At 41.5% G+C, this 144,179-nt stretch overlaps 1 long non-coding RNA gene across 14 annotated transcripts; it reads left to right on the top strand.

Annotated features, from left to right (window-relative positions):
• Positions 1–32,072: 32,072 nt before the first annotated feature.
• LOC103560059 (uncharacterized) lies at positions 32,073–104,869 on the top strand. 14 transcript variants are annotated; one of them, XR_011542537.1, is made up of 14 exons: positions 32,074–35,334; positions 36,954–37,035; positions 37,141–37,262; positions 37,798–40,838; positions 41,374–41,657; positions 45,944–46,079; positions 65,456–65,560; positions 66,628–66,764; positions 67,307–67,552; positions 68,582–68,673; positions 69,927–70,068; positions 71,287–71,364; positions 102,239–102,324; positions 104,245–104,869. It is a non-coding gene; the product is annotated as an uncharacterized lncRNA (long non-coding RNA). The 14 variants fall into 14 exon arrangements; XR_011542541.1 differs by having other exon boundaries at positions 32,073–35,334; positions 37,798–37,933; positions 39,431–40,092; positions 40,657–40,838; positions 66,628–70,068; XR_011542535.1 differs by having other exon boundaries at positions 37,798–37,933; positions 39,134–40,092; positions 40,657–40,838; positions 66,628–70,068.
• Positions 104,870–144,179: the final 39,310 nt, after the last annotated feature.

Genomic DNA, 144,179 nt, shown 5'->3' with positions numbered 1-144,179 from the left:
TGCTCTGGTCAAAACCTCTAGTACTATGTTGAATGAGAGTGGCAAGAGTGGGCACCCTTGTCTTGTTCCTGTTCTCAGAGTGATGGCTTTCAGTTTTTTCCCATTGAGTATGATGTTGGCTGTGGATTTGTCATCTATGGCCTTCATTATGTTGAGATACTTTTCTTCTATACCCATTTTATTGAGGTTTTTATCACAAGTGGATGTTGGATCTTATTGAATGCTTTCTCTGCATATATTGAGATGATCATGTGTTTTTTATTCCTCATTTTCTTAATGTGGTTATCACATTGATTGATTTGCGGATGTTGAACCATCCCTGCATCCCTACAAATCCCACTTGATCATGGTGTATGATCCTTTTAGTATATTGCTGTATTTGATTTGCCAATATTTTGTTGAGGATTTTTTCATCTATTTTCATCAGCGATATTGTTCTGTAATTTTCCTTCTTTGTGTTGTCCTCATCTGGCTTTGGGATCAGGGTGATGTTGGCCTCATAGAATGTGTTAGGAAATGTTCCATCTTCTTCAATTTTTTGGAATAGTTTGAGAAGGATAGGTGTTAAATCCTAGAATGCTTGGTAGAATTCTCCGGAGAAGCCATCTGATCCTGGAATTTTATTTTGGGGGAGGTTTTTGATTGTGGTTTCAATCTCTTTACTTGTGATTATTCTATTCAGATTCTTTATTTCTTCTTGATTCAGTTTTGAGAGGTTGTATGAGTGTAAGAATTTATCCATTTCTTCTAGATTGTCCAATTTATTGGCATATAGTTTTTCATAGTATTCTCTTATAATCCTTCACATTTCTGTGGTATCTGTTGTAATTTCTCCTCTTTCAGTTCTAATTTTATTTATTTGAGGCTTCTCTCTTTTTTTCCTAGTGAGTCTGGCTAAGAGTTTGTCAATATTGTTTATCTTCTTAAAGAATCAGCTCTTAGTTCTTTGATTCTTTCTGCTGGTTTTTTGGTTTTATTTCTGCTCTTTTATTATTTCCTTCCTGCTACTGACTTTGGGCTTTATTTGTTCTTCTCTTTCTAGTTCTGTTAGATGTACTTTAAGATTACTTATTTGAGATTTTTCTTATTTGTTAAGGTGGGCCTGATTACTATGAATTTCCCTCTTAGGACTGCTTTTGCTGCATCCCAAATGAATTGGTATGATATATTTTCACTGTTATGTGTCTTCAGATATATTTTGATTTCTTCCTTAATTTCCTCATTGATCTATTGGTTTTTCAGTAGCATCTTGTTCAGTCTCCACGTATTTGTCACTTTCTCAGCTATTTTCTTGTGGTTGATTTCTAGTTTCATAGCATTGTGGTTAGAAAAGATGCCTGATATGATTTCAGTCTTCTTAAATCTGTTGAGGCTTACCTTGTTTCCTGACATATGGTCTGTCTTAGAAAATGTTCCATGTGCGCTTGGGAAGAATGTGTATTCTGCTGATTTTGGATGGAGTGTTCTATATACATCTATTAAGTCCATTTTGTCTAGTTTTTCATTTAGTTCCACTGTTTCCTGTTGACTTTCTGTCTGGATGATCTATCCATTGATGAAATTGAGGTGTTAAGGTCCCCTGCTATTATTGTGTTGTTGTTAATATCTTCTTTTAGGTTTGTTAATAGTTGCTTTATGTACTTTCATGCTCCTGTGTTAGGTGCATATATATTTATAAGTGGTATGTCCTCTTGATGGAGTGTCCCTTTTATCATTATATACTGCCCCTCTTTGTCTCTCATTGTCTTTTTTATCTAGAAGTCTATTTTGTCTGGTATAAGTATGGCAACGTATGCTGTCATTTGTTTGCCATTATCTTGGAGTATTGTCTTCCATCCCTTCACTCTGAGCCTGTGTTTGTCTTTATAGCTGAGATGTGTTTCCTGGAGGCAGCATATTGTTGGGTTTTGTTTTTTAATCCATCCAACCACTCTATTTTTTTATTGGAGAATTCAATCCATTTACATTTAGAGTAATTAATGATACATGAGGGCTTAATGCTGCCATTTTCTCACTTGTTTTCCAATTGTTGTATATTTCCCTTGTTTCTTGTCCTTGCATATCCAACTGCCTGTTCAGTTTCATGCTTCTTTATGACGGTTTTCTCTTTATTTATCATTTGTGTCTTTGTTCTGATTTTTTCTTTAGTGGTTACCATGAGTTTTGTATAAAAGATCTCATAGAAGAGATAGTCTTTTTTCTGATAGTCTCTTATTCCCTTAGTCTAAGCAGGTTCCATCCATTTCCTCTTTCCTGTCTAAGTTATTGTTGTCACAACTTATTCCATTTTGTGTTGTGAGTTTGTGATTAAAATGAAGTGATGGTTTCCTTCCCTTTATCTCTAATGTTATAATTAATTGTTTGCTGCCCTGTCCTGATAGAGAGCTTCAATTTTCTGATTTTTGTCTGTCTACTTATCTCCTTGCTCAACAGTTTGTAAACCTTTTTTTTTTTTTCAGGTATGAGGGTCTTCTTGATTATTTCTTGTAAGGGAGCACATCTTTGGTTGAACTCCCTTAGCTTTTGTTTATCTGGGAAAGTTTTTATTTCTCTATCATATCTGAAGGATGGTTTCACTGGATAGAGTATTGTTGGCTCAAAGTTTTTGTCTTTCAGGATTTTGAATATGTCATTCCACTCTCTACTAGCCTGTGAAATTTCTGCTGAGAAATCTGCTGAGCCTGATGGGCATTCCTTTGTAGGTTATTTTCTTCTTTCTGTCTTGCTGCCCTTAGCATTTTTTCTGTCATTGGCTTTTGCTAGTTTTACTAATATATGCCTTGGAGAAGATCTTTTTATGTTGATGTAATTAAGAGTTCTGTTAGCTTCGTTTACATGTAATTCCAGCTCCTTCCTCAGTTTTGGGAAGTTTTCAGCTATTATTTCTTTGAACAATCTCTCTGCTCCTTTCTCCCTCATGCTCTTCTCCCTCCTGAGTCCCTATAATCCTTATGTTGCATTTCCTAATTGAGTCAGATATTTCTCTGAGAATCTTCATTTCTTTTTAGTCTTAGTTCTATCTCCTCCTCCATCTGCAGGATTTCTGTATTTCTGTCCTCTAAATTACTCATTCTGTCCTCCATAATATCAGCTCTATTTTTTAAGGACTCCAGATTGGTTTTTATTTTGTTCCTTGTGTTTTTCATCTCCAACATTTTTGTTTGTTTTTTTAAATAGTTTCAATCTCTTTTGTGAAGAATTCCCTCTGTTCCTTAATTTTATTCCCGAGATCGTTGAAGTGTCTTTTTGAGTTTTCCTATAACTCATTGAGTTTTTTTTATGATAGCTATTTTAAATTGTCTGTCATTTAGACTGTAGATTTCCATGCATCCAAGATTGGTTTCTGGGTACTTGTCATCTTCCTTCTGGTCTGGAGTGTTAATCTACCTCTTCATGCTGTCTGATGGGGTGGATTTGTGCCTTTGCATAGTGGTAGTATCTGGTTGCAGCTTCCATCTGCTGCCACTGGGGGTGGCAGGAGCTGTGTTTTCTGGGCCCACCACAATCCCTGGCAGATGTGCCTGTCTGTTGGAAGCTGTGCTGATAGGGCCTGTCTGTGTTTGCCCACTGGCCGCTGCTGATCTACACATGTATTTGCAGGTGCTCTGGTGCGGATCCCCTGCTTGGGCCCACCAGCTGAGCTGGTGTGCTAGGTGGGAGGGAGAGGCGCACTTTCTTTTGCATGTGTGATCCTGCTCTGCACTCACTGTCTGCCAGCTTGGGTTGCTCAGCTTGGTGTGGATGCCCCCATGATTGCTTAGCTGCCTCAGTGTGGAACATTCGCAAGGGCTGGGAGTGAACTCTGAGAGTACAAGGACTCCTGCAGAGGGCTGACTTTCTCCCCTTCTGTCAGTGTTACACCCTGGCTGCTGGCGAGGTCCCGCACCCTAGATTGCTGCAGCTAGGGGAGGGAGAGGAGATCCCCTTACCTCCTTCTACTGCTTCCTGGGGGATCCAGCAGCCCCACCTTCAGACGTATGGCTGTGTGGATCTCTTGGACATCTAGTGTGTTGTTTGAATGTCCTCTGTTGGTTTATGAATGTTCTTTGTGTTGTATCTTAACGGGGAGAGACTAAGGGAAGTGCTCACTCTGCCGTGATGCTGATGTCTGAAGTCTGTTTTTTAGGTGTGGTTTTAATGGTTGTCTTGGCTAGGCTGACTGACCATCCTGGTTTGTCTGAAACTGAGGGATCCCCCAGGTGTGGACTTCAGTGCTGTGATCAGGTCAGTCATGGGCAAACTGGGATGGTCAGTCTCTCTAGTCTTGGTTTAAAAAGATACGACCCCAAAATATATAGAAATAAACTGAAAAAGTGATTGTTGTTCAGACTTACTAAATCATGATACTCATCTTTTGGCATCACCCATCAATTGTGTGAAGGCTTTTGTTTCAGCTGCTGTATTTTCATCTTCTCTGATGACAGTTTTTCTTGGGAACTAGTCAAAAGTATTGCATGTTTATATTTCCAAAACTGAGTTCTGAGCTGACTGGAACCATTCGTTTGGAAGATTTTAAAACTGACAAATTCTGTTCTGCAATTTTTAAGTGTATAATTATTAAGAGTTTTTATAGGGGGCATACATTGTTTATGGCCACAAAATTATGTAAATGAAACACGTTTCTGGATACCCATTAACAAAAGCTCTTTGCTACTGTGAGACTCTTTCACAAAAGGAGTTATTCCCTTAGTCTTTGTTCAGTGGCCAGCTTTCCATCAGGAGCTGCTGCCAGCGCATGCCTGGTCGTTGCATGCTCCGTGGAGAGAAGCTCTGCCATCTTCTCTTGCTTGCTTGTGTTGTTCCTCATCTTCAGCCTGTGGTTTCTTTGCAGGAACCTTTGAAGTCATTTGTCCATTCTCTGGAGGTCAGTTTGGCTAAAATTAGCTCATGTGATCTTATCTGAGCCTTATAAACTGTAGTAGATCCCAGTAGGCCAAGAGCAGGGGTAGGATGGAGGGCTTGGCTGTGGTGTGGGATGTGCCTCCTCCATCAGCCAGCCCCTTGCATGACTGACAGACCCAAGGATCCTGTTAGGGAGGGGCCCTTGTCAACTTCAATAGTGACTGTTATTGAACGTTACTTATTTTTGTATTTTAGCCAATGAAGAATTAAGACAGTAATAAAGGATTCCTCCCACATCCAAATGAATTATGCTGTGCTCATCTTGGGGTTTGCACACCCAGCCAGAGGGCACTGGCTGCTTCATTTACAATGCTTTTCATGGCTTGGCTTCCTGCACACAGAAAAGTTAGTTTTTAGTGTTTCAAATGATTATTTACAAATGTCATCTAAGCACATTTTCTGTGTTGTAGGAGCAAGCTGAAGAGGAAGAGAAGCCCAGGGATGGTGTACCTCATTTGAGTCATAGTGACTACCACCACCCTTTATCCTCCAGTTCACAGTGAACAACTTTTAAATGAAACTTTTATTAGATATCTTTAGTTATTTTAGGTTTGTTAATTCAAGTCTATAATAATAGTATCATTTAGTGATAGTGTATTGAGTACTCTTCTGTAGATTTTATCCATGTCATCTGAGATTTTCAAATGTATGCATCAAGAAAAAAATCTGACACTCATCTCATTTGTTTGCGTTTTAAAAATGCTTTAAGTAAAACAAGTTCTGATTTGTAGACTTTCCCCATGAACAAGAAACTAAGATATGCTACTTAGTTTATTTATAGTTCTTTGCTTAAGCACTTCCCAGGTTGGGTTAATCCTGTAATGATTGCATTTGTGCTCTTCTGTTGAAGTCATGTTTTAGAGGAGATTGTACATTTTCTCTAAGATGAATATCCCTCATTATGGTTATTAATACATTAAGAGGTTTTAGGTAACAATTTTTTTATATTCAACTGATTCTCTGATGCTTTAAATTCAAATCAACCATGCACATGCCATTCCCCTGGAATATGTATCCCATATATTTTGTGATTATTGCTGTAGGAGCAGGTAGCTATTATTAAATTTTCTATAAAATGTATTTGAATGTCCAGTAATACCTGTGCTATTCTCCATGAGAAAGAGGAATTCAGAATTCTTCCCTAATGAACTGTTAAAGTGCCTAAAGTATTTGTTGATTAACTTTTTTTTCAATAATGGAACAACTGAAAATACCTTGAAAACATGACAAACAAGAGTTGAAGTTTTTAAAGACCATTGTATAATGCTTAGTCTTGGGACACAATGTGGAAAATTTGTGATCTTCCACCTAAATGATTTTTAAAATAAAAGTTGTTTTTTATTATAAGCAAAATATACTGCTTTAAATTTCTTCTCTTCTCTTGCTGTCACTCTAGTCCCATCATGTTCTTTGCTGAAGAAGCAAAATAAAATTCAGTAATTTGATAATTATGTAACTTGATGCTTAGCTCCACTGAAACACACTTGAGTTACGCAATGCTGAAATTCTAGAAATGAATTTGGACTGTACCTGGCCCTCACAGCAGGCGTGTTTTCAAACAATGTTTTTGTCTTCTCGGAGAGACGTGGGGATTTATTTTGTGGTGTTTCTCCCCTGCAGCTATATTTTCACACTAATGTAAATTGTTTTAGATTCTTTAATTCCATGGTTGAAGCATTTATTCTAGAAAAAGAAAAGCAGAGTTAGGCCAACAATTTAAAATGGAAAGTCCCAAAACTAAGATTTTTTTAGTGATTTAGTATTTACAGTTTTGTTATAGCCAAGTATTTGTTTATCTTAAATAGTTTTTCAGTTTTAATAGGAATTTAACATTTTGCTGTTGTTCTCTTGTGATCAGACTTGTTTTTAGTTAGTGGTCCATTCTCAGAAGTTTCACCCTGTGGTTTATTCTTCTCCAAATCTGATTCTACTGTCGTTGCTGTTTTCCCCAGCCCTGAACCTGGCGAAGTGTTTAGAAGAGGATGAGATTTGGTTTGTGTGTACAGATGCTCCAAACTGCTAGTTGAAATACAGATGGAATTATTTGAGGGGCTTTTGCGGTAATTTGTATTTTTACCACTTTTAGTGAGACAAGGGAAGCCATTCCCTAAAGTGCCTATTGTCCTAGTGCTGTAGCGGGGATTTTCCTCCTGTCGTGCCTCAGAATGGTTTAATCTTTTCTGTAGGCTGCTTGCAAAACAAAAGAGATTTAGTCACTCACCTTATGTTTTAAAAATAATAACAAAAGAAAAACAAAAACTGTGTACACATAATATTTGTATGCGAACAGAAAATGGTATTGAAAGATAAACACTTAATTCTTAGTAGTAATTTTACAATAAGCAAGATATTCCCTTGGAAATCATTACAAAACAATTTACTGAATGCCCAGTCTCTGCCACTAACACTGACCCCTGTGTTACAGAGGAGGAAGCTTTGAGAGGCCATTTGACTTTTTTAGGGTAAACTTAACTAGTTAGTGTTGGATCCAGGATTCGAACCCACATCTAGCAGGTTCTAAAACCTATGTGCTTTCTACTTTACCTGTGTTTCTTCTACTTTAACATTCTCCCTTCTTGGTCTTTTTTTTAAAGATTGGCACCTGAGCTAACAACTATTGCCAATCTTCTTTTTTTTCTGCCTTTTCTCCCCAAATCCCCCCAATACATAGTTGTATATTTAGTTGTGGGTCCTTCTAGTTGTGGCATGTGGGACAACGCCTCAGCATGGCCTGACCAGTGGTGCCATGTCCATGCCCAGGATCCGAACCAGGAAAACCGTGGGCCCCCGAAGCGGAGAGTGTGAACTTAACCACTCGGCCGTGGGGGCCAGCCCCATAACATTCTCACTTCTTTGTGGCTGTTAAGACAAAGGTAGAGAAAACTGGCATCTTGCTTAGAAGTGAGATGGGAAAAGTAACTGCTAATAACTAAAGTATTACTGGTGATTAATATACCCCTCTGTGTCCTTGGGGACTGGCTGAACTGGATTTTTGCTGCCATAGTCATGCCCTGAGATTAATTTTTTTCTCTCTTTTGGAAACTCTCTGAGCTATATTATTCCTGCTGATTCAAAAAAATTAACAACTGTCTTAGATACCCCTAAGAGAAGACTTGTCTCTGTAGGTATTATTTATTAATAATTACGTATGATTGAAGTTACAGAATTAGTACTGTCAATCATTTGTAATCCCAGACCTCCATGTTTGAAGTCTCCAACATAATTTGTTGGGGCAGTGAGTCTTTGTAAACATAAAACAGTAAAGGAAATTATAAAGGAAAGTGAGATGTAAACACACCCAAATTAAACTCTGTACAGTAAAGAACGTCATAATGAACAAAATGGAAATAACAAACTAGCAAATATTTGCCACAACTACTACTGGCAGAAGGTCCATGCTACGTAAGGGAATTAGAAAAATAATCAGATACAACAAGATCTCAGTGCAAAACAGGGAAAGGGCATGAGCAAGTAATTCATGGAGGAGAAAATAAAGGCGGCTAAAAAATAAATATATTAAGTATATTTAGTCTTACTAGAAATTAAAGAATATATGTTTATTTTTTGGAAATAAGCTAAATGTCCAACAAATTAGGAATACATAAAACATCATGGTACAATTATGTGTAGACAACTGTGTAGTCATTTACATGCTTTTGAAGAATTAAATTCAATAAAAGGGAAAACTTATGATAAAACACTAAGGAACAAAACCTCAGGGGATTAGTGTTAATGATGGTAGAAAAAAATCACATGTATAAATAGAAATAAAGATGTAAACAATTATCTCTAAGTTGTGAGCTAAAAGTATATTTTCTATATTTTCCAAGTATTTTTTGCAGTTATTACGTAATCATGTTACAGTCAGAAAAATATGAAAAAGTAAATACAGAAACTCCTGAATATTAAAAACTGAAGTGTGTGGAATGGAGGGTATTGTTGGAATATCTGCTCTTAGATTTTTTTCTTATTTTGTAAGTAAACTTTTTATTTTGGCATAATTTTAGATTTAGAGAAAAGTTGCAAACATAGGACAGAGATAGTCCTGTACACACTTCACTCAGTTTCTGCTAACATTAGTATCTTATACGACCCCAGGACATTTGCCAGAACTAAGAAATTAACATTGGTATATCACTATTCACGAAACTGCAGACTTCATTCAAATTTCCCCAGTTTTTCTGGTCATGTCCTTTTTCTGGTCCGAGATGCAGTTCAGAGTACCACTTTGCTTTATTGTTGCATGCAGACGTCTCTTACCACATCGTCCCTCATCTTGCCCTGTCTCTTTCATGGCCAGACATTGCCCATAGCATCCCAGTTTCTTGAGTGCTCCACCATTTCCTCATTTCAATTAGCTCGTCCTGTCTCCAGCAGCTGTTGTCTACACTCAGTCATTGCCCTGAAATTGTTCTTGCTTAGCTCACCAGCGCCTCACGGATAGTCACTAACATTTCGTTGTTTGAACGGAACCAGGGACCTCCCAAATCAATGGGGGGGGGGGGGGGCTTTCATGCTCTTATTTTTCTTATTCTTCAGAATTCGCTTAGGCGTTAATTGAACTCTTCCTTCCCTGATGTTCAGTCTGCTTCTCCCCAGTCCCTCATCTGTGGCACCATCATCGACCTGTAGTCCATCTAGGATCCTGGAGACATCCTTGACTGCTCCCTCCCACCTACCCCTGAGCCTAGCCAAACAATGGTTAACTTTTCTCTTCTCATCCTTCTTGATATCTCTCAGATGATATCTCCCAACTTAGAGCTGGCCCTAGCCACTTTTCAGGTATTGTTCAAGTCTTTCTATACTGTCTCTTCCCCAACTAAAATTTATCTGAAATTCTGGTAGTAGAGTGCCTTGTGTCCTTTCTCTAGAATATCATTAGAGGTGGTCATCAGCTGGCATTTGCCTGTCCCCTGCCACCAGTCCTGGCTCCCTGTTTTGCTCCAGCCGAACAGAGCAAGCAGTCCAGACCTTGCTGTATGAAGAATTGTTTCTTCTGCCTGGAGGGTGCTTCTCCTGGCCTTAGCCAGATGGCTGTCTCCTTCAAAACCACATTCTTCCCCACTTTCCTTATTTCGTGTTTTTTTCCCTATTCTGTTTCCTCTCAGCGTGTCCTAGGACATTTAGTTTTTAAAAATTCAGTTATATAATATGCTACATGTCTCACTTAAATTTGGAATCTTAAAAAGGCATACAATCAGATCCAGTCTTTCCAGTAGGATCTACTGTTTAGTATCCTGAAGTAATAATTTACTAAAACTCTGAAGTATCGATCAGCCCAGTGGCCTGAAGAAGGATTAACGTGGCTGCCGAGAGTGCCATGCTGGGGGTGTGGCTGGTTAAGTGCAGGAGATTCGAAGATGACCCCTTGAGCATTTTCCCTGGAGTCTTTTGTTAGAGTAACTAGTTTACTTCCTGGGCATAGTGACAGAAGGACTTTCTTCCAAAATGATTCTGTTAGTGGAATTGGTGTCTGCATTTTTTTATGAGAGATCCATTCATTCCCACCAAGGTAATTCCTTACCTAGGAATGGATATCAACATCAGAAAATGGAAAACCAAACTGATTTTACTTTAGTCAGTTCTTACTATTATAGATGGTGTTGTTGATGAAAATAATCCATAACCAATCTATAACTGAAAATTTGGGTGAGTTTATAATAGAGTTAAAATGTGAGGACCATGGCCTGGGGCCTTTCTTCCCAAAGGATGAAAGGGCACCGAAAAAGTAGGGTGTACAGAGTGGTTATATACCCCCAAAAGAGGATGTTTCACACATGATTGAAATATCCCTTTTACAATAGTTGCGAGACTGCTCTGTCGGCACAGCATTGATGGAAACAGCAGGTAGGTCTGCTGTCTCAGTGAACACAGCAGGGTGGCAGGTCTGTTGTCTCAAGCTTGGTGGTCACAGGTGAGCTGGGTGGTCAAAGGTGAACACAGCAATCAGTTCCTAGCCTAAAGAAAGATGCTTATCCCTAAGGAAATGCCAATGTGGGGGGAAGTTGCACCTTTATCTTAAGGCCGTTTGTTCTTGCCATAGGAAATGTTTTAAAGAAGATATATAATGCATGCTCAACAGCCACAGTCAGGCCCTTTTGGAAAAACAAAGTCAGGCCGAATTAGGTTTACACCAAATGTCTTCCTCATATACTCCAATATATCCTATTGCTTGCCATGTCTATTTGTCAATGTTTACCATCATTAAATGCACAGTTAAATATTTATGCATTTGGATACTTTTTACCTAAACACTTATATTTTCATTGAGCCATGAGACTCGCTAGAGGTTAGGCAGAGCAGTGGACTGTTTGTGGGGGAACTGCAGTGAGTTGAGCATCCGTGTGCACTCTAACAAGAATACTGCTCTATACGAGCAGTTTCAGCATATATTTAAAGTAACTTCTTTGTTCTTGACACTGGTTTCTAAGTGAGCTCATCTTGGCCTTAGCTGGTTATGGTGCCACATCTCCCCTGTGGTGGTGGCATTTCTGGGTGAACTCATGGTGGTCTGCACATGTGCTCTCACAAAGGAGAGGAGCACGTTTGTTTCCTTCCTGGAGTCCGTCAGTGGGTGACATCACTGAGTAACATTGTATAGAGCACAAAGACGTTCAGAGGCCTGTCCTCCTCAAGCCCATTTGTAAAGACAGTCTCTGTAGGCCGTGCTGAATTCTCTAATCTAAGAGCAGACATCATATTACCTGTTTACCTCCTTAAAGACCCTCCTGAGAAGCCTGCACATTGTTGATGCTCTCAGCTGGCCTTGCACAAGAGCCTCTGCTACGTCTGTCCTTAAGGTCCCTGGGGGATGAAAATATTACTGCCCAAGGAGGTCGTCTGCTCACAGCAAGACATGCCAATAGTCAGTAGCCAAGGTGGTCGGAGAGAAAGGATCTTATTACAGCTTGCTGGCAAGAGGGAAGATGGCCGACTCATGTCTGAAAGAACCATCTCACAGAACAAAGACTACAGCCCAGTTATATCCTGGGCTGGTCTCCGGGTGGGGAGGTGGCTGGTCTCTGGTCCCAGTTCCTGATAGTCCTTTGTTTTACTGGATATGCATCAGAGATGGGAACAATGCCCAATACCCTGATCTCTCACTTGTCATTGAGGATGGCCATCAGCATAGACTCTCTGCTGTAGGGCCATCACACTCCTAAGGAACTCAAAAGAACAAAGTTATCATCTTAAAGCAGCTGGGAGGGGCTGCAAAACCTACAGAGGATGTCTGGGCTAGTTAATCAGAGGTCATTCGAAGTTACAATATGGTTTCTTTTCTGCAAGGTGGCTTCCCTGTCACCCTGTGCTGAACCGGTCAGTAAGAGTGTTGACTCTGCAAGGGCACTGAGCACCCTGGCTGTTAGCTGGATTCAGCAGAAGCAGCTGCCGCAGAGTGGCACTTCGTTCCAGTGGAGCCGTCTGTAGAGGCTCCGAGCCTGTGGGCCCTCAGGGTTCCAGGAGGTCGGCCACCCTCTCCTGCCCACACAACCCCGTCCTCTCCTCCTGCAGCTGTGCCTCCTTCTGTCCCCACAACCAGAGATTTTGCTTTCATTTTGAGGTTGAACCAAAGGATTGTCTCCACTAATGAGCTCTGCTCTTTTAAAGCATATTTTATTTCTGTTCGGCGTAGTTACTGTGGGGGCCTGGAATTGGCCACCCCAAGATATGTCTCTTTGGCATGAGGATTGTTTGGGGCTGGTTACTTTTAATAAACTGGAGACAGGAAAGCAACTTTGAAAAGCATAGTTTACTTACCCTTTGTAAGAGACATTTACATTGTAAAGGAAATCTCCATCTGTAAAGGTGTCTCCCTCTCTGTACAGGAAGAAGGGGGATGACCTTATCTCTAGAAACTCTCAATCAATGCCAAAGGCAAGGACTTAAATCTGCATCTTTTTTACTGTACTTGTCTGATAACCTCCCATAACTGACTCCCCCCACTGCCAACATCCTCCTTTGTCTTTAGCTGAGGACGGTATTTAAGGTGGTGGCTTCAGCCATTTTGGTGAGTTGCTCAGGTTGCCTGACCTCTCCCATGTATACATGTTATAAAGCTGTGTTTAATTTTCTCCTGTTATTCTGTCTCATGTGAATTTAATTTGTTCTCTGGCCAGAAGAACCCAGAGAGGGTAGAGGAAATGTCTTCCTCCCCTACATTACTTTTTGCTACTGAGATGAAAGCTGCTACTTTGGGGGCATTTTAATATTCGTTTTAACCTAAACTGTTTCATGTGAAGTATTTTATTTGGGCTGTGGGCTTATTTGCTGACAGACCTGTTTTTAGTGACTGCTTCATCTTCCTGTGCTCTCTTAGCACTGGAGAGTGAAAGTATTTTTCTTTTCTTAAATACATTTTTTAAAATTTGAAGCCACAGTCATGCATCATAACAGGCATACATCCCGTTTCTGATGATAACTTTGATCTCTTGAGGCAGGGCCTGCCACGGTTACCCAGTGTGGAGTTATAGCTGTTCCTTCGGAACTAATGTGTTGTATAGTGACGTAATTAGAAGCTATAAACATCCTATTTTTCTGCCAGACTTATTTATTTATTTATTTATTTATTTACTTCAGTATGAACTTATGGCTCATTTTATTCATTGGATTTTATTCAATTTCTGTCATTATTTTGGTGCTCAAATTGACCCTAGTGTGGTTAGTAGGAGCCCCTTCAAGTTGGTTTTGGTGTCCTTTTGATGTGTCTCTATTGTGTTTTGAGCATTTCCGTATTTTCTGGCACAAGGTGTTTTAGGCTCATCTTATACTCTCCCTGCCCCAGACCTGGGTCCAGTAATTTATCCAAAGAGCTCTGGCATTTTCACGGTGGGGCTAAGTGTGTTCATGCTATTAGGTTGTCGTTGCTCCTAGGCCCTCTCAGTGGACAGAGTTAAGGAGTACCTCTTGTGTGTTTCTATTGACAAATAGAAATGGCAAGCAATTGGACATGTTGGAGTATCCGAGGAAGCCATTTGGTGTAAACCTAATTCGGCCTGACTTTGTTTTTCCAAAAGGGCCTGATTGTGGCCATTGAGCATGCATTGTATATCTGCTTTAAGCACTTCCTATGGCTAGAACAAATGCCCTTAAGATAAAGGTGCAACTTCCCCCACATTGGCATAAGCATCTCTCCCTAGGCTAGGATTTGATTGCTGTGCTCACCCTATGACCACCCAGCTCAAGACAGCAGACAGGCTGCATGCTATGTCCACTGAGACAGCAGACCTGCTACCTGCTGTGTCCTCAATTGCTGTGCCAACAGAGCGGTCTTGTGACTATTGTGAAAGGGACGTTTCAGTCATATGTGAAACATGCTCTTTGAGGGTATATAACCACTCTGTACACCCCACTTCTTCAGTGCCCTTTCTTCCTTCAAGAAGAAAGTTCCCGGGCCATGGTCCTCACATTTTAGCTCAGAATAAACTCACCCAAATTTTCATTTATAGATTGGTTATGGATTACTTTTGTTGACACTATACACACATATACATACTTACAAATTTATACACTGGGTGTATGCACACACACACACTTTATATCACCATTTATTTTTATATATATGAGTCTGTGTCTATATATTGAAATCCATGAATTCACAGTGATACTTCCAATTCCAGTCTGATCCCACAGGATTCACTCTAGTTGCCCCCTTTATGTATTTGAATCTCCATCTTTGACAGTGAGAAATGTCACTCCTGTTGCCCTCAGTATTTATTTGCTCAGTTCCCCTCTGCATAATCATCGTCTCACTGCTGTTGCTGACCCCTCCCCGGTATGTATGACCACTTGGTCCCACTCAGGCTCCACCATCCTGGGCTGCCTCCCCCAGATGCCATCCTCATGCTTGTTTTCTCTGACACCCCACAGCAGGACACCTTCCTCACCCTAACTGAGTTTTGATGCTCAGCACCAGGCTGCCCATCCAGGAGGCACTCCTTTTGCCCTTTTTGGGTTCTGACTCCCCACTCTGGGTCACTCTACCAAGTGGATGTTCTTATCTCCTTGCTTAGGACTCATCCACCCCCCCCTTCCTGCCGTTCCAGCCCTCTCTGGTGGAAGGTTGCCGTCCTCTGTGCTGGATTCCCCCACATGTGGCTATTTTCCTCCCCGCCCTCCCATGTGGATTCCTACCTTGTTCTGCCCCACAGAATGGCTTTAGAATGGAATTGTTCAGAAGGGGAAGGGACGGACAGAGAGGAAGGAAAGAGAAGGGAAAGGAGAAGGCCAGGAAGATGAGGAAGAACATTCTTGAAGAGGAGAACAGAAGAAACTGAGGAGTGCCTCAGGTGGAAGAAAAGGACAAAGGCCGGGTGGTGAGGTGTTTCCACGTGGGGCACACTGATGTGGCCTGCTGTCTGCTGCCCCATCAGGTGAGGGGTGCGTGTCAGTGGGCAGTGGCTGAGGCTCTGTGCGTCAGGGTGATCACGTTGTTAGTAGTCATTGACAGCTTCCGCCTTTCTGCGCAGTGGGGCTTTCTCATCTCACTGGCTGCTTCAGACCTGAGTGTGAACCCTCGTTCTCTTGCCAGGCCCTCGCACTGACCTCCCTCTGTTGCATTTTGACATAAGTCCCAAAGTTGTGAAGCTTGGGGGGAAGTTAACTGTGACAGCTGTGTTTTGAGTCTTGGTGCCCAGGATCAATGTGGGTCTGAGAGTGGGGCCTCCAGAGAAAGCCCCTGGATTTCCCTCAAGAGCTGGAAGGAGGTGGGATTGGCATGTATTCCTGCTGCTTTGCTCAAGTCATTGGCTGTTTCACTGCTTAAGTGCAAAGTGTGTTTGGATGGAGGCTCACTTTATAGAACAGATGAATTCCTTAGAAATTCACTCAGAATGTTCACGACTGCAATCTTATTTTTCTACGGATTTCCATATGCATAATTCCTCTAAGACAGCGTGTGATTCACAATGAAGACATAACAGTGCAATATACAGATGCTTCCCTAACGTTCAGGCCGGATGCGTGCAGGCAGGTGGATACAGACGGCCAGCCTGGGCCTCGGGTATTCGGCCGTGGTTTGTCTTGAGCCTAGGGTAAATGTCATCTTTTAGAAGTCCAGACTCTTAGTTATTCATTTGATTTGTGAAAGGAAGCATAGAGTGTGTGCTTAGAATCAAACAGACCGTGTGTGAATCTTGGTTTTGCCACTTAGCTGGATGTGTGACTTCCAACAAGTTGTTCAGCTTCTCTAAGCCTCAGTTTTCTCGCTTGTGGAATGGGAACAGCAGGTAATCTCTCTTACCCCATAGCGTCGTCAGGATTAAATGAGAAATGTTTATAATGTGTTTGGCTCTTGGTAGATACTCAACAAATGACATTTTTCTTGAACAGCTCAAATAAGGGATTTGTGTTAGTTTTGAATAATTTTTAGGTTCTTTTTGGTATATGCTCTCCTATTTTGCTTAGGAGATTCCTAACGGACTGCTTTAACATTATTTACTCTATGCAGTTAACATTAGGTGGAGCATTTTTTTAAAGCATTTTCTTCCCTTGCTTAACTGGAAGCACTAAATATGTTTTTCACAACCCTTTCCTAAAAAGCCTGTTCGGAATGTAGCTTTGTCTAGAAAATAATTTTTTGGAAAGGCACTTTCAGTGAAAGTAGATTATTGCCAATATTTTCTGACTGTTCTGAGGAAAATGAAGAGCGTGGGAAAATGATAGCAGCACGCGTCTTGTCTTTATAAGGTGAGCAGATTTAAAAGGTATATAGTGTTATAAAAATATACAAACTTTTGGAAAACAATGAATGTGTCAGTTATTTTGAGATAACAGGGATCTTCTGTTTGATTTAAAGTCACTCTTGTCTTAACACAGCCCATCCTGACGGTCCGGGGAGACGAGGACGCCCGGGTCCAGGCATCTGGCCGCCATCAGGTACCGAACAGGAGACCTGGGCAGCCATCTCATCGTCTGGTTTTTTTCACTTCCCGTGAACAGTCTGTCATCAAGGGCCACGGCTTCTGCTTGTGGAGTGTTTCTCCAATGTGTCTACTCTTTCCACCTTTCCTTAACTGTGAGCCCTTGCTCTTCTCCCCAGCCTTAGTGCTGAAGTGCTGACCTTCTTCCATTGCATTTCAACATAAAGCCCAAAGTTGTGAAGAACAGGGCAAATCCGCTGGAATCCAAGCTGTCATCCCGGCCCTGGATGTCCCAGCTGATCTCCCCGGACCTCCTCTTGAGATGACCTGATCCAGGCTCCACAACGCAGCCACATCATTCTTTTCAAAACGCAAGCCTGATCCTGTCAGCGTCCCTACCTTTGCTTGGCTTGAAACCCTTCCCACGCTTCCCATTGCCTGTGGGGTGGGACAGAGGTGAATCCTTCCGCAGGCCTGGAGCGCCTGCAGCGTGGCCTTTGCTTGCCTGTGCAGCCTCATCTCCCGCCGCCTGGCCGCTCAGCGCCGGTGCTTGGACAGAGCTGGCCTTGCTGCAGGTGCTGCAGGGCCCCTGTGCCTGCTGCGCTTCCCGCCGGGAACGCCTTCCTCTCTTCGGGTCCTGCTTTTGCCTGATCATGACGTGCATGTGCTGCTAACGCCCACAGACCATCGGGTTTTGGCTTCCCGCAGCTTGTTAGGAAAGCTTTCCCTAATCTCTGTCTAGGCTCTCAAGGCCCTGCAGTCGATGAAAACACGAAGTGTAGTTTATAAGTATATTTTTGCTCATTTGATTCTTCCTCACTGGATTTTGCAGCTTTTGAGTGAGGCCTCCTGTCTGTCTTTGCCCACTGTTGTCTCCTGAGAGCCTAGCACCTGACAGACCCTCCGTAGTGCCTGCGGAGTGAGTGACTAGAGGAAGCATTGATGGGGCTGGAGGCTGGTTTGGATCAATGGAGAGGCACCTTCTCTGCTGTGCTAGGCCGGCTGGGCATCGTACCAGAGACAATAAAGAGACGTTGGCGCTTTGGGCTGGAGGGCGGTGGCCTCTGTTGTGGAGAGAGAACTCGGGGAAATCCCTGGAGGAGAGTGGGGGAGTGTGGGCAGAAGAGGAGCGTGAGGTGGGGGCTGGTGCCCTGGCGAGAGCTGGCGGGGGGCCCCGTGCTGCTGCCGAGCCTGGCGCTGCGGGGAGCGAGGTTCGAAGATGCCGGGAGGTAGGAGCTGCAGGATTTGGTGGATGAGCGACTGCAGGGGCTGGAGGAGGCATCGCGGGATCCAGGTTAGACACCCTTCACTGACTCAGGGAACACGAGGGTCCCATTTGAGGGATGATGCTGCATTCTCATGTGATTGACGGCCTTTGGAACACGCACAGGGTCTGGGTCAGAAGCCGGTGTGGGCGGTCCAGGGGGCGGCTTGGATAGAGGGTCATCAAGTGTGTAGGGAGTAGGCGACCCTGTGAGTCCAGGGAGACCTCTCGAGGCGAGCGCCTTGAGCAGAAGGCCCAGGATAACCCCCCAGGTGGGGAGAGCAAGAGAGGCCGGCATGGAGCCAAGATGGAGCCCTCCGAACTGTGAAAGGAGCGCTGGGCGGCGAGCACTGTTGGAGCGAGCATGTGCAGGACCCGGACAGCAGCGTGTACGTGTGGTTGGAATCTGGAGTGATGGAGATTTTGAAGTGGAAACCTTTTTTTCCCAATTAAGCAGGAAGTTACATAAAGCCAGGTTTTAAAAGTTTATGAATGCTATTTTAAGTTTGCTATACGTTGAAAGTATTTTACTAAAGATAATCCTATGGTCTGCCATTTTCTTTGTACTTTTATTATCTGTAGTTGTCTTCACAGTGCTTAGGAACTTCGGAATTATTTTTCTCTGATAGCTATCATAATTAATTTTTTATAATAGCAAATCTGAATTCAATAGTTCAGGATTTAATTTGACGAAGGCTGTATTTTATTGATGATTTTTGAAACAGAAAGGATGCTTGGGAATTGAAACCAATTATTTAAATTAGTGCACATTTGTGGCATATCAGGGTAATGGGGCCAGGAAATAAGACATTTATGCCACAACTAAACCTTGGGGAAATCACTTCTTTCATCTTCAGAATGATTAGGTCCCTCCCAACCCTTAAGCTTTCTGACTATTCAGGCTGTTTTAGAGAATGAGCGTCATAAGCTGTCCACGTGGGGATGCTGGATGGCGAGGGATCCGGTGCTGCCTGGGAGCGCTGTTAGAAATCAGTGCCCGGACCTCAGCTCGGAGGCAGGAAGTGCCAGCTGCGGACGCTTTCTCTTACTTTCTTCTTTTACGATTTCTGTATTTTATACAGTGAACCTCAGTTCAAATTAGAGAATACAGTACCTGCTTTGTGATAACTATTGTCCGAAGCTAATTTATTATTTGTGGATTCCTTCTTATTTTTCAGGAAAATTAAATATGATTATTTGGTCCATTTTCACAGTTATTGAGCATTTAGAAACTTTTTGGTGGTGAGTTTGAACAGTTTAGAAATATCAGTTCTGTGTGAGTTTCCTGTCACCATGACCCAGCTCCAGCAGCAGAAATTTAGTACCTTCTGGTTCTGCAGGTTAGAAGTTTGATACGGTTCTCGCTGGGTTGAAGTCAAGGTGTGGCCAGCACTTTGTTCCTTCTGGAGTTTCTGGGGGAGGATGTGCTGCTTTGCCTTTTCCAGCTTCTGGAAACTACCTGCACTCTTGGGGTCATGGCCTCTTCCTCCATCTTCAAAGTCAGCAAGGTAGCATCTCTCTGACCCTTCTGCCGTAGTCACACCTTCCTGTGACCACAGCCAAGAAAGCTTCTCCAGTCTTAAGGACCCCTGTGATTATATTAGGCCCACCTGGATAATTCAAGATACTCTTGCCATCTTTGTTTTTAAAGATTGACACCTGAGCTAACTAACAACTGTTGCCAATCTTCTTTTTTTTTTTTTAGTTGATTTTTTCCCCCAAATCCCCCCAGTGCATAGTTGTATATTTTAGTTGTGGGTCCCTCGGGCTGTGGCATGTGGGACGCCACCTCAACATGGCCCCATGAGCAGTGCCATGTCCGTGCCCAGGATCCCAACCGGGGAATCCCTGGGCCACCGAAGCAGAGTGTGTGAACTCGAGCACTTGGCCACAGGGCCGGCCCCCCTAATCTCGCCTTCAACGTAACATAGTCACAGTTTCTAGAGAGTAGGATATGGACACCTGTGGAAGGCCACGTGGACATCTTTGGAAGGCCGTTTTCCTGCCTGCCACAAGTTCTCAGTTGTGGAAGTTCCTTTGGGCCTCCTTGCGGGGAATGAAGTCATTTTGTACCTTTTGCTAAGGGAACGGCGCCCTTGCCTAGTTCCTTTCACACATAGTTTACGGGTTTTTAGACATTAGGTCTACAGTTACTGCACTTTCTTGTTACATTTATACAGCATTATAATTCAAGCCAAGACTAAGGGGCGCTTATTCCAAAAGGATCCCAAAGAGCTGGGTGGAGAAGAGGCGGGTGGGGACTAATGGAACCTTCATACTGCTTTAAACGCACTTCCCAGGAATTTAATTTTATGAAACTGTTTCAGATGTTTTTACATTAAAATTTTCCTTTGAACAGTGCTAATTGATCTTTTAACTAATAGAAGTACTCTCCTTTCCCCAATGGTCTGCTGTTGAGCTGAAATTCAGAGTTCCTTCATGGATTTTAAATTTACCTTCACTGAGAATGATTAGTGTTTTGAAGGCTTAGCAAGCTGTGAGGTTAAGATATGATTTGGGAAAGAATTTGTTTTAAACACTTTTAGTGTCAAGAGAAAATACAATCTTGAATAACATTTTAAGTATGTCCATTAATTGAAGCCCAGTAGGGGATATCTTGAATTGAGGAAAATCTGAATTCTGATGAACAGAATTAATCGAATTAATGAAAGTAGCAATAACAACTGGAGCTATGTTATATTCAACAGGTTACATTAAATGTCCCTAGGATATGTAGACGAAAAAGGTCAAGGGAAATGTGTAGTTAATCACTTTATGCAGAGGGTATTTCCATCTCATATAGAGGAATGTTAATTTGATGATGTACAGGGTGATATCCATAGGGGAGTATTTTAATATGAATTCTTAATTGTGTGGGTCTTCTTTAAGTAGTCTCAGGGATGAACATTATTTTCGTGGACCTGCCTGCCCCACATCTATTACATGTCGAGCGGGAAGTCAGTTAACTCTGGGAAGTCTGCACACAGATGTGCTCTTTAACTCTAAACTTCACCATCACCTGAATGTTCTGATAAAAACTTTCAGATTCCTTAGTTTTTTATTCTCCTCTAGTGTTGGAATCGGGCCCACTCAGGAATCCTGACCTGCACCAGCCTTGTTGTTAAACGACCCTTCCTCTCTCTGGCGGTTTCTTCTCGTCTTTATCCCCGTGTTCCCCATTCACCCATCGGACTTGATCTCTCACGTGGGGTGTTGACTATTTCTTCCTCTTCTCCACCTCCTTGTCCATCTTCTCTTCCTTCCCTTCTTCTCTCTCCTCCTCCTTCACTTAATCTTTCCCTGTGTCGTGATACATGAATCTGTTCTGGTTTGTATGTTTCAGTGCTTTCTCTTTTATCAGTTCTTCACTCTCTACCTTTCATGTGAGTATTGAGATTCCCCTGTGTTTCAACTGTGATTCTCTTCTCTTTTCGTACTTTTTCTCTGAGTGACTTCTGTTATCTGGACACTACTCTAGTTATTTCTACCTAGCTGCAGATTCATTTTAGAGCTTCACGCTGGAAGTGGACTCCACTGGGCTATCCTTCATCAGATCAATTCACACCCTCCCCAATCTTCTTTTCTCTTTGCTCTTGGTCTCTTTCAAAGCTGTCACCATTTATGCATTCTCCTAAGTCTGAAACCGGCATATTCTACGTACATGTTAGCCTTAGTTACTAAATGAGAAAGGAAACCTAAAGATGTGGGAGAAGTTTTTAAAAAAAGTAAAAGTTTCCAAAAAAGATATAGAGATGGCCAACAGGCACAGGAAAGATGTTGAACATCGCTAATTATTAGGGAAATGTAAATCAAAACTACAATGAGATATCACCTCACACCCCTTAGAATGTCTTTTATTAAAAAGACAAGAAATAACAAGTGTTGGAGAGGATCTGGAGAAAGAGGAACCCTCCTGTACTGCTTGTGGGAATGTAAACTGGTCCAGCCACTATGGAAAACAGTATGGAGAGTCCTCAAAAGATTGAAAATGGAAATACTGTATGATCCCGCTATTCCACTTCTAGGTATTTATATAAACAACAGGAAAACACTAATTTGAAAAGATATATGCACCCCTATGTTCACTGCATCATTATTTACAATGACCAAGACTTGGAAGCAGCCTAAGTGCCCACTGATGAATGAATGGATACAGAAGATGTGGTGTATATATGTACCATGGAATACTACTCAGCCGTAAAAAAGATGAATTGTCACCATTTGTGACAACATGGATGGACCTTGAGGGTATTTTGCTAAGCAAAATAAGTCAGATGAAGAAAGACAATTACCGTGTGACTTCACTCATGTGTAGAAGATAAATAAACAAACACATAGATTCGGAGAACAGACTAGTGGTTACCAGAGGGGAAGGGGGTGGAGGAGAGGAGTAAAGGGGTCGAGGGGCACATGTTTATGGTGATGGATGGCAGCTAGACTTTTGGTGGTGAACACGATGCAGTCCATACTGAAGTCAGAATGATGTACACCTGAAATTTATATAACGTTATAAACCAATGTGACCTCAATTTAAAAAAAAGAAGTAAAAATAAGAGAGAATAATACATGTATCTCTATAACAACACATTTGAAACTCTGGGGGAACTAGATGACTTCCTAGCAAACTAATGACTATCAAAATGTACCCAAGAAAATACCGAACATTTGAATAGGCCACACAGCAGAAGAGACTGGAAGATGAGGTCTAGCCAGGATCACAGCTGAACTGTTCCTCATCTTTCAAAGAACAGATAATGCCGGTGATAGTCAAACTCTTCTAGGCCATGTAAAAAGATGAAAATTTCCTTATGAAGCCAGCATATGAAACCCGATGAATGTGTTACGAAAAGACAGAGCTCTAGACTAAATAAATAGATAAATGCATATCACATAGTATAAATACAAATGTGCAATTCTAAGTAAATATGAGCAAATATAACCCAACAATATATTAGACAAATGATATCTTATTACCAAGGAGGGTATAGTATTCAGTAATGTAAAATTCAGTAGTGAAAGAGTTCAATGTTATAAAGTCTGCCACCATAATCCATACATCAACAAATAAAAAGGAACAAGCCGTATAGTGACTTTTAACACTGAAAAGCCTTTTGATAAGACCTAACTGCCATTCGTAGCAAAAGTTCTTATGTAAAATAGGATTAAATGTAAAAAATTGTTTACCAAAATGTGATAGCAAATATACTACAAAACATAAAAACCATTTCAGTTAAAATCAGGAAATAGAGATGCCTAATATGATGGTTGGTATTCAGTATTGTCTTGGAGATTTTAGTGAATGGAATAAAAACAAAATTTAATGAGTTGTGTAAACTTTGGGAAGAAGAGATAAAACTACATATTTTTTTGCAGATGATATTTTTTACCTAGAAAACCCAGGAGAATCTAATTATAAGTTTTTAAAATTAATACAAGAATGTTGAAGTGGTTGGCTAGAGGATAAATATAAAAAGTCATTAGCTTTTCTGTATGTCAGCCATCAGCCCCTAAAAATTGGAAAGGGAGGGGACAGCCTGGTGGCGCAGCAGTTCAGTTTGCATGTTCCACTTCAGTGGCCCGGGGTTCGTCAGTTTGGATCCCGTGTACAGACACTGCACCACTTGGCAAGCCATGCCGTGGTAAGCATCCCACATATAAAGTAGAGGAAGATGGGCATGGATGTTAGCTCAAGGCCATTCTTCCTCAGCAAAAAGAGGAGGATTGTCAGCAGATGTTAGCTCAGGGCTAATCTTCCTCAAAAAAAGAAAAAACTGAAAAGGGAAAAATATTACACCCATAAAAGCAATAAAGTATAAAAATATTTAGAATAAATTGAACAAGAAATGTGAAGGACCTTTGTGAGGAAAACTAGAGAATTCTATTGGCGCATATAAATTAGTGTTTGAACAAATGGAAAGACATACCCCAAAGTTTCTGTTCTTCCCAAATTAATATTTACTTCAGTTCCAAAATAATCCCAATTGGTTTTAATTTAAATCGGATAAAAGTATTTTATCCTGAAATCTGCAACATTCTGGTGGTATAGTAATAGACCAAGAATCTATGGAACAGGATAGAGAAACCAGAAAGAGCTGTGAGAACATAGTATGTTCCATATAGGCTAATATACACAGTCCATGTAGGGAAATCAATTCAGGAGGACAAAGCATAGATAATTTAATAGATTATGCTTGCCAAATTGGCCACCTATCGATATAAAAATGAATTCATAGAATAAAGACTTAAATGTTTTAAAAAAAAGGTTTTACAAGAATATTTTTAGGAGACAGTAAGTTTTCAAGAGTGAGGAAGAACTCAGTCAAGAGTGGAAACTGTATTATGTAAGAGAAATGATAGACATAGGAAAATAATTTTTTACTTAATCTGAAAATTTTGTTATTTCACTCATTTGGGAAGATGTTTTCATTGGATGTACAATTCCTACTTGACAGCTTTATGGCTTTCATTGCTTTAAAGATGTCATCTCATTGTCTTGCCTCCATTGTTTCTGATGAGAACTCACCATATTTCAAATTACAAAGCCCCTCTTTCTAATGTTGCCTAACCCCTTTCTCTGCTTTATTTTCTTAACACTTATCGCCATCTGACATACCATATATTTTACTTATTTATCTTATTGTCTGTCTTCACACACTAGAATTTATGGTGGATCAAAGTAGGGATTTTTGTTAGTTTCAGGCTGTCATAAGCTTCTAGCAACAGTAAAAATTCAATTAATATTTGTTGAATGAAAAATGAGAACAGAATGAATTGTCCTCAAGAACAGTGTTACTGTTCTGTCCACTGTGTTCTCATAGCCCTTAGCTCATGTTTCTTAGTTGGATTTTCCTGGTATAATAGTCATCTGGTTTCGCACCAAGCTGCAAACTCCTTAAGGGCTAAAACTATATCTTTATCTTCTTTGAGTCCTTAGCGCACCTAACACAAGGTCTGTGTTGTAGAAGACCCTGTTTTTTCAATCAGCGAGCATGCCTGGCTTGCATTGGTTTTCTCTGTCTTGTCATACTTGACTCCTTCATCACTGTAATCTTTTTGAGCTTGCCACTTCTAAAGATTACTATTTCCAGTCTGATTTCCACGTGCAAACCCGTGAACCTTGTCCTCATCACAGACTCTGCTTCCAGCCTTTCTCCTGTTCACCACCAGCTTCCTTGGACCAGCACCCATTCCTTGTTTTCTTATAGACACCGCACTGAGGCTAATCCCCTGGCCTGTCCTTGATCCCATCTCTTTCTCCAACTTCAGATCTTGATTTTTCCTGCATCTTTAGTCAATCTCTGCACTCAAAGTGTCAGGTAAAGGCCACCAATGTCCTTCCAGTTATTAAGCTCAGTGGGCTTTGTTCAGTCATGAAGTTGTTTTACATTTTTATCAAATTCAATAGCAACTGTTTTCTACTTCTGGAAAGTATTTCCTCCCTCGTTCACCCTGTTCCTCTGGTTGCCCCTTCTAACTTATTTACGCTTGTCTTTCTTCTGCGTGCATCTTGAATACTGCGGTTCCCTAGGATCGGTTCTTGGCCAGCCTGCTTCGTGCTCTGCACGCATCCCTGAGACTCCCCTCTGCTTTGACCCCCGGAAACACTGACAGCAAGTGAACCCAAGTTCCCAGTCCTGAACTTCCTCCTGAAAAATCTGTTTTTAATACCTCTTGGATAGTTTGTCCTAAATATGCTTTAGACTCCCTTAGATGTCAGAGATTCAGCATCCCTGAGAATGTACTCCTTGTGCTCCGAAGCCCGCTCCTCTGCTTCGTCTTGCTCAGTGGCTCGCACAGGCATCGAGTCAGTCTCGGGGGCTAGCAAGGTCAAAGTATTCTCTTACCGTCCGGTGTTGTCGAGTCCCATCAGATATGCCTGTGACTTCTTTCTGCTCCTCTCCATCCTCACAGCAGCTGTCTCAAGTCAAGACCTCCTCAGCTCATGCCTGCTTGCTGAAACAGCCTCCTCTCTGAAGTCTGTTATATTTCCCCCCTCATTTTTTTCCGCCATCTCTAAAACTGCCACCAATGGCATCTTTTTAAAAAAAAATTCAAAACAGTCACAAAACCAACAATGGGCAGGGGAAGAGAAACGAGACCACAATTTATCATGGCATTTCTTTGCTTAAAAACATCCACTAGTTTCATAGCACATTTAGGTTAAAGATCGAATTCTTTTCATGGAGTTTTAATTAGATTCTTTCTTTTGCAATGAAGAGCGATCACTCAGATTTCCTCAAGTAATGGGCTATGCTGTAAAAATGCATGTTGGGGGAGGATGTTGACTCGTGGAAATTCCAGAACAGGACTGTGATCAGAGAGCTCTCATCTTGCCTCTGTCTGTAGAGCCTCTGCAGCGGAGCTCGGCCCCTCACTCTGTGGCAGCGGTTTTCAAACGAGCTGCATCAGGGTCGCCTGGAGGGCTTGTGCAAGCGGATTGCTGGGCTCCACCCCCAGGGTTTCTGATTCAGTAAATACCCCAAATTTTAATTGATGCCTCAAATTTGTATTTCTAATAATTTCTCAGAGACACTGATGCTGTAGGTCTGGTTACCACACTTTGAGACCCATTATCCTTTAAGGCACCGGTCACATCATTTGGGAAGCCTTCTTTGATGCTATCAGTCAGAATTAACTTTCTCTCTCCTTTGTAGGTTTCTTCACGTTATGTTAGGAGAGCCTTCTCAAACTTCAGCATGTGTCAGAATCACTTAGAGGGATTATTAAGACATCGATTGCTGGTCCCATCCCCAGAGTTTCTGAATCATTAAGTTTGGGGTGTGGCCTCAAAATTTGGATTTCTACCAAGTTCCTAGGGGATGACCACACTTGGAAACCACCATACCGGAATAACTTGTTGACATACCTCTCTGCTCTGCTGAACTCAGATTCCAATGTGAGACCTCACATTGTTCTTCTGTCCACTTGTTGCAATGCCTGAGCACGGTGCCAGCTGTGGATGTATGCTGAATAGACTAATTCCCCAGACAATGAATTCTGAAATCCTCTCTTTGATCACACCCTCATAACCCTAAGTTCTTCTTGCTTCTTCAATTCTGTGGAAGCTTTTAAAAAAAAATCATATCCTGGGGGCTGGCCCCGGGGCCAAGTGGTTAGGTTCGCATGCTCTGCCTCTGGGAACCTGTGTTCACCGGTTTGGATCCTGGGCTCGGACCTATGTACTGCTCATCAAGCCGTGTTGTGGAGGCATCCCACATAGAAGAACTAGAATGACCTACAAGTAGGATATACAACTATGTAAGGGGGCTTTGGGGAGAAAACAAAAAAAAAGAGGAAGATTGGCAACAGATGTTAGCTCAGGGCCAATCTTCCTTAAAAAAAAAAATCATATCCTGTTTTTTAGCCTTTCTATTCCTTGTTCTCTGTCACTTGTTTTCAGACTCATGTGCCACCAGGCCACTTGAGGCCCCTTAAACATTTTATCTCACGTTCTCATGGTTTAGAGTCTTTCATCCACATGCCCATCTCCTCGTCAGCTCCCAGCTGTCTGTAAACCTAACCATCCGCTCTGGCTCCCAGACTGCCATGAGCTGATGGAGAAAGTCCCTCAGTGCCATCGCCCTCTGCAGAATCTCCAGCGTAACCGAGAGGGGCTCTCTGGACTGCTCTGTGTCCTTAGATTCGTTCCTAGTGGAATTTTGGTAACTCTCCCTTTCCCAGTGCTCCCAGTATAACACTATAACCTTGACTCTTAGCAGATACCCTCCTACCTCATGAAGGAGATCAGGGCTCCTCGGTGTGACGTCCTTGCCTCTTCTGCCCTAGCACGCTCCAAGTCCTCTGTTTTCATCTTGTTCACCACCTGCCTTTTCATCTCAGGGTCCTTCCTCTACCTGTGTTCTTCAAACCTTCCCTCTGTTCTGCTTCTCTCCCCCATCGCTTATCCCCTCTTTCCTAAGAGCCTCATTTCTGTAAGTTCATTTCCCTTAGCTGATGAACTGAAATGCCCTCTTCTCCCCATGTTCCTAAGAAAAAGAAAAGAAGAGCAGGAGAGAAAGCATCCCTTTCTCTTGACTGTTTCCCGCAAGCTCTCCTGACTCGTCCTCTTGGTTGCAAACCTCTCAGAGTGTGGCCGCACCTGCGGCTCTCCCGACACCTCCTTTTCACTGTCCGGCTTCTTGCAGTCTGACTTCTGACCTCATCCTTCCCGTGAAGCCTCTCCCCATGCGGGGACAGTGACGCCCTGCCTGCTAGTCCCGCAGTGTCTCCCCCCATCTTGGCCTTGACCTTTCTTCGACATTTGACAGTCTTGTCCTCCAGCCCTTGAGAGGCCCTCTGCTCCCTTGGCTTCCAGGTCTCTGTGTTTCCTTGGAGCCCCTCCCAACTCTGATTACCCCTCCTGCTCCTTCCCCAGCTCCTTGCCTCTAACATGGACATTCACATGCTGTCCTTTGTTCTTCTTTCTTGGGTTTTCTCCATTATTGCCTCTTTCTGAAGAATTTGGAATTGCCTCTTCTTGGATATATACACCTAGCTTATTCCAGATACCTACAATTCAATATCTTTGAAAAAAACGTCTTTTCTACATCATCCTGTGTTAGCCCCCTCAATTTGCTAATCTCTTCCTGGGTACCCAGGACTGGACCTCTGCCTGGATCACCCCCTCCCCACAAGCAGTTGTTTGCCATAGTCTGTCGGTGGTGTTTCTGCTCAGTTTGGTTCCCACCGTTTAGGGAACATCCACGTTATCTATTGCCAAGACTATTGTTTTATCCTTCTCAGCCTTCAGTCTTCATCTCTCCCTTCTGTTTCATCCTTACCTGGCACTGATGAGTAAGTTCTGACAGTAATCATTTACCACTCGCAAGTGTCCAGTGGTTCTCTAAACCACCAGAATAGATCGAACTCCTCAGGCCGACGTTCAAGGACGTTCACGCTCTTATTTTTGCCTCCTCCCAGTCCAGCTGTCCAGCCCCTGTCGGTATGTCTGCAAGCTTTGTGTGAATACTTACACGCTCTGGTGTCTGCGAGAGCTTTCTCTTTCCAGCCTCTCTTGCTTTGCTGCTGCTCCTCCCTGGATTGCCTGCTGAATTTCTGTTTGTGTCAGAAAGCAACGGTCTCTGTTCAGAATTAGTCCTTTATTTTCTTCCTGGACACACTGTTTGGGTTTCTTAACTAGTGCGTGTTAGCACTTGTGTCTGCTTGTTTAGTCACCAAAACACTGAATCCCACCATATGTCAGGTTGGGGGTGACATCTGTCTGTCTGCACGTGTGTCTCCCTCACCTGCGTAAAAGCCATGGGAGGACGAGTCAAGCTCCCACGTCCCTCCCAGCGCTTGGCACCTGCTTTGCCCCGGGAGATGAGCAGTAACTGATTTTTGACTTCAATTGCACAGAGAGGTACCCTGAATGTGCAGATGAAAAATGTTTTTGGTAGAGTGTGGAAGAGTTCTTGCTGCAGTGACATGGCAAAGTTATTAAAAGGTGAGAATTTGGGAAGCACAGTTATGTTCAGGGGCTGCTGCTTCGGGGGTTATTGCCCAGCAGTGGTAAGTAGGTAACGTTAGGAAAAGTGTGTCATTTCCAATTGGTACCACGAAAGAAGGCATTATTTACGTCAATGTGCAATGGTGTTGGTTGGTTGCTACTGACACTTGTTTTTCTCACGTATTCTAAGATGTTGCCTGGTGGAGCTGTATGTAGCGTAACTTTTGAAATGAAGCTGATATGTTGGTGTGAAGGGTTGTGTGCACGGCTAGTGGAATCGGACAGGTATTGCTCTGAGATGTGGGTCTTAGGATTCATAAGCTTCTCGCCTTAAGAATGGTCATTTGTTCATTCTACCCCTTGCCTTTTAAAATTTTGCTTCAGAAAATTACTGATCAATATTGTGCAGTTTCCTAGAACTGGATGTTCTTATTGCCAGAGTCGGGGGTTCGGCCGTCCGTGATTTCCCATCTGTGCTCTCTGAGGGGCGTGCATGGGAGGCTGAGCGGGTCCTCTTGTGGGATTTCTAGTACTGGGGCTCTGGATAGGGTAACTTTGTGAGTAAAAGTGGGGTCATGCTAGAGAGAAATTCAATGTTTGAACAAAATCACAGGGCTGGATGACAACTAGGATTCTTTCCAAATTTGAATAGCATGCTATGCTTTTTGTGTTGGGGATTTTTATAAAAAGAGTTGAGAACAAAAATGCTAGCACACACATGTGGAAGAGTATTCATATAAAGAATCGAAATACAAAGTAGGAAAGGTTTTTTATTAATTTAAGTTAACTCAGTTATTCAGAACTTCAGGTCTGAAATGATAAAGTAGGACACAAGTGTGATTTTTAGGGTCTAAAAATGCCCCTCGTGATTCAGGGGTATCTGGTCTGGAATGGATGATACTCAGCGTGTGCCCCGTTTACAAGGGTGATATCACTGCCCAGTCCTATTAGACATTGTGAGCACTTTGTAAAAGGAATACTTCTGAGAGCCCACACTCTGTGTGTCTCAGCGTTCTGCTGTCTGTGAGGACATGGCCTGGCTGAGGGGACTGCACCTGTCTGTTCCTAAGGCAATACCACATGTGCACACCGCTAAGAAAATTAGTCCGTGTGCCAGCCTGCAAGCCCGGCTCTGACCTGCCTTTCCTTGGCTTGTGTTCTGCGGAGCTCCTTGATTTTGCCACACTGTTACGGTTGTTTTTCTCAGCAGCTGAGCCTCTTTCCCTACTGCCCAGACCAAAGTTGAATTCTCTCTCCTAGCACTTCCCTCCTTGGACCATAATTTCTGTAGTCGACCCCAACTGTGAGTGGTCTGGTGGCGGCTCTGGCTGGTCCAATATGGTGCTTCTCATCCACCCCTTTTGTTGTTTGTTTCTATAGGCCTGGACCTGGGGTTGCAGGCAAGAAAAATAATTATGGTCACTGGCTCGTGGCCATAGTTTAGAAAAAAAGACTTGGTGTGGAAATGTGACATGTACACAGTGACTTCGACTCCTATGAATATTTTTCCACAGTTTTTTTCTGTGTCCTCTGCTTTCAATTTCTAGCCTTTGCTCTTGCTAATCTGATGAATAAGCCAACAAAGCTCAAGGTGTGTGTAGAACAAAGCAAAGTTCAGTGAGTGGTAAAGTGTAAATGTGTTATCTCAGCAGGCACAAGTTGCCACGTTTTTTGTGAAAAAAGTTGCCGTGGTTTTTGCTCATCTGCAAATTTGGCTGCGGCCATGGTTTACAGATAAGTTGAGGGAATTTTTCTTGGTTTTAGAAGAAAGAAAACACGCACACACACATGTCCCACATAATACTGCTCAGAAAAAGAGATAGCCCTGCTTATTTCCACAAAAGGGAAGGTGTTGCATTTCTGTTTTTCAATAGCCAAATCCATCCAGTTTTGCAGGGGAATAGCTCTGGAATGGTGTCCTGGTAACCTTACATGTGTCCAAATAGGACAGGTAGCCACGGCTTACCTGCAGGTAATCTGTCTTGACAGACGCCCCATGACCCTCCCAGAACAGGAGCGCATGGTGGGCTCGTGTGGAGCCGCCTGAGGTCATTTCTTGTCTTCCTCATGAGAGAGTTCTCCTGGCTCATGAGTTCTGCTGAGGTTGCGTCTTGTCACTCCACCTCCTTGGGCACAGCTGCAGGCTGCAGAACTGCATTGCTGCAGCGTCCGGCTCCTCCAGGAGCAGGGCGCCTGAGCATGTATGCTGCAGCGTCCGGCTCCTCCAGGAGCAGGGTGCCTGAGCATCTATGATGCAGTGTCGGGCCGCTTTTGTCTCAGTGTCACCCTGTGCAAGTGACATGGGGAGCTGGCCCCCTTAGCTGCTTTTGCTTTTTGCTGTCTATTGTAAATAAAAAACTGTCTAAATATAAAGAAGGGCTTCGTTCTTTACTGGTCAATTCTGTCAGCACTTGCCTTGGGCCGCTGGACAGATCTCATTGCCTTAACCCGATGGTTCTCATTTTGTTTTCTTACGGTTGTTTTTTGTTTTTAAGAATCTGGCTTTATTCAGTGGACTGAATCCAGCACACCCGGCTGCATTCCCTGCCCTTATGGTTTTTCCATAGCAGTGTGTCATTAGTATGACTGCATCTCCTTTTTTCTTTTTTTTTTTAATTTAAAGATTGGCACCTGAGCTTACAACTGTTGCCAATCTTCCTTTTTTTTTCTTTCTGCTTTTTCTCCCCAAATCCCCCCAGTACATAGCTGTATATTTTAGTTGTGGGTCCTTCTAGTTCTGGCATGTGGCACGCCGCCTCAACGTGTCCTGATGAGCGGTGCCACGTCCGCACCCAGGATCTGAACCAGAGAAACCCTGGGCTGCCGCCTCAACGTGTCCTGATGAGCGGTGCCACGTCCGCACCCAGGATCCAAACCAGAGAAACCCTGGGCTGCTGTAGCAGAGCACTCGGCCACGGGGCCGGCCCCTTCTTACGGTTTTTATTCATATGGAAACATGTACATTCTCATGGTAACATGCATATAAACTATGTGATCTTCATAAACATAATTTATTGGACCTCTGTTGTTAGATATTTAGATTTTTTCCAAATTTGTTGTAAAGGCTGCATTTATTCCTTTTGCATATTTTTTTAGCATATAATGTTAAAGTTGGGATGAATAGATCAACAAGTGTTAACACCTTAATTTTTGGTTATAAATATGTATTGTCAATATGACTTTCAAAAGTTCTAGTCAAATTTACAAAGCCGTCATGAGTGGGTGAAGGTGTTAATTACCCCGCAGAGGTAATTTGATGGTGCTTTTCAACTTAAAAGTTACTGATTTAGTAGGCACTTTTGCTACATCTTGACTGTGTAGGCTGAAGTGAGGCAATATTGTACAGTGGGAGTGCGTGGGCTAGAAATTTTGTGTAAATCCAGACTTCTCCAGATGTGTGACCTCTGTAAGCCTCAGTTTCTTAGATTTATAAAAGGAGATTATAAATCTAATATTCAGTGTTAGAAAGAATGAACAGAAACATACGAGTTCATGCATATACGCTCACACATACACATCACAAACACACACACACACACTCACACTTACACTTTCTCTCTCTCTCTCTCCAACCACCTAATTCGATACCTGGCAAATATTAGGTGTATATTAAGTGATAGATAATATCATTTATCCTATATTAATAGTCAAATGTATTTTGTCTGTTAGTGATGTTTGGTAGAGGTGTATCGGAGGGGGGAAAGTCTCCTTTCTTCCCTTATTGTGTTCTTATGGCTGGACTAATAACAAAATTGACACAAGACCAGATTCACGAGAGGAAAACTCAGTCTAATATGTATGTATTGGAGATCATAAAGGATGCTCAGAGAGTGAACAAAACAGTATATTTATCTTTTACACAAAGAAACATAAATTTGTGAGGAATGATAGGGCAAAGAAACTTAGATTCAAGGTACATAATTAGTCTGGAATTTAAGCAGAATTTAGGCTGAGAAAGTAAATCAGCAAGTTATGTTTGAGCAGCCTCTCGGCCCTGAGTCCCCAGCCCTGGTGATTGAGGATGCGAGGGAGCACCTCCCACACAGGAGACTTACTTCCTGCTTTCAGGGGAGCAGAGCCCGGAAGCTCTGAAAGCCCATTTTGCTTCTCAAGTCACTAATTTCAAAATATTCAAGATGCTATTGTGGGATATTTTGGGATCACCTGCCCTGGGCGCCAGCAAGGGTAATAACTGGGACGTCTTTCTGTAGCTAGTGTGTTCAGTGAAAGGAAATGGAATTTAGGCTTTACAAACCTGACTGAATAGCTAATATTTTAGAAAATGAGTGTTGTGTCTGTAGTATGGCTGAGAAAACTGCATAAAAAATCTTGTAAATTCGGTGCCTGAGCATTGTTATGTCATAATTGATTCCTTTCCTCCAGGAAATTGAGAAATGTGTTGGTCAGAATAGATACTTCCTATTCATTTTTAAAGCCAAAAGTACTGTCCTGCCTTCCCTTTGACTCGCTCCGCAGTATTTACGGCCAGGCGTGATGATGGCTCCAGGGGTACAGTGACGAGCGAGAGCAACAGGAGCCCGTGTTTTTAGGGGCTGCAGTCTGAGTCTAAATAAGCAAACTGGTTTATTTCAGCCCATGTTAGTTTTGTCTGATGTGACCCCTGTGGAAGGGAATGGGACCGGTGCTGAGAGGCAGAGGGCTGGAGGCCTGGAGGCTGCGCGGGCAGGACTGTCGCGCTCTCAGGTGCAGGCGGCTGGTCCCTCACCTCCTCACCTCCTCACCTCCTCACCTTGGTGCAGCACGTGCTGCTGAGAAGCCCTCCTGCTTTACAGAAATATTTAATTCATTGAAAGTTGTTACTGTTTGGTATTATGTTTTCTTTTTCTGATAAAATTTAAAAGGTTCATTGCATACTTATGTGATCATAAAAGAAGGTCTTAGATATGATTTGCTTCTGGTGAAATGATAATATATGACAATTGGAAATATGATTAAATTGAGGAATTACAGTATTTTGAAGAACACAGCTGTTGTAGAAAATGAGATATCTATATTTGCTTTAGAGCCAACACTGCTGTAATGTGTTTTTGTAAAGCATATAATTGTAATGTAGTAAAATGCTTATGTGAAATTAAGGACGTTGAGTAATCTTACCAGAAAATCTTCAGAGTTTGTCAAATTGCTTTCCCTGTTTAAAAAAATAAAATAGCTCATGTTGTGGTAGAAATGGCAGCAAATCTTTAAGGGCTGTAATGGGTCAAGGAAGAAGCTGTGAGCTCTCTGATGGACGTCACGCTGTGGTGTCTCACTGTCTTCAAACAGAGCGAGAACATGCACTGACGACGATTCTGTTAGCCTTCTTTGATGATAAAAATGCTTTTTAAAGTTCTTACACTTTAGTAAGTTTCTTTCTTACCAAGAACAAGTGTGATTGGAAATCACTGTTTTAACGTATGTGCTCTGTGTGTCTGTTTTTAACTATAAATTGATATGATGTTTTTCTTTATAACCTGAGCATAAATTACTCCCTTTTTTTGTCAATTATATATATGAATATCAAAAGAAAAATAGTATATATTATTTATTTATTTTTTCATCTACTAGTCCAGGGACTGGGCTATATTTTTATTTCGGTGGACAGCACACCCAGAAAATATTTTTTTAAATGATTAAAAGTCTACACGAATTCTTCGCACACAATTTAATGGATTTTTATGTTTGTCCTTCCATCCGGGTGCTTGATTTCTCTAGAGGTTTCGGATGTTTGGCTTAGAGCTTTGTCTCCCCACCTGTCCCGGTTTCGGATGTTTGGCTTAGAGCTTTGTCTCCCCACCTGTCCCCGCTGGTGCTCGTGACTTCTGACCCTTGACCACCTGGACATTCTTCAGGAACATTTTACAGTAAGATAAATGTTAAAGTGAACACTCACATAGCACTGTCTGACCAGTCTTCTCCAAGGGTGTGTATGTGTGAGTGTGTGTTTGTGCCAGTGTGTGTATATGTGTGTGTATGGTTAAGCAATAATACCTGTAGAGAATTTTGAAACTGTGGAAAGTCACAAATAAGGAAAGAATATTTACACTGATCTTACCACCCATGTATGGACACTTAATATTTTGCTGTTTCTTTCCAATTGCTTTTCCATGTGTGTGTTTCTATGTGCAGACAAACATGCGTAGGGCCTTGCCCAAAGAAGGTGCTTTATAAATATGTTGAATAAATAGATATTTTAATGTATAGAATAATTTACAGTTTACAATTTAGGATCATATAGTATATACTGTTGTGTGTCCTCACTAAAATTTTTGCTTAACCCAGAAGATTCTCAAGGTATTTTATTACTTAAAAAATATGCCTTTGGTAACTTCATATCATATACGTATATAAATATAATTAAACCTTTCTCCCATATTAATACTATTTTGCATTTTTGCTGTAATAATGTTGTGATGTACATTTTTATCATCAGCTTTTATCATAATTGCTTCCTTAGCATGTTAATCCCAGAGGAGGAATTACTGGGTCATAGAATATAAAGTTAAAACAATTGCTCATCCTTTTGGTCAGATTTTTATTATTTAGAAATGATATTTTTATTGAATTACAAGGGATAGCTATTCATCTAGAAAATTTGGAAAGCAGAAAAATAAAGTACAAAGAAAATTGTGAAGAAATTCTTTATAATCCCTGCACGTAAAGATGACTTCATTTAGGATTTTGGTTTGTATACTTTTAGTCTTTTTTATTTCCATTTCATGTTTTACCAATAAGGAGCCTTTTGTTTTCTAAACTGTGCTTTTTTTCCTACTTAGTAGTGTATCATTAACATGGCCTTTCTCTGCCATTAAACAATCTTCTACAATGTAATTTTATGGCCTATTATTAAAATGACACGTCTGTACAATGCATTTAATTAAGCCCCTCTTGTTGGACCTTTAGTTTGTTTCCAATGTCTCATTATTATGAAGAATTCTAGGATAAAAACCCTTGTGTTTGCCCGTTGGGTGCATCCACTGTAATTGCATTAATACAGATTCTTAAAAGGAGAATTGCTGGTTCACAGTCTATGAATAATTTTGAAGGCTTTTGACGTATTTTTCCACGTTGCTTTCTGATGGGTTGTACCAACTGGCATTTACAACAGAAAGAGGTATGAATGTGAAAGGAGATTATACAAAAAATTTTCAAGTCTTTCACCTAAAAATTAACCAAATCATCTAGAAAACCTGCACCGGCTCACTCTTCTTTGAGAGGAGTGGGAGGTGCCTGTTTTAAGTACTCGTGAGCCGTCTCCTCAGAGTGGGATGTATTCATAAGCCTGTGCTGAAACGGGAAAAGCTGGATATGGAGTGGTTAGATGATTTCACTAAATGCTCACAGAAAGTGAGAGGTAAGGCTCTGATTACCAATTTAATTAGTTAGCCTGCTTATAGGGTGTATCTTCAGTTAAATGTTATTATTTTTCTGTCACCAATTGTTTCAAGGAAAGTCACTGTGTTTTCCTTTCGGGTCCCTTCAGCCGCTGCACGGGAGGCGTGCTCTTGGAGCAGTGCTTGACAGAACGGAAGCCCGTGGCCGCGCCTGTTGAACTGCTTGCCAAGGTGAGCCACTGAAGGCCTATGTCTTTGCAAGAAATCAACACTAAAGAGAATTAATTTAAATAAAATAATTTGCTTCAGTAGCATACCAACGTATTTGATTTGTAGGCTTTGCTGGAAAGTGACATAACAAAAGCCATCAAAGCCTTCAGTTTCCGGTTGTGTGCTCTGGAGCCGCAGTGCCTGGGGCTGCAGCCCATCGCCACTGCCCGCCAGCTCCGTGGCCTTAGGCAAGTCCTTCAGTCTCTCTGTACCTCAGTTTCCTCATCCATGAAGTAAGGAAATTACCATGCCTACCTCCTTGGGTTGTTGAGGGATCGAATCAGTCGTGCATGTGAAGAGCATAGGATGCAACACGCGCACAAGCCCCCCTGAGTGTTCGTCTTCCTTTTGGGCTGAGTCACTTGCATGTGTCCTCCCAGGGGTCAGGTTCCAGGCATCTGTTTTGATGTGTAGCAGGGAAGCGGTGGCTCAGGCAGCATTTTAGAGGAGACAGTGAAGCTCCTCGATCCTGTCCTGCCTGACTCCACAGGTGCCCAGAGCGGCTCTGGGGGCTTGGTGGGTGAGCCTGACAGTGACCAGGGCTGCAGGGGATCATCTGTACCCAAGGCGCCAGACCTTCTGCTGCCCTTTCTATTCTCCTCGCTCTGTGTTTTCAGTACTTCAGGGGCAATTTGTATAAAAAGTGGCATCAGATTTGCATCATTATATTGCATTTTAACCGGCAGTGAGAAGCTAAAACTCTTTATCTGCTCTGCTTTCCAGGACATCTGTTGAGTTATACCTAGTAATTTTCATTATGTGAAAGAGCTGCAGTCACCCGCCCGGACGTGGCCGTGGAACAGGGGAGAAGAGGTGCAGCGAATGGAAAGGAAGAGAAGGCGAGTGCGGCGCCTCCCCTGTAAGAAATGCTCGGCATCCTCTTGGTTCTCAGCCCAGGCGTCACATCACCTACTCTGTGTAGTTTTGGAAAACACGGAGGCCTGGGCATTCCTGAGACCCCCTAATCTAGAACCCCAGGGCGGTGCCTGGAAACCTGTAGCTCGAGGACCTCCTCAGAGCTTCTGTGCGCAGGGTGAGGTCCACTCTGGCAGGTTCCTAATTAGGAGTCAGGTCCCTGCTACCCCACATTGCTGTCGCTTGATGAGGCTGAGGGTCTGTGTTCCGCCAAAAGGGTGTAAGTTCCCTAGGCAAGGGGTCTCTTCGTCCTTTCCCTCACGTCTCCTCACCATGCCTGCTCAGTTGATGTGCTCATTTGACCAATGTTGAAAGGCTTCTGGCAAACCTCTTCTTGCTTCCTAGTGTCGAAGTTCTTTAAAGGGGGTTGGCTTTGACTGGGGCTGTCCAGTGTAACTTGCAGTTGCCCTTTCCCCCTCTCCCTGTGACTGCCTCTCAAGGGGGTAGAGTGGGCTAGACCAAGGGCTGGCTAAGGCCTGTCAGGTACCACGACCCCGGGGAGCAGATGTAGCCCAGCCAGGGGCCAGGGTGGGAGTTTCAACCAGAGGACACAGGCCGGGCTTGTGACCTGATGGCTGGGCTTGGACAGGATCCCCCTCCAGGGTTTTAAGGCAGCCAGAAGCCACAAAGATGGAGGAGCAGTCAATGATCGAAGTTAGAACTTACATGTACCAAAATTGGCTGTGATGATACACTGTCTTAGGAATCAGACCTGTGTGTGTCCTCAGATCAGGATCCTAGGACGAGGATCCTCTTACCTCCACTCAGTAGTGAATCAGATATTTGGGTGTTAGGGATGAATTGTATTCTAACTTCCAGAACAAGACAAGTTCTGGCTGATGGCAGCAAAGTGTTAGTTTCTCTGTCCAGCTCCTGCCATCTTCCCCTCATCTCAGCCAGTCAATACTAATATTATTTCTCAGAGTTTCTCCTTTAAGGGCCTTTAAGTTCCATCAAGTATTGCAAGAACACCTACAGAATAGAGAATTTCTTCCCCAGATTTCCCCTCAAGACCTAGTGGTAACTAAAAAACCACCAAGTGGCAAAAGTGGGATTTTTATTTCTGAAATAAATCCTCTGGCAGTATTAGGAACTGGGTAACAATAGGGGATGGGTCGTGAGCTTTCCTCCCTTAACTTTACAGAGACCTGAGAAAGGAGGTGCTGGGAAGCACGAAGTGAGGGGACGCTCTTGTGGCACGTCAAGGCAGGAGCAGACTCTCTGTGGGGGTGTGGAGAGAACTGTGAGACTGTCTGTTGAGATGAGTGGGGAACGGGGATGCAGTCTTTGATGAGTCCTTGGCTAATAATATGACTTTAAAATATGACTTTCTCAAGCTTTTGAACTCTAGTGTTTGTCAGCTCTGAAGGTGACAGCGAGGTGTTAGTGCAGGACAGCAGACCTGTCTGACATGTTGACATGCCTTTCTCTTCACTCACAGTTCAACAGTCAAGCTACTCATTTTTTTAAGGCTCTGTGTTTGCAAAGCACTTTGTAAGACCTGGTGGTGGAAACACTAACGAGTTTATGACTGGTTTCTTAAATTCTTGCCATCTAGTTGGGATATAAGACATGCCCATAAAACATGATTACGGTGTGAGGTAGAATGTTAATTGTCAGTGGAATGTACAAGAAATGAGTTTACTAGGTATTCCGTGCTGAGATGGGACCTCATCCGACCCTGAGCGAGGACAAGAATGAAGCTTATCAATTATTATGTCTGGTTTGTCCTGATGACCGAAGAAGATGCTTGTGTTCAAGATACAGTGTTACTCTAACTTGACACTTACATTCTAAGATGCAGTAAGCATGGTTTATATTTCGAAATAAGTTTCAATAGAAGAAAAAAGGAAGATGCTTCATGCTGGCCTTTCAAGGAGGATTGGACTGAACTCAGTTTTGTACTGACATTGCGCTCGTGACTGTTAATGTCCATTTTCATGGTGTGAATACAGGCAAGCCTGCACTGTGCTGCAGTGTGCAGATAGTGCATGTTTTACAAATTGAAGGCGAGACCCGCCCCCACCAGCGAAAAGATACTGACTCGCTAAAGGCTTGGAAGATGGTTAGCATTTTTTAGCAATAAAGTATTTTTTAACTAAGGTATGTACATTTTTTTAAACATCATGCTCTTTCACAACTAATAAACTACAGTATAGTGTAAACATAACTTTTAGATGCACTGGGAAACCAAAAAATTGGTGTGACTCCCTTTGTCGCAGTACTGGCTTTATTGCGGTGGTCTGGAACCACACCCACAGTATCTCTGAGGGGCACCTGCATTACAATAATGGTGTTCAGAACAGCCAGCTGAGATGGAACTCTTCAGCCTTTGACACTGAAAGGTTGAAAATAAGACTTAAAATAGTTTGCATATTCTGAATGGAAAACTATTTAAAAGATGTTAAGTATGGCTTTACTTTTAAAATATAATTTTCATCCTAATATTCAAGTATTAGAAGATATACCAATGACACACGGACATAGCCACACGCAAATGATCAATTCCATCATGCAAATCAGATATGCATTCTACCAGAAAATGTGTGTATATTTTTAAAGGAGAGTATGCTTATTTTATTTGCAGATAAGGTTTCTGCATATCTGTAAGTCTATTTTATTTATTTACTTTTTTAAAGGTTTTATTTTTCATTTTTCTTCCCAAAGCCCCCTGGTATGCAGTTGTGTATTTTCAGTTGTGGGTCCTTCTAGTTGTGGCATGTGGGACGCCGCCTCAACGTGGCCTGATGAGCGGTGCCATGTCCGCGCTCAGGATCCGAACCAGTGAAACCCTGGGCCGCTGCAGCAGAGCGTTGGAACTTAACCACTCGGCCACGGGGCTAGCGCCTGTAAGTCTATTTTAAATTGCTTTTTGTACAAGACAAGGTGACGTGTTTTATATTTTATAATTTATTTACCATCTGGGGTAATGAGTATACAAGTACATAAACACCTTCTGCTGACATAGAAAACTTAAAAAAACATTTTCTCTTCATTACTGGTGAAATGTGCCTATTTTGACTTGATTTAAATTTTAAAATATTTTTTCTTTTGTTTTGAGGTTGGCATTAGAAACTTCTCTCTTATCTCTCGCTGCCAGTGGTCTGACTCTCGGCTGTGTCTTCCTAAAGCCTTCTTTTCACCCGTAGCGCATCGCGTCGGGTTCAGATAGGTCAGCCTGGGATGGAAGCCCCGTCTGCAGGTGTGCATCAGCGCAGGGCTTCTTCCGCGCCTGTTGGGCTGGTCCGTGCGCTGGCTCCTGCTTGTCACTGCCTGCACTTGACTGTTCAAAGTCTTTATCCAAGTTTGAAGTCCTTTGTGTCTCTTCTTGCCCCTAAACCTCATAGGTCCATGTCCCCCCTAAGACCCCGCCCTTTCATGCAGCTGTTCCAGCCTGCGCGTCTGACCCATCGACATGGACTTACCAGGCAGCCGCCATCGGCCCAACTCACGTTGGTAGGAGCGAGGGTCAGGGGACAGTAACGAGTAAAGTAGAGTAGCGTGCAGACCAGATGCCTGCTTCTCGTATTACCTGGCCGTGAGCAGACCAGGGTCTCTGCCTGCACCAGCCCCAGCACTCCGGGGGGGAACTGCATCTGCGGCATCGTCAGGCCTCCGACTGAGGACGCACAGCCCGCCCCGGCCCTAAGCCGTCCTTCCTGGTGATGGTGAGTCCACAAAAGTGCACGTGCCTGTTGTCTTTAGCCACTGGCCCCCAAAGCTCGGCTTTTTATCCCAGGCTGGTATTCCTCTCTCCCCAGCAAATGTCGGCTTGCCAAGGAGAAAGGCTAAATATGTGCTGAAGCCCCTGCAAAGCAGGCACGCTTCTACATTTTCCAGAAATTTTGGTATTTCAGAACAAAATGAAAGTCATCATGAGAAAAGTTAAAACTCTCTTGGACTTCTTTATATATCTTTATATATCTCTGATAGTTTAGTAATATAGTTTTAGTTTGCGTTCCATGTAGCTAAGGTGTTATATTAATTTCCTTTTACTGCTGTAACAAATGGCCACAAACTTAATGACTTAAAATAACACAAATTCATTATCTTAAAGTTCACAAAGTCGGAAGTCTGAAATGGGCCAGCGGCTGCGTTCCATCTGCAGGCTGTTGGGAGAATCTGTTTTCTTGCCTTTTCTAGATTCTAGGGCCACCTGTATTCTTTGGCTTGTGGGCCCTCATCACTCCAACCTCAGTTTCCATTGTCACGTCTCCTTCTCTGATCCTTCTGCCTCTCTTATAAGGACCCTTGTGATGACACTGGGCCCGCCTGGATAGCCCAGGATCACCTCCCCATCTCGAGGTCCTTCATGTCATCACATCTGCAGCGTCCCTTTTGCCTGTAAGATGCCACATTCACAGGTTCAGGGGTTAGGCGGTGGACATCTTTGGGGGCCAGTATTGTGCCAACCACAGGTGCCGTCCCCTCTTCATTGCTGGTGCTGGTCTGTCCTGGCCTCTGGCCTGTGTGGCTCTTCGTGGGTCGGCTCCCTCCCATTATCCTCTGCAACCCCTCTGCCAGTGGTGAAACAAGTGCTGTAACCCCCTTAGTAACTCAACATGTTCGTCCTCCTTTCTCTGGCCCAAATGCCCACCTTCTTCCCCTTGTGGCCTCTGCTTCCGGAGAGTACCCTGTCCCCTCTACCCAACCCACTTCTCCATCCTTCAAGGTGAGAAGGTCTGGCATTGTCCTAGCCCCCCACCCACTCGTTATTGCCCTTCCACTTCCACACTCAGCCCTCCCTCCTTTGAGGTTTATGCGATCTCATCGCTACTATTTCCACACTTGCTACTTCATTAGATTGTGTGTGTCTGCTTGTACCACTACACTCCCTGTGCCCTGCCGCTTCCCCCGACCCCACTCCCGCCGCAGTTGTGTTCACATGCTTGGACGTGGCTTTGCCCGTGTGATTGTCCACCCGACTTGCTAGTACCTTGTGTGGCTCCACCCAGGGACTTGAACTTCCTTTTCAGTTCAGTCCATCTTCCCATGGCCACACTTGGCGTGAGTCAGAGTTGGACCTCCTCAATGCTGAACTTTAAAATCTCACCATCTGATCTCGCCTACTATCTTTCCAGGCCTTTCTCTCCCTTATTCTCACAGGTTTTCTTTTAATTAAGACTTGGAGTTGTTGAATTCTGTCTTCTCTCTCTGGCTTCCTTTCCTTCTAGCCAGACTAGGCCCCCTGGTTCCATCATTTTAGCTATTTTCTTGCCAAGATCTTCAGCTCCCTTGTGCCCCGTCATCTTTTCCCCATATACGCCTGCCAAAATCTCAGCTCTGGATGAATCATGTTTGCCTTCTAACTTCTGCACTGAAGCTGCCAAGCACAGCTATAGAAGAACCACGAAGCCTGGCAGATTGGTGGCCCTGCAGCCAGAGTCCCCGCTGAGCTGGGCAGTGCCTGGCCGGCCTCCGGGGTCGTCAGTCTCAGCAGTCCCTGCTTCCCAGGAGGGCAGCTCTCAAGCCTCTCCCCTCGCTCCCAGCAGAAGGAGGACGCTCCTGTAAGGGGTGTGGTGACGCTGCCTTCAGCTTCCTCCCGGGAACCTTCACTTCCCACACCTGCTCGTGCCCCTTCCCCCTGTTGCACTGGAGGAGCTCTGCTCCTCCTGCCCCTCACCCCTTCACCTGGGCTGGATCCTTCCCACTGCTGCTTCACTAGAGATCACGCTCCATCCGTTATCTGATGTCTTGCTTCTAAGTTAACTTTGCTTTTCTTCTGAGCCTTGCCCTTTACAATACAAATATGCTTAAGTTTATTCCATCTTTAAGAAAAAATACTGCTCCTTGATTCTGCATTTCCCTCTCTAACCCATCCCCTTAGTCCAGTCCAACTTCTTGAAATTCTAGGGTGTGTTTTCTCTTTTGTTGATTTTTATCATCTTTTCCTCCTCCAACCTCTGCAGCCTGGCCTTCTCCCACCGCTACCTGAAACTGCTCCCGCGGAAGTGACCTCCAAGATTTCAAAGCCGGATGTGTGTTAGGCCTCATCTTACCCACTCTCTACTCCAGAACTCTCTGCACTGTCAGCTGCTGATTTTGCTGATTCCGAGCCACTCCTTGCCAGGCACTGCTGAAAGTCCTTTTCTTCTCCCATGATTTAGTCTTAGGCTCCGCTCTGCGTGGCTCTCCGGGCCGTCCCGTCTGCCTTCTTAACTTCTGCTCCACCAAATGCAGCGGAGCTCCTAACTCCTGTTCCCAGTCTGCCCCTTGGTCTCCTGCCTCCTCACCTGCATGGCACACAGCTCTGCTCCACTCGGTACATTGTCTTCTCAGCCTCCTTCTGTGAGTCGCCTCCTGGGCTCCTTGTCCCTGAGAAAGGCCCTCGTTCCATTCCCAGTATGTCCTCATTCCTGTTAGCCAGCTGGAGTCCTTCCTGTGTCTTTGCTCTGTGAATGTTTGGCCATCTGGTCTGTTCAAGTTTTGCCTCTTAATTTGTCAGTTCCTACTCCATGTCCTACCACCACTGCCTTAATTTAGGAATAAGCCCTGGCTTTTTTTCCACACGAATTGTAGCAAAGGTTTCTTAAACGATCTCTCTCTATTCAGGCTGGCGCCACCTCTGACCTTCCCTGCACACCATTACCAGAATGATCTTTGTAAAATGTAGTTCTGTTTATCACTTGTGTCCTTAGCACGTCTGACTGCCCTGTGCCGTTCCGTGCGATGGTGTGCCGGTGTGTTTGTGTCTTGGTAGAACTGTGACCTCCTTGAAGACTGCCCGCTTCTTGTTTCCTTTGTGAGCTCCTCCCTGCTCTCTGCTTCTCTGGGAGAGGTGCATGGTGGTTTTACACAGGCGGCCGGTTCAGTGCTTCGAGCTTCTTTCCCCTCGCTGTGTAGAAGAACGACTCTGTGGTGCATGCACTTCTGATTCTTTGTTTAGCTCAAAAAGAGGAGATAATGTTGCTCACTCTCAGGGACTGTTGAGAATTACATATAATGTAGATAAAGTGTTGGCATACTTCACTGTCTGAAATAGAGTGCACCTTATTGAACATAAGCAATCCTTAAAATTACTCGCTCTCGGATCACCGTCCTTTTCTTTCCCCGGAACCTTCTCTCTGCCCTTGTTGGTAGCACTGTGTGCTCAGACCTCCCCATTCATTCAGAGCACTAGCCAGGGCTGTGTCCCTACACTTTGTCCTTGTCAGGACTTTCCTCGATTTGACCACAGGAATGGTCCTGGCGGGCCCGCTAACTGAGGGCGTTCTGCTGGCCGTTGCCTAATCTTCTGCTCTTCGGGCTGAGCGCCCGGTCTGAAAACCACCCATCACTGGAGCTTCATCCGAAATCTCAGTGTTGGCAGATGTTGGTGCTCCAGACCTTTCACTTTCTCCTTACCATGTCATTCCTCCTGCCTTCACAGCTGATGACTTAGTGGCTTTCTTTGTGAGGAAAACAGAAATATTTCCTCAGTTGATCTGTTTTGTCTCCTAAAACAGGGCAGAACTGTGGCGTAGACTTTGATGTTTCTCCTTTCCCCTGCTCCTTCAGCGACGTCGTTATCTTAGACCCGCCTTACTCCACGTTCTTGTATCGGACTCTATCCCTCTGCCCCCTTAAAATCTGTTGTGATCTGTTATGATTTTGGAAAGAAATATTTTGTGCCCTGATAAGGAAATTGCAGCCATCTGTAGCATGACGGGGGAGTATTTCTTTTGGAAGAGGCTGAGTGTGGTTGAGGATGAAAACACCTCCTGGGTTAACTTCCTAGTTGTCGTAGACGTAAGACAGCCTTGTCTGAACACCTTCCTGCCCTCAGCCTCCCTGACTTGCGTTCAAGCAAAAGGAGTAGCTCAGTGGCGCTCTCTCAGTTGAGCTTCTTCGCCCAGACCTGCATTATATTTTGTAAAATCTTATTTTTCTAAATATGCCAGTACATTAAATAGAATTCGAAAAACCTGTGTGTGTGTTTTGTTTTGTTTTTGATGAAGTCTGGGTTTGTGTTTAGCTCCGCAGGTGCAGAAAGATACTTCTCTGAAAATGCGTGTTTGTTGCAAACTCTGGACACACCCAGGACCTTTCCGAGTCAGCAGTGCAGTTGGATGTCAAGTTTTCGTGCTTTGAAAATGTTTTCAAATTACTTGGTAATCCCTGAGAACACTATCATAGTTTTAATATCGATCCTTCTCACACAGTACTTAAGTTACTAATCGTGAGCCGCCTTGTGCCTGCACGGGGCTTCCTCAGGCGTTGTATAAGCTGCGATGAAATACCTCGTGATATTATGAATTCTGAGATGTTTGGAATCAAATCACAGCCTCAGTCCCCACGCTCTTTTTATTTGCCTTAAGTGTTCGCTTATTTGTTTACCCATTTGTTTTTGTCTTCCGTTTGTATCTTGTTGCCCTTTGTTTTAAGATAACTTCATCCGTGTCTAAAGTTCTCCCAGAAAAAAGCATGTTTTGAAAAAGTGCTGTGTGTATTATATTCACATATTTGGTTGAATTTTAAATTGCAAGTCATTGAGGGCAGAGAAAGGAAGTGTGTTTTAAAACTAAAATGTGGCCTCACCACGTGGAGTCGTTTAAGGTGATTAATTGCCGGGACTCTGAAGAACCGAGCAAATTCCCATTCATGGTCATTTCTCATATTCCCTAAAGCTCTAAGTTCTGGGGCAAAACTGAAGATACACCCTGCTCTTGTGGCTCAGCCACTTTTCCTCTTCTCAGAATCCGCTTCTCTGAAATGGTGTGATTCAGAGTCCAGGGGCTAAGAGACAGTTTAGCAGATCTGAAGGAGTGGAGCCGGACAGCCGGATCAGGGCGGCTTCCTCTTCTTGGGAGGGGCCTGAAGCCCCTCTGAAGGCTGCTTATCCCAGTTCCAGCTGGAAACTGAATAGGGTGTTCAGAGCTGTTGGAAGGAAGAGAAAGGAAAAGAAGAAAGCAGTGGCATTCAGAATCAAGGGCAGACTTTCCAAAGCTCCTCTCCTTTAGCTGAAGGAAATTTATATTAGAGGTAGCCTTGTCTGTTTCCCGTGGGAGGGTTTAGTCATTCAGGGAAAAATATGTGGGTTTATGGTTTAGATGCTAGACTCAGAGGATTGGTGGGACCTGCACAGCCATGTGAACTGGATTATCAGACACCTTGCAAGTTGTTTTAAAAAGTTCTCTGCATGCACTCCTTTATTTTATATTGTGGGCTTCTTTTTCTTTGTTCGTGAAGGTCTTCGTTGGTCTGAAGCTGCCTGAGTACAGCAGCGTTTCACCCGCTCTGGGCGGGGCTTTCTTCTTGTTTCTGAGACTCTAATTCAGCAGCGGTTGGGTTAGGTGACTGGACTTGAAACTTCTTCCTAACGGTAGGTCAGCAGGTGTTCTGGGGACGTGTTTGGTCTGCCATTATAGTAGGATAGAGTCACAAAAACTCAGTAGGAATCACATGCACTTACTTGTTAAAGTAGGCTTTTGTTGTGCCACGGATTCTGTGTTCTCTATTTGTAGAAAACCTCTTGATATAATCTTGGCAGCAGTTTGGGATTCAGAATTAATCTATGAAAAATGTTCAAAGTAAGAAGGAAGTAGTCTCTAAAATGAGTGTTTAAAAATACACAATCAGCCATCCTTCACTGCCATCCTAACCGAAGCTTCGCAGTGAGTTATGTTTAATTATGTAGGTGAGGATTTTTCTCCATTAGCCTAACAAATAGATGGCAAAAATAGGCATCGCTTTGAAAAAGCAGAATCTGAAGGCTGCCTTGCTGCCTGTCCTGCTCATCCGTGATGAGCAGCTGCCGTGAGCTGCTGGGCTCTGCTTACTGAAGTCTGCTAGAGACGTCATTGAGTCAGTGGATTGATTAACGACAGATTCCCTTAAAGGACAATCATGTGGCTTTTAATCTTTTCTTAGTTCTTAGGCCCCTTTGAACACCTAGTGAAAGCTATTGCTAACTCTTTAGACAAGTGCTTATATCCATTTGCACACAAAATTTTACGTAATCCCTGAGCTTTCTAGAATCTCTGACGACATCATGAACCCCACCCGTGCTCTGCCAATAAAAACAGCTACATTAAGGTGTAGTTTAAACAACATAGGGAAATAAAAATTTGTGTATGTATGAGTAGTGTCGCCATGTGTGAGTGTGTGTGTATATATACCTATTTTTTTTTCCAAGTTCTCCATTTTCTCTGTGGTTAAAACAAGAGAGAACCAGAAGAGCTTCTAATATTCTTGATAATTTCCATTCTTAGCTCAGCTGAAAATCATAAAGCATCTTAAGGAAAAATAAGGAAGGAGTTTCATTGCCTCTCATGGTCTGCCAGCATCTTGCAGTGAATAGTCTTTTGTGATGAAAATTCATTGCAGGATACGTGGGAGAACACTGAAGCTGTCACAATGCACAAGAAGTTTGGAATTGAAAAGTAGGCGCAAAATGTGGTTGTTCGTGAGCTGACCATAAAGTCCTTGAAGGTGTAATTAGATACTGATAACATTATAAAAGTAAAAATTATCACATTTTGGGAAATTTGGGAATTTCTCCTAAGCCTGAAACCTGGGGTCAGTTTACAGTTCCTGCCTTCCTCCCTGTCTGCATCCAGCCCATCACCAGGCACTGTCTGTCTCACCTCCTGAGTAGCTGTGCCATCTGGCCTGCCCTCCATCCCCAGCTCTTGCTCTGCATTCGTGGAGGTCCTTGTTATCACCTTTCTACGCTGGTGCACATTCTGGAATGTAATGTAAATTTGCAGATACACCCAGACCAGGAGTGGAGTTCCAATTCCAGATTTCCTACTGACTAGCTGTGCAAATGGAGCAATTTGTGAACCTCTCTGAGCCTGTTTCCTCATATCTGAAGTGGGGATTGTAATAATTCCACCACAGTAAGTGTAGAGGAGGAAGACAATTCCTCTACCCTCTAGGTCCTTCTGGCTGGCCTGGGAACTAAATTGACATGAGACAGAATAACAGGAGGAAATCAGGCAGAGCTTTATATCATGTATACATGGGAGAGACCTAGGAAATATGAGTAACTCAACAAAATGGCAGAGGCTGTCACCTTAAATACCATCTTCAGCCAAAGACAAAGGAAGACGTTGGGAGTGGAGGAAGTCAGTTACAGGAGATTACCAGAAAAGCACAGTAAACAAGAGTAAGGTTAGTATGCAGATTTAAGTGCTTATCTTCAGTATTGACAAGAGTGTCTAGAGATAACGTCATCCCTCTTCCTGGTACAGAGAGGGAGCTATCTTTACAGATGGAGATTTCCTTTAGAAATATAAAGGTCTCTTACAAAGGGTAACTTCTATTTGGTTTTCAGAGTCTTTCTCATGTCTGCAGGTTTTAAAAAAATAGCCAGCCAAAAATAATTCTCATGCCAGGGGCTGGCCTAGCAGCATAGTGGTTAAGTTCGCATGCTCCCCTTGGGCCACCTGTGGCTCACTGGTTTGGATCCCTGGCGTGGACCTACACACGACTTGTCATGCCATGCTATGGCAGGTGTCCCACATATAAAGTAGAGGAAGATGGGCATGGATGTTAGCTCTGGGCCAGTCTTCCTCAGCAAAAAGAGGAGGATTGGCAGCAGATGTTAGGTCAGGTCTGATCTTCCTTAAAAAAATCATAATAATGCTCATGCCAAAGAGACACGTCTTGAGGTGGCAAATTCTGCTCACCTGCATAAGGCTTAAATAAGCTGAGTTAGACTCTGTACACGCTCATGGCAAATCTCAAGTATGGATAGACATTGAAAGCCTCCTTAGCTGTCTCCCCTATTTCTAGTCTGGCTACTTTTCTAATTAATTCTCTTCACTGCCACTAAGAAGACTCTTATAAAAATGCAGTAATTTTTTTTCTCCCCACTGTTTAAAAGCTTTTGCTAGTGCTTCATTGACTAAGAATAAACTAAAAGGTCCTTGACAAGACATACAAGGCTTCTCACGACCTGTGTCCAGCCTACTGGCCCAGCATCATCATCACTTGATCGTGTGTGTGTGTGTGTGTGTGTGTGTGTGTGTGTGTGGTGATGTTTTAAAACATTACAATGCCATTTAAAAATTCTAACAAGGGACTGGCCCCGTGGCTGAGTGGTTGGGTTCCCACGCTCTGCTGCAGGCGGCCCAGTGTTTCGTTGGTTCGGGTCCTGGGTGCGGGCATGGCACTACTCATCAGGGCACGCTGAGGCCCTACTAGAAGGACCCACAATGAAGAATATACAACTATGTACCGGGGGGCTTTGGGGAGAAAAAGGAAAAAAAGAAAATCTTAAAAATTCTAACAATAGAAGAATATAAAAATAAAAGCCTTTCTCTCTGCCAGCTCACCTCTCGGAGTCATTGGGTGTGTACACTTGCAGACGTGTGCGTGTGTAGGCAGGTGGGCGTGTGGCTGCTGTCCGTGTGCATGGCCATGTTTGCCTTGGCTGCACTTCCCTCACCTGCGGCAGCGCCTGGTGGCCGTCAGGTGGCCTCCGCAGGGGCAGCTCTGTGTGCTTTGTTAGCAGCTACATTGTGTACCATTGTACTGAGTCTGTTTTCTCTATCCAAAATTATTTTTTTATATGCTGTTGGAGTAGGAATATAATTCAGTTTTGTTGACGAAAATAATCCATAACCAATCTATAAATGAAAATTTGGGTGAGTTTATTCTGAGCTGAAATCTGAGGAACATGGCCCAGGGCCTTTCTTCCCGAAGGAAGAAAGGGCACCAAAGAAGTGAGGTATACAGAGTGGTTATATACCCCCATACAGGACGTTTCACATATGATTGAAATGCCCCTCCCACAATAGTCACAAGATGGCCCTGTCAGCACAGTGATTGATGGACACAGCAGGTAGTGGGTACTGCTATCTTGGTGGGCGTAGCAGGAGGCAAGTCTGTTGTCTTGAGCTGGGTGGTCACAGGTGAGCACTGCAATCAGTTCCTAGCCTAAGGAAAGATGCTTAATCCTTAAGGGAATGCCAACGTTGGGAGGGGGAGGGAAGTTGCACCTTTATCTCAAGGGCCTTTGTTCTTGCCATCGGGAATATCTAAAGCAGATATACAATGCATGCTCAACGGCCACGGTCAGGCCCTTTTGGAAAGACAAGGTCAGGCCGAATTAGGTTTATATCAAATGGCTTCCTCATATTCTGCAATATATCCTATTGCTTGCCATTTTTATTTGTCATTTTCCCCTTTTGATCTCTAATCTTTCGATAGAAAGCATTGATGATCAAAATATTGTCCCTCGGCACCAGGGTGGTTGCTGCCTGCCCTGGGTCCATCATGTCCCTCGGTGCTAGGCTTTTATCTCATTATTTGCCTAGTCATCCACGGTGGGGGGAAATAGTGGACAAGCGTGGACATATATGTATTAACAGAGGAATCATTTCATATGTCATGTAATTTCCAATTAATTTTAGAATGTTTCACAAACATTGTATATGTGCTTCTCTATGACACTTTGCATTTACGTTGTATATGATTATAGAACAAGTACAGTAATAATAATTCAGTATTTTTCAAGACATTAGTTTAAAATGAGTTCTTAGGTAAAGTCTTTATCAGAAAAGGAAATTTGTCCAGGATTATAAGATAGATTGACCATTTTAAGCCGTCGAGCAATCATTACTTTAGTTTGTATTCTACTCTTACAACACTGAGTAAAGAAAACAACAATTAGTTTGAATATTATGACCAGTACAAGGATTCCAATAAGTAGTAGAAATAGGAATTGCAATCCAGATAGAAAAAGGGAACAGATACTGAAAGGGAACCAATCAAGCAAATCAAACTGGGTGTAGGATCACTTAAGGCCTCCACTTGCTTCTTCATGTGCTTTAGCAGAGATGACACATTGGAAGACTCATCAGATATAAAAACACAGCATTCGGTCTGAATGATTGCACACGTGCCACCCTGGGATGCTGTAAGAATATCTAAGGCCATTCTATTTTGAAGGACAGCCCTTTGCATTAAAGACATTTCAGTATTTAATAAGGCTATTCCCACCTGACTATCATTAAGGGCTTGAGTAATAGTCAGGGCTTCCATACATAATAATGACATCTTTTAGTCCCAAGAAAGAAGCACACATAGCCACCCGGTGGCCATACCAGTGGAACACTGAACAAGCCCATCTGGCCTTAAGAGAGGGAGATTGACAACAGGTTTTAACTCAGCCTGACTCCTTCCCTGCTTTTAAAGGAAACTCAGGGTGCAGTGTCTTAGCCATCCAGGCAGTAGCCAAGGCCAAAGATTTGTTCCACATAACCATTGAGTTTCGTTAGGAGTCGCTCGATAAATTCCTGGCCTTCAAGACTAGTCTGTTCCAAATTAATCCCTTTCTTTAAGTATGATAGTATTCCAAACAAATTATAAAATAGGTATACAGTTTAGGCATAACAAATGTTTAAATGAGGAGATATAACGTTGGGAATATAGGCCTGGTCCGGAGTCTTGAGACAGCTGTCTACAACAGATGTCGTCTTCCTCTCCTCCTGGTGTGGTCCTTTCCAACTGGGCTGTATAGAGTCCTATTTGATGTCTCTTTCAACAAATAAATTCTCCAGGTTATAGTCCATGATCCTTAAGTTCTGGGAGCTCTGTGAAACCTACCAATCTTTCATTTTTTTAAGCACCTCAATAAGACCATGACAACAGTTTAATATACCCCTTAAGCAAAGTTTGTTCATATATTTCTTCATCTAATTGCATAGGCTGTTTTATTATTATTTCAAAAGGAGACAGCCTATGTTTACAAAAAGTATAGATCTAAGATTAAGGAGCACTAGCACAAGAGCTTTTGGCCGTGAGAGAGTAAATGCTTCTGACAGCTTACCAATTAAGTTCTGGTTGTGCCATTAGTTCTTTCTACCAATCCTGAGGATCGAGGATGGTAAGCGCAGTGGAAATCCTGCAATATTTGCCAAATATTACAAACAGATTTGAGTTCCCCAGTCACTGTGTAACTCGGGAGGAATTCCTCAAACAGGAATTCTTCTCTCTAATAGTAATTTACCTGCTGTTAAAGCCGTTGCCCTTCTGCAAGGAAAGGCCTCAAAACAATGTGAGAACATACAGATCATTACAAGACATTTATCCTTGAGATGGTGGCATTTGGACAAAGTCCGATTGTCATACCTCAAAGGGTCCCTTAGGAAGGGAAAGTGACTTTGTGACTCATGAAGTGGCTTCTCTGGATTATACTTTGGCCATATAGCACAACAAGTAGAGGCTATATGAGCCACTGGGAGAAGGTTGCCAAAAGTATTATTTTCCATCTTGCTGCAACCTATGTATATTATTTAAGACCCGTTTGTGAACCAAATTAAACAATAGAATGCAGTAGTGATCTTCTCCCCTTGTGATGTTGGAAGCACCATAGCTGATGCAGGGTCGGTGAACCGAGGAGTCAAAAGAAAGCTTTTTGGACTCTCAAGGTCTGGCAGTAGTGCTCTCCTATCTAGAGAATAGCATGGGGACAGGACCCATGGGCAGTGAAAAGCTGCAGGCATGGGTTGACAGTAGGGCTAAATCTAAGGCATAGGCATGTGAGTTATCTCTTTACAAGACAAAGGAAAGAATATGTAAAGAAGTTAGAATGGTATCAGTGCAGGTGGGGTCTGGCTATTGAGTGGTCCTATAACTTTTAGATAAGAATCAAATTGGATTAAATAAATGCCAGAAGCCACCACCCTAAATACTATCTTTAACTAAAGACAAAGGAGGATGGTGGTGGTGGGGGGAGTCAGCTACATGAGGTCACCAGACAAGCACAATAAAGAAGCTTTAAGTCCTTGCCATTCCCATTAAGAGTTTCTAGAGATAAGGTCATCCTCCCTTCCTCCTGGTGCAGAGAGGGAAACACCCACAGATGGAGACTTCCTTCACAAATGCAAATGTCTCTTATCAAAGGGCAAACAATTTCCAGTCTCAGAGCCTCCTTCTCATCTGCAATTTTCAACAGTAACCAGCCTAAAATAATCCTCATCAGTAGCAAGGTTAAAATAGTGAATAATATTTAACTACACAATATAACCTAAGGTTTATTATCATTTACTTGACAATGCTTCTCATGCAATTTAGCATTCCAAACAAGCCTAATTAGTATGCCTCCTTTATGGGAAGAGAGAAAAAATTTGTTTGAGAAGTCCCAGGGGCCCTCTGAAAATCCTCAGAGAAATTCTCTTCCTTCATCCAGGTCAAAGGAAAACCTTTATTTAGGACTTGACTATTTGTTTGAGGGAGAAACTTGTCAAAAATATCAAAAGATTTTTGAAAACTTACTTAAACAAGATCAAGAGATTGCTGACCTTGTCATTGTAAAACAAGGGTCACTGAAATCATGCTTCATAGTATTTAATCAAAGTGACAACAGCAAAAAAAATCCTTAATAGAGAGAACTCTGTCTTTTTGCACCTAGGAAATTATCTTAACAAAACATAGATCTTCTGTAAACTTACTCAGAAGGAAAAAACCTTTTATAATCTCTTTATCAAGAACAGACTAAGAGTTTAAGAATATTATCCTTTTAAGAGAGAAAGCCAAATTCTAAATTTTTGTACCAGTTTATTTTTAACATTAAAACTCATTCACTTAATTGGATTTACTTTAATCTTAGCCAACTTGACCAGGCATAAAACTCCTTTCAGAATTTCTCCTTCACAAACCTTCTACAACTTTCTTTTTGCCTTCAGAATTTGTCCCATGTCTTTTTTTCCCTCCTAGTACTTTAGGACAAATTTGTCTTTCTTAATCCATCAAAAATACTTCCATTCTTTATACCCTCTTTACTGAAAACATACATTTTAATTTTCCTTGAATACAGAGCTGTTTTACTTATTACATTTCCAGTAGCTTTAATTATATATGTTAATTAGAACTTTTAACCCTTAACAGACCCTAGTAAGCAATTACGAATTGTCTTTTATATCAGCATTCTAAACACTTCATAATTTCTAGAAACATGCCACTACACAATAAAACACAAGGCATACTTTCTAATAGACCCAAATGCTTTTAGCCTCTTTGCAATAAGAAGCCAAAAGTAGATAACTCAGATACGCTTAGCAATGTTTCAGTGTTCTATCCAATCCAAAAGTGACCCAGATACTCAGATTTTTATCATTTAACTTAATTTGGCAAAACTCAAGATTGTTACCAAAAAGAACTTGGAAGCTGTTTTTTCCCAAGTATACAGACCATAAAAGTTATTTTACTCACTTTTGTCTATTTAAATAATTTGTTTCCAACAATTATGTTCAGATTACCTGTGAAAACTTCATGAGGCATTAGACAAAGAGCTATCATTTAAAGCTATTATTTGCTGACAAATTTCTAACAGATGATGTGAACTTATTTGACTAGTAAACCCAGGCTGCGTATCTGCATCATATTCAAATGCCAACAACTTTTGAGGACATGCCTTTTCAATCAAACCAACAACTTAAACTTTCATTAACCAAAGATTAACCTATATCATGTTAACTTGAAAGACATTTGGGTTAAAACTTTTAGAAAAACTTTTTGTAAGCGCTTACTTTAAGTGAATGGAATGGAGCTCGAAAGACATTTGGGTTAAAACTTTTAGAAAAACTTTTTGTAAGCGCTTACTTTAAGTGAATGGAATGGAGCTCTTTAGAAATTGTACCATCCGGAGGTAAAATATAAAAACTTTTGTAACATATATAGACACACACAGACAGACACATATAGAACAAAGATTTTTCTCATAGCAGACCCTGGTGGAAAAACTTGATTTCCCAGTTTTTTCCTCTTTCTTATTCTTTCTTTTGGCCTTAGCAATCTGGCTTGGGATCCCCCTTTGTTAAGCAATTGCAGTCACAGCATGAAGCCAACTGGAGTCTGAAGGAGAGGCTGCCCATTCGGGAACTGATCCGGCTGTTTTAAAAGCTCGATTTCCTGCTTCTCTTTTAATTTTGTTTTGTTATAAGGTCCAAACAACTTCTAAGGGCAGTGTAATGGGTCAGAAAGTGTGCTGCTTGTGAGTGTTACTCCCTATAGAAAGGTCGTAAACACTCTCTTACGTGCCTCAGTTTTTCCCTCCGGCTGCCTAATACCACTGTGGGAGCTTGGAGAGTGGGGTGACCAGCCCTTATGTGCATGTCCCTGGACGAGCCTGTAATTAATTACTGTGAGTGAGAGTGGAGTTCCCTATGGGACCGCTGCACGTGGTGAGGATTGATCCTCTGACACTCCTGCTGAGGTCCTTAGTCACCTAAGGACGCCTTTTGGTAAAGGCCAGGAGGAGCAAATGTCCCTTTTCTCTGGAGCTGAACACGTTCAGTCTCTCATTTCTCTATCAAGCAGTTCTTTCAGACTTTATAAACACACTTCTTTCCAATTTAAAGCCAAATTAAAAACGTCACCCTTCCCCATTCACTCCCAAGTTCCTCTAGGCTCCTCTGACCTAGGAACTTCCCTCTAGGCTCCTCTGGCCTAGCAAATTCCTCCTAGGTTCCTCTTACCTAGGGTATGTACCGGTACCCCTTAAAAACCTCTAGTCTTAAGACTTTACCCAGCTCATATAAAGTCTTGGACCGTCAACTTAAAATAAGGAGGTCCAGGTTTCAGGAGAACTCACCAGGGTCACCTGAAGAATGCAGTGATCCGGGAGGGCTCAATGGGCCCTTATTGGTACCAAATGCTGGCTCAGTGTAGATTCCAGGTGATCTCTGGTGGGTTTCTCTGAACTCCTGCCTCGACTATGCCAAGAACTGTCGACGAAAATAATCCATAACCAATCTATAAATGAAAATTTGGGTGAGTTTATTCTGAGCTGAAATCTGAGGACCATGGCCCAAGGCCTTTCTTCCCAAAGGAAGAAAGGGCACCGAAGAAGTGGGGTGCACAGAGTGGTTATATACCCCCAAACAGGATGTTTCACATATGATTGAAATGTCCCTCCCACAATAGTCACAAGATGGCCCTGTCAGCACAGCGCTTGATGGACACAGCAGGTAGTGGGTCTGCTGTCTCAGCGGGCCTAGCAGGAGGCAAGTCTGTTGTCTTGAGCTGGGTGGTCACAGGTGAGCACTGCAATCAGTTCCTAGCCTAAGGAAAGATGCTTAACCCTTAAGGGAATGCCAACATTGGGAGGGGGAGGGAAGTTGCACCTTTATCTCAAGGGCCTTTGTTCTTGCCATTGGGAACATCTAAAGCAGATATACAATGCATGCTCAACAGCCACGGTCAGGCCCTTTTGGAAAGACAAGGTCAGGCTGAATTAGGTTTATACCAAATGGCTTCCTCATATTCTGCAATATATCCTATTGCTTGCCATTTTTATTTGTCAGTTTTTTTCCACAAACGGATAGTCTTGTGTCCTAATGCCACTTCTTTTTACTCTCCTGATTTAAAATGCCACCTTTATTCTGTATCAAAATCCCATAGATGGGGCATTGTCACAGGTTAGTTACCCCAAGGAACTCAAGGGTGGGTTTGGATATTTTAACTTTTTCCAAATTGTTCTTTTTCCTTTTGTTATGTTAAGGAAATGCCATCACCAGCCTCCCTGAACCAGACCAGGCCTCATCACAAGAGCCACGCCTATGACCTTTGCCGTATTTTTAGTGCTCAGATCTCTCCAGGAGGAGCTGAGGCCTTATCCTTTATAACCTGCAGTGTAGTGGAAGCATGTTTTCCAAGTGAGCCCACGCGATTGCCATCAAATACCCTCCTCTCCCTTTTGAATATTCATTCCCCATCCGAATAAAGGTCCCTGCTTCCCTTTGTTCCGAGGCGCCTTTGTTGCCACCCAAGAGGGGTCCTCCGCTTGCCGCAAGACATGCCAATAGTCAGGAGGCAAGGTGGTAGGAAAGAAAGGACTTTACTACAGCTTTCTAGCAAGAGGGAGGACGGCTGACTCAGGTCTGAAAGAACCATCTCACAGAACAAAGACTACGGGCCAGTTATAGAGGAGGCTGGTCTCCAGGTGGGGCAGGCAGCTGGTCCCAGTTCCTGATATGGATATGCATCAGGGAATGGAGCAACGCCCTGTACCCTGATCTTTCCGTTGTCATCGATGATGGCATTCAGCATAGGCTCTCTGCCTGGGGGTCATCACGTTCCTAAGGAACTCCAAAGCACGAAGTTATCATCTTAAAGTAGCTTCGAGGGGCCACAAAACCTACAGAGTAAGTCTGGGCTAGTCAGAGGTCATTCAAAGTTACAATATGGTTTCTTTTTTTTTCATGTCTTCCCTTAGGGCAGCTTGTGCTGAGCCGGTATCACCATGACTCTGGAAGTGATCCCTCAGGGTCTCCTATTTGTTGCAAATATACTTTATTTTGTGAGACAACTGCTTCTGGCGGAGAGTCTGATTTAACTCACGGGGGGGAACCAACTTCGGTTTCGGTAACAGTACGGCACTCTCCATGGCACTGTTCCCAAACTTTTGGCATCTGGGGGTACTTTAATGACCATATAGCACATACTCAGACCACCAATTTTAGATATTTAAAAAACTCGTATGTTCTAATTTTAAGAATTGTGAAGTGTTTAGTCAGTGAGCAGGCTAGTGTTGCTTATCACCTTTCAAGATGATCTAGCATAGTGACTAACTGCCGGTGCACTGGAGGCAGACACACACTGTGGTCTCAGGCATGTCACAGAACCTTTTGTGCCCTAGTTTCCTCACCTGTGAAATGTGCATAATAACACCTATTTCATAGAGTTTTTATGATGATTGAATGAGTCTGTATTTATAAAGTGCTTAGAACAGTATCTGGCCCAGAGTTCAGTGCTGCAGACGTGCTTGTTGGTAAAAGGCATCTGTACAGGGCTAGATAAAGGACGGCTCAGGCTCCAACCATTCCTCCCCACTCCTCATTCTGCATGTCTGTTTAATGAGAAAATTGTATTTAGCCATCATAGGAGGTTAGCTGTGCTATCAAGGGTTTGGTTCTTCGGCTATCTTGATCACCCTGGATATTCAAACCGAAGAAAAACCCAGATTCCTTTGTTTCATCAAATGCTAAATTGACAAGAATGCCACGCTCAAAACCTGGTAGGTTTATTCTGATTTAGAGAAAGCTGCAAATGTGTTTATAACTTTCTCTTTGGTTGTATTTGTCTCAGGAAACTGTTTCTTTATGTTCCCTTCTGCAGTATTTGAATTGGTCTTTTATACTACCAGTAACATGATTGATTTTTTTTCCACTGAATAAAGCAAATCATCGTGTTGACAAAGAGTGAAGTTCCCTGGGGTCGAGCTGTTTATATCACAGTTTGCCCATATAAGACTTCCTGATATCTCACTGTTCACATTTAAAATTGTGACATTTCAGTCTTGAAGATACACAGTGAGACAATTTAAGATTTTGAAGATGTTGCTGAGATAAACCATTTAAGCAGGCTGCTGAACTCCTGACAATGGTCATTGGTTTTATAAGAGATTTTATCAACTGCATATAAAATTCCTCTGAACATCTTGCCCAGTGACAGCCATCATGTGAAAGTCTGGAAATCAGAGTGCTGTGACCCTTGCCCAGTCTTTGCCTAGTATGCTGAAAGTCTGTGCTGTGGTGGCCATGATTCCATGTCATGCCCAGTTTCTTTCAACATTGAATTTCCTCTATTTCTTTCAATATTGAATTAAGATCAGGAAAATATTGTTGATTGCCAACTCTTGACTGTGAATAAAATAGAATGTCTATGGGCATTCAGATAGAATCTTCCATTTCGTATAATGTGGGGGACCAGTATTGACCATCCCAAGATATGTCTCTTTGGCATGAGGATTATTTTGGGCTGGTTACTTTTAAAAACTGCAGATGGGAAAGAAACTCTGAAAAGTAGAATTTACTTACCCTTTGTTAAGAGACATTTACATTGTAAAGGAAATCTCCATCTGTAAAGGCGTCTCCCTCTCTGTACAAGAAGGGGGATGACCTTACCTCTAGAAACTCTCATCAATGTGGAAGGCAAGGACTTAAATCTGCATAATAACCTTACTCTTGTTTACTGTGCTTTTGTGGAAACCTCCCATAACTGACTCCTCCCACCCCCAACATCCTCCTTTGTCTTTAGCTGAGGGTGGTATTTAAGGTGGTGGCTTCTGCCATTTGGCGAGTTGCTCAGTTTGCCTGAGCCTCTCCCATGTATACATGTTACAAAGCTTCGTTTAATTTTCTCCTGGTATTCTGTCTCATGTGAATTTAATTCAATATCTGGCCAGAAGGATTTGGAGCAGGTAGAGGAAATGTCTTCCTCCCCTACAATAACAACACTCTTCTGTATCACACATTTAGCTCATGCTCTGCTGGTGCTCAGGGCTGCTAACCTGCTGTCTGCACAGTGGCTCACAACATTATCCTTACATGGATAATCTCTCTGCTCTTCTGATGGAGTTCTCGGTGATAAGCAGAGGAAAATGTCCGGAATTTCTCACTTGGATCTCCTACGTGTCCAAGAGCTGTTCACACTGCACATGTGTGACTTTGTCCATCTGCAGAGCAAGATCTGCTGGCACACACATGATAATCTTACCTGTTATGTTTCATGAAGGAATTTTGTGAGTAGCCTGTCTGCTTTTCTCTAGGCTTGGTGTTTTGTTTTCGTTTTTGATGTTTTCCCTAATGTTCTGACTCTTTTTACTTTTCAATAATAGTATATACTTTGTACCTGCTTTTGCTATGAGGTATGGAACTTTGAATAATTCCTCTTCATCATTAGTGATACAATTCATCGATTTCATACTGGAAAACATTCTTTTGTAACTGTTCTGGGAAAAGAAAATGGCGAAACAGAACTCCCTGCGGTCCCCAAGAGCACACAGGCTTCTTTGGACGAGTCTCAGAGCCAGGTTCTGTCTTGCTTCTTCGAGGCCGTCTCTGGCCCCGGATGTGGAGCAAGCAGTTGGCAGGCTTTTGGGAGACTGGGGTTCTTAGCTATGCTACTGTTACGGGCCCCTTGGGTCTTGTTGTCCCCGAGGAGGAAATCAAGAGAGACAACCGGCAGTGGGAAGGACAAGCTTATTGGCTCGTCACAGGCGAGGCACCAGGTAGCCGGTGCGGCAAGGAGGGGCAGGCGGCCAGCTCTCCGGAGCGGCCCGCGCGACTTCTGTGGGGCGAAGCCTGGGACGTCCGGCAGGCCGAGGGCGGGCTGTGCTTTGGTCTGCGCTGTCGTGCGGCAGCCACTACATGCGATGCGTGGGTCATCAGCACGCTGGCTCTCCGCCCGGGTGTGATTTTACTGTGCTAATGGGGCTAGGGTCACCTTCCATGGACCCCTGGGTGCGAGGGCGCATGCGTAAACCCAGGAAAGTGGCGAGGCTGCAGCGTGTGAGTGTTGGTGGTCTCTAGCTGATTTCCCAGCTTGGCGATTGGTTAGGGGCCTTATGATGTTAGACCAGGGGCCTTGCAGATAGCCCTGTCTTGTTAGGCTGGTTCCTGTCTCACTGCTAAACTAGTTGTGTGACCTTGAGAGAGTCTCTTAACCTCTCTGGGCTTGCGTTTATCTGTAAAAGTATTTTTTCAGGTCTGCAAACCTTATGATTTTTTATGACTGAATTTAATGGGCTCATTGTTTGCTTTGTGTGATTCTAGTTCTCATTTTTCATCATAAAATATAATTTTATAAGCATACTTATTAATTGTGTTTATAAAATATAAAATTTTTAGAAAGGAAAAAACCCTAAATCTTCTATGAATAAACTATTAAACAGAAAAGAGGTTGATGAAAGGCAGTGATATTTCTCACTAAGTATTGCCTGTCATGTTGTTAAAATGAGTGTTTTGTTTTTTATTTGAAACTCTCTAAAGAATGCTGTGGCTGTTTGAGCCATATAGTGTTCCTTGCAACATTATGCGAAGTTCCCAAATGTTCAAGTGAGGAATCATTTTGAAATACTGACAAGAGTAACATTGATCATCCTAACTCCTGCTATGAATTATTGCCACTGTCTTGAATTTATCCTTCATGTATGAGGAGAAGGTATATAGGCTGCTCCACATAATACTGTTTCCTCCCCATACTCAATTTTGCATCTTTCAGTTTTGTTAAAACATGAAAAATGTCCTCTCAATTTCTTTCTTTTTTTTTTGAGGAAGATTAGCCCTGAGCTAACCTCCAGCGCCAGTCTTCCTCTTTTTGCTGAGGAAGACTGGCCCTGAGCTAACATCCATGCCCATCTTCCTCTACTTTATATGTGGGACGCCTACCACAGCATGGCTTGCCAAGCGGTGCCATGTCCGCACCCGGGATCTGAACCGGTGAACCCCAGGCCGCCGAAGCAGAACGTGCACACTTAACTGCTGCACCACAGGGCTGGCCCCTCCTCTCAATTTCGATAGCTTCTTAAGTTTCCTCCCAGCTTTATTAATATACTCCCGCCTTGGTCTGTCTTTCCCCTCTTTCTTGTCAGTTTTGTGTGCACATCTGTCTGTGTGTGTGGTGCCTTTGCGGTGGTCTGGGGCGTCCCGGAGCAGTGAGGAGGAGGCATTGGTTTGGTGGTGTGCTGGAAGATGAAGTGGACGTGAGAAGGAGGCTGGGAGAGTGAAACACAAACATGGCATTTGTTTTTATAGAAATAAAATATTCCTGAGAAATCATTGGTTCTTGCTGTTTCATTTTTGGGTTTTGTCGTCTTTAAAGCTTTTCCTTGGAAGCCTCTAAACTGATCTGTGAATGTAAGAATGTTTTTAACAAGATTTTACAAGCCAATTCAGCAAGATCTTTAAACAGTTCCATGTTCATGTAAGGAAAGCATGCACCCACTTATCCATGGAGGTTGGAGAAGCTGTGGTACCTGCACGCAGTGGAGCACAGGGCAGCGGTCACAGAGTGTGGACAGTCACCGTGACCTGACAGGCAGTGGTTTCCAGGAGACATTAGGAACTGAAGAAAGCCAAGTGCGAAACAGCGTGTACAGTAGGTTGCCTTTTGTGTAAGAAAGAAGGGAAAACCAAGAAAAAACATGCACATAATGACTTATTTTTACAGGAAGACAGCTGGGAAGGATAAAGCAGAAAACAGTGAAGTTTATCCCCTACCAAAAGTGGGGAGGAGGAGGAGGGGATGAGAGGCAGACACACCTCTCTGAGGGCCTTTAGTACAGCTTTAGCTTTCGAAAGCATGTTAATATTCTACATATTAAAAAATAAAAATAAATAATTAAGAATCAAAACAAACTCAACTGTATTTCAGATGACTACAATAACTACACTGGAGAGAACAAATGAATCCAAGTAGTTTATGAACACAGTTTTTTCGGATTTTTATTTATTTATTTTTTTGGTGAGGAAGATTGGCCCTGAGCTAACATCTGTGCCAATCTTCCTCCACTTTGTATGTCAGACACTGCCACAGCATGGCTTGATGAGCAGTGTGTAGATCCCAGGATACAAACCTGTGAACCCTGGGCCACCAAAGCAGAGTATGCTGAGCTTAACCACTATGCCGCTGGGCCAGCCTCTGTGAACAGGTTTTAGGTATACACCCATGCATGGAGGGCAGAGGTGGGAGGGGAAACTGCAAACAAATTCTGAACTCTTTTGTAGGTTTGTTAATTACAGTGGTGTGGGTGAACCAGTTCTGAGAGTATAGTAGATACCCTGTAGGGTTTAGGACATAAGTAAATGTGTCGACCTTGTTAGAGGAGAGAGAACAAATATGGATGGAAACAGGCAGAACGAGCCCGTGGGGATGGATATCCTGAGAAGGATGCAAACATCACCCATGTGTATTCTGGCAAAAAAATGTGTAACCTGAATCTAGTCAAATCCAAAATCAGGAACTTCTGTTTAAACAAATGGAAGAAGGGAAAGACTATGTTCTTAAAAAATGTCAATTTTATGAAAGACAGAGAAATGCTATGGAAAATGTTCCAGATTAAGGGAGACTAAAGAGACATGTGGACTGAATTTAATATCTGACCCTAGACTGGATCCTGTTCTGGAAGGAGACAGTGTTATACAGCACATTGTCGGATAAGTTGGAAAAGTTGGAATATGAATAGAAGATGAGTGAACAGCGTTGTATAAATATTAAATTCACACAAGTTGATAACTGAGCTTTAGTTCTGTAAGGGAATCTTCCTATTCTTAGGGAAAATACACTGCACTTAGGGAGAAATATTTAGGATTTGGGGATGAAGGGACCTCAAATGGTTCAGAGAAAATGATCTGCGCATGTATTTGTATATGTGTGTCTCTGTCTGTCTGTGTTCGCACTCAGACTGAGGCAGGGGGCTTACAAATAAATCTAGGCAAACGCTATGCATGTCTCCGTACTATTTTCTTCTTGCAACTTTTCCTTAAGTTTGATATTATTTCTAAATGAAAAGTTTTTTCAAAAGAATAAATTTCACCCTAAAAATAGGCATTCATATGGTAAGCAGTAATAAACAGTAATACAATTAGTGATTAAAAAGCTGCTCTAGATCTAATAAACTAGATTGTAATCGTCATTTTCCATTAGTACACTTACAAGTTTATTTGCAATTAAGAATAAATTGCCTAGTCATGCTGAATCTGCTTGGAACTGTCTGCTCGAAACTAATAATAATTCAGCAAGGCTGTGGGAAACAAGACCACTATTAAAGAAAATAATGGGAAGAAATTAGAAAGTCTGTTGCAAAAAAAAAATCCATTTACAATTCCAATAAACATTAAAAGGTACACAGAAATAAATACAACAAAGAACTTTTGAAGTCTGAAAATGTAACAAGCATTTTGGACCAACAAAAATGATTAGATTGAATGGAGAGGGAACGAGTTTCTGAATTAGAAACTCGACATAGAAACTCATCATAGTAAAGACTGTTCTCCACACGGAAAGACTCATTAAGACAAATCAGACAACGTGATATGGGCAAATACGCCAACAAACAGAATTAAAAGGCCAGAAATAGACCCACAAATATGTAGAAACTTGATATGACACGGGTAACTTTGCGGATTAATGGAAATAGAGACTATTCAAACATTTTTTTTGAATAACTTTTTCTCCATATGAAAAAGTAGACCTCACACCATAGAAAACATGAATTACAGTTGCATTGTAGGTTTAAATATGAAGAACCAAAATTTTAAAAGAACACTGGAAGAATTTCTGTGTAACTTTAGGATTGTGAGGGATTTCATGGCTAGATGTGCCAACTGTACAGGAAATAATTGATATATTTTACTACATTAAAATAAAAACATTTCTCTACAGCGAAGTCATCGTAAACAAAGTGAAGAGCCAAGTCGCAGACGGGGAACAGGTCATCATTGTGATCAACCAAGGACTGCTTCCAGGAGAGAAAGAGCTCCTTCATAGCATTAAGGAAAAATGGGCAAAAAAAATAAGTAAGGAGTTCACAGGACATACAGTTTCTCAGATGAACTATTTCAAAGGACATTAAAGTGATCAAACCATCTTTGAGGGCCAAATATATAAGAAAAGCCTTCTATCTTTAGCTTCAGTCCCGAGTTTCCAAACTGGTGCAGTCAGTTCTTGATGGTATGCCTCGCCACACCGTGTGTTTTAATATCAAATTGTGAAGATATTTCGGTGGCTAATGTTATATTATGAACTTTCACAGGACCAATCCTTTCCAAAGCATGAAAATGGTATTCAGGTTGGAATGAAATTAGAAGGCATTGACGCCTGACATCCATCTGTATTTTGTGTGCTTTCTGTAGCTGAGGTAAGAGATGGTGTTACTGACTTTGGCTAACTAGACAGTGACAGAAGAGAATTTTCTAGAGAAGAATGATTTTGAGTACTTTCTGTTATAAACAAGTTCCAGTATGTCATGGATTTATTTTAATCAGTGATGGGTAAAATATGTTTCTTAATGAACTTTTTCTTCTCTGAAGATTAATTTTCCAATAAGTCCTTTATCACTAGAAGTTACTCTTGATTTAATCGATAAATAAGTTTTCACCTGAGGTTGATAACAATCAGTGAATCCCACAATGTTGTTTTTGTCTGTTAAAAGAGACATAATTATTTTTTAGCTGAACTAATGAGAAATGTATATGAAAAATATCCATGCATATGAATTATATTTTATGTAAATACATGCATTTTGTGAAAATTATATAGAATGAAGAGCCACTGATGAAAGTAAATGGTTTGTAGGATGTAATATTTACTAGACATTTTATATTATTAAGTTGGTAAAAGCCCTCTATGTTTTTAATAACATCAATCCTAGAAAATACTGTTCCCCTGATTTACTGACTAATTACGGCTGTTAAACTTGCACAGCCTGTCTAGAGGACGTATTTCGCAGACCGTTTTGCTATTTCCTTTGCTGAGTGTGTGTGCTCAGAGATGAACTGAGGTCATACCCATTTTGGTTTTGCTCTGTGCTTGAGCTTACGCTGTCTGGGGATGTGACTCCAAGCCAGACAGCAGGAGATGGGGTTTCTGAAAGGAATATGGGATATTTGATAGGTATTGAATGAATAAATAAATCCGTTGATTAATGGATATGTAAATTGACTTCAGAGTTCTAGACTGAGTAAAAGGATAATTTTTTTGCAGAAAAAAATTTCTAGATACTTGAAAGGTAATGTCTGCTTTCTCAGCACTTGTCTTATTCAGATGCCATCTGTAAACTTGTTCTCTAATACAAACACATTTCGATGGAAGGATTGGTTCACATATGTTGATGGCACTGACAGAAAATATGAATATTTTGTTAATTTTGTGTACACTTCAAATGCATGACACTTAATGAATGATTGCAAACATTCCATTCTGCAGGTGTGTGGCTACTGTCTAAGACTTCATTTTGATGGTTATTTAAGCTGCTACGATTTTTGGACCAATGCTGGTTCCCCTGACATTCGTCCAATAGGATGGTGTGAAAAGACCAAATGCGAATTGCACGTCCCCCAAGGGTAGGTCAGGATGGAAAGAGAGTTAGTTTTATTTTAACACATTTCATGAAATACCAACAGGAGAGCCTGGTGTGAATTGATTTTCAAAATGAAAATTTGATCCACAAAAAGCAGTAAGACTACAGGATACCTTTCTTAGAAATAAATACACATCTTTAAAAGGAAAGCATCAATGACTGTTTAGGTCAAATATTCTGATAAGGTACCTAGGGCAGAAACAAAATCGGATGAGAGCATTTTATTTTACATAAGTTTATTAAACCTTATAAGGAATTAGGAAGCTAATGTTTAAGTCATTGTTGAAATGAAATATTTCACTTAATCAATGATATTTCACTTATTCCATGAGAAAACTTGATTCACTGTATATCATTTGTTTTGAAAAAATCATGGAGAACAGGGAACTATGGAAGAGAACAAGTTCACTATGGATTTTCTTTTGATGAGAAATAAAAATCTCATCTTTGTCTTTTGCTGTGTGCTGGAGGAACCTGGGACTGGCAAGTGTGCCTGAATGTGCCTGTTTTCTCTGCTGTGTGCAGTGAGGTGAGCCTCTGACCAGCTGAGAAGCCGATGGGCTGTTTCCTTGCACAGCCAACTTCTGTATAAGGTCTCCTGCTGGCATGTGAGACTATTTGAGGACTCTTGCAACTTCTACAGTCAGTATATCGTCATTTCATTCTTAGTAACCGATTCAAGGCATCTTTTGGGATCTGTCCCTGAGATTAATGACAGAGTCCTCTAAGATTGAAGGATTTCAGGGAAGCTGGTGACGGCTCTTTCATTCAGTAAGTATTTATGGAGCCCAAACTATGTGCAGGCACTAGGGATGGAGCAGTGGACAAAATGAACCGCCTCTGTCTTCACGGGGTTTTCATTCGAGAGGAGAGAGGAAGAGTAAAGATAAAGAGACATGTGAGGCAGTGATGGGGTGGAGGAGGAGAGCAGTCACAGGGGTGCTGTTTCACTTAGCGTGGTGAAGAGGGCCTGAGAACATCACGTCTGACAGGTGTGTGGGCGAGGCGTGGCTACCTGGGTAGGAGCGCACGGCAGAGGGAAGCAAGAGTAAATGCCCGGGCAGAGTGTGCAGGGTGCAGGAGAGGACTCCCAGGAGAAGAAGGTGGCTGGAGCTGAGAAACAGGGCCAGGAGGTCGGAGAGGAGGTGACAGATGTAGCCATGGCCTTGAAGGCTGTGAAGGAGTTTGATTTTTATTCTAAGTTTAATACTCGATCAGAAAATATTTATTGAGCCCATCTTATTTGAGCCAGCACTGTGTGAGCCTCTTTAGGGTACATGGATGGGAGGATAAGGCATCTGTTAATGGGTAACCTGTAAAGATATGGAGCAGAAAGCTGGAGCTGCCAGTGGTCTTTGGATCGTGAAGGGGTTTCTGTAATTTACCCCAGTGTCTGGCACCCTGGAGGGTTGCACCATCAGGTCCTCTGACTGTCTTGGTGATACGGCTTCTTCAGGAGTGATGATGGACTCAGGAACTTTTGTCTCCTCTCTTTGCCCATTTTGGAAAGCCTTAATGGGAGACGAGACTCCCATCCAGCCACCAGGGTACCAATTCCATATCTCGATGAATTTTAAAACTTTGTAGGGAGTGAGTGACATGCGTGATGGGAAATCACACTCAACAGTTTTGAATTTCATACATTAAAAAACATTGAAATAATTTAGAGGTTTTAATTTAAATCTTTTGTGGTCTGCTAAGGGACATCGAATTTATGGCAGATGACTGAGTAAGAATAATGTAGTTAATATGCACATGGTTAATCTTGTGGGTATTTTGAGGGATCTGTACCTTTTTTAGGTTATAGAAAAGATCACGTTTTTTGGATAGATTACTTGAAGGCCTAGCAGATTGCAAAATGCTCCCAAGAAATCATTCAGGCAACAAGTTCTGTGAGTATTTTCTTCCTCAGTATAAATCAGATTTTTCCTTGAGCTTAAATTTCTTAAAATTCCCTATATAGTCTGTTGAATTTTAGTCTTTTAAGAATTCCTAGCTTCCTATCACTCTTTTCACTTAATTCGTCAGTTTCCTATGGGCATTTCTTTTTTTCCCCTTTAAAAGTACAATTAAATATTTCAATTAGATGGAGAGAATTGAAAACTTTATATTTAAAGCCTGCTAAAATTTAAAATGCCTTTTAGAAATGTTTTTTCTTTTTGCCTCCTATGAGTTCGTCATTTAAACTTAGTTTTGGCATTTGAAGACCAGTAGACCCCCAAGGTAGACTTCAACTGTACCCTGCCTCGTTGTATTTCAGTGCAGCGAGGATGAGGGTGACCTTCCACGCAGGTTCAAGGAGAGTGTGAGGATTGGGCAGAGCACACTCCTTGTGCCGTCTGCATCCCCAGCGACCTAAAAGTCTAGGAGAGAATGGAAATAAGTGCATCCCACCTCCTCTGCGCCCGTCTCTGGCCCAACAGTGAGGCCGCACACCAGGGACGGGAAGGGAAGCCTGGGGTCCGGGGCAGGCCTGCCACCTGCGGGCTGTGTCCCTGCTCAACTTCCCAAGACCGCAGTGTTCTGATTTTGAAATAAATGTTGTACAACTGCTGTGTGTTTCCATAGAATTGTGTCAAAGAAAGACAGTTATAGAAATATGAGATTTCTTTTAAAAATGTAATGTGCTAAAGCGAAACAAAAATCAGGGTTCAGTATACATAGTAAGAAGTAGAGAAAAACCCTAGTCCCCAGATATTGTATATATACTTTCTAAATCGCAGGGCTGGCTAATTATAGCTATACAAAAAGTGGGGTTTTGCTATTATTATTTTACTATAAATCAGAATCTGTAGTATTTTTTAATACTAAAAAATATGCAGATACTAAAAGAAGCATTTGGATTTTTTTCCAGCTGTAATTTTATTCATGGATTAGTACACGTTGAAATAGTAATATTTCAGTTATTTGAATTCAATTTCAAATATTTCAATTCAATTATTTCAATATTAATATTCCTTAAATATTGAAAAAGCCACTAATTCCAGTTTAGATCAAAGTAGATGATAATTTTGGTGCTGAAGAGCATAGGTTCCCGAGGGTGAGTGCTGATACTAAACATACAGATTCTGACAGTGGCTCAGTCCTGTTGGTGTCCTGTTGCTTTTGTGCCTTCTCCCTCTGGTGCTGTGCTGGAATGGACCAGGGCCTAAGGAACTTGGGGCTGGAGTGAAGCTGGAAGCTGTCGACAGGAAGAACCCTTCCTTGGTGTGTGGCAACCCCAGCAAACGTTGTTGAAGATCGCCGCTAGTGCATTTGGACGATTGGGGTGATAGTTACGATTACTGGTGAGACACCAATGTACGTTTTATTTTCACGTGTTCATGTCTGGTGTTATTCCACTGCTGTCACTGTTCTTAAGGTAATGAGCATCGGGAATTGAGTGGCTGACTGATCGCTCCCTTCTCATCACAGGAATTGTTGAATTAAAGAGCTTGAAAAACTTCTCCCTTCTGTGAGAGGTTACCTAACGGGGCCTCCTCTGAAACCGTGTGCCCAGGTCAGGGCACTGCACTGTGTTGTTTTTAGTCTCTAAGGAAAGCATTTCCGGGAAGGGGAAGTTAAGAACTTGCAGTACTTTTTTTCCTGAAAAATATTGACCCTGGCCTGTCCTGTTTTTGAAAGGGAAGATTCAGGGAGAAGGGAGTGAATTGTTCAACAGCCTGTGGGGGCAGAGGAAATGTGTGTTATGATGCCATTAAACTAGCATCACACAAGTGTGTTTTTGTTTTGTTTGTTTGTTTTGTTTTTTATATACAGATACCGAATTATAACGTTGTACACCTGAGACCTGTACAATATTATAAACCAATGTTACCCCAATAAAAAATTTTAAAAATTAATTATTTAAAAAACTAACAGTGCATGAGTTCAAAGGGTTTTCTGGGTGAAAACCTGAAATATGGAAGAGGGCATGGCAAAAATAATTCCTGTAGCATTTCTTCACCGTATGTACTGGATAACCAACAGGTCGTTGAGACAACCTGAGGGTTGTGGTTCTGCGTAGACGTGCAGGGGCCCTGTTTTCTTCTTTGAACTAAGAAGCAGAGCATGGATTAATTGTTGTATGCATCTGAGGTAGGATAGTCTGGGTTCTTTGAAAAGAAGAGGGAGGAAATATGGAGTCATACGGAGTCTGATGAGGCTGTCCTGTTGAAGTTTGGACTGGCCTGTTAATATTTTCCCTTGCTGCTGGCGAGAAGCGGTAGATGATGTTTATTAAAACGTTCAGTCTTTGAGGACATCACTGGCAAACGGTCATAGTCAAACACGTTTTTTGTACTTTTAAAGTTCAAAAAGGTTATATAAAAAAGAAGTTTGCTTGCTCTGCTTACAAAATACAGTATTAAAAATTACTTCAAATTCTTCTTAGCTGTAGAATTATATTTTAGCTATGAAGTAATATTTTCCATAGTGTCTCTTAATATCCGGAATGGTCATTACTCTTGGATTCTTTCTCTGGCATGGAGGAATATGGGATCTAAAACAGAATCCTGTTTTTGCAGGTGTGATGGACATAAATCCTTATGTCCAGCTGGTTGGTTGGTGTCAGGAGAACGGAAGAACTCTGGTAGCACCCGGAGGTGAGTGGACTGGCTCAGTGTTCTTTGAAGTCATTCCTGTGTGACTGGCATTGCCCATTCTTATTTTTGTTTGTGCAATCCACATTTCAATAGAAGATGTATGATAAAAATACTATGCAATATTCTCTTGACCACCAAGTGACCCAAATGTCTGAAATCTGCACGTTCTTCCCCATAATGAAAATGGACTGTGTTGGTAAAGATGTACTGGGCAGCCATTAAAAAAAAGTTGCTGGAAGTTTTTTTATCCAATGAAATGAGTACCAATGCTGTAGGTTGACATTTAAAACTAGCTATTTCCAGTTGCTAATTTATCTTATAACTTACATTAATTAATTAACTGAACCATAAGATTATTAAATGTAGAAATTGAAGTTAAGTGTAGTCCTGTAGAAATCTAAGAGGTGAGAACTAATTCCACAGTGCATCTCTGGACTTGCCAGGCTCCTTCACCAAACCAGCTTAACGGCTCAACTGGACACACATGGAGGGCTTCTTCCTGTTTTTCTTCATTATTAGAAATATTAAATTTTTAGAGACTTGCTCTATCAAGTCTCTGTTTTTTAATTTAAGAATGAATTAAATATAGTGACTTCGTGATCTTGGCATTTTTAAAACAAGTTGCTAGAAGAAATATATTTTTCTTCATTAAAAAGTGTAAAGGCAGAAATACAGATTAAGGAATATGTCATTCGAGATTGGAGCAGATGTTTAACCTTTTAATTTGAATGATTCTGGAATTTTGCTGCTTTTTAATTTTTTACACTTAAATACAGAGAAATATTAGAATTTCTCATCAAATTATTGAATTCAGTGAAAAAAAATTCAAGAATTAGGGGCCAGCTCCGTGGCCAAGTGGTTAAGTTCGCGTGCTCCGCTGCGGTGGCCCAGGGTTCTGATCGTGGGCACAGACATGGCACTGCTCGTCAGGCCACGTTGAGGTGACGTCCCACATCCCACAACTAGAAGGATATACAGCTAAGATATACAACTATGTACCTGGGTGGTTTGGGAAATCAAGCAGAAAAAAAAAAAAAGGTTGGCAACAGTTGTTAGCCCAGGTGCCAATCCTTAAAAAAAAAAAGGAAGATTGGCAACAGTTGTTAGCATAGGTGCCAATCTTTAAAAAAAAGAAAAAAAAAAATCAAGAATTAAAAACAATCAGCAAGAGGGGCGGGCCCTGTGGCTGAGTGGTTAAGTTTATGCGCTCCTCTTCAATGCCCCAGGGTTTCGCTGGTTCGAATCCTGGGCGCAGACATGGCACCGCTCATCAGGCCACGCTGAGGCGGTGTCCCACATGCCACAACTAGGGGGACCTACAACTAGAATATACAACTATGTACTGGGGGCCTTTGGGGAGAAGAAGAAGAAAAAAAAAGATTGGCAACAGATGTTAGCTCAGGACCAATCTTGGAAAAAAAACCAAAAAACAATTAAGAAGCCAAACAAAACAAAACAAATAAGAAAACCATAACCTATTCAAAAATATCCAATTAGTCTAGAAAGGTTTTACAAAATAAATCACATCTTCTGTAATTCTGATTTTGCCATGTAGACAGATCTCGAGTTGTTTGTCCTATTTTTCTGTAAAGCTGACTTTAGAACAAAGTTCTTTAAGGCAAGGTGAGATGTCTGTGGGTCTCCAGACACGCAGTTTGGGCCGGCGGCCTGGAGCTGCAGCTCCCACGTGTTCCGGGCCCTCTGGGAAGCCGCTTCTTGGCAGCTGCAGGTGCCCTGCCAGACTGCCTGGAGGGCTCGGCGTTTCACCCGTCTCCTGCTGCCGTGCGCGTCCAGAAATAGTCTGTGCAGCATGTTAAGAAGTAGACGTCTCGATTCCTGACATCACTCACAGGAGCTGAGGCCTGAGGGGAGCAAACCTCCCACACCCCAGCTGAGGCTGAGGCTTAAGGGCCTCTCAACAGGAATCGGAAGCTATTTAGTTCATAAAGTCAGCAAAGTAACAGCAGAACTCAGTCTAGACTTCTAGTTTTCACCGTAGAATTGATTGGTTATATAAATGTCACCAAGCTGAAATCTGAGTGATGGTTTTACCATAGACTAATTTAGCGACAGAAATTCTTTACTTTAGGGTCAAGTTATCTTCTCTAACAGGTTTAAAATCCTGAGATTTCGTCCCGATGTACAATGTTTACATTAGAATCTTCAGTTAATCCGCCTCTAAACCTCACACACTTGTTAGCAGTCCTTTTGCAAACTAGCGAGTGTTTTATACACTAAAATACTGGCTCCCCAGCCTCAATTCCTATAAGTACTTGGTTTCTCTGCAGTAGATTCCTCATCTGCTCTTTTTTTCTGTTGAGATATAATTCACATACTGTAAATTTCACCCTTTTAGTTTACAATTCAGTGGGTTTTTTCAGTATATTCAAAAGGTACAACCATCCCCACTGTCTACTGCAGAGGTTTCCATCTCCCCAAATACAGTATCGCCGGTCCCCATCGGCAGTCACTCCTCATTTTCTCCTCCCCCTCAGGCCAAGGCAATCGATAATCTACTTCTGTCTCTGTGGATTCAACTGTTCTGGACCCTTCATGTAAATGGAATCATACAATATGTCGCCTTTTGTGTCTGCTTCTTTCACTTAGTGTAATGTTTTCGGGGTTCATGTTGAGGCATGTATCAGTACTTCATTCCTTTTGATTTACAAATATTATTCCAGTGTATGGATATACTGCGTTTTGTTTATGCATTCATTAGTTGATGGATGCTTGGTTTGTTTTCACCTTTTGACTATTACAAATAATGCTGCTATGAACGTTCATGTTTAAGTTTTTGAGTGAATGTATGTTTTTATTTCTCTTGGGTATAATGCTAGAATTGCTGGGTCATAAGGTAACTCTGTGTTTGAGGAATTGGCAAACTATTTCCCAAAGAGGCTGCATATTTTACATTCCCACTAGCTATGGATGAGAATTCCAATTTCTCTACATCCTTACCGACATGTTATTGTCTATCTTTTTTATTACAGACATCCTACTGGGTGTGAAACGCTATCCCATTGTGGTTTTGATTTGCATTTCTATAATGACGAATGATCTTGAGCATCTTTTCATGTGGTTATTGGCTTTTGTGTATCTTCTTTCAACAAATAATTCAAATATTTTGCTTATTTTTTAATTGGGTTCTCTGTCTTATTATTACTGAGTTGTAAGAGTTCTTTGTTTGGATATTGGACCCTGTTGTCTTTTCATTTTCTTGATAGTTTCTTTTAAAGGGCAAAAGTTTTTAATTTTGATGAAGTCCAATTTATCTATTTTTTCTTTTGTTGTTGTGCTTTTGGTGTCTAAGAAAATACTGCTTAATCTTAGGTCACGAAGACCTGTCACAAAAGACTATTCTTTCTCCATTGATTGGTCTTGGCAAATTTATCAAAAATCAGTTGACCATAGATGTATGAGCTTATTTTTGGATTCTCAGTTCTGCTCCATAGTCTGTTATGTCTGTCCTTATGACAGTACCACACTATCTTGATTATTGTAGTTTTGTAGTAAATATTGGAAATGAAGAGTGTGAGTCCTCCAACTCTGTTCTTCCTCTTTGAGATTTTGACTTTTCTGAGTCCCTTGCATTTCCATGTGAATTTTAGAATTAGCTTCTCAGAAAGAGCCAAGTGGGACTTTGATATAGATTGCACTGAATCTGTAGATCAATGTGGGGAGCACTACCATCTTGAAAATACTGAGTTTTCTAGGCCATGAACACAGGACATCTTTCCATTTATTTAGGTCTTTAACTTTCTTTCAGTGACATCTTGTAGTTTTCAGTCTCCAACCTTGCACTTCCTTTATTGAATCTGTTCCTGAGCATTCTATTCTTTTTCAATTGAGGTGAAATTCACATAATATACAATTAACCATTTTAAAGTGTACAGTTCAGTGGTGGTGTATTCATAAGGTTATGCAAACCACCAGTTCTCTCTAATTTCAAAACTTTTTCCTCACTCCATAAAAACATCCTGTACTTACTACGCTGTACACCCCCCACTCCCTGCCTGCCCCCATCCTCTGGTAACCTCTAATCTGCTTTCTATGGATTTGCCTATCCTGGATCTATTATACAAAGGGAATCATACAATACATGACCTTTTGTGGCTGGCTTCTTTTTCTTAGCATAATGCTTTCAAGGTCCATGCGAATTTACCGTGTGTCAGCAGTTCCTTCCTTTTTGCTGCAGAATACTGTTCATTGCACATAGACGCCACAGTTTGTTTATCCTTTCATCTGTTGACGGGCATTTGGTCTGTCTGTACTTTCGGCGATTATGACTAACGCTACTATAAGCATCCATGTACAATTTTCTGCATGGACAGATGTCTTCATTTCTCTTGGATGTTTACCTAAGAGGAGAATTGCTGGGTCACATGGCAAGTCGATGTTTAACATTTTGAGGAACTGGCAAACTGTTTTCCAAAGCACCTGTGTCATTTTACATTCCCACTAGCAATGTTGCTATTTTTCAACGTCCTTGCCAACACTTGTTATTTTCTGTTTTCTTAATTAAAACCATCCTACTGGGTGTGAAGCAGTATCTCATTATGGTTTTGATTTGTATTTCTCTAATGATCAGTGATGTTGAACATCTTTTCATGTGGTTATTGGCCATTTGTGTATCTTTTTTCAAGAAATAGCTATTTAGGGGCTGGCCCAGTGGTGTAGTGGTTGAGCGTACACGCTCCGCTTTGGCGGCCTGGGGTTCGCCAGTTCAGATCCCTACACACCACTTATTAGGCCATGCTGTGGCAGTGTCCCACATGCAGAGTGGAGGAGGATTGACACAGATGTTAGCTCAGCAACAATCTTCCTCAAGCAAAAGAGGAAGATGGGCAACAGATGTTAGCTCAGGGCCAATCTTCCTCACCGAAAAAAAACCCCCCAAAACCCAAAGAAATATCTATTCAAATCCTTTGCCCATTTTTTAAATTGGGTTGTCTTTTTGTTATTTATGTATTATTTAAAAATTATTATTTAGGGGCCGGCCTCATGGCTGAGTGGTTAAGTTCGCGTGCTCCGCTGCAGTGGCCCAGAGTTTCGCCGGTTTGAATCTTGGGCACGGACATGACACCACTCATCAGGCCATGCTGAGGCAGAGTCCCACATGCCACAACTAAGAATATACAACTATGTACCGGGGAGCTTTGGGGAGAAAAAGGAAAAAAATTAAAAAATCTTAAAAAAATTATTTAAGTATTATATCCATTTCTTATTCTTTGCTTGTTATTATTGTAAGAGTTCTTTATGTATTCTGGATATTAAACTCATATTGCATAAATGATTTGCAAATGTTTTCTCCCATTCTATAGATTGTATTTTCTCATTCTTGACAATGTCTTTTATGTACACTAGTTTTTAATTTTGATGAAGTCCAATTTATATATTTTTTTCTTTTGTTGCTTGCATTTTGGTGCTAAATCTGAGAATCTATTGCCAAATCTGAGGTCATGAGCACATACCCCTATGTTTTTATCTGTGAATCTTATACTTTTATATTTGAGTTTATAATTCAATAATTATAACTTCTAAATATGTTATAAATATATATTTGAGTTTTTGATCTATTTTGATTTAATTTTTGTGTTTGAAGTGAAGGGGTCAACTTTATTCTTTTGCATCTGGTTATCTAATTTTCCCAGTACCAGTTCTTAAAGAAACTGTTCTTTCCCATTGCATGATCTTGACACCATTGCTGAAAATCAATTGGCCATAGATGTTTAGGTTCATTTCTAGACTCTCTATTCCATTTGATGTATATGCCTATCCTTATGCCAGTATCACACTGTTTTGTTTTGTTTTGTTTTGTTGGTGAGGAAGATTGGCCCTGAGCTAACTAACATCTGTGCCAGTCTTCCTCTATATTGTACGTGGATGCCACCACAGCATGGCTTGATGATCAGTATGTAGGTCTGCGCCCAGGGTCCGAATCCGCAAGTCCCAGGCCGCTGAAGTGGAGCACATGAACTTAACCACTGTGCCACCAGGCCAGCCCCATTGTGGGTTTTTTTGTTTGTTTTTACTTTATTTTTTAGAAAGTTTTAAGTTCACAGCAAAATGGAGAGGAAGGTACAGGGATAGCCCTTGTGTTCCCTGCCCCCAAACATGCATATCCTCCCCCATTAGTAACATCCTCCACCAAAGTGGTGCATTTGTTACAATTGATGAAGCCACATTGACACATCAAAATCATCTGAAGTCCATGGTTTACCTTAAGGTTTATTTTTGGTGCTGTACATTCTGTGGGTTTGGACAAGTGTGTAATGACATGTGTTCATCATTATGGTATCATACAGAGTATTGCCACTACTTTAAAAATCCCCTGTGCTTTGCCTAGTCATCTTTCCTACACACCAAACTCCTGGCAACCTCTGACCTTTTCACTGTCTCCACTGTTTGCCTTTTCCAGAATGTCATATAGTTAGAATCATACATAGGTAGCCTTTTCAGATGGGCTTCTTTTAGTTAATAATATGCATTTAAGATTCCTCCATATCTTTTCGAGGCTTGATAGCTCATTTCTTTTTACACTGAATGATATTCCATTGTCTGGCTGCATCTTAGATTATTTATCCATTCACCTACTGAGGGACATCTTGGTTGTTCCCAAGTTTCAGCAGTTATGAATAAAGCTGCTAGAAACATCCATGTGCAGATTTTTGTATAGATGTAAATTTTCAACTCCTTTGGGTAAATACCAAGGAGCATGATTGCCAGATTGTATGGTAACAGTATGTTTAGTTTTGTCGGAAACTGCCAAAATGTCTTACAAATCGGCTGTACCATTTTGCGTTCCCACCAGCCGTGAACGAGAGTTCTGGTTGCTCCACATCCTCGCCAGCATTTCCTATTGTCAATGTCTTGGATTTGGGGTATTCTAATAGGTGTGTAATGGTATCTTATTGTTGTTTTGCGTTTTTCTGATGACATATGATGTGGAGCATCTTTTCATATGCTTATTTGCCATCTGTAAATGTTCTTTGGTGAGGTGTCTTTTAAGGTCTTTGGCCATTTTTTTAAATCCTATTGTTTTGTTGTTGAGTTTTAAGAGTTTTTCATATATTTTGGATAAGTCCTTTATCAGATGTGTCTTTTGCAAATATTTTATTCCATTTTATGGCTTGTGTTTTCATTCTCTTGACAATGTCTTTAGCAGAGCAGAAATTTTTTATTTTAATGAAGTTCATCTCATCATTAATTTCTTTCAGGAATGGTACCTTTGGTGTCATATTAAAAAGTATCTCCAAAGCCAAGGTCATCTGTTTTCTCCTGTGTTATCTTCTAGGAGATTTATAATTTTGCATTTTACCTTTAGGTCTGTGATCCATACTGAGCTAGTTTTTGTGAACGGTGTAAAGTGTGTGCCTAGATTCATTTTTTTGCATGTGGATGTCCAGTTGTTCCAGGACCATTTGTTGAAACGATTGTCTTTGCTCCACTGTATTGCTTTGCTCCTTTGTCAAAGATCAGTGGACTGTATTTATATGGGTCTATTTCTGGGCTTTCTGTTCTGTTCCATTGATCTATTTGTCTGGGGTTTTTTTTTTTTTGCCAATACTACACTCTCTTAATTACTGTAGCTGTATAGTGAGTCTGAAACTTGGGTAGTGTCAGTCCTCCAACTTTGTTCTTCTCCTTCAGTATTGTGTTGGCTATTCTGAGTCTTATAAACATTCAAATCATTGTGTCAATATCTACAAAATAACTTGCTGGGATTTTCACTGGGCTTGCACTGAATCTAAAGGTCAAGTTGGGAAGAACTGCCATCTTCACAATACTGAGTCGTCCTATCCATGAATATGGAATGTCTCTCTGTTTATTTAGCTCTTTGATTTATTTCAGCAGAGTTTTGTAGTTTTCCTCCTATAGGTCTTGTACATGTTTTGTTGGATTTTATTACTATTTCATTATTTTGAGTGCTAATGTAAATGGTATTGTGTTTTTAATTTCAAATTTCACTTGTTATATACTGGTCTGTAGGTATATAGGTGTAGATATACTGGCATTACTGGTATATAAGAAAGAGATTGAATTTCATATGTTAACCTTGTATCTTACAACCTTGTTAGAATTGCTTATTAGTTCCAGGAGTTTTTTTGTTGATTCTTTTGGATATTCTACACAGACAATCATGTCATCTGTGAACAAAGTTTTATTTCTTCCTTTCCAATTGGTATATATTTTATTTCTTTTTTTGTCTTATTGCAAAAAGCTCACTGTTCAATTATTGTAGCTTTGTAGTCAGTTTTGAAATCTGGAAGTGTGAGTCCTGCAACTTTGTTGTTTTTCAAGATTGTTTTGGCTATTTGTGGCCCCTTGCAGTTCCTTATGAATTTGAAGAATGACTTTTCCATTTCTGGAGAAATGACTATTGGGATTTTGATAAAGGTTGCATTGAATCTGTAGATTGCTTTAAGGAGTATTGCCACCCTTACAATGTTAAGTTTTCTAGTCCATGAACATGGAATGTCTTTCTGCTTTTTAAGGTCTGCTTTAATTTCTGTCAGCAGTGTTTTTTAGTTTTCAGTGTGCAAGTCTCTTACCTCCTTGGTTAAATTTACTCCTAGATATTTTATTATTTTGGATGCTATTGTAAATGGAATTGTTTTGTTTATTTCCATTTGGAATCATTTATTTCTGGCACAGAGAAACAACTGATTTTGTATCCTGCAGCTTTGCTGAATTTATTTATTAGCTCTAGTTGGTTTTTTTGTGTGGATTCTATGGAGTTTTCTTATATAGAATGGTGCAATCTGTCAAAAGGGCAAAATTCCAAAAGATTCAAATTTCCAGATTGAATGCCTTTAGTTTTGTTTCTTGTCTAATTCTTCTGGCTTTGACTTCCAGTGCAATGTTGAATAGTAGTGGTGAAAGTGGGTCTCCTTGTCTTTTTCCTAATTTTAGGGTGAAAAGATTTCAGTCTCTCATCATTGAGTGTGATGTTAGCTGTGGGTTTTAAAAAAATACCCTGTGTCATGTTAAGAAAACTCCCTTCTATTCCTAGTTTTCTGAGCACTTTTATCATGAAAGGTGTTGAATTTTGTCCGGTGCTTTTTCTGCATCTATTGAGATGATTGTGTGGAGGTTTTTTCCCCTTTTTTTTGTGGTGTATAATCCTTTTAATGTGCTGTTGGGTTAGTTTGCTGCTATTTCGTTGAGGAGTTTTGTATCTACATTCATAAGGGATATTGGTCTGTAGTTTTCTTGTCATGTCTTTGTCTAGTCTATTATTTTTTATGCTATTATAAATTGAATTGTTTTCTTAATTTCATCTTGGGAGTGTTCATTGCTAGTATGTAGAAACACAATTGACTTTTGTACATGGATCTTATATCCTGAACCTTGCTGAATTTGTCTCTTAGCTCTAATGGTTTTTTTGTGTGTGGACTCCTTAGTGTTTCCTATCTGCAAAGTTGTGCCATCTGCAAGTGGGGACACTTTTGCTTCTTCCTTTCCATTCTGGATGCCTCTACGTCTTCCCTCATGCCTCTGGCTAGCCCTTCACCCTGTTGAATAGCAGTGCCACGATCAGGTACCCTTTTGTTTTTCCTCATCTTGGGGGGCGGTGCTCAGTCTTTCCACATTAAGTGTAACGTTTGCTGTGGGTTTCTTGTGGATGCCTTTTATGAGGTTGAGGAAGTTCCCTTCTATTCTTACTTTGTTTTATCATGAAAGGATGGTTCTTTATTCTATTAATGTGGTGTTATTCTATTATTGCTTTTTTATGCTGAACAAATCTTGTATTCCTGTGATAAATCTCACAAGTCTCTGTGTGTGGGTATATATATATATGTGTGTGTATATATATATATATTTTTTTTTTTTCTTCTTCTTCTTTTTCTTCTTACATGTTGCTGGACTTGGTTTGCCCATATCATGTAGAGGAATTTTGCTTCTATATTCATAATCTAATCCACTCTTTTTAAATGTTTTTATTCCTAATACAGTATCTGAGGCTGCTCTGAGTGCTAAGTAAAAACAAAAATGGGAAATAAGTCAAAAAGTTTAGTTATTTAGAATGTTCCTCCACAGTATGATTACCCGTCTCTAAGACGGATTCACCAGTGTCATGAAAGAGCTTCCTGTCTGGTGGCGCAGTGGGCTGGCCCTTCCTGGTGGCCGTCATTGAACCCCGGGAAACTTTCCACTTGAGATGGTGATATGTAAAATGAAAATTCAAGTAGATCAGCCATTTAATCAAGGTATGAATAAGAGAGTGGAGTGTAATGAAAATATATGCAAAGGGACTGTGAGCAAAAATAAGGTGAAGGCCATTCCAGCTTAGCAGAAAACAAAATTGCTTAAGGCTCATGATAAGTTATGATTATGCTGGCCTGTAAGTTAGTGTGAAAACATGAGCGCACACAGATGTTAGGTCCCTGTTAACTGCATAAGAGAGGACGTGTTTGAGCCTTGGACAGTGGAAGGACCCTGAGGCAGGATGGCAGAAGGCTGAGTACTTAGGTGGTTCACAAATGGGAATTTCAACATGAGATTGTAAAAGAAGAACCAACCGATTCACACGCTCTTCAGATATTCTCTTCCCCGGGACCGGGCTGGGGCTAGACTGCTTGAAATGTGTGTGTGTCTGTGTCTGTGTGTTATACACTCTGTTATACATACTTTATATTCATGTATATCTATTTTTGGAGTTTAAATATAGTAAAAGATACAAAGAAACTAATATTGTCTGTTTGAATGATTTGTTTCTGTTAGTAATTTGGTTTCACAATTTGTTAGCTGTATTTATTTTACTTAAAGTGAATTTATATTTTAAACATCATTTATGCCTATAGATTTTTACATTAAATTTTATGTTACGGTTGTAATTACATTATTGTCAGAAAAAAATGTATTTGCCACATTTGTCATAGCTTGTGTGTGTGTGTGTGTGTGTGTATAACTGTGCTTCTGAGAGCAATTAAGGTGCTTGAAAGTAGAACAGCACGTGCTGATCTGTATAGTTGCCCCTGGTGTATACTCAGATTCTCATAGATTCCAGATAAAAGAGCCTCTTCAGAGAGAGAAAGAGGAAAAGAAGGCCAGTTTTTAAAACACGTAAACTATAACATGCAAAGGTACTTTTCACTGATATAAATTTCATCCAAGGTGTTACATATTCTATCCAGTATCTTTCTAGAGAGGACTAAAAAATATGGCAGGGCCCTCTATCCCTTCAGAAGAAGCAATCTGCTGGAATTTTCGTTGAAGCTACAAAATGACAAAAAGGTATTAGGTAGACATATAGAAAACCCTAATAACACAAACCTTAGCATTTCCTTTCCAGGAAGGTGGTTGGGCCTCACAGTGAGATCTCGATCTTCATTTGGTGATGGCCGGGCAATGTCCAGTTAGGAATCATCTCCTTACAAATAGGGGCAAATTGAGTCCTTTTGTTGCAGTAAAATCTGGCAGCAGAGTTTTAGGTGGTACATCATAGAGCAACTCTGTACAGTTAAAACTAGATCTGTCTGTTAAAGAATATTAAATAGTGTCAGCTGAAAGTTACATTTTTTGCTTTTTCAGTTCTCTTGAATGGTATTGCTATTTTGAAAGTAATCCTGATTGCTTTGTATGTGTATGAATTTCCAGTACTCTAGTTGCTTGGAGTGGCTTGTTTACCAGTGAAAACAGTGTTGTGGAGGCTGTTCTATCAACAGGCTTCTACGTGTGAAAATCTGTTCTGTAGCTGATGACGGGAGCCTCCACCCCAGCCGTCCTCCTTGTTCATCTGGGCAGGTGAACAGGAAGCTCTGTGAAACCGTGATGGCTCATCTGAGTGACAGCGGGACCAGGTCCCCTGGAAGGACGACAGTCAGATGCATATTGCTGTGCACATTTGCAGCACAGACTGCAGCTGTACTCGAGTTCACTTCAGCACACATTTCCACAGTGACGTCTGTGCTTGTAGAGCGGCCCATGCAAGGATAAAACATGGCCCCTGGAGGAAGGGATCTATTTATCTTTTGTAAAACCTTTATTGAGATATAATTCACAGACTATACAATTCATCCATTCATAGAGTACAATTCAGAGGTTTGTAATTTATTTACAGAGTTGTGCAACCATCACCACAATCAATTTTAGAATGTTTCCATCACCCCAAAAGGAAACTCTGAACCATGTAGCTATTTTCCCTCACGCTCCATTCCCCCTAGCCCTGGGCAATCGTTAATCTACTTTCTGTCTTTATAGATTTGCCTATTCCGGATATTTCGTGTAAACAAAATCATATAATATCTGGCTTTTTGTGTCTGCCTTCATTCACTCACGTGGTTGTAGGGTTAATCCATGTTGCAGCATGTATCAGCACATCACTTCTTTTTAGCTCCAAATACCTTTTCATTGTATAGGTAAACCACAATGTGTTTATCCATCGTTGATGGACATTTGGATTGTTTCCACGTTTTGGCTATTTTGAATAGTGCTGCTATGAACATTTATGTACAAGTTTTTGCATAAACATGTTTTCAGTTCTCTTGGGTATATAGTTAGGAGTGGAATTGCTGGATCATATAATAATTCTGCGCTTAACTTACTGAGTAACTGCCAGACCCTTTACACAGGAGCTTCAGCATTTTGCATTCCCAGCAGTAGCATGTGAGGGTTCCAATTTCTCTGTATCTTTGCTAACCCTTGTCGTCTATGTTTTGTTTATAGCCATATTGAATGTGAAGTGCAATCGTATTTTTGGATCTCCTTTTTCTTGAATGCCCAGGATGACTTCACACATCTACCTATTTTCATGGCAACTTCGTGAAGTTTTTGTCCATTATTTCAGTTTTATAGTTGAAGAACTGAGGTCTAGAGAGACCGGGTACCTGGCCCTAGACCTCTCACATGGTGTGTGGAGGATTTGGTAGCAGGCCCCTTTAGTTAACTTCAGGAACTCCTTTGCCATTTCCTCTTGACCACGCTGCTTGAAGGTCCTACACGTGGACTCCTGATTGTAATGGAAGGAAAACTTAAAATGGGGAACACAGGAGAAGGAGATATAAATTCCAATTTCGTATGTAGACATCTTCACATGGGGAGCAGTGTTTGCATTAATCTTTGAAGGATGCACAACATTTTAATGGAGAAATGGGATGGAAGAGAATATTAGGTAGAAGGAAGAGTATGCACAAAACCAAGATGGCAGCAAGTTCCTGGCAAACTTAAGAATTACTGACATTGGGAATAATATGCAGGGCTGCAGGGTAGGGATGGGGCAGAAGAATAGGAGGGGAGAAGTGACTTAAAACATTAGGCTCAGACTGATTTGTGATTGGCCTTGTAAATGTTTTTACTTTATTTAAAATATGAAATAATTTTAAAGATTCGGAAGAGTCACAATAGCGAAAAAAAACTCCTCTCTGCGAAACCATTTGAGATTAAGTTGCCGAACTGGAAGTTTTGCCAGTCCCCCTGTCATAGGCATTGTGGAAACAAGTAAGCAAGCCGAAAACAGGTGCAGCCCAGGGTCACACGTGTGTTTACAGCCCTGGCTCCTTAGCGCCCTTTGGTCTGCAGCCGTTCTTCAGTCTTTCCTTGACTTTTATCAACTTGACACTTCTGAAGAGTCCAGGACAGGGATTTTGTAGCATGCTTCTCACTTTAGGTTCTCTGATGTCTCCTCAGGAGCAGACGCGGGTTGTGCCCCTGGGAGGAGGACCGCAGAGCGATGCTGTGTTCTCAGGGCATCATCTCAGCTGGTGCACGAGTTTAGGCTGTCTCTTTCCTGTTAATGTTAACTTTGGTCACTTAATTAAAGAGGGATGTGCCAAGTTTCTCCACTGTAAAATTACTCTTTTTCCTTTTGTAATTAATACATACTTGCAGGAGAGTGACTTTGAGATTATGTAAATATTCTATTCCTCATCAAACTTTCACCCACTAGTTTTTAGCATCTATTGATGTTCATTTGGTGAATTAGTTATTAGTATGATGTTTGCCAAATAGTAATTTTCTAATTCCATTATTCCTTCTGTATTTACTAGTTGGCTTATGATCCCCTGTGATTTATTTATTTTTCAGTTTTTTACTTATAGTGGTATGGAGTCGTGGATTCCTATTTTAGTCATTGTGCTGCCGTCTGTTTCTGCCACTATATAGGAACTTGGTGGAGGAGGGTGGGGTAGTGAGGTTGGGCAGCAGCCATCCTTGACCTCAGGGAGCTGACAGTTTACTAGGGACTGTTTGGTGAGTTCTCCAATAACTGCAACAGATGATAGCAAGGAAATTAGTCAAAGAGGTAACGCCTGGCCAGAAAGAGAAAGAAGTGCTTCACAGAGAAAATTATATGACAGTGCACTGCTCTGTAACAAATTACCACAAACTTAGTGGCTTAAAACAACACAAACTTATCATCTTACGGTTCTGGAGGTCAGGAGTTTGAAATGGGTTTCATTTTAGTTTTGGAATATTAGTAAGGCATTAGTAGGATTAAAGGATTGAGGCCATTTTATGAAAGATCTTTCAAAGCCAGAATGAGGAGTTTCTAGTCAACTTTGTGATATAACTATATTTAAGCATTTATTTGGCAATAGTAGGCCAGATTAAAAAGGAGGAATGGGAAGACCATTAGAGAGATGCATTGTCTGTGAACATAAGGAGTATGGGCTTTACCTAGTGCTGTTGGAATGGGGCTGGGAAGACATGAGACACTTTGCGATTGCTACTTACGTGATTTGGCAAGTGACCGAGTAAGAAGACATGGATGAACTGTTTATTCACTTTCTTGTGGTCTGAAGGGCTCTGTGAATTGATGGGCCAGGGAAATAAGTTTGGTTCCTGGCCTTGTAAGGCTCTCTTTTCTTGTAAATATCATGTTCTGTGGTAAATGCATTTTAATACGACAGCAAAAAGCTATCCAATGCAGAAAAATAAATTGAACTTGCATATTTTGCTGTGGGACAATTTTCTGTGGCCGTTTGATATGATGTGCGATACTGTTTTATGTGATTGAGTCTGTGCCTCAGGTAGACATTCTCTACCAGAGGTCCGATGAGGCATTGCGGTGATTCCATCAGTAGATGACCCTGCCACTGCAACACAAATATCGTTATCCTTTCTCTTGTTCTTTAACTTGATTGCAAATCGTATCACAGTTTCCCCGAGGCATTTCATGGAACGTGAATTCCCTCCACGCTTTCTGGAGACATTGTAACAGGATGGTCTTCTCTTTCTCTGTCAAGAGTGTTCAGTCAGCTAAATTCTCCTCTTTATGAACCTGTTTATTGTACCATTGGATCCTAACATGCTATCACCGATGAAGCCGAGCTGTGGACTTATTATAAGTCAAACTTCTTTAAAATAAAATTTATATTTTTTCTTGTTATAGATCATAGGAAATTTGTAAAATATGAAGCATTATAAGGAATAAATTATTAATCCCACCACTAGATAGAGTTCGCCATTATTATTGTTATTTATTTTTTAATCATCTTGTCTTTTTACTTGACACTATATATGTATATATATATATATATGATATATATGTGTAATTTAAAAATTAGAATTGTGATTTTTATCACTCATTGCTTTTGTAGCCTTCCCCCCCCCCCTTTACTTGAAAATATAATTTGAACATATTCCCTTTTGTTTAAATAGTCTTTGAGAACCTGGCTGTTAATGACTGCATGATTATCTATATTATGAGTACACTACAGTTTATTTAGGTTTTTACTTTGTGTTGGACATTGACTTTTTCTAGTTCTTAAATAACAATGGAAGACATCCTTTAAAAAATATATTTATATATGTTTGTTATTACTTTGTAATTGTTGTAAATGGAATTATTGGATTACAGAGTATGGAAACAATTTTGAAGCATTTGATAAATACTTCCAGATTACCCTTTGTAAAGCTTTTTCCTTCTAATAACAGTGTTAGAAAATTTGGACATGAAAACAAAAAATGGAACAAGACCAGATCTCTCAAAATACAGGCACAAATTTTCTGTGAACATTGTTAGCAAGGAGTATGTTTCTTTTGCTCACATTTTATCCACAAGTTCTGGTATGTAAAAATATTCAAAAAATGGCATTTCTTTCTAAAAAATATTTTAAATAAAATAACATACAGATTGACTCAGTAATCAAAAGTCCCCCAACAAAGAAAAGCCTTGCACCTAATGACTTCACTGGTGAATTCTACCAAACATTTAAAGAAGAACTAACACCAATCCTTCTCAAACTTTTCCAAAATATTGAAGAGTAGGGAACACTTCCTAACTCATTCTATAAAGACTGTATTACCCTGATACCACAGCCAGAAAAAGACACTACAAGAAAAGAAAACCACAGACCAATAATCCTTATGAACATTGTTGCAAAAATCCTTAACAAAATACTAACAAACTGAATTCAACATCATATTAAAAAGGATTACATACCAGGGCCAAGTGGGTTTTATTCCTGGAATGCAAGGATGACTCAACATATGAAAATTGATCAGTATGATATACCACATTAACAGAATGAAGGAAAAAACCCCACATAATCATCTCAATTGATACAGCAAAAGCCTATGATAAGATGCAACACCCTTTCATGATAAAAACACTCAACTTATGAACAGAAGGAAACAACCTCAACATAAACGCTATATATGAAAAGCCCCACAGGAACATTGCACTCAGTGGTGAAAGACTAAAAGCTTTTTCTCTAAGATCAAGAAAAAAGCAAGAATGCCCACTTTCACCACTTCTTTTCAGCATAGTACTGAAAGTCTTTGCCAGACTAATTAGGCAAGAAAAAGAAATAAAAGGCATCCAAATTGGAGACAAAGTAGTAAAATTATCTTTGTTCACAGAGGATTTGATCTTATATGTAGAAAACCCTAAAGAGTCCACAAAAAATCTGTTGGAACTAATAAGTGAATTCAGCAAAGTAGCAGGATACAAAGTCTACATGATACCGACCCTGATATCAGTTTCCCTACATTAAACCCAGCATATATGGGGTTAAAACCAAAACATTTCTTTCCCTGCTTACTCCCTGGCTTCCTGGCTCGAGAATCCACTGTCCTCCATGGAGACAGACACCACCAAGGACAAGCACCTGGATTATCTCCTCCCTGCAAAGAGATACAGGCTGGTGGGAAAGCTCTGACTAGCAAGGCCATATGCTCCCCCGCCCCTACCTAAAACCCCACATAAAAACCCTTCCTTTTAGCTTTTCGGGGAGTTTGGGATTTCAGCATTAGCTGCCCTTTCTCCTTGCTCAGTGCTGTGCAATAATAAAATTCCTACTTTCTTCCACTATACCCGGTGTCAGAGATTGGCTTGCTGCTCAACAGGTGAGAGAACTCACTTCAGGTTCGATATCACCTAATCTTTGTCCATGACTGTGCCCCCACTTCCTCCCTGTTCCCGGATGCCTTCAAGGTCTTCTCTTTCTCTCCAGTCATCAGAAATTTTGGTGCTCCACCTTATGGTCTTTCTTCATTCATTGTGTTAACACTCTGTGGACTTTTACAGCTGGAAAGTCTTGTCCCTTCATTTCTGGGAAGTTGTCTTGATTTGTTTCTTTGATAGATTCCTCCTCTCCATTTCATCTGTTTGTCTTTCTGTAGCTTCCATTATTTGGAAGCTAGAGGTCCTGGTCCGATCTTCTAATTCTTTATTTTTTCTGTCCCATTTTCCATCTCTCTATGTCTATAACATTTCCTGGGAGATCTCTTTAACTTTATCCTCTGATACTCCTTTTAGGTTTTTAAATTGTTCCAGAATTTCTGGGGGCTGTTTTCGGTTCTTTAAATATACCTGACCCCTTTTTTAGAAATCTGGTTTGTTGAGGTATAATTTACATAAAGCAAAATTCAGACTTCTTAGGTGTCCACTTCAATGAATTTTGATGACTGCATAGAGACCTGTAAATGCTTTAACAATCAAGTAACAGAGTATTTTGATTTCCTCCCAAAGTTCCGTCAGTCTCCTTTGTAGTCCCCCTTCCTACTCCCAGGCTCTGCAGAGCGCTATCTTCTTTCTGTCCCTATAAATTTACCCAGAATGTCATATAATGGACTGATATGGCACATAGATGTTTGTGCCTTGCTTCTTTCATTTGACATAATGCTTTCGAGATGCGTCACGGTTGTATGTACCAGTAGTGTGTTCCTTTTTTATTGTTAAGCAGTATTCCATTTTACAGACATAACATAATTGGCTTATTCATTCCATTGATGTATATTTGAGTTGTTTCCAATTTTTAGCTGTTATTAATAAAGCTGCTCTAAACCTTTGTGTTTAGGTAAACATCTCTTGGGTAAACATGTAAGGGTAGGATTGCTGGGTCTTATATTTATAAGGGTCTGCCAAACTGTTTTCTCTCCGGGCTGTACCATTTTGCACATGCACTGGGAATATATAAGAGTTCTAGTCGCTCTGCATCCATGCCAGCGCTTGTTAGTTTCTAAAGTGTTAGCCTTTCTATACACGTGTAGTGGTGTTTCATTGTGGTTTTAATTTGCATTTCCCTAATGATTAATAATCTTAAGTATCATTTTATGTGCTTATTTGCTATTCATATCTCTCCTTGTGTGAAATGTCTATTCAAGTCTTTTGTCCATTTTTTAAAAATTAGTTGTTTCTTTTCTTATTATTGAGTGTTGAGAGTTCTTTATATATTCTAGACACAATTCCTTTGCCAGATATGTGTTTTGCAAGTATTTTCTCTCAGTCTGTGAATCATATTGTCATTTTCTAAAAAGTGTTGTTTGAAGAGCAGATTTTTAAAATTGTAATGAAGCCCAGTTAATCAGATTTTTTTCTTTTATTATTCATCTCTTTTAGGTCCTGAGAAATCTTTTTGTATCCTAAGAACATAAGATTTTCTCTTCTTTCTAGAAGTTTTGTATGTTTAGGCTTCACCTTGAGGCGTTTTATAGATGGTGCAGTGTGGGGGTCAAGGTTAGATTGTTTGGTTTTGACACGTGGATTTCTAATTATTCTAGCAACATTTGTTGACAAGATTGTTTTCCTTTGAATGATCTTGACACATTTGTGGAAAACACATTGACCATATGTGTGTGGGTCTGTTTCTGGACTCTTCACAGTTCCGTTGATTTATGTCTCTATCTTTACATTGACCCACCTCGTCATGCTTATATAGCTTCCTGGTAGTCTTTATCAGGTAGTGTAAAGCTGCTTTATTTTTAGAGTTTATTTCTTTAATTTGAATATCAATTTTGAATTTCCATATAATTGTTCTTCAGTTTCTACAAAGGAAAACCAAAAAGGCCTGCTGAGCTTTAGCTGGAACTGCCTTGAGTCTATTGATCATCCTAACGCTACTGAGCCTCCCAGTCCAGAAAAAATGCTCCATTTCTTCATTTGTTTCAATATGCTTTAATTCCTCTCATCATTATTGTGTCGTTTTCAGAATACAAGTCTTGCACATTTTTTAGATTTATCCTTAAGTATTTAGTGTTTTTTGATTCTTTTATGTTACTTTTTTTGAAATATTAAATTTTCAGTGATTTATTGCCTCTGTAGAAATGCAGTAGGCTTTTATATATTGCAGCTTTCTTCAACTCACTCCTTAGTTCAGGTAGCTCCTTTGTAGCTTCTTTGGGATAATCTATAGAGATAGATGATCGTGTCATTTGAAAATAAAGACACATTTGTTCTTTTCTAACTTCTATGTCTCGTCTTTACTTTTCTTGCCTATTGCACTGGCAAGGACCTCTCATACTGAATGTGAATGGTGAGAGTGTGCATTTTTGGCTTTTGTTTTAATCTTATGGGGAAAGCACTCAGTCTTTCACTGTCGAGTATGATGCCAGCTGTCCTTTTGTGGCTGAGGAGGTTCTCTCCTTTCTGGTGTGCTGGGGTGGCACTGAGCTCTGTCAAATGCTGTCTCTGCAGCCGTGAGCTGGCCGCCGCTTTATTCTTCTTTAGTGTTGATGAGGTGAAGTAGATTGATAGATTTGTGAATGTTGAACCAACCTTACTTTCCTGGATTGCAGGTTCCTTTTTACATATTGTTAGATTTGATTTCCTTAAGGTTTGTTGATTTTAACACACATGTTTATGAAGGATGAACCGAGTGTTTTGGTTTTTTTCAATGACCTAGAATATAGTCTTTCTTGTGAATTTTCTACATCCATTGAAAAGCATGTGTATATTGCTGCTTTTGGGTAGCGTGTTTGATAAATGTTAATTAGTTCAAGTTAGTTGAGTGTTGTTCATGTCTGCTGTATCCACTGCTTTTCTATTTACTTGTTCTCTTGATTACTGAGAGAGGATCAAGTCTCCAACTATAATTATGCATTTCTTCTTTCCATTCTATAGGTTTTTGCTTTGTATATTTTGAGGATCTATTGTTAGGTGCATATGCTTTTATAATTGTTCTGTCCTCTTAAAGAATTGATCCCTTTATCATTATGTAATGCCTCTTTTTACCCCGGTAATTTTTTTTGAAGTCTCCTTTTTCACATATTTTATAGCCTTTTCAGCTTTCTTTTGATTAATGCTTACATTGCATATCTTTTTTCAAACTTTGACATCTTACCTATTTATGTCTTTATATTTAAAGTGGGTCTCTCGTGAACAGCATATGGTTGGTTCTTCCTTGTTTTTTAATTCAGTTTGACCTCCTCTATTTTAATCGGGGTGTTTTTACATTTAATATATTTATTTGTATGATTGGATTTAAATCCTCCACCTTTCTAGTAATTTTTTATTTATCCCATATGTTTTTGGTCTCTTTTCATCCTTTCCTGCCTTTAAAAAGTTTTTATTGAGTATTATTAATGCTCCTATTTTATCTTCACATTGGCTTTTAATTTACCTCTTTAAAAAATATTTATCAGCTACTTGGGGATTTACAATATACCTACTCAACGTACCACAGTCTGCTTTATTATACCCCTTTTGCTATTGTGTAAGCACCGTACAGTAGTTTACTTCCATTCTCTCTCTCCCATCCTCTTTGATCTTGTTGTCTTTACTTCCGGTTGACTCTGTGTTCTTATAAAAACAAGAAACAAGGAAAACAAGAAGTGAAAACAATTTTACCTCTGTCTGTATTATTGTGTTTCTTTTAGATCATGAAACTATCTTTTAAAGTGATGAAAAGTAAGGAAATACAGCTTCTGTTTACCTTTATGTTCCACGTTTCCAGTGCTCTTCATTGTTTGGTATAGATGCATGTTTCCATCTGGTATCATGCTCCTCCCTGAAGAGCTTTCTTTAGAATTTCTTATAGCACAAGTTTGCTGGAAATGCATTACCTCAGATATTGTTTGCCTGAAAAAGCCTTTATGTTACCTTAATATTTTAGGCATTTGTGCTGAATATAGAATTCGGGGTTGACAGATCTTTGCCACCTTCATTTCTTTAAAGGCATGACTGTGATGTTTTCTGGCTAGCATAGTTTTTGAGCAGAAGTCTCCTGTGACTCTTATCTATGGTCGCCTAAATGTAATTTTTATTTTCCTTCTGCCTGCCTTAAAATTTTTCTCTTTGTCTTTAGTGCTCTGGAGGGAAGCTCTCTCCACTCTGCTGCCTTGCTCACAATCTTTCCTGTGAGCACTTGGGGAGACACAGTGCAAAGAGCTTGTGAGCGGGGGTGAAGTCCCCTCATGTCTGGGGACAGCTGCTCCAGACTTGCTAGCCCTCACTTAGCCTTCGCGAATCGACTAGAATGCTGAGTTCTTGTAACCCACTGGGATAAGATATCCTCTCTCTCCAGTGCTTTGCCACTGACAGAATATTTTGGGTTTCTTGTCTGTCCCTAGGGGAACTTGTCCCTCTTTGGATTTCTCTTTACTTTGTTGCTTTGGAACTTCGGTTCTCTGATGGGCTTAAGAAAATGCATGATTTTTTAGATTATTTGGCTTTTTCTCATTGTTATGGAGCAAACGGAATTTTTTTATGACTTTCCACGTTCTTCACAGAAATGGAGCCATTTCCCTATTTTCAATAGCATTCTTATTTCACAGATCTTTTCTTATCTCTCTAAGCATATTCATCAAAGAGTCTTTTATATTTTAAACTTTCTGGTTTAAATCTGCTCTATTATCTCTGTTTTCTCAAATTTCCTTTTTTGTTATTAGTGTTTTTATTTGCATATTTTAGTGTGTATTTATTGGAGTCTTCAAATCTCTGGTGGATCTTAGTTGTCCTTTCATTTTTAAGAATGAGGTCCTGAAAAGCGAGTAAAACGTCTGGGTACCATGCTGGGGCTTGTGAAATTGTGAGCATCCCTGTAGGGTGCTCAGATGGAAACCAGGGTGATTTGTTTGGACACCCCCAAATGTCAGTATAAATATGACTCTTGGGCCACTTTCCGCAGGAAAGGGTCTTCCCTTCTTCTGACTGAGGGGGGCCGTGTGTGTGTGTGTGTCTATGTGTGTGTTGTGGAAGGTGTTGAGGGCTGTACCAGCTGAGACCCAGGTACCAGGAGCAGGTGGAGAGGTCATTGTTCTATGAGTAGGCTTCATCGTTGCCTAAGACCTCAAAGTCTTGAACTTCTCTGTTTCAGTCTATTCAGAGGCCAAAACCTGCGGCCGTTTACATTGACATGGGAAGGTAATTGTCTCGTTGTGTGGCGCAACATAGGTGACCTGGTGGCTCTAACAGTTTGTCTTAGGACTTTGAAGCAATCCTCTATGTTAACCCCATGCTGCTGCCTTCAGGGGTGTCTGGTGCCTGCAGCTCCTGAAGCTTTCTGGGACTGTCTAACACACGCCAGCCTGTTCCTCCTTACCTGTGTTCTCCTGTCACAGATTTATGTTTTAGCTTTCTCAGTACTGTTAAGTCTGTTTTCATTCATTTATCTCCTTTTCACATATCCAGGAATTTTTGTTGACATTCCTCACCTACTTTTGGCTTTTACCTATTCTTGCTGTGGCTTTATGTCCTCGTATTAGTTTTGTTTTCATTTTTTAATGTAAACTATGTTTTATTTATACTAGTTTTTACCTTCTGTTTCACCTTCCACCCAAATTGGTTACTCCTCCCAATGAAATAGCAACTGGTGCTAATCCCTCCATTTAATTACCATGAGCTAACTAGCGTATCCAACCACTCCAAAATTTTAGTGCCTTAACACATGAAGACTTGGTACCTTGCTTCAGTCGTAGTACGGTCATGGGTGATACGGGTTAGTTCTGCTCCATGCAGTTGTTCTGGGACTGAGCTCCTCCAGGTGTTTGGGGATCTTTCCGTTTAGCCTGAGAATGGGGAAAGAACTGATGGTTGACGTGAGAAGGCTTTAGGGGCCAAACTTGAAAATGGGTGACTACATAATTTCTACCTATATGCATTGGCCAGAACTCAGTTACATAACTGCATTTAATGGCATAAGAGTCCAGGAAATGTAGTTCAACTATTTGCCCAAGAGAAAAAGGAGAACCATTTGACCTGTTAGCCATTCTATGCTATACATATTTTGCTAATTCCCATATAACTGCATATACATGCACACATACACGTTCATACACCCATATACTCACGAACCCATGTCTTTTTGTCATCATTGATTGTCCTATAAAAATGGGATTGTATTATGTGCATATTTTTCCATCTCCTGGCAAATCTCTTCCAACTCATTAGGTATAGTTCTAATTCTTTCTGTACAAAGGTTACATAATATTCCATGATGTGTTGTATCAAAATTAATTCAGCATTTTCTCTGTTGATAAGCATTTATTAAAAAAAAAGATGCCTTTATTGATATTTTGTTGGCATTTAGAAGAGAACAGAGCTAAATGTATGTGCTCATTTCTACATTTTAAAAATAGAAGTCTAGCATTCAAACTTGTGAATGAAAGCTAAGTGAAAGTTTATTTTCAGAGAATAAAGCTCTAATCATTGATATTTTTGGAGGTAATAATATAAAATATAATATTTTTTAGTTTTTTGTTTTCTACAATTATTTGTAGAAATAATAGTAACTGGTTTCTCTAGAGTCTCCAGAATCCTCAATTGGCTGGCCATACTTAGCAAATATTTTAGATGTTTGATGAGCACAAAGAAATGTTTTAACAAATTAATGTTTTGATACCCAATAACTATTTAACTGTACTTCATAATTTCCTTGCAAGCCTAAAAATACATTAATAAAATTTACAGTATAAATATTTAATTGCAACATTAACCATTAACTTTTCTAGGCACACAAAAAATTTCTATATTTTATATGACACTGTATTATTTCTTACAGATCAATTCCGTTGGTATAAGGAAGGTAAGAGTTCAGAGAAAAATATAAATAATTAATTAATTAATTGAATAGATATTAATTGAATGCCTGCTAAATTTGAGTCACAGCTGGGAGCTGAGGAAATAGCAAAGAACAGTAAAGACGTAACGTGAGGATTGTTAAGTTAGTCATAGAACATTACTCGGGAATATTACGTAGTTAGTGAAATTAAGGGAAAAACAGAAGCCAAATAACTAGTGTGTTTTTCTATAATGTTAGCTACTGAGCAAGAGACAGAGAGAAAAATAGAGGTAATTACCCCATCTTGAATGCCTGCCATTTACCAAGCATGGGTTAGATTAAGTAGTGTGGGAACCATGACCTTTTTGAAGATAATTCTGTTGGGAGGTCAGCCAGTGTAGCACAGATTGATTGTTTACCGGTGATTTCACTGGACGCAGAAGAGACTCGATTTCCTTACATAGTCTATTCCAGATATACCCCAGGTCAGCCATACTTTGAGCAGAACAATCAATTACGAAGTGAGCTCTTTGACCCATGCCTGGGGTACTGATAGTCCATACTGTGAGTGGAAGAGTTCTCCACACCATATGTGGCAGGATCTGATTGACGATCAAGTAACAAATCTGACATCCTGTAATAAATATTAGGGAGTCTAACTTGTATTCTTTTGCGAGAAAGGATATTTTAACTTTAATTGTGATGGATTGAATATGAATCCAGGACGTCTGGCATCTAAGGCAACATAAATGTGAGGTCAGTGTCAACATGTTTTTTGAAAACAAAATTGAGTGAACCTGACTTAGGCCTAACAGTATTGAGCTCACTGATTACCCTCCCATCTTGTCTTTCTTTTGTCGTGTACTAAACAGTATCCCACTATCTAACATGGGATAATTAGCGATCACTTGATGCTGTGATTGTTTTCATGAGGAGCCCCTCCGTGTGTGCAGAACCTCCCGCGAGGAGTGGCCTCACACAGTCAGTGATGACTTTCCTCAGTCTCTGCCATCAGGAGGCCTGGACATGTGGTTGAGCCACCGCGCCACCTTGCGAGAGCTGCCTAAAACAGAGAAATAAATAAGAAACGTCTGCAGGGCTTTCTTAGAAGATCCAGGCTCTTGAAATGATGGCAAAAACCATCCAGGGCTTCACGGGTACTCATGGTGTGGCCCTCATCCCTCTGTTGCTGCTTTCTCTTGGGCCTAGGGCCTGGCAGCATATAGAGCGCTCACTGAACCTCAGAGCAGCTCTTCAGAAGTCTTGATTTCTAGAAATTGCAAGTCAAGAGACCTGCGCTCCAGCGTGGACTTCATCATTAGTTGTCTCTCCTTGGACAGGTCAGATATCATGCCGGGTCTCACTTTCCCCATCCATAAAATGAGGAGTTAGGTGGCGTGTCCTCTTAAGTCCATCTGGCCTGTGTATCTCTGATCAACATTCTGCCTGTTCTAGTTGAACCTTCTCATCAGTAAGACTCTCAGCAGATCCCTTTTTATTACTGATTATTTAACGGTACTATTGTCCATTACTTAAAAATTGCCTGTCCAAGGACACCTATGATTTTTGGTTCTTGGATTGGCCGCTGGTATAATTATGGTTGTCATGCTTCCCTAGTTTCCATGGGACAGGTCACCCAGACCAGGAAGTCAGGAACTTACAGACTTGTGCTACGTATTCATGATCCTAGTTCTTTAGAAAGAATGTTCCAGTGGCAAAATTATGTTTCTGCTTAGGCTCCTTTCCTGGAGGGACAATAATGGAGGGTGCTCTTGTAAGAAGAGCCTGTAACCAATCTCACAATTAAGTTGGCCTTTCTTATATAGAACAAACAGTTGAGGAATATTACATTCGCCTGGTACAGATGGCACACATCAGATGGCCTTCCCTTGACGCTCTCCAGTCTACAGTGATGTTTGGAATGTTAGCCAGTGTGGATACAGGAGCAGCATCTTGTTCTAACGGTACCTATGATACCACCAGCCCCAGCAGACAAACAGCTTTATATCAAGGTTCCATTCAGTATTTTGATGCTAGACCAATATCATTTTAGCTCATACCTCTGTCATTCTTGGGCACCACAATTTTAAATGCAAACTTCTCAAGAAGTACATTTCCTTCATTCAACAAATATTTACCAAATATTTACTGAGTGCCAACTATACGCTGGGCACTGTTCTAGGGTCAGAGGAAATAACAGCGAAGTGAACAGAAAAATTCCTATCATATGGCAGCTTATGTTCTAATAGAGCAAGAGAAACAATAAATATGTAAAATATGGAATACATTAGGGGTGATAAGTGCCATGGAGAAAAATAAGGCAGATAATGAGGTTAGGAAGGGCACATAGATTTGGCAGTTGGGGTGCGGGGTTCTATATTATACAAGGAGGTCAAGGAAAGACTTATGGAGAATGGGACATTTGAGCAAAGCCTTAACAGACATGAGGCAGGGAGTCTGGAAGGTCCATGGGGAGAACTTTCCTGTAAAGGAACAGCAAGTGCAAGAAGTTGAGGAGGGAGGAAGTCTGCTGTGTTGTCGTTAGGATGGGAGTGTAGTGAAAGGGAGAGGCGGTCGCAGCAGTAACGCGCCACCTTGTGTCAGGGCTTGTATGTCACTCTGGTGACTTGCTTTTTCCCTGAGTGGTATAGGAAGCCATTGGAATGACACGGTTTAGGTGTTTTCACTTACAATTCACTTGGTTTGACCTTAAGTTTCTCCACGTTTGCTCCCATCCCCATATGTATTTGTATCCTCTTTAAGGACTTTTTCTTGACTCTAAATCCTTTCAACTCAAAGCTCTGGAACTGACCTCCACCTACCCTATCTTTCTCACACCGCGCTTTCTGTTGCCCCCTTGACGCCTCCATGCCCCCATCCCATGGAGGAGGTGATGCACTTTGCCCCATCCCGCATCCCCCGCGGTCTCAGGGCTTCCGCATAACCGTTCTCAGCCGTGTGGAACGCTCTCCTCCCTGAGGGCTCAAGCTCTTCTTCTCCACACACCTCGTCCCTCCTCTTGCTGTCGTCTAGTTGTTCTCTAACATTCATTGAAGATGACTGTCACCCAGAGAACTACCAGCACCCTGGGGAAGCCAGGGGCCGCCTGGCCCATGTCCTGCTGCGGATTCACTCACCTCAGTGTCTGACACTTTGCCCTTGTTTGGTTCAGCCCCCTATGTCCACAGCCACAGCTTGGACCTCATTTTTCTCCAGGTATTGTCATCTCCAAAGTTTTAAACTCTAATTAGTGTGCAATGAGATGGACACGAATAAATGCAATTATACACGTAGCCCAGTCTCCAATCCAACTGTGTTCCTGCCCTCTCACCCTCGCAATACTACGTGTTGGCCTCCAGGGGGAGCTCAAACTCCCAGTCCCGAGGATGGACCGCCTTGGATCATGGATGCTTTGGGTTACAGTACCGGGGGGAAACCGTGATTAAGCATGTGGATAATAGAGTCAGACATAGTTGTTCAAGTCCCTTTTCTTCCACCTCCTAACTGTGTAACACTGGGCAAGCTGCTCGAGGTCTCTGAGCCTCGCCAATAAAATGAAAATAAAAAGGTATACCTCACAGGGATGGATATGTGAGCAATAAATGACAGTATAAATGTAAGTGGAGTGTTCAGTATAGTGCTTACCAATAAGTGGGAGCCAGTCAGAGGCTGCTCTTCTTTGAGACAAGTAAAGAGGTTAAAGGCTATTATTGTTGTTCCACAGGGTGGTCTCGTGTATTTCCTTCTTGTTTCAAGCAGATCTTTAAACTTTTGAAAAGCTTCTGTTATGGTATTGCCGCACAGCTGCGAAGGGGTCTGTACCCTGTCTCTTCCTCTGCTACCCCAATTCTGGCCCCTGAGCCTCGCAGGACTCACGACCGGGCGAGGAGGACAGTGGAGTGGGCGGCTTTGCAAGCCTCCCAAAGCTGCACGACATTTTTTCTTCTTTGGAGTCACTGAACAGAGAATATATATGATACGTGTTCTCCCTATTTTGCACGTATATAGCTCATTCCTGGAGAGTGGCACAGAGGCAGTTATTGCTTCAGAACCGTTTAAAACAGTCACAGCCTTTTATTTTCACTTATTGATCATAAAATGCGGGGAAGGATAGTTCCTTTCAGAGCAGCATGCCAGGTTTCTTTAAGCGGCTGGAGCAGGACTCACGGCTTCCTCTCTGCCTCATCGCGCATCCATTCCTCAGACCACCACACACTGGCTTCTTCTGTTACAGATCCACTCAATCTGCTGGTGAGGCTGTTAGGGGAGGAAGCTCGAGCAGGGAGGAGGGGACCCCCATGCTGCAGGGGCAAGGTGTGAGCCTATTCAGAACCCTCCACGCAGAAGTGTGGAGGAAAGGCAAGGAATGCATTTGGACGATCCTTTAAAATATGAGCTATAAATGTAAATGTAAGTGCAGGAATAAGGTATATTTATATAAGGTATATCATACAATTCATATAGAAAAGGACAAAAAGCAAATGAGAGAGAGCTGTTAAAAAATCCAGCTTAAAACATGTTCACAGAAGTTAGATAAAGCAAACCAGTTGTGAAAGTAAAATAAATGGTTATTTACAAGGTGTTTAAAAGAGCTATACCTGAAACAAAAAAAATAAAAGTGAAAAAGATGAGCAAAATTTTATTGGGCAAACACAAAGTAATAGGATGGCATAAAATTTAATTTTTGGTAAAATGAATCTGAGGCAAAATGCAATAAGTAGTCCAAAAGGGAAATTTTCGCTATGATAAATAAAAAACGCAATGAAGATGAACACTACTTGTGCTTTTAGAGGCTAAATAATTTAACATCAAAATGTGAAGCAGAATACCCCATGACCCAACAGTTTTACTCCTGGATGCATCTCAACAGAAATGTATACTTCTAGTCACCTTTCTGGTACTAGAATGTACTAGAACATTCATAGCAGCACTTTCCATAACTGCCCCCGAATTGAAACTATGCAAGTGAGACTCACCAGAAGAATGGATAAATAAATGTGAAATACTCAGTAGTGGAATGCTATACAGCAGTGAAGAGTAATGTTCTGCATGCAGCAGTCTACATGGACCTCATGGTCAGAACGCTGAGCAAAAGCCTTCTACCACACGCGAGCACGTGCTGCATGGTTCTATTTATTAAAAGGAAAAGTGGAACAAAGAGAGCTGATCTCAGAGGTTGGAAGGCTGGATCCGAGCTTCTCTTTGAGAATAGTGGGGTGGTGACTAGAAGGGAGCGCTGTGGGCAGGGGCTGCCCTAGGTTTTTGTTACACAGGGATACTAATTTTGTGAAAAATTTTCAAGCCGTCCACTTGACTGGAGCACTTAAAAAAAAATTTTTTTTTTAGTAAAATGTTTAAATATGAAGAAAAATTATCAAATACTGGAGAACTGTACAGAAAAATTATTTTAGAGATTTTAGCATACTGCTTCAGGCTTTTTGGTTAAATAAAAAGTAAAAGTACTTTTGAATCATATAGCTATTTAGGTTGAATTCATGCATATTGGTATTATACCTTAAAATACATAAGTTATGTGTATGTATGTACTTAAAGACATTTTAAAAAAATTGTTGATACTATCTTATACCCAAAAGAAATCCTAAAGTTCCCACAATAGGAATTGTATAGGCCATATGACATTCTGAAACTACCATGTGGTAAACTAGATAATATTATTAATATTTTAAACAACTACAAAAATTAACCACTTCGGATGTATCTTAAATAAATATTTGGCCAATGATTAAATCCAGTGATAATTACAGATTATAATTAAGATTGTGTTTTAGAAAGTAAAAATGAGAAAAATAAATATTTGGTAAAAGCTTGTCCAGATGTCTAAAGCTGTATTCAGGGGCAACAGTGGTAGGTTCATAGTTTTAAATGCTTTGATTATTTAAAAAAAGAAAAGAAATTAATTATGTTTACAATTCAACTTGGCAAGACAAGTATAAAATAAACCTAAGGGAAGTATAAGGAATGAAGTAATAAGAGTAAAAGTAACAAATGGAGTAATTAGAAACTACGAAAGAAAACAATAGAGCTGATGAACAAATCTAAGTACTCACTCCTTGAAAGGAAAAAGAAAATAGCACAATGATATAGACAGATCTCTGGCAAATGTAGTTAGGAATAATTTAACACAAACAAAAAGAGAAAAAAGAAACCCAATTAAACAGAAAGTTTTTCAACATACAGTGCTTTATGTGATGTTATACCAGTATATAATTTTCAATTGCAACGTAAATATCGAACCTGGGAAATTATGATTACAAAGATTTCATTATGAGCAAAGAACCCTAATCAATGCAGAATTATTGGAGGGATTGGAAAGATGATCAATTCGTGGTTTAAGATCAGACAGTGCTTGTTTTATTCTAACTTCTAAAGAGGACTTCTGGGTGTGGCTTGGCTCTGCCAAGCACTCGAGTCACCATTTGACCTTGGTCAACCTGCTTAACCTTGTTGAGTGACTCTAGGAACCAATGAATGAGTGCGTGCATGCCTGAGAGGGGTGAAACAGCCTTCTCAGAGGTTATCAGAGACTTGTGAGGTGATACCTGTGAAGTTCTTAGCACAGGGGCTTTAAGTAGTGAGCATGCAATTAACAGTAGGTGTTATAATAATGCCTGATAACACCTAAGAACATCAAACGTCCTTTAGTGCATAAGACTCAAAGTATCAATGAGTAATCTTTTGATTTTTTTTTTCAGGTTATCCTGATCCAGGAAATTTTTCCTGGACAGAATATCTGGAAGCTATTCAGACTAATACAGTTCCTTCCAAAGTTTTTAAAATGGTAAGCTTGTATCCGTATAAACCCTCAACTTTAAACGATATCTGTGTTGAGTCGTGCCTCCGTGTGGCAGTTTTAAATTATTCTAACTTTTTCTTTTTAAATTCAATGTTATTTTCATAACCAGTTTGCTTCACTTTTACTTAAAAATACAAAGGAGGTGACTCATTTCCTGCTGTTCCTATCCCAGATGAAGGAGATGGTCTCCCTCCTTGAAAAGCGGGAGCCCTACGCCAGATGGAGGTGGTGTTGAGAGCCCCTCGTGACTGAGACCTTCATTTCCCACTCTCCTCGCCCCTGAGTGGGGGCTTGGAGCCTTCACAGTCTCAGGGACTGTTCGAATGTCAATGATGCCATAATAAAATAGGTGAATCGTAGCCTGTGTGTATGATAGTTTGATCCATTTTGAGGGAAACATTGCTTTTAGCATTTGTTAGAATACCAATTTTTGAAGTTCAAATTTGTACTTATATACTTATTCCAGGTTTGGACCAAGCGTAAATTATTTTGTAAGGCAAGTGTGTTGATAGTATAGAAATGCTTGGGTTTCAAACTCTGTCCCCTTGCAGCTTGTGGTGTGCTCCGGGCGCCGTGACTCGTCTCAATCAAAGTATTATATTGTGAGCGCCTACACACTGTTTCATCTACTGAGAGTGTTCCAGGGACCAAAAGGGATTTAAAACAAAACGCTGTTTCATTTTTTCAAAAATTGATTATAAGAGGATGGATTAGGGGGAAGAAGAAAAATCAAAGTAAGAAGGCTAGAAGTTCTGGAGAGCTAGAAAACGTTTTAAGAATTCTGAACATTCAATGAGCAAAAACACCAGCTGCTAGTAGTCTCTCTTTCTCTCGCTTTCTGTCAAAACTTCCTTCTACTTTTCCCAGAGGAAAATTACAAGAAAATAAGGTAATGAAAAGACTTAGCTTAAAAAGGCAACTTCTAGACTCTGTCTTGGGTTTTTATGGACTCACTTCAAGGTATGTATCTTTGGCATCCGCAATACGAAACAATTACCACTGGTGTCAGGATGGTGACCTTGGAGAGAACAGAAAGGTTTTCAGAGATCAGAGACCTGACTATAGTCAGAATACTCCATTCAGTAGATGTAAAAATGCATTTTAGAGGGAAAATATGCTCCACAAAAATTGGAGAGAAACAAACCAGGTACTGGAGAAAGATTTAACTGTTGATTGCTGACATATTATGAGGGTTTTGTTTTCCTGTTACCATTTCTAGACCTTAGGAATTCAGTACACTTTCATTTACAGTGAAGTGAGTTGAACACTTTTATGGACAGTAGCTTTCAAAGTGAAATTTTTTGCCAGCCTGTAAACGCTCTCAGAGTTGTCTTTTGACTTTGATTTTGTTAAATTTCCTTAGTTTCGATGATTTGGTAAGTCCCAATATATTTTTTTCCCACTCCATTTTCTTTACTATTGCCTGAGTTTCCACCATTATGGACTCCTGGTTCCTAGCATTTTAAGACTTGGAAGAAACCTTAAAGTAACACAGTTTATTAACGTACTTATATTACACATGAAGTAACAAAATACAGGTTATGGCTTTGAATTACCTTGTTGTATGATCTGAAAGCAGTTTAGCAGTTGAAATTATATAGCTTTTATCTAAGTATATTTTAAAATGGAGATGTGTAAAAGATCCTGTTTATTCTTTCTAATTACTTATTAAATAATTTTGCCATCTAAGACATACACTCCAAAACTGGGCAGTGGGAATAGTCAATGGATTCTTAATTTATAAGGTTACTTTCAGAAAAAAAGGAAAAGTCTAAACCAATGGGTAAACTGTAATAAGATCTTTCTTTGAACCTTGCTGTGATTGGTAATGATTTTATGATTTAATCTGTCTTTGTCTTTTTAGCTATCTTGAAAATGACCAAAAAATTCTTTATCTTCTCACAGGTTTTTATGAAACTGCAGAAAATAATATCCATGAAGTCCTATGTGGTCTTAAAACTAAATTTCAGTTGTATTAAAGATCTGAATGTAAAACTAGAACAATAATATTTTAGAAAAAATTCAGTGGCATATCTGAATTGCTGGATTTTGTGTGAATTTTTGTCCTTGTAATGTTATAGTGGTTGCCTCATGGTTTTCTGCCAAATATGAAACTTGAAGTTGTGGGTAAATGAAACCCCAGGTTACTTCGTGTTGCTACGATTGCAGATGTTGATGACCAAAGAACAGAGGTACGGTTTTATTACGTCATTGTGTTGGCAGTTTTTCTCACTTTTCCTGTGAGACTGGCTTCAGAGCTCTGACTTCTGGCAGAGTGCAGGAGTGAAACTTTGACTGACTGCATCTCCAGTCATGTGTCTTTGGGCAGAGAATTCCAGCTGATGTGCCTGTGAAATGGGAAATCTATAGATTAGACATGACTGACTTGAAGAGGGTTTCTAATACATTTCTGTTTAGATTTGCTGTTTAGACTTTATATATTATTCCTTTTCTTTTAAAGCTTTTTATTGATATTATTAGATTTTTCTTGAAATTTTTGTCATTAAACACTTTATCAAGAAAAACTAAATCTTTGTTTTCTACTCTTCTTTGTCGGATCAAAAAATATAAGAGTGATGTCAGCATGATGGCAGAGTGAGCTTTCCCAGTAATCTCTCCTGCCACCATACAACAAAAAAGACATTCATACTCCAACAGAGGACATCCAAACACAATACAAAGGACATCTGAGAGGCCCACACAGCCATACGATGGAAGTCAGAGAGGCTAGAGCCCCCCTCAGAGGAGCTGGACCAGGATAAGAGAAAATTTTACTCCCTCCCCAAAAGACTGGGATCTGGGACCACAGGTAGCCTCCTGGAGGGAAGGGGTGGGGGAGGGGATGTACGTTTGTGGGAACATCAAAGGTCCCTGAGGGCCTCCATGTCCTAAGGGAATGCCCCCTACCCAGGCAAAAGCTAATGCAGGGGTGACCTCATCAAGCCAACACTCCAGGAGAGCAGATAGGGAGGGAAGAGTGAGAAAACCCTGAGAGCACACAGAAGAAAGCACCCCTCCCCTTCTCCTACCCAGTGTGACTCCAGCACCTGGGATCTCTGTGGAATGCATAGGGCTCAGAATGTGTGGCTCTTGACCCCCACCCAGTGGCGATAGGTGGTAGCTGCAACCGAATAATACCATGATGTGCAAAAACAGAGCCCGCCCCGTAGCAGTATCAAAAATTATACTAAATCTCCAGACCAGCGAGAAAATGACAAGTACCCATAAATCAGTCCTGAGGACACAGAAATATGTAATCTAAATGACAGAGAATTCGAAATAGCTATTATCCAAAAAAGTCAAGTTAAAAGAGAATGTAGAGAAACAATTTAACAAGTCCAAGAGTTACTTCACAAAAGAGGTTGAAACTATAAAGAAGAACTAATCAGAAATATTGGAAATGAAAGACACAATGGAAGAAACAAAACAAAATATGGATTCCCTGAATGCTCAAGAGGACGTCATAGAACAGTGAATCAGTGTAATCAAGGATAGACATGTTGAAATGCTCCAGATAGAGGAGGAGAGAGAACTAAGACTAAAAAGAAATGAAGAAACTCCAAGAAATAGCTGACTCAATTAGGAAATGCAACATAGGAATTATAGGTATTCCAGAGGGAGAAGGGAAGGAGAATGGAGCAGAAAACTTGTTCAAAGAACTAATAGTAGAGAACTTCACAAAACTAGGGAAGGAGATGGAAATCCATGTGGAACAGGCTACCAGATCTCCTAGATTTTGTCAATGTAAAAAGACCTACTGCAAGGCATATAGTAGTGAAACTGGCAAAAATGAATGACAAAGAAAGAATACTAAGGACAGCAAGGAAGAAGAAAATAACCTACAAAGGAACTCCTATCAGGCTTTCCATGGATTTCTCTGCAGAAACCTTACAACCTAGGAGAGACTGGAATGACATATTCAAATCTTTGAAGGACAAAAACTTTCAGCCAAGAAATACTCTATCCAGTGAAAATTTCCTTCAGATATGAGGGAGAAATAAAAACTTTCTCAGACAAACAAAAGCTGAGGGAGTTCGTAGCCATGAGACTCCCCTCCCCCCCAGCTATAAGAAATCCTCAAGAAGGGCCTCATACCTGAAAAAAAGGGGAGAAAAGGGTTACAAATCACAGAGTAAGGAGATAAATAGGTAAACAGAATCAGAAAATTGTAGCTATACATCAGAACAGGTTAGCAAATACTCAAGAATACCATTAAAGATAAAGGGAAGGAAAACACCAGAAACAAAGATAATCTTGTCATTTTAATCACAAACTCATAACACAAGATGGAATAAGATGTGAGAAAAACAACTTAGAAGGAGAAGAGGAAAGGGACTGAGTCGGTTTAGTCTAATGATATAAGAGGCCATCAGAAAATGGACTATCTCATCTGCGAGATTTTTGAATACAAACCTCATGGTAACCACTAAACAAAAGAGCAGAACAGAGACACAAATAATAAATAAGGAGAAAACAAAGAAACACAACCTAAAAAACTACATAACTCAATCGGTAGAGCAAGATACACGAGACGAGAAACAAAGGAAATGCAGGAGAACCAGAAAACAAGTGATAGATGGCAGCATTAAGTCCTCATACATCAATAATCACCCTAAACGTAAACAGATTGAATTCTCCAACAAGAAGACACAGAATGGATTAAAGAACAAGACCCAACGATATGCTGCCTCCAGGAAACACATCTCAGCTCCAATGACAAACATGGGCTCAGAGTGAAGGGATGGAAAATGACACTCCAAGCTAATGGCAAGCAAAGGAAAGCAGGTTTTGCAATACTTATATCGGACAAAGTAGACTTCAAGATAAGGCAGGAAAAGAGAGACAAAGAGGGGCAGTATATAATGATCAAAGGGAGAAATAACACATAAATATCTGTGCACCCAACACCAGAGCACCAAAGTACATAAAGCAACTATTAACAAACCTAAAAGAAGATATTAATAATAGCACAGTAATAGTAGGGGACCTCAACACTCCACTCACATCAATGAATAGATCATCCACACAGAAAGTCAACAAGGAAACAGTGGAATTAAATGAAAAACTAGACCAGTTGGACTTAACAGACATATAGATAACACTCCATCCAAAAACAGCAGAATACACATTCTTCTCAAGTGTGCATAGAACATTCTGAAGGATAGACCATATGTTGGGAAACAAGGCCAGCCTCAATAAATTTAAGAAGACTGAAATAATAACAAGCATCTTTTCTGATGACAATGCTATGAAACTAGAGATTACTGACAAGAAAAAAACTGAGAAAGGGACAAAGATGTGGAGACTAAACAACAAGCTATTGAACAACTAATGGATCACTGAAGAAATTAAAGGAGAAATAAAAAAAATCTGGAAACAAATGAAAATGAAAACATACCATACCAACTCATATGGGAGGCAGCAAAAGCCACATTAAGAGGTAAATTCATTACAATACAGGCTCACCTTAACAAACAAGAAAAATCCCAAGTAAGCAATCTTAAACTACACCTAACTGAACTAGAAAAAGAAGAACAAACAAAACCCTAAGTCAGCAGAAGGAGAGAAATAATAAAAATCAGAGGAGAAAAAAATGCTATTGAAACAGAAAAGGCAGTAGAAAGGATCAATGAAACAAAGAGCTGGTTCTTTGAGAAGATAAACAAAGTTGTCAAACCCCTAGCCAGACTTATAAAGAAAAAAAGAGAGAAAGCTCAAATAAATAAAATTAGAAATGAAAGAGGAGACCCACAACTAAAAAATACAACTATGTACTAGGGGGATTTGGGGAGAAAAAGCAGAGAAAAAAAGGTTGGCAACAGTTGTTAGCTCAGGTGCCAATCTTTAAAAAAAAAAAAGAAATGAAAGAGGAGAAATAACAACAGATACCACAGAAATATGCCAACAAAATCGACAATCTAGAGGAAATGGATAAATTCTTAGACTCTTACAAACTCCCAAAGCTGAATCCAGAAGAAATAGAGAATCTGAATAGACCGATCACAAGTAAAGAGATTGAAGCAGTAATCAAAAGCATCCCCAAAGAATAAAATCCCAGGACCAGATGGCTTCCCTGGGGAATTCTACCAAACTTTCAGAGAGGATTTAATACCTATCCTTCTCGAGCTATTCTAAAAAATTAGGGAAGATGGAATGCTTCCTAACACGTTCTATGAGGCCAACATCACTATGATACAAAAGCCTGACAAGGACAACACAAAAAAGGAAAACTACAGGCCAATATCGCTGATGAACATATATGCAAAAATCCTCAACAAAATATTGGCAACCTGAATACAGCAATACATCAAAAAGATCATACGTCATGACCAAGTGGGATTTGTACCAGGGACACAGGCATGGTTCAATATCCACAAATCGATCAATGTGGTACAGCACATCAACAAAATGAGGAATAAAAACCGCATGATCATTTCAATAGATGCAGAGAAAGCATTTGACAAGATCCAACAGCCATTTATGATAAAACTCTTAATAAAATGGGGAAGAAGGAAATTACCTCAACATAATAAAGGCCATATATGACAGACCCACAACCAACATCATACTCAATGGGGAGAAACTAAACACCATCCCTCTGAGAACAGGAACAAGACAAGGATGCCCATTATCACCTCTCTTATTCAGCATAGTACTGGAGGTTTTGACCAGAGCAATGAGGCAAGAGAAAGGAATAAAAGGAATCCAAATAGGGAGTGAAGAAGTGAACCTCTCACTGTTTGCAGACGACATGATCTTATATAGAGAAAACCCTAAAGAATCCATCGGAAAACTATTAGAAATAATTAACAACTTAATTAAATTAAATTAAATTAAATTAATTAAAATGAAGAAACTCCATTTATAAACTCCATTTATAAAGCTGCAGGGTACAAAATCACCTTACAAAAATCAGTCACATTTCTGTACTCTAATAACAAACTTAGAGAAAGAGAACTCAAAATACAATTCCATTTACAATCACAATAAAAAGAATAAAGTATCTAGGAATAAATTTAACCAAGGAGGTGAAGGACTTATACAATGAAAACTATAAGACATTACTGAAAGAAATAGACGATGACAAAAAGAGATGGAAAGAGATACCATGCACATGGATTGGAAGAATAAACATAGTTCAAATGTCTGTACGACCCAAAGCAACCTACAGATTCAATGCAATCCGAATCAGAATCCCAATGACATTCTTCACAGAAATAGAACAAGGAACCCTAAAATTCATATGGGGCAACCAAAGACCCTGAATTTCTAAAGCAATAGTGAGAAAAAAGAACAAAGCTGGAAGCATCACTATCCCTGACTTCAAAATATACTACAAAGCCATAGTAATCAAAACAGCATGGTACTGGTACAAAAACAGGCACACAGATCAATGGAACAGAGCTGAAAGCACAGAAATAAAACCACACATCCATAGACAGCCAATCTTTGATGAAGGTGCCAAGAACATACAGAAGAGAAAAGATAGTCTCTTCAATAAATGGTGTTGGGAAAACTGGACAGCCGCATGCAAAAGAATGCAAGTAGACCATTATCTCATGCCATACACAAAAATAAACTCAAAATGGATCAAAGACTTGAAGGTAAGTCCTGAAACCATAAAACTCCTGAAAGATAATATGGGCAGTACACTCTGACATTGAACTTAATATGATCTTTTCAAATAGCATGTCTTCTCAGACATGGGAAATAAAAGAAAAAATAAACAAATGGGACTTCATCAGACTAAAGAGCTTCTGCAAGGCAAAAGAAACTAGGATCAAAACAAAAAGACAACCCACCAATTGGGAGAAAATATTTGCAAATCATATATCCAAGAAGAGGTTAATCTTCATAATATACAAGGAACTCATGCAACTGAACAACAAAGAACAAACAGCCTGACCGAAAAATGGGCAGAGGATACAAACAGACATTTTTCCAAAGAAGATATACAGATGGCTATATAAATATATATACATGAAACACATATACACATATGTGTATAAACACATGAAAAGATGTTCAATATCACTAATCATCAGGGAAATGCAAATCAAAAACTACACTAGCATACTACATTATGCCTGTTAAAATGGCTATAAACACTAAGACTAAAAATAACAAATGTTGGAGAGGGTATGGAGAAAAGGAAACCCGCATACATTGCTTGGTGGCAATGCAAACTGCTGCAGCCACTATGGAAAACAGTGGAGATTCCTCAAAAAACTAAAAATACAAATACCATAGGACACAGCTATCCCACTACTGGGTATCTACCCAAACAACTTGAAATCAACAAACCAAAATTGCACCCCTATGCTCATTGCTGCACTATTCACAATAGCAAGACATGGAAACTATCCAAGCGCCCATCAACTGATGACTGGATAAAGAAGGTGTGGTATATATACAGTGGAATACTACTCAGCCAGAAAAAAAGACAAAATCATCCCATTTGCAACAACATGGATGGACCTGGAGGATATTATGTTAAGTGAAATAAGCCAGACGTAGAAAGACAAACACCAGGTGATTTCACTCATATGTGGAATATAAGCAAACACATGGACAAAGAAAACAGTTCAGTGGTTACCAGGGGAGGGGGGGTGGGAGGAGCACACCCGGTGAAGGGGAGCATTCATGTGGTGCCTGACAAGAAATAATGTACAACTGAAATTTCACAATGATGTAAACTATTATGAAGTCAATTAAAAAATAAATAAAAACTGGTTACTCACAAAAAATAAATAAAATAAAATAAAATACTTTAGTCACTGTAGCTAAAAAAATGTTAGATTTTGAGGTAAAGACTTGATTAACAGATTTCTATACTCTCCTTGTAACATTTGTTTTTTAAAAAATACGCTCATCTTCAAAATGAAATTTTCCTAAAATAAATCTTTTCCTTTGTTTTATACAGAGAGCTGAAAGCATCTGTGGGATTCCATAAATCTTCCGCAGCATATGACAGTTCAAAAACTATCCCAAGCACAGTTCTTTTCATAATAATAAAAAAAGATTGAAGTCAACTAATCGTTGGCACTATCAAGAAAGATGCACGTATTTAATTTGATATTGTAGAGGTGGGAGGACTGTTCCTCTCCCCTCTAGGTCCTTCTGGCTGGTCTAGGAATTAAATTGACATGAGACAGAATAACAGGAGAAAATCAAGCAAAGTTTAATAACACGTATATGTGGGAGAAACCCAGGAAATCTGAGTCTCTCGCCAAAATGGCGGAAGCCGCTGCCTTAAATACCATCTTCAGCCAAGCATAAAGGAGGCCCGCTATTGGGGGTAGTGGTTGGGACTTCAAAGGGGAGGAAGGCAGTTTACATGGAGATGGAAAAGCCAATGTTTGATAAGCAAACGTTGACCCTGTTTTGCAAAGACAGTGAGGGATGGAGAGGACTTGGATCCAATGGGCCTGGTTAGGCCCCTCCCTGTCTATCACGCCTAGTTTATGTCCTACTGCACTCATCTGTGCTGTTAGCTCCTTCCTGGCACGGGCCTTCTGTCTTAAGTTCTGTTAGGCAGTTAGGGGGAGGGCCAGAGCTTCTCTCAGAGTCTTTTGTTCTTAAAAATAAGCCAAAGAGACACATTTTGGGGTGGCAAATTCTGATCTGCCACAATATACAGTTTGATATAACTTAAAAGAAATCTTATTTGCTGTATGCCTAATTTGAAAACAATTCCTAATTCATCTCAGAGAATAATCAGCACGTACGTTCTAATAAAATTTGAAGCTGAGTATTCGTCTCGGCCATAGGTTATCAAGAGCAGATAGTGGCAATAGCCTTTATTCTTCTGACAATGAAAATAATAACTATGCTAAACACTATTCAGGAAAATATAAGTATTTTCTTCCATGTAGCTTGTTATTATGTTGTATTTTAAAGTTAATTTTAAGCATATCACTTAAATTCTCATTTATTTGTGGCTGTCTATTGTTTATTCTTACTGCACTGACTGTGGGAATAACTTTTGGATGCCATCGTTACTTTATAAATTCAGTAATATTTTGTCATCGAAAATGAGCATCAGATTTTTTTCTCTGAATTCTTGTTTAACTCTCATTATAAATTATTGCATTTATAGGAAAAACTCGGTCTTAATAGTACATCAAATCTTAATTAGACTTTAAGTTGACAGACTATTTTCTTGTGATTTATAAGGTCTGGGCTCTGGCATCCAGCTGAGTGTGTTTGCCTGCTTAGCATGTGATCATCCTGAATTAGCCTGCTACCTTAAAATAGTATTTGAAAAACTTTTGCTCCTAAAGTGAATTTAGTATATCTTTTATTTACCATCTCAGGATTGATCTTTTTAAATCTGTAAGAATTTAGCTGATCCTTCCAAAGAAATCTTTCAGGAATCTTCTCCTTATTCTTTTTCTTTCATGGTAATTTCTTTCTCCTTTATTAGAGGAAAAAGAGTTGAAAAGTGTCTGGTACCTCCGACAAGATTAGAACCATAAACGTTAACCTCTGTGGTTGTGGGCATAATGAAAATCTCTTTAAAATTTTAGGGCTAAATTATGATGTGTTTATGCGAGTGGCACTTTCTACTCTGTGAAATGGTGCTTTATAAAATGTAAAATGAATTGCTTCCACATAAAGTTGAGTCTGTCAGAATATATTAATCTTGGATGGACATAAACGACTTAGGACTTGCTGAGTACTTGGGGTCTCACCAACAGCCTCTGACCTCTTGCAGCTCACTCCTGGGAAATCCTGCCCTGGACCCTCCACTCCACACCCCCCCCCCCCAGTCCACTGCACAGTTGGGGAAATGCTCATCCTGCCCTTTGAGATACAGCGGGAAACATGGTCTGTGGGCCCACAGTTTTCTGCCCAGAAAGAAACTGTACAGAAGATTCAGCAGCAGGGCTTAAAACTCCACTCATCAGTGTTCCCAAGGAAAAAATGCCTTGAAAATGAGCATCAGGCTTTTTCTCTGAATTCTGGTTTAAGGAGATTGGAGGCAGGGGACGGGATTATCTTTACCAATTGAGAAAGCAGTTGATACTTCCTTGATTTCCTCTTTGCCCAGTACATTCCTCTATTCCTTTGTTAATGTGTTGATCACATTGTTCTGTAATTTTCTCTTTTAAAGTCAGTGTCCTTCAAAGACTGTTTTTATCTCTGGCACGTAATAGATGCTTAATATATACATGAGTGAATGAATGAGTCAGTGAAGGAGTGAATGGCATTGAATGTACTTTGCAATCCTGACTGTTATTTGAATGTGTATGAAATGATTATGTTAGTCAAGAAGTACTCTTCTCTCATTCTCAGTTCCTTTCCTGATTACTCTTCCATTGGAAATCTAGTTCCACATACTGTGCTGGAAACTGCCGTAGGAGGGGACTCATCTGGGTTGGAATTCCACCTCTGATTCTTAGTTAACTGTTACTAACTGGATAAAGTGACTCAACTTACCTGAGGTTTCTTTATCTGTAAAGTGATGGGCTGACAATGCCAGCCTTACAGGCTTGTTGTGAAATTCAGTGAGGTAATGTTTGCAAAATTCCTAAAATTGTGCCGACTCTTTCCAGGTGCCTAGTGGTAGCTGCTGTTATTAGTCAGTGCAAATGCCCTGTGCTCTCTCCCTGGGTGCCTTTATTTTCTGTGTTAGTGAAGGGCTTATGGAAGAAATTGTCATCAGTAGGTGGAGAAGGGACAAGCCCACACTCCTTGGTGAAAAAAGCAAGGAGCTTGATTAGAATTCCCCTAAGGAACGCTAATGTGAGCGTATGCGACTGTGCGGCATGCCTTTCTCTGTTGAGAGTAGAGTCAGCCTATTAGAACCACAAGAACAATTATTAGTAATGATGATAATGATGATGATAGCACTTAGTTTTTGTCAGACACTCTTCAAAGGGCTTTAAATGCATAATGCATCCTCACAGCAACTGTGTGACATGAGGTACTGTTATTGTAGATGAGGAAACTGAAGCCCAGTGAGGTGAAGTAATTGGTCCAAGGTCACAAGCTAGCGTATGGGGAACCAGATTTAAACCCTGTCTTTCAAGCAGAGGTTTTCCGCTCCGGGGCTTGTAGACTCTGTACTCCTCCCACTGTTGGGTTCTGACGGGCTCATGCAGACCCTGCTTCGTAGTGGGAGGGCAGACTCAGTGTCTGCTCCTCGCCCACTCCACTTTGTCTCTTGCACTGAGCTGCACTGCCTGTCCCACCGGGAGGGCTGTGAGGAGCCAGGCGCCCCTGACAGAGCATGGCAGACCCAGTAAAGACTGACTTTGTTCCTTTCTGCCACTCCCCAAATAGGTAGTTTCTCTTATGTGTTTGATTAATTCTATTTTTTGTTTTTTAAAGATTGGCACCTAGGCTAACAACTGTTGCCAATCTTCCTTTTTTTTTTTTTTAAAGGATTGGCACCTGGGCTAACAACTGTTGCCAACCTTTTTTTTTCCTGCTTTATTTCCCAAACCCACCCCACCATCCCCTGGTACATAGTTGTATATCCTAGTTGCAGGTCCTTCCAGTTGTGGGATGTGGGATGCCGCCTCAACGTGGCCCGACGAGTGGTGCCATGTCCACACCCAGGATCCGAACCCTGGGCCGCCGCAGTGGAGCGCGCGAACTTAACCACTCGCCACGGAGCCGGCCCCTAATTCTATTTTTTTCTTTTAAAGATTTTTTTATTTTTTCCTTTTTCTCCCCAAAGCCCCCCCGGTACATAGTTGTGTATTCTTCGTTGTGGGTTCTTCTAGTTGTGGCATGTGGGATGCTGCCTCAGCGTGGTCTGATGAGCAGTGCCATGTCTGCGCCCAGGATTCGAACCAACGATACACTGGGCCGCCTGCAGCGGAGTGCGCGAACTTAACCACTCGGCCACGGGGCCAGCCCCCCCTAATTCTATTTTTTAACAGCTTGTTTGAGATATAATTCATACACCATAAAATACATTGGTTTTGAGCACATTCCCAGAGTTGTGCAACCATCACCACTATCTAAGTTTAGAACATTTTCATTGCCCCAAAAAGAAAGCTCGTGCCCATTAGCAATCAGTCTTCAATCTATACCTCCCACAGCCCCTGGCAATCACTACTCTATTTTTCTGTCTCTATGGATTTGCCTATTCTGAACATTTCATATAAATGGAATTGGTGACCTTTTATGTCTGCCTTCTTTCACTTAGCACAGTGTTTTCAAGGTTCACTCACGTAGCGTGTGTGAGTACTTCATTCCTTTTTATTTCTCAGTAGCACTTCATTGTACGGATGCACAGCAGTTTATTTGTCCCATTGTTGAGGGCCATTTGGGTTGTTTCCTCTTTCTGGCTGTTTGGAATAATGCTGCTACGAACAGTTGTGCATGTTTTTCTGCAGACGGGTTTTCATTTCTCTAGGGTATATATCTAGAAGTAGAATTGCTGGGTCATATGGGTCACAAACTCTCTGCTTAATATTTTGAGGAACTACCAAAATGTTTTCCAAAGTGGAAATTTTGCATTCCCACCATCAGTGTATAAGGGTTCCAGTTTTTCCACATCCTCACCCACGTTATTGTTTGTTTTATTTCTTTATTTGTAATTTTAGCCATCCTGGTGGGCCTTCTGTGCTTAGACCCAAAGATGGAGATCCAATCGGAGTTACTATAGTTTACACGTGACTGGTAATAGCATCCTGGCCAAGAGGAGCGGGCTGCAGTCACTGTTGCTTAGTGTTTGCCGTAGAAGTTGTCACTGTGGCGGATGTGGTGATGTAAGTCTCAGATGTCACAGGAGTAAAAGTAGGGAAATAAGTCAGTTACTGAATGTGGGCTTTGTTCCAGATATTTAGCTAAACATGTTGTATATGCCATCTTTATCTTCACGACAACTCTTCAAAAAATTTTTATTGAGATATAACTGACATATAGCATTCTATTAGTTTCAGACGTACAACATAATGATTTGATATGTGTATAAGCTGCAAAATGATCACCACAATACAGTTGGCGTGGGGAATTTCAGTAATTTGACCAAGTTTTCACAGCTAGTAGTGAAAGCGCTGGGTTGAAACTTAGATGTTTCTAACTCCAAAGGCGGTGCTCTCCCATTTTAGCAATTGCCCTGTAGCTGTGATGAGCCATTGCAGTTAGAGACTATGAACTGTCAGCGGTGGGGGCGTGGCGCAGTGGAAGCCTGATTCAAGCTAGTCCACACTCTTGCTCTCGTAAGTCCGCTGGCACTAGTCAGGCCTGATATTCTGATTTTCAAATGGAAAATACGAATTTGGTCATGTATGGTGCACTGGTAGGTGAGTTGTGAAGTTTTCTTGCCATGGCAGAGTTTTAAGATGCTGTCTTCCTCTTGTGTTGATTGCTGCGTTGATTAATTACCATGGCGACTCTATAATAAATATTTATGATGTTCTCAGTGTGTGTCTCGTGCAGCTTATAGCCAGCTATTACGTTTAATAATTATTCTTTCGTTTGGTTGCACAGTGTGCTCTGTTATATCTACAACCCCATTACTGTCATCTTATCAGGAAATGCACATTAAATGACAGTAGACGGATGGATGCTTTTAGGAAGTTTAGCCTTTATTTGGAAAAAAAGAGATATTCTTCTACAAATAAATGTGAAGGGAAGCCTTAAAACAGAGTAATACTTGATAAATATTTGCCCGGTGGGTCCTGCAGCTAAGCTGTGAAATGAATTATAAATGAATCCCAAATAGACGCTGTAGGAAGTTCTACTGAATCATTAATAAATGGAGTCTCTTCAGCAAGTCTTTTCATATTTAATGCATTAACTGGATGTATTTGTGGCATTTCTAAATGAATAAGAACATCATGACAAAAGAAATTGTCATGGCAAGTCGTCTACTTGTGTGAGCAGAAACTATTTTGAATTTTAGGTCAGAACAATAAGTTCGAAGCTTTTGTTTGAAAAAAACTTCAGCTGGATTAGTGCAAAGCAAAAGTCCTGATACAAGTCAGCGAATGTTCACTTTTATTAAAGGTGCCTGGGCTTCAGGAAAGTCACTTGACCCCTGTGAGTCCTAGTTTAATTATCTGTCAAAAAGGGAGCAGAATCTGGAATGTGTCATCTCACTTGCCAATGTCTCTAACCGGGATGCATTTTTGAAAATGGTTTTGAAATGTGAGGACAGAACAAGATACTGATGTTAAAAATGACTGTCCTTTGAGCTAAACTTCTAACTGATGGCCATCCCAGGGCCACAGTGATCGATGGCTGTCTTCATCTAGGAAGGGGACGGGGCAGCTTTCAAAAATATTATGACCAATTAATGAAAAGGTAATTTTTAGAGTAGGTGAAGCTATGAATTAGTGTCAACCATGATTTCCAGAAACGTTGGAGCAGGCAGAGTGCTTTTTCTGGCAAAGGTACATTAGTGTGATTACAGTAACAACAAACAGCAGTAATAATAATATCAGTGATGGCTAACTCGAATGTGTCACCCACATGCTGCTGCTTATGTGTGTTACATTTTCCTACTCACAGCAACCGTATAAGGTGAAGTCGATGAGGAAACAGGCGCAGATAGCTCAAGCAACTTGCCCAAGGTCACACAGCTGGAAAATGGTAGAGCCAGGTGGGAACCAGGTGGCCTGGTTCTACAGTCTGAGCTCTTAACCCACGGGTAGCATCTTTTTCTGTAAAGGGCCAGAAAGAAAATACTTCAGCCTTTGTGGGCCATGTGGTTTCTGCCGCAACTGCTGGGCTCTGTGGTTTAGCACAAAAGCAGCCATAAATAACGTGTAAACAGTTGAGTGTGGCTGTGCTCATAGAGAACTTTATTTGTGGACACTGAAATTTGAATTCCATGTGTCATGAAATAGTCTTCTTTTGATTTTTTTTCAGCCATTTAAAAATGTAAAAACCATTTTTAGCTTGTGGGATGGACAGAAAGTGGTGGTAGGGCCCTATCTGACCTGTGGACTATAATTTGCCAACTCCTGTCTTAATGGATACACCATACCCATTGGACTATGAGGTGAACTTACTAAGTTGTTGCCTTCAGTATGAGTAGCTTTGTATCCTTGCCTTAGTTTTTGAATATTTAATTTTTGAACCAAACCACATAGACTTAAGTGTATTTTCCTAGTATCAGTTAATTACCATCCCTTCATTTGATTTTCGGTGTGAATGTAGTCAGGCCCCCCAGGCGATGCTTGATCTTTCGCAGAGCCGGCTTCTCTGCCACTGGAGTTGTATTCTCCAAGAACTGTAAGTAGAGACTTACCTTTTACGTTTTTATTAAAGTCAGTATATCCAGAACCAAAACATGGTGGACAGCATAGCCATGAGGAACCGCCACAGCGATTGGATGTCCCGCTCCGGACCCCTGCTGGCGCTGCTTCCATGATGCTCACCCAGCCCCGCCTACCAGCCTACCCTCGAGATCTAACGATCCTGACATTCGATCATTTGGCTAGAGGCATCAGCTTAGTCACGAGCTAGAGAGAATAGAAATAGCACATTTCACAGTTTTCCATGCAGAACACTGTCTGTGTAGAAACTGCTTAAATAAAAGATGATGACCCTTATCTTAGGGTTATGTACTGCTTTCGGTGTCTGAGGAATTACAGATGGCTTGGCTGCAAAATGCACACACACGCGTATACAAATACTAGATGACGTTTGTGTTTCAAGGGTTAGTGGGCCTTACTTTAGACTAACGATCCTTAAGTTAGGGAAGGGCCTCCATTCCCTGTACTGTGTCCCTTCATTCGAAGCGTTATATTTACTCAGAAAGTGTGAGAGCCTTTGCTTGTGATAAGGAAGCCTCCTGTTCCCACACCTTCCTTCGGATGGTCGCCGTGGACTTGCTGTCTTCCTTCAGAGCAAACGAGAGAGTCTCTTGGACTTGCCTTAGCTTCGGAGGAGGCTCACGCCCTCTCTGTGGTTTTCCTGAACAGAGGTGTGCTGTTCTGACACAGCGCAGCGCTGACACTCCGAATGCCCATCCTAATGCTGGCGCTGAGCTAATTATGCTGAACAGCATCTCTTTCTCTCACATCCTGCTTTATAGGCACTGTGTTCTTAACACTGGAAGAAAATCTATCAGAAATAAATAAGTGAGCAGGAACACTCCAGAAAAAACTGGCTAGGCAAGATGATGAATACCTTTTCCCCCTTGCTCCAAAATCTGTGTCATTTCTTATGATGTAAGAAAGGGCAATAGACTCACAGAAAAGAGATTCTTCCACGAGAAGCGAATGATTCTCCGACTGTTTCTTAGAGGCTTATTCCCTGCGCGTCCTAGCCCAGGCCTCCGTCCAGGGTGTAGAGTGAGCACTGGGCCGTGGACACAAGTGCACCAGGCCACATTCACCGGGAGTGTCTTCCCCCAACCCCAGTGGGGCCTGTTGGTAGGAAAAGAAGGGACGTTGGAGATCCCGTGAACTCAGAGGAGAGATTCGTGTTTCGGGCTTGTAGGCCCAAACAGGGGTGAATCAAACTTGAAAGTTGAATGGAAGACAGGGTCCCGAGGTGCAGGCTGCGCAGGACGGCGGCCCAGGGAGGGTGGACGGCCTGCGAGGCGGGCGGGCGCACGCCGGAAACGGCGAAGCTGAAGGTGCTCGGGCGGGTGGACGTCCTGGTCCGGAGGGCGGCACTGGGTGCGGCCCGTCAGGGGTGAGCACAGGCGAAGGCTTCCAGAGCAACAGGACGCAGATTCGGTGCCCCCAGGAGCATCTCAGAAACGGAGGCGCCCTGGCCCCCTCGCAGACCAGCTGCGTCAGAATCTGCATCGTAACCAGGCCCCACCTGGTTTGTTCTCCATCCGAGTGGGAACAAGGAGTTCTCGGGAGGAGGGAGGGCGGTCCGCCTGCCCTGCGCCCTGGTGGCACGGTCATCTCCGCGGGGCTGAGGACGCGGTACGGTGCGCCGGCTCCCCAGGGAGCCAGGCGGGAGTGGCTGCTTTTGGCTCTGAGTTCAGCAGACGGCAAGACCAACAAGATCCCGTGGGTTAACCCTTTCCCCGTGACGCTGTTGTAAGAAAACTAAGTCTCCTAATAGACTCCTTGAAACAGCCGCGCGGTGGTTTGGTGTCCAGTGGGAGGCTCTGTGCCAGAGGCTGAGGCCAGCGCCGTCTCTGCGCGCTGATGTGCTGGTCAGGTTCCTGCCTGGCTTTCCATATGGGGCTGTGGGGGAGTTCTCACTGTAGGCTCCAGGCCGTCACGTTTACCTGCTTCTCTGCCTCTTTGTTCCTTTGGACTCTTCTCATTGACTTCTCTCCTTCACCTCCACCCCAGGCCCTGGCCGTTTGTCTTTCCTCGCATGCTGGCGGCTCTCAGGCCTGCCTGCTGTGTGGCCCTGCAGGCCTGTGGGTTGTAAGCCCCGGGTGATTTTAATGCACTGCCTGGGCTGAGGACCTCTGCCGGGTTCTCTCCCTCGGTGAGCTCTCCATTCCCTTGGTCGTCAGTACCTCATATTTGCTAGTAGCTTTCAAATTTTATTTACTGCCGTGACCTCTCCCCAGAGTCCCAGAGTCATATATTTAAGTGTTACTTGACATCTTTTTTGTTTCGTATTCATACGTCCCAGACTGAACTCTGTAACACAAAGACGCAAACCTGTTCTCTTAAGTTGAAAGTGATGGGAGCTGGCCTGTGGCCGAGTGGTTAAGTTCTTGCGCTCTGCTTTGGCGGCCTGGGGTTTCACCGGTTCGGATCCTGGGCTTGGACATGGCACGGCTCATCAGGCCATGCTGAGACAGCATCCCACATAGCAGAGCCAGAGGAACTCACAACTAGAATATACAACTATGTACAGGGGGAGGGGGAGGGGGGGAGGGGGAGGGGGGAGGGGGGTGGGGGGGTAGGGGGTTGGGGGGTGGAGGGGGGGTGAGGGGGGTGGAGGCGGGGTGAGGGGGGTGGAGGCGGGGTGGAGGGGGGGCTTTGGGGAGAAGAAGAAAAAGTAAAAAATAAAGAAAGTGGTGACGTTTCACTCTTAACTTTACGTGAATGGGTCACATCTTACTTTCTCTTCTGCTTTTGAAAATACCACCGTCCTTTCTTGAAGAACTGGCGACATTCAGAACCTGTGTGAGCAAAGACAATTGTTTCATGACTGACTTCTATAACTGGCAACTGGCAAGGTTCTTCAAAATTGATTGTAAGGTGCCTCTTGATAATCACTGAACTGTAGGTAAAGGGAGGGTGAGGGATATGCATGATAGAATCAGGGAAATAGAAGAAGAATTCCTTTTTCATGTTTTTTCAGCAAAGCTTTGCTTTGTAAGGTCAGCAGATATGTTTTTTCTAATACATGAAAGTAGGCTCAATTTTATGTGACTGTACTGTCATAAATGGTAAGTGACGTCTAAAGATAATATGTACAGTGTTTGTACATATGAGCTACACGCAGAAACTTCCAGGGCATTCACAGTCACTGGGTCTGTGGGCTGACTTGAGAGGTTTTGCACGAAGAACCTTCAGTGAGCGGCTGTTGTCTCGTTCCCACAGGTGCCATGCTGGCGTCCGCTCTCCTCCTCCCGGATGGGCTCTCTCCTACTGTGGGTCCCTCTGTAATCCCTCATGGCACTGGGAATGTAATTTTTCTTCATTCTCACATCATTGCCTGTTTACAAATTTCTGGGTGAGGCCAAATTGAATCCCGTGGCTGGAGAAAAACGAAGAGCCGTTCTGAGAGGTCTGACTTTAAATTCGTCTCCACAAGTGTCCGAGGGATCGCGCCCTAGGTCCATCCCCGTGACCCTGCTGCCCTCCTGGGTCGGTCCGAGGTCCCGTTCTCCAGGAACGCCGTTTCACACATCCTTTCTCCTCACGCCCCTCTCCTCTTTCCCTCTCACAGCCTTGCTTCTCGTTCACTGGGAAAGTAGAAGAAATGCCAAGTGAAATTGCTCCTATGCCCATGGCCCAATCTACCTTTCGTCCCACGTCTGAACACGCACTCAGAGTTTCTGCTTGTTGCAGCAGCAGAATGGTCCCTGCTGCTGTCTAAAGCCGTCACTCGGCTCTTCCCGGAGCTCTGTTTTCATCACAGGACTTACGCTGATCTAACCTTAGATCACATATTCGTTTTTTCTTCATTGTCTATTTTGCCTCTAGAGGATAGGCTGGTGGAGAAAGCACTTTTCTCTCTTGATTACCCAAGTCCTCTGATCTGCCCAGTGCCTGTAGAACGGTACCTGACATTTCGTGGGTGCCGAATAAACACTTGCTAAATGAATGAATGTGAGCTGTAAATAAAAATGTACTGATGGTAATTCACTACTAGTAAACAATCTGTTTGTAAATGATTACTTATTTCTTATTGCTTATCAAACCAAATGTGCATTAACCCTTGGCTTTAACTAGATACGCTCTATATATGCCCTCGCAGAAGAGTGGCTGCTTATACCACCACATGGAAAACTGGGTTAACTGGTACTTCTGTATTACTAACGTACCTTTCATAAACGACATGCTTACCATAAGCGTGGCTAAGAATGATATGGTACTTGAATAATTGAAATCATGCATTATTTCCTTGTATATGATGCTTTCTCCTTGAATACTGACACAGTGAGCCATGGCAGTTAGAACAGTGTTGAAGAGGCATAGCCCATTATGGGGGCCATTATACTAATAACACGTGACAAACGGTGGGCTGTGGAGTAGTAATGGATACATAATGGATAATAAACGGTTGGAATTCTGAACAGTAATTGTTGCTAGTGATTTTCTAGTAATAATAACTTCCTTCTCTTAAAATAAATGTAACTTTAATGTCAAAACTTCCAGCCACATGAAAGGGCCACATGACTTTTTAAGGATGGCCCACGAAAACCCACGTTAATCTCTCTGCTTCCTAGCTGACGAGGCAAGTTCCTCCTGCTGCCTGTGCCCAGAGCATCCAAAGTATACCTCCCTCAGTGAATTACCATGGCATATCTTAGGAAATAGAAAACCCCAAACCCCCGAATTGATATATCCTTTAATATACAAAATGTTGTTACATCTTCTCATTCGCCGTTCTCCACACTGATTATTTCTCGTTCGCATCCAGGATCTCTGAAGGAACAGTTTTACACCACGTGCTTTGTGCTGCCTTCAGGAAACTTGCAGCCTTGACCTCTGTGGCACGCTCCCTGGTGCCCAGCTCACCACTCCCTGCTGTCTTCAAGGTTGCATCGTGACTTCTGAGGCAGCTTCCTCCTGCTGGGGGCTGTCCATGCCTCTGCTGGCACTCCTGCCTGGTGCTTATCCTCCCAGATGCTCTGAGGCTCTTTAGCTGCCTTGAGCCCCAGGTATTGCAGTGAGAGCCCAGAGACACATGTTTTGCTCTGACCATTGATTATAATTCGTCTGTCTCCACCCATGAGCCAATTCAGCGCCAGAACAGTGCTTCTTTCTGTTGAAGCTCATTTTAATGTTTCCATTTCAGTTGCCTCCAAAACTACATTTATTCAAGACTGAGGTCATAGAGGTCCCCCTGTGACCCCACGGGTCGGCCATATTCCCCCTTCTGCTTTGGGCTGTGGATAGCATGGCTGAAACCTCCCCCGATCCTGCCCTTCCTGCCATCTCATGTCCCTTTTTCAAAACCATATTGCCACTTGTCCAGGTGGTAAATTGTACCCATACTGACTACCAATAGGCTCTGTATAATAATCAGATCATCTAGGGTGGTGCTGTCAGCAGAAGCTTCTGTGACGATGGAAACCTTTCTCTCTGCACCCTCCAGCATGGTGGCCACTTGCCACATGTGGCTGTTGAGCACTTGGAATGTGGCAAGTGTGGCTGACGCAGTGAATTTTTAATTTGAGTTACGTTTAATCAATTTCAATGGAGATAGCCACATGTGGGCAGTGACTATCGAATTGGACAGTGCGGCCCTGGGGCATTCAGTGGCAAGTAGAAGTGGTGGCCAGTGTATGTCTACCTGAAGAAGACCCTGGCAAGCGTGAGGGAGCCGCTTAGCTGCCCCAGGAAGCTGATGCTGTATTGATTTGGGGTCCTCCATAGTTTACCCCTTCATTTGCTCTGTCGACTTGCGTCTGAAGGTCAGGTTTCTGCTGTCTCTTTAACATTACCTGTCAATATCACAAGCTTAGAATGCTGAAACGATTTTTTCCCTTTTGGAAACCAAAAATATGGTTCAGGTGAGAGGAGAGAAACTGGTTAAACACCAGGCAAAATCAATAATTACTCAGTGATTAATTCTCAAGCTTAAAAATTTTCTAAATACTTAAATTGACCTTTCTATTTCTACCCTAACGTTTGCTTTCAGGATTGTGAATATTGTAATAAGTAGATGCTGCCTCACCAGACTAAAAGAATAAGTCTACAGTCCAGCAATTTAATACTAATGGTCCAGGACTACGTCTGACCAGCCTGTCATTCTCAGGAGTTAAATTCCTTGTCAGTTAGACAGTGGTAACTTGTCCATTTTGGAAAGGCTGAGGGACCTCATTTAATACTTCTTACAACATATGGTCATTTCTTTTTAGTTTTAACTGATTTGTAGAATTTTAGAATTTTGGAGTGGTGGTGAATTTGCTGAAGCTCAAAGCAGGTGGGCTGCAAGAGGGAAACAGACAAAGGAACATAAGAAAAAGACACAGTAGAAACTAATGTTTTAAATCCATGGTTTTCATTCCTTTAAAAATATTTATTATAAAACCAGTGGTCAGAGTATGACACAAGAAGCAGAAATAAGGCAAGAGACTGTGTTAGACTTGAAATGTCAATAAAGATTAGAATAAGTGAAGTATGTTGAGAGTAGTGCAGAATTTCTGGATTTTCAAATGGTTTTCTCTTTCCCTGATAAATATCAGAAATCTGATTACAAACAGGGAATAAGTCGTATTGGTGGGTGGGGAAGTGGAGCTGCAGTAACGGCCTCCTTGCTGTCCGCTGTGAGGGGTTCAGCCCTGAGGGAAGCCTTGTTGCAGGGGCTGCGTTACATTCCAGTTGTATTCCTCACATTTTCACTGTGAAGATGTGTCTACTGTGAGTAAGATGGTCTTTCATCAGCAATAAAATACTTGCAAAGAGAGACTGAAGAAAGATAGGAAAGTAGTGTTTAGATTAGCTTGAGAGATCACAATGGCGTCAAGAAAAAGAGAGGATCAAGAAACAGGCTGAATTAAGAGGCACTGGAAGGAGGCGAGCAGAGAAGGCATGTCACCCGTGGCCTGTGCTCCCTTGACCTGCGCTTGGTAGGAGATGCTCCTGAGGCTTGGTCAGCATCAGCGCTTGGCCTTACTGCCGTCAGGTGCTTCACGGGGTGGCGGTGACAGCAGATGCATTGATACCTGTAGGAATTGGGTGTGGCGTAACCCTAAAGGGAAGTAGAGGTCCCCAACAGGAAAGAATGACAGAAGCACCTGCAGTCTGAAGCTGCACAGGCAAAGGACACCTGAGAAAGACCAGTGTCTGCCACTTGGGACCAAGAAAGAAAGAGGCCTGGGTGACCCCGTCAGGAATGGCTGGAGCGCCAGGGCTTTCTGCACCAAGCGTAATTGTCAACAGCCACTGGGGAGCAGAGCCTGTCACCGTGGCTTCTCGTCTGCTGACCCTCATGTCCACCAAAATGTCTCAGTATGTTGTTTGCCCTGGGGTGCGTTGCAAAGAGCTCTTTAAAATTCCGTGGTGTTTTCCAGCACAGGAAAACCAGGCTTTCTGGAACAGCTCATAGGGCCAATCAGATAAGCAACAGGCATCTGCAGAAATTAAAACTGAGCAGGAGCAGAGATTGCATACGGGATTTTAAGAATGTTTTCTCCTCAGCAACAAAATATTTTATCCCTAAAATAATGTTTTCATAATAAAAATACATTTCTGCCGTTTTTCAACTGTAGAAATTTTGGTGAGGCTTTTCTGTGTATGCTGTTTGCATACATTTGCGCGTGTTTTCTTCAGACAGTCAGAGACCTGTGAGAGACTGAGCCATCCCAGTGTATCTGCCCCAGATGGCACTGTGTCATGCGATGCACTGAGCTGCTGTCAGCCACACGTGGCTGGAACACAGAGCAGGAGACCCTGACTTGACCAAGTAACGACACATGTAAGCAGTCCAATACCTCGTAAGGCGTGAGAGTAGACGCCCCGTCTCCAGGGGCTTCCACACGTCCAGGTGACAGGAATTCTGAGGCTGGGGGAGAAGCTGCCCCGCTTACTTGGATCAGCCCTCCGAGGACCTGGGTCTCCCAGCACAGCTCAGGTGGGTTTGCTGTCAGTGTCAGAACAGACGTGGACCTCAGACCATGGCCCCTTGATGAAGTGTATTGTTTGCAACCTAATGTCACTGTTGCTTCCCACTATTTCTTTTTTTCATCTTTACATGATAATATCATCACCCATGAACCCTACTTACAGGTTCCTAGTCCGCACCAGGCACTTTGATATGTTATAACCGGTAGTTAGGAACCTTGCGTTTAGGCAAGTTTGGCATCATTATTTCCATTCTGTAGGTGAGGGCTGTGTAAGTGTCGTGCTCAAGGTCAGTGGGCTAGCAAGAGGCGGACTTGGACCCCACGTGGGTCTGTTTTAAAAGGACCCTGGTGTTATTGCTGTTCTGCACTGGGAGGAGCGGCTTCTCTGTTTCGGCACTGAGGACTCTGACCTGCCGACCTAGGCAAAGCTCTTGACTGTGGGTGGAGAGCGGGGTTCCCTCTGTAGCTCTCCTAATCACCTGTGTCCTGCTGCATCTTTGTTGCTGATTTCTCGTCCGTCCCAGGAAGGAGGATGTGCGGGGGCCTCTGCCTTCCTTACCGCACTCTTCCTTCTGTGTTATGACGGTTCCTTGGCAGCTCCAGGTTCGGGTCCACAGCACACAGAGTAGGGAAATGGAGACCTTTCTGTTAGATATTCTGGTTTTGCTGAAATCATTGTCAAGTATTTGTTTAGGCTGTACCACGATGCAGGGACCATAATTAATTAAATGGGCCACTTCCCACTGTGCTTGTTTTTAAATTGGTAATAACTACGATGCATAGCTGTCACTTTACTGAAAAAATATTTTTAAGAGAAATGACAAAGATGAGTATCACAGCGGCATTTAGCAGCCTACATGTGGTATTCGCTCCAAATACGGCATTTGGGGCAGTTTCCAGAGGCGACCTGGCTGCTGTGAGCATCAGCCTCTCCTTCGGGAGAGCGGGCTCCTCCAGACTTCCTTCCTGAGTCACTTTCCTTACCTGAGTTGCGAGACACTCACTCACTTTGGTGGCAGTGTGGGCACATGCACTACTGAATTTCAGTGAAGCTTGTATTTTGGGAATTTAACAGTCACTGGTGCCTAAAATTCTTAGAAATTAAAACTGCAGAATTTCTTTGAGTTTTTTCCAGTAGGAGGGATTTAAATAGGCTCAAATCTTTTTTCCTCTCCTAACTTAATTTGGAAGGTTTGACTGGAGGACATTTAGTGGGCGCACATCTTCTCTCCTCAGCCCACAACACTGCCGCAAGCGCTGCAGGCGCCGGCGCGGTCCATGATATGTTCCTGAAGCTGGAGGACTCATTTGTCCTTGTTACGCCTGCTGTTCTCTTGGCCTATTCTAGCAGAAGTTAGGAGCCAAACAGCGAATTTGTGCTGATCAGAGTATTTCAGCCTGTTCAAGAATGGCCCATGTGCGGGGTGAGTGGCCAGTCTCCCCATCGGCCTCTCCTTCATCCACAGAAGCCACACAGAAGACCCGGGACGCACTCCTCATCAACCCCCAAACTCACAGCCTTGCCACTGCCACTCCTTTGACTCCACCAGGAGCTGTGCCCTTTATCCCTGTTTATGTCAGTTTGATCAAGAAGCCCATACTCTCATGTCACCTACCCAGTCTTTGCCCTGTGTTCTCTAGAATCTCTTTTCTGAACTTTTTTACGTAGACAAAATCTGGCTCCCCCAAGACACTGCTTCCTCTGTAGCCCTCTCCATCTGGGATGCTGCGGGGTCTGGAGGTGAGAGAATTGTGCTCTCTGCTCCTCATTGTTATTTCCAGACTTCTTCTCTTCTTCAACTGTATTTACTTCCTTTGTAATTTCATCAAATGTCATGGCTTTAAATATCCTGTCTATGCTGATGAGCTCCAAACTCCTATGTCAGATTTCCTGCTCAACATGTCCATTGATGTCTAATAGATAGCTCAAGCTTGGCATGGCCCACATATACCTGATCTTCTTCTCTAAACCTTTTTCACCCACTGTCTTCTCCATCTCAGATAATGGCCCTTCCATCCTTCCCATTGCTGAAGTCAAAGACAGGGCATTACCTTTGACTCCTCTCCTTCTATCGCAACTGATATTCAAATCTGGCAGCAAACTGTTTGGCTCCAGCTTTGAAATGTACAATCCGGATTTTTTCATCACTCCTGCTGGCCCCTGTGCAGTCCAGGCCACCACCATCTCTCACCCGGATCGTGACATTAGCACCTAATGGGTCTTCCAGCTTCCAACCAGCCACCTCCCTCTGCTCCCAGGAGTGTTAGTGCAGCGGCCAAACTGATGCTTGTAAAACACAGGTCAGATCTTGTCACTCTTCTGCGTGGAACACCTCAGTGCCTCTCTGTTCTCCCAAGAGTAAAAGACAGAGTCCATCAGGCCCTACCTGATAGGGTGCCCATGTCACCGCTCTGACTTCAACCCTCACTGCTTGCTCCCTTGCTCACCCTGTTGCAGCTTATCTACCCTTGGTCCTGTTCCTAAACGTGTCAGGCTGTGTCTCTGCACTGGCTCTTCCCTTTGTCTGTCACGTTCCTCCCCGTGTATCCAAACCTCTAACTCCCTTCCCTCTTTTAAGCCTCCCTTTACCATTTTACTTAAAATGGGTGCTCTCGACTGCCACACTTCTAACCCCCCTAACCCTGCTCTGGTGTGTTCAGCTTTTACTACTTTTTAATGTGATGAAAAATTCACTTATTTGATAGTATCTGATCATCTCTACTACAATGTAAAATTCAAAAGAGAAGGTATTTTTCCCCTTGTTTTGTTCACTGATATATTTCTGCTGCCTAAAATAGCCCCAAGCATGTAGAAGTGGTGTATTGAATGTATAAATGAATGATTGTTTAGAGCTCTAGCTATTCTGAGTCTGTCTCCTTATCAGACCAGGAAGCATGTCACAATGGAGTAGATATTTGTGGACTCATTCCCATTTTTTTTTACTAAAAGACAATTTATATAAAGTTAAATGCACACATCTTAAGTGTACAGCTCAATAAATTTTTATATATGTAACTACCATCCAGGTCAAAATAGAGAACATTTCTATCATTCAAAAATTTTCTTTTCCAGGAGATTTCGTCAAGATGGCAGTGTAGGCGGACTCTGAACTCACCTCCTCCCACAAACACAGCCAGGTTATAACTATTCTTGGAAAAATTACCCTGGAGAGAAAACTGAAAACTGGATAAGAAGAACCCCCACAACAAGGGACAGTCCCGACTCAGGTGGAAGAGGCAGAAATTCCTCTCTGGAGAGAAAAAAGCCACCTTCGCAAGCCGTGGACCTTCACAGCAGGGCAGGAGCCACCCTAAGGTACACAGCCCTCCCTGGAGGAGGGGGGACCCGAATGAGAGCATGTTACTGCTATAAGCATCGTTCAGACTCAGCACAACTGAGATAAGCGTCATAAGATCTGGTTTTGCTGGCTATTGACTACAATGGGGAATACCCTCAGAAAAGCTATTGACATAAGTGGAAAAACCCAGCTCTTAAAGGACCCATGCACAAATTTACTCATGTCAGAAAGCAACCTAAATCACCAGAAAGAAAGGTACACACTGCTTTGGTGAAAAGAAACTCACCTGATAGCCTCTGGGTGCATCTCAGTGAGAGGTGAGACCTCTGCGGGGACTGAGACATGGGTAGCAGCCATTATTGTGACCTAGTACAGGTGTGCTGACCCAGACACTGGCAGACGCCATTGGAGTTCTTCCCCTGGCCTGATGGCCCAGGGATCTCCACAGCCACTAGAGAGCAGATTTAATCCAGTTCAGCCAGGGCAGGCAGCCTTCCCTAGGGAATGACCCCATCCAACAACAAGCCCTCAGGCACCTCGTTGGCCTGCATAGACTGCGTGCCTGGATCCTCTGCAGGCAGGCAGTGTATCCACCTCTGTGGAGCAGGGGGAGCAGGTGAACTGTGGGGGACGTTGGTGGAGAGTGTGGGGACCTCTGAAGTGGGGCGACTGGGTACACTCTAGGAGGTTGGGAAGTGTGCATGGACCAGGACTGTGCTGATGGTGTGTGGGGACCTCAGGGAGTGGGGCCTGATCAGTGGCAGAAGACTTGTGCTTCACAAACAGCCACAAAGGGGGTTGGCCCCGTCTTCCAAAGCCTGAAACAATTGGGTGCTCCTGTGCCTGGGGCCAGCCCCACTCAGCTGCAATCTTAAGAGAGCTGACAACAGCCTTGCAGGCCTGGGGCCTAGAGAAACCATAAGCCCCTGAGCCTAGCAACCAGCCACACAGGGTACCAACTCAGTTATCAGGAAAACCGCAACAGGACTGTGTTATTAGACCTTGTAGCCAACGGTGCTGGGGCTCCCAAACCTGATTTACAAACAGCTGGCGGGGGAAGGAAAGACTAGACTCCCTGGGCACCTGCAGTGGGAGCAACCCTGCCACAGCAGAAGGACACAGGTAGCCCACAAAGGGGTCACTCCTAGATCTTCTGGACTGGTGACGAGAGGGAAGCACACTGCTGGGCCTCAAAAGGCACCTCGTACATAAGGCCACTTCTCTAAGATCAGGAGACATAGCCGACTCACTTAATACACAGAAAGCAGCACAGAGAAGGAGGCATAACGAGGAGGCAAAGGAATATGTTCCAAGCAAGGGAAGAGGACAAAACCCCAGAAAAAGGACTAAATGAAACAGAAATAAGCAGTCTACCTGACGAAGAGTTCAAACAAAGAGTCATAAGGATGCTCACTGATCTTGGGAGAAGAATGGATGAACACACTGAGAACGTCAACGAAGAATTGGAAAATATGAAAAAGAACGAGTCAGCTGGGGCCAGCCCAGTGGCACAGCGGTTAAGTTCACACATCCTGCTTTGGTGGCCTAGGGTTCGCTGATTCAGATCCCAGGTGTGGACCTGTGCACTACCTGTCAAGCCATGCTGTGGCGGGCATCCCACATATAAAGTAGAGGAAGATGGGCATGGATGTTAGCTCAGGACCAGTCTTCCTCAGCAAAAAAGATGAGGATTGGTGACAGATATTAGCTCAGGGCTAATCTTCCTCAAAAAAAACCCCCAAATATATATATATATTTGTATACAATTATACATGTGATTAAATATAATGAATTAGTTCTTAATCCCTTCATGTATGATCTGTGTGGAGGGAAGTGGGACTGGTGTCTGATCTGTGCAAAGGCCCATAGTTGCTGATTTCAGATTCCAGGCCTTAGGCTTCTGAGGTAGAATAGTGGGAGGAAGGCGGGGAATAAATGGATGAGCATAAATATTCAGGAACATGTGTATCGAAATACTGGAAATAATTTCTGCCTAGACAATAATGATTCTTTTCCTTCTGTCTAAAATAAAGTAGAAAAGTAGCTTGATCTTTGTATGATACTGCTAACTTACATTATGTTTAGCGGTCATGGCGTGCACAGTTTTAGAGGGCAAAAGCCAGTTTGTGAATAGCTGAGTTTTTTTTATTTTATCTGTACCAAGAGCCCTGTAGGCAACAAATACATTTTCAACACAAATAATCTAGACTTCCAATATTGCGTTACCAACCAAAATGTAGGAAAACATGAGCAAACATGTTAATTACAAACATTCATTCTCCTCTGTTGCTTGAAAGTTATTCACTGGCTTGAACATTATTTATTTTCTCTAGAAATTCAATCCATTTTCAAAACGCATTGTTCTGGTTGAGATAATTACTCACTTACGCATGAAAAGAAGAGAAGTCTACTGCAGTCTACTGATGAATTACCTGTTTCAGAGGGTGCGGTACATGTAAGTATGAGCAATTTAAACAGAATTTTAAATTCATAACACAGTTTTGAGCTCAATCCCCTTGTTCCTTAGAAGCAGTATACACTTATTTTAATGACCCGCTGTACTTCATAGGGCATGAATATAATCATTATGTAAATGAAACCTACTAAACATAGATACTATTGTTGAAATAGAGTCAAGATCTTTATTAATTATGATTTAACTTTTTAGATGAAAACTTTTGAATTGAGTAATGTTGGAGTGAAATACAAGATTTTCTTGTTTTTTGTAAAAAGCGACTAAACAAACCATTAAAAAAAATGGCACCTCAAATATATTTGCTAAAAACAAGCATTTAGGTCTTTTAAGCCTTTACTCTTGAGTATGAATAGATGGTAATGTCAGTTTTCTAAATGGGCTCCTGCTTTTACCCACACCATCTGTAACCCAGGTTGGAGCAGAGAAGGCAAAGATTGTTGATGCTGAGATCTCAAGCACTGTGCCGCCATCTGCCCCTGGCCCCCATCTCCACATTTTTGGCCTTGGGCATCACACACATCTCCATCTTTAAGGTTTTAAACTCTGGAATCACAGTTTCTGAGCAGAACCTTCCATCTGTTTAGCTCTGCCGCTTGCTTTTTGCTCTGCAGTCTCTCCCAGCCCCCAGCCCCACCCTGCCCTCCCCAGCTCTCAGATCTACAGCCTCCCCCAGGCCCCCATGTCCAGAGCACAGGGGGGCACAGGTAGGTGCAGCCCGTGAGCATTTTTAACTGCCTCAGCGCAGTGTCTAGACGCACCCTGACCTTCTTCAGACCTGTATCCACCGTCGAAGAAAAGAACTGAAAGAATAATGCTTTTATCAAGTCATAATTCGCTATCCCACATGCCTTTCTGATCCATGCGACCCTCTGCCTCAACAGATGATTCGCCTCCCATTTGCCTGAGAAACGAGAGGCCATCTTGTCTTCATCCCTCAACTTCTCATCCCTCGGGCTTTACCGCATTGATTGATAATTGACAATTGCCGCTTCTCTTTCCGAGACTGTTTCTCTTGTCTATCCCGCTTCCACTCTATTTCTTCCTGCCATCTTCAGTCGCTCTCTGCAGGGGCTTCCCCGTGACGTGCGCCCAGGTTTCTGCGGTCCTAACCGCGCCCGCTGCCTGAGGAGGCTCCACTGTATCTCCCGTCCCCACACCAGAATTACCAAAAAGTGTCTTTACGTTTGTTTCCCTTCTTACCAGCATTCGCAAGGGGAGCTGCAGGAGAAGGCCCCAGGACAGGAGCTCGGCCTAAGGTAGCAAACAGCCACCCTGCCGTCCAGTGGGGAAGGAGGCCAGGCACAGGCGCCTCAGCCTCCTCCACCTGTCCTCCAAAGGAAATTCTACGAATTTTGTTGTAGAACTCTTGCCCTGAGACCCCCTTCTCCCACATTTTGCCTCTGCAGAGGCAGCCACTTCCATTTATTTTAGCTAATTGTTACGGTGTTTATCCCCGTGACTCTAAACCTAGGCTTGTTTTGCACCTCCCTGACTGTTCTGCGGGATTCTCACCCAGTGGATGGAGCTCTCTTTCCTCCCCGCCACCTCCCCATATATGCACCATCCGCGCCATCCATCCTCTCCGTATGGAGAGATCACAGTTTCAGTTAGATCAAAGTTTTTGTTTACCCACAAGACATTAGTCATTATTACCAAGAGGAACGTGTGTCAATTTTTGTATTATAGAGGAATAAATCGTTTAAAAGAATTCCAGTCACTTTCACATTTTTGAATATTGTGCTACTTGAAAGAAAAAGTGTTGGTGGTTCAGAAGATAGGTCTGTAAAATAAATGATAAACTGATAAGTTTCTATTGAATTTAAATGGGTCCTTTAGATATGTCTGTTTGATAATGTTGACATCATTTAAATGGGCATATTTGAATTCATGCATTTGCCTGTGTGTTCATTTGTTCAACAAACAGAGGGTTAAAATGCCTCAACAAATATGCTTCAGATGCTATCTGCTCCTGGAGACAAGAAAATCAGAAGAAACTTCCGGTTTCCAGTTCTGCATGTCAGCAGCTTGGAAGTTGCCATTTCATCCTACCAACAAGTGAAAAGCTGAAAAGACTGAAAAGTCAACAACTCTTCTTGGGTCTGAAAGTGAGAGGAGGACACAAGGCAAAGTGCTGCCCCAAGATTGGAGAGATGGACAGGCAAATACAGAGAATGACAACTCACTGGAACAGAGATTCACGAGCGGAAACCACCATGGGGACAGGGCTGGGGCAGGAGAACCCGCACTGTAATTGACAAATTGCTGGAGGCTCAGTGTGGACAATTCAGAGTTAGAAACTCCAGAGGATCCGATCATAGGGAGCCCCACAGTGTTGTGAGATTTATCTCTAGTCGCTGGACCAGGTTTGACCAGGAGCTCAACCACAGTGAGTATCGGAGAAAAATCCCCTCACATCCAGCAGGGGGAGGGCAAAAGGAACCATTTCTGGTTTTGATTCTAGTTTAATTCCATTGTGGTATGAAAGGAGAGTTTGTATGATTTCTGTTCTTTTATATTTGTTAAGGGGTGTTTTATGGCGCAGAACATAGTCTGTCTTGGTGGATGTTCCATGTGAGCTCGAGAAGAGTGTGTATTCTGCCGTTGTTGGATGAAATAGTCTATCCAGGTGACTGATGATCTTGTTGAATCCAGCTGCTATCCTTACTGATTTTCTGCCTGCTGGATCTGTCTGTTTCTTAGAGAGGGGTGTTGTGATCTCCAGTTATGACAGTGTATCTCCTTGCCTTTCTGTCAGTTTTTGCCTCATAGAGTTGATGCTCCATTGTTAGGCACATACTCATTAAGATGTACTTCAGTAGGTGAATGGATAAACTGCGGTATATCCAGACAATGGGATATTATTCAGCACTAAAAAGTAATGAGTTATCAAGCTTATGAAAAGACTTGGAGGAATCTTAAATGCATATTAGTAAGTAAAATAAGCCAGTCTGAAAATGCTACATACTGTGTGACTCCAACTATATGACATTCTGGAAAAGGGAAAACTATGGAGACCGTAAAAAGATTAGTGGTTGCCAAGGACTGGGGGGGAAGAAGGTGGGGAGGGATGAGCAGGTAGAGGACAGAGAGTTGAGTTTTTAGGGCAGTGAAAGTACCCTGTGTGATACCATGATGGTAGATATATGTCATTATACATTTGTCCAAACCCATAGAACGTACCACACCAAGAGTGATGCCTAATGTAAACTATGGACTCTGGCTTATTTTGACGTGTCAGTGTGGGTTTGTCGGTTGTAACAAATGCACCACTCTGGTGGGGGAGGCTGGGCATGTGGGGCAGGGGGGTCCATAGGAACTCTCTGTACCTTCCACTGATTTTGTTGTGAACCTAACAGTGCTCTAAAAAAATAAAATCTTTAAAAACAGAAGACACGGCTTCTGTTGTCAATAGTCAAAATACTGTAACTGATGTAAGAGAAGAATCAGTAGGATTAAAAGATTCTTGAATGAGCAAAAACCGTTTATATGACTAATTTAGAATTTGCTACCAATAAAATGAATGTGTACTAATAGGTAAATTATAAGATTGTATGGTAAAGATATGTAACCTACCCATGGCTTCAAAACTTTCAGAAATATTGCTTGTGATGATCCATTCAGCTCGTAAGTACTCCTGTGTGTGTTTGTATATCCATTCCCATTTTGCTGATTCTACCCGTGTAGATATTACATAGCTACGTAAATCATTATTCACGCATGGCATCGTGCTGTCCATTGTGTTATTCAATGTTCCTTATATAAATATCTGTACAATAAATTCCTATCAGTGGAAATTTTGGAACTTCAGAGTAACTGGTGTGGTTTTCCCATATTATAATCAGAATTGTGTAATAGCTCCCCTTTGCCATTGGTTTTCTGGGAATTATTTATTTTTAGCAATCCTCCTTAGACTCTAAGAGTAATTATATATCTTGGCTTAGCTGGGGTAGTCCTGAATTATGCCAGCTGTAATTTTGTAGATGTTAATAGTGCTCCTTCTTGCTCTCAAAAATGTCCCATTTGGACCATAAATTATGTAGTCCCTCAGGATATAACCAACTTTTCTTCTCTTTCACATGCCTCATGTCCTACTCTCTTTATTTAGAAATCCTATCTCCTTTTACTGTAAGCAGCTCAAGTCCTTTTTGAGTTGATGGTTTATAAACAATGAGCATAAATAATGTGTGATTTAGTAGCAGAACCTTGATGATTTGATACAGGATCCAAAGTGGAAATTCGGAATGTCAGGACAAATTGAGAGCACTTGATGAGACACTGTCCACCACCTGGGCCAGTGTCCTAAATGGAAGAGGAGGGCAGCAGACCGGTGCAGACCAGGAAGGAGGTGGCCGTCCCCTTAGCAAGGTGTGTGGTGCGCCGCGGCACAGCTGAAGGCTTCGTGAAGCCAGGGCAGAGCTCATGAAGGTGTTTACCCTAGTTACAGCCATAAATGGATTTTGAGGTTGTTTGTCCTCACACTGCTTATGAGGGAGGTGTTTCCTCCTAAGATATTACCCACAGACTGTGGAACCGTGGAGCCCTGAATGTGGCCGTTATTATGCCTAACTCTGATGAAATATTTAAAAATTTCTCAACAAGAAGTAAAGCCCTGGGGCTTCTAGTAGAAATTTGGCATTTATATTTCTTGTGGAAATATTATGAGGAAAATGTATCTCATGGGAAAAACCAATTGTATTTGTTATAACAGTAACCATAGAAATAGAACAATGGAAACTTATGTAGACATATCTGTCACAAATGGAAACATTTAGAGTTGAACGCCCTTTGCATTAGGCCTTCAACTAGATTTCTCTTGGGCTCATTGTCTTAAGTTCTTCTTGATTGCTTTAGATAAAGCTGTGAGTTTGATGGTACGCTCAGTTGCTTAACCACCTTACTGCCGTGGCGATACCCTAAAGAGGCATTACAAAAATCTTTGTCCAAAAATCACCTTCAGCAGAATAATCTAGGAACTGTGTTTAAAAAAATGTGATTTCAGGGCCAGCCGTGTGGCATAGTGGTTAAAGTTCGGCATGCTCCACTTTGGTGGCTCGGGGTTCAAAGGTTCAGATCCTGGGCTCGGACCTACAGCATGCTGTAGCTGCGTCCCACATAAAAGACAGGGGAAGATTGCCACAGATGTTAGCTCAGAGCGAATCTTCCTCAAGCAAAGAAAAGAGGAAAGATTGGTAACAACTGTTAGCTCAGGGCCAGTTCTTCCTCAGCGAAAAAAGAAAAACAGAAGGTCATTTCTAGGAATCATTTCTGACCGCTGCCAGCTGAATTAGAGTCCTGGTGGCGGCAGGGTGACTGGTATTTTGCTTAATAAGTGTTGAAAACCACTGCCAAGAAATAGGATGAATTTGGGCAGTGGCCTTGAAAAATGAAAAACAGTTTAGAAGAGCTATAGTGAAACTGTTAATTTTCCCATGCAATGATTAATCTTTTTCTACCATCCCTATTATAGGTGTGGACTGGATGGAAGGTGGAAGTAATTGTGTTATGAACCAGCCGATGGTTTTAGGGAGCGATGAGCAGGGAAAGAGAATTGAGATACTGCACTGAGAGTGGGTGGGGGAGCGGGGAGGAACGCAGGGGCCCGGTTCCAAAACTACCAACAGTAGCCCAGGCTCGTGGCCTGGGAGGGCGAGGGTTTTCAAGTCACAGTGCCTGAAAAAAATTTCGGGCACATTTCTTAACCCCTGTGTATCTTAGTAGGCTCTTATTTAAAATGGAGATAATATGTGAGAGTAAAATTTGGAGGTATATATGCTTTTCTGTTATAATTCCTTTCCTTCATCTTCCCTCCCGCCGTGTTCTTGCCTGGATGGACATGTGAGCAGAGTGGCTCAACGTGGAATTAATGATAAATGCGTGTGAGTGTAGGTAGTTCTAGGCTGCAGCCCTGTTATGATTCCATGTTATTTTATTTTCATTCTGAAAATGCTTGTTTATATTTTAAAAATGTAATTTGCCTCTGTGACAATAGAGTCTTAGGCATGGTAGTCCCAAATAGCCTCACAACTTAAGTTCTTGTATGATTCTCTCAGTAAACTGTTCTCAGCTTGAGTCTGGTTTCGTCTCTTACTGGCTGTGAGATCTTGGAAAACCTCATGAGCTCTCTGAGGTTCTTTTTCATCGTCTACGACAACAACATGTTGAGGACACGAAGTGAGAATATGTCTATTTTACAACTATGCCTGGAATGTGTAAGCACACAATACAAGTGAGCCCTCTGCCGTGCCTGGCACTCCTGCCCCTGGGTTTGGTGGTGTTCTGTGGAGCGTGAGACGGCCTTCCCGTCCTGCAGCGGCACGGGTGTCTGGCCTCAGCACCTTGCTGCATCCCTCACGCCATCGCACAACAGCCCTGCATCAAAGGAGTAAGACTTACCGTATTATTGATACCAATAGTTATGACTAATAGATATCAGGATAGTATACGACAACTCGGTTCTTTCTAGAATGAACTTTAAGGCTAAGACTAGCGGACTGAAAATGTGCACAATTAAAGATTTTCAGATACAGTAGAGCCTCTTTCTAAAAAAGTTAACATCATATGTATGCTTATCATTTGTTCACCATAAGCCTTTAAAATAGATTTGAGGCCTCTGACAATAAAATACACATATCCAATAAGCCTGTTAAAATGGAAATTGAAAATTTAAAAACCATATAGCAGGAGCAAACAAGTATAATAATCACTTGGGCTAATAAAATTGTCGTGGTTAAGCATTAAACATAGCTCCAGCACTCCCAGATCAATAACTGCTTATTCTCCAGCTGCCCAAAGGAACAGCAAGGAGTGAGGATGGCCATCGTGCATGTTATTCAGCTGATGGTTTCTGAGGACTGGCAGTGTGTGAGCCGAGGTGCTGAGAACCATGGAGGCGGGGAGAAGGCTGAGGCACTCTGGCAAAGCTCCAGGCCTGAGGGAAAGTCCCTGGTGTGGGCGCTGAGCAGTGAGTGATAAGGCGACGCAAGGCGCTGTCAGTCCAGACAACTGGCAGCTTTGGTTCACACTCAGGAGTTTGTCCTTGGTTTTTATATGCCGATCTAGGTCTTAAATGTCCACTTTGCTTTGCCGATCATTAATAACTAATGCATATGATGTTGATACGGTCAGGAGGCATCGCTGCCCATTAGAGTAAGAACTTGAGTCAGTGGTGGATTCAATTATCTGACCTTTGTTTTCTAGTTTATCAAAATATAAGCAAGAGGGTCTATATGTTTACTCAGCTTTATGCAAACCCAAATATGTGAAGAATCATAAATGTGTGAAATACAGTGCTGGAGATGATGTAGTTTTCATAGTGAGTATTTGCTTGACAAAAGGACTCTTTGTAATTATTCTTAAAATGGCAATCTCCTCTCTTAACTTGACCATCGAGTTAGAATTCTTAAAATTGGATTTTCATCTCAGAGTTATGAAGATCCAAAGCTATGACAATACCTGTCAGGAGGATGTCTGTAGTACAGATTCTGGTTGTGTCTTCTGAGCTGAGACAGCCGCGGCAGAGATGGGCATCAGAGCGCTGGGTCAGCAGGGGCTGTGTTCACTTCTCATGCTTTCGTAGCACATCAGAGCGCTGTGGAGTGATTATATACAGCCTTGGGGAAAGGATCATTTAACGTTGCTCAATGAACATAAGGGGAGAACATTGACTACAGTATGTAAAAACATATCTGCTTTCAAAACAATTTTTTTAAAGATATTACCATTTTATTTTTTCAGTTTTAGACTTAAATTCCACAGTAGGATGCCCAGGTCCGGGTAGAATAACCGAAATAGCAAGGCCATACTGCTTGAGGCAGAATCTGGCTGGAGGGTTTGCCTTGTCTGTTTTGTGCTTTTGAAACATAAACGTTTGCACTGCAGACTTCAAAGGGGAGGACATTGAAATCAGATTGATTGAAATACTCCAGCTTGAGAAATTTTTCCATTTCCTCTTCACCCCACGATACACATTTACATACACTTCTTTCAGTTGATAAATCCAGGGCAGCAAGCCTCATTCTGGAAAGGAATGCCGATCTTGCCTTTTCCCACCTGGAATCTTTAGTTATCTGGTACAGACAGCATTATGAGGTTTGGCTATGTCTCGAGTGCTGACATGTCACAATAAACAAAATATAGTGAAAGATCAGAATAGCACCATAGGACAGCAGCTGAATGTAGAACTATTTTGAATAAGTTAACTTTAGTGAGATATAATTTACAAACGATAAAATGCACAGATTTTATGTGTGCATTTTGAAGAGTTTTGAAAACTGTGTGTTCTATATAACCACCACCTTTGTAGTCAGGCCTGCCCCCTGCTCCCTCGCACACAGTTCCAGGTCTGGTTTCTCTGCCTGTTGTCAAACTTCATAGAAATGGAAGCATTCCACATGAGTTCTTTTGTGTCTGCCCTCTTTGGCTCAACATGATTTCTGCTTGATTGATGCATGTTCTGTGTGTATAAACAGTTTATCACTTTTTATTGGTGACTAGCATTCCTTTTGTGCATGTACCACACTTGTTTGTGAGTAGATATTCTCTTCTTGGACACTGGGGTTTTCAGGTTTTGGCTGTTATTGAATAAAACTGCAAGGAACACTTGTTGACACAGCTTTGTATTTGCATCTCCTATGGGTGGAATTACACGGACCAGGCACATGTTTACATTTATAATAAAGGAGCAGAACATTTTCTAAGGTGATTGTTGCCAGTGACATCGTATGACTGTTCTGAAAGTTCCACAGCCTCACCAAGAATTCCTGCTGTCCTGTCACTTAATTTAGGTCATGTGAGCGGGTGTGTAGTAGTGTTTCATTCTGGTTTATCTAATGAATGGTGATGGTGAGAATTTTTTCATTTTCACGTTGACCATTCATGAAATTTCTTTTGTCAAAGAGTCTATCAAATCTTTTGCCCATTATTTATTGAATTGTCAAGTCTTCTGTCAGATAAATGCATTATAAATGTGGCTTGCTTTTCCTGTTTATTAATGATGATTTTGAAGAACAGAAGTTTTTGATTATGATAAAAATTGAATTTATCAGTTTATTTTCTATGAGTAGGACTCTCTGTATGTTAAGAAATCCTTGAATATCCCAATATCATGAAGATATTTTCTGAAGTTTTCTTCTTGAGTTTGATAGTTTTAGCTTTTATGTTTGGGTCTATGGTCCATTTCAAATTAATTTGTATGTGGGATGTGAGCTGGAGGTCAGCTGGTTCATTGTTTTACATGTGGATATCCAGCTGATCCAGCACCATTTGTTGAAAAGACTGCCTTTTCTCCATTGGATGTCCTTGTCCTATTTGTTGACAATCACTTGACCATGTATATCTGAGTCAATTCATGTACACTATCCTGTTCCAAAAATATATTTGCTTATTGTTAAGCCAATACAACACTGCCTTAATAACTGTGGCTTTGTAGTAATTGTAGAAATCAGATAGAATAGGTTCTCCAACTTTGCTCATTTTTATTTTCAAAATTGTTGTTCCATCAGGTAATATTTAACATTCAGCCTGAAATACTCGCTGTAGTATTTCTTGTAGTGCAAATCTGTGGGTGATTACTTTCTCGGTTTTTGTCTATCTGAAAATTCCTTTATTTTACCCCTTTTTGAAGGATATGTTTGGGAGATATAAAATTCTAAGTTGACAATTTTTTTCTCTAAGTACTTTAAACATGTCATTTTATTGTCTTCTTGCCTCCACTATTTCTGATGGGAAGTTGGCCAACATTACTATCACGGTTCCTATATGTGTAATCTGTTGTATTTCTCCGCCTGCTTCCAAGATTTTTTCCTTTGTCTTCCATTTTCAGTCGTTTGACTACGATTTACCTAGTTTTGACTTTTTTTTGTATCAATTATACTTGGGTCTTGATGTTTTTCTTAAGCTTACAAATTGGCATCTTTGGCCAAAATGCAAAGTTTTTTTGACATTCCTTCAACTTTTGTTTCATTTGATCACTATTCCTGGTCCACTCTCTCTCTCTTCTCCTTCTGGAGTCCAAATACATGTGTATTAGGCTAGTTGATATTATCTCACAAGTACCTGAGGCTCTGGTCATTTTTTTAAATCTTATTATATATTTTATATATATATATATATATTATATATATTTAAATTTTATTATATGTACTTTAGATCAATAATCTGAATGAATCCATTTTCATTCTCATTTGCCCGTGTTTCTGCCAGTTCTATCTGTTATGAAGCCCATTCAGAAACTTTTCAAATTTCAGATAGTTTGCTTCTCAGCCCTAGAACTTCCATTTGTTTCTCTTTTATTATTTCTATTTCACTGCTGAGATTCCCTATCTGTTCACTCATCAAGACCGTTTTTTATGTCCTTTGACACATCTTAATAGCTACTTTAAAGTCCTTGTCTGCTAATTATAATATCTGAGTCATCTCAGGGTCTCATTCTATTGACTGCTTTTTAAAAAATGGAGTATGGCTCAGTTTTTCACATTCACCTGCTTATTTTCATGTCTAATAAGTTTTTATTCTGTGTTTGACATTGAGTGATTTGGTGTAGAGAGTCAAGAGTAATTGTCTTCCTTTAGAAAGGGTAGAGTTTATTCTATCCATTAATTACTGGTAGTTTTGTTTAACCTTGTCATGGCTTGATTTTAGCCTTTTTTTAGGGCTGGTCTAGAGTAGCCCTTACTCTGGGGCTTGGTTCTTACTCCAAAATTGTGGCCTTTTTGGCAATGCAGTCAAATTCTCAAGGTCTTATTAAGATCTCTCCACTCTCTTCTCCCAGTAACGTGTGACCTCCAGTATCTTTGTTTTACTCTCAGCTGTCTATCAGCTGCTCTCCGCTTGGCTTCACCAAGTCTCATCTTACACACATGCAATCTCGCCCTTGACCAGGGTCTTGTGAATAACTGCCACAGACTTCTGGGCCCCTCCTGTGTAGCTCTTCTCCAGTACTCTGTCCTCCAGTTCCCAGTCTGTGTTCCTCAACACGACATGCTTGCTTCACGTTTCTCCTCCCTGTGCTGCTGTCAGGAAACTCTCCAGGCTGACACTCAGGGCTCGTCTGCGTGTACTTAGGGATTACATTTCTGTTCTGCCTTTTGTCCAGTGTCTAAAAACAGTCACTTCATATATTTTGTCTAGTTTTATAGTTATTATCGTGAAAGGACACTCTGTCGTATCCAGAAGCCTAAATCTGGTAGAAATATTCTTTGGAAAGTTATTTCTATGATCACTGGTTCTCAAACTTTAGCATGTATCCTATTCATCTGGAGGACTTGTTCACACACAGGTTGTTAGGCCCTGCCCTTTAGCATTTCTGATTCAGTAGGATTGAGTTGGGACCCAAGAACGTGCATTTCTAACATGTGTGCAGGTGATACTGATGCTGCAGGTCTGAGAACCACACTCGCTTAGAAAGATGGATCTTGAGAAAAAATATTGAGACTTTATTTGGAACTTAGTACACACAATTTAGTTTTTATTTGGCTTATTATGCCCTGCATAATAAACTTATAGTTCACTTGGGTTTTTATAATGCTAGACATTTTGCTCTTTTTATTCAAAGTATGAATTTTAAAAAATTATGAGTTTAACATTGAAAAGGAAAGATTCTTCTTTTAATTGATAGAAGTAGAAAGTAGGTTATATAATAATGAAATATTGTCATTCTTATTTTTTTTGTCTGCACAAATAAATTTGATTCTTTCATCCTGATATGAATCTTCTAAGAGATTTGATTAGTTTCAGAAATAAGTATTTGATTTTTGTTTCAGAATTTGGGCTTTATTTTAACTTTTCTCAGGCCTGTATGTATATATGTGTTGTGTGTGTGTCAATGTGTGTGTGTGTTAGTTAAGATGCAGAACAGTGAGAACCAGGAGTCCTGCTGGCTTCCTCAGGTTTTTTATGCTGCATTTTCATGTCGTTATAAGTATTTGAA

The sequence above is a fragment of the Equus przewalskii genome, chromosome 7, assembly GCF_037783145.1.
Source record: "Equus przewalskii isolate Varuska chromosome 7, EquPr2, whole genome shotgun sequence".
In the NCBI taxonomy this organism is placed as follows: domain Eukaryota; kingdom Metazoa; phylum Chordata; class Mammalia; order Perissodactyla; family Equidae; genus Equus; species Equus przewalskii.
Note: the sequence above shows the minus strand (reverse complement) of the source record. Positions and strands in the feature narration are given on the sequence as shown.